This window comes from Lepisosteus oculatus, chromosome 11 (genome assembly GCF_040954835.1).
Source record: "Lepisosteus oculatus isolate fLepOcu1 chromosome 11, fLepOcu1.hap2, whole genome shotgun sequence".
In the NCBI taxonomy this organism is placed as follows: Eukaryota; Metazoa; Chordata; class Actinopteri; order Semionotiformes; family Lepisosteidae; genus Lepisosteus; species Lepisosteus oculatus.
The window spans coordinates 36599353-36743531 of record NC_090706.1 but is presented as its reverse complement, the minus strand read 5'-3'; the positions used below and the strand labels follow the sequence as shown (position 1 = coordinate 36743531).

General features: G+C 37.5%; 2 protein-coding genes across 4 annotated transcripts; one reads left to right on the top strand and one right to left on the bottom strand.

Moving 5' to 3' along the window:
* Nucleotides 1-22996: 22996 nt before the first annotated feature.
* ctnna1 (catenin (cadherin-associated protein), alpha 1) lies at nt 22997-127259 on the bottom strand. Of its 3 annotated transcripts, XM_015349864.2 has the most exons (19): nt 127064-127162; nt 126707-126764; nt 120305-120422; nt 119349-119544; nt 114642-114808; nt 113342-113461; nt 111396-111665; nt 103706-103909; nt 62536-62616; nt 61298-61450; nt 53244-53336; nt 52795-52951; nt 52049-52249; nt 50943-51094; nt 45871-45981; nt 40826-41007; nt 37508-37613; nt 29020-29154; nt 22997-24971 (listed from the first exon to the last, which is right to left on the bottom strand). In XM_015349864.2, exons 3-19 carry the CDS (start codon nt 120407-120409, stop codon nt 24681-24683), a joined length of 2724 nt encoding a protein of 907 aa, XP_015205350.1. In that variant the 5' UTR covers nt 120410-120422; nt 126707-126764; nt 127064-127162; the 3' UTR covers nt 22997-24680. The 3 variants fall into 3 exon arrangements, with proteins under 3 accessions (XP_015205350.1, XP_006631984.1, XP_015205351.1); XM_006631921.3 differs by lacking the exons at nt 126707-126764; nt 127064-127162 and adding an exon at nt 127240-127259; XM_015349865.2 differs by lacking the exon at nt 126707-126764 and having other exon boundaries at nt 127064-127169.
* lrrtm2 (leucine rich repeat transmembrane neuronal 2) lies at nt 67319-73595 on the top strand. The gene is made up of 2 exons (XM_015349866.2): nt 67319-67972; nt 68749-73595. Exons 1-2 carry the CDS (start codon nt 67969-67971, stop codon nt 70359-70361), a joined length of 1617 nt encoding a protein of 538 aa, XP_015205352.1. The 5' UTR covers nt 67319-67968; the 3' UTR covers nt 70362-73595.
* Nucleotides 127260-144179: the final 16920 nt, after the last annotated feature.

Genomic DNA, 144179 nt, shown 5'->3' with positions numbered 1-144179 from the left:
TATATTATATTATATTAAGCAACTTAGTGTCTATTGGGGTTTAATTGAATCCTTGTGATTCATATTGGAAGTGTAGGAATTAAGATTCAAAAAAAGAAACACCCACACTGCTTTTGATTTCAAACCAAACATATTTATTTCCCCTGTTGATTAAGTGTTAGCTCAGAATGTATTAAATTATAGATGAAACTGAAATATTTTGTTTCCTTTTTTCAGTATGTTTTTTTCTCTTTCATTTTTTCAGTCGTTTGGAACCATCTTTTTGTACTTAAGTGTTTTAGAAAGATATCATACGCATTATCTTAGGTTTAAATTGATTTTCCTTAGAGCTTTGAACTGAGGAATCCTGATTAAATTTAACTCAATTTGATTAATTAGTACTGTAATGTAGAGTATATGCAGAAGCAGAGGTAAGTGGACTACATACCTCAGAAATAAAAACACCATGCAGACAAGAGACAAATAGTGAAAGGGTTAAATGGGAGGTCATTTTTGCTCCATAGAAAAACCTCTCCTCTCTTGTCTGGGTTGGCTTCATGTCCCTTGTTGCCAAGATTAAATCTAAACCCTGCCAACTCGATGTGCACAAAAAGTAGATAATAATATTCCTCCCACCAATCATGTTTGGCTAGTGCTTAATTATTGGGAAGTAGTGACCCAAAAGGACCAAGCAGAGGCAAGTGCTTATGGTTTTCCATCCCCCTGTGGTTAAAAAGAGAAATCCTCATAGGCAGAAGACTTATTGATTTTGGTTAGAGTTCAGGGAACTAATTGGAGAAGGAAGAAAGATTGTGCAACACTTCTCATTCTTTAAGATAAAAGGTTGGGTCTTTGGAATATAAACATATCAGTGGGAAATAGTAATTTTCTAAGGGTAGAGTGGGGGGTACAAAACAGCATGAAACACGTTTTCTAACAGAAGAAGAAATGACTGCTAACATCCAGTTATAATCTTTGTCAAACCTGCACAGCTTTTGTTTTCATCTGTATAATTCCAGCCTTCCAGCCTATTGCTTTGCTTGAATTCGTGAAGACTGTGAATCTGGAAGAGGATGAATAAATTTGTCTTCAAACAAAAAGAACAGCATTCCTTAATTTAATGTAATTTTAAATGTCAGAAAGTAAGAGGGGTGTAAGAAATCACACCAGTATAAAAAGGTTGGAGAGGGGAGCTGCATCACAGTATTGTTCTGCACTCACATAAAGAATTCTCCACAGCCAAAGATCTGTCTGAATTATTTTTTTCTTTTCAGTGTGAAATTAACCTCTACTTTTTCAATCCCAACGACATATGCACTTTTAAATGTGTGAGTATTCAATGTAAAAAGACAAATAGTGAAGATTTAAGCAAAACAATATTATAACACTAATTAGGCAATTTTTTTGTTTGCACTTGTGCCAGGTTTTTCTAATGAAAAAACTGGGAACTTGATAAAAAAGGTGACATGGAATATACTCTTACATAATAATGTCAATCAGGAGGTCGATGAAGCCCGAGAAGTGCAATCTCCAGCAATTTATTTGATGAGGTCAAATTTAGCCGCCTGGAGGGAAATGAGCTTCAAGCTGATTATGAAGAGGTTACTATACTGTAAGTATGAAAGAAACCACAAAGTCCAATGTGTTTCACCACATCTTTGTGAAAGAGATGCACTACTTTTATGTTAAATAATTTATAGATCAGATTGACAGAGTTGGTGAATTGCATATATCATAAAATCATGTTTTTATATATTTTCACCACAGAGTAGTCCAAAGAATTGTCCAATTTGGATGGCAAGGCAACACATTTGGTAAAAAGGTATGCAATAACTCATAATCGTTTTTCGGGGTATCAACATACAGTATATGTTTATATGACTGAATGATCAAACAATGCTGTGTATTTGCTTTTCCACACAAGATGGTGAATCAGAACAACCTAGCCTTTTTAATGCCTAAATCCATGTACAATATTTGTATGTGCTGCTACTTTGACTAATTTGCAGTATTGCTTTGAATGAGCTGCACCTAGCAAGAACATCAAGTACAGTACAGGAAACAGGGTAAAAATCTGTGCATATACTGTAAACTGCAAAGATCAATTTATAATTACTGGGAAGTATGTAGAGTTCCCTCCAAATGTATTCATACAGTAGTTCCAATGAAATAGGAAAAAAACCCATCATACTGTATATGAGAATGAGTTATGGAGTTATGGATTGGATAATGTATCCGTTGATCAATTTTCTAGCCACTTCATCCAATTCAGGGTCACAGGGGGATCAGGAGCTTATCCTAGGAAGTAACAGGTGCAAGGTGGATAAATACTGGAGGGGTTGCTAGACCATTGCAGAATTCACATCAAGACCAGTTTTTCCAGAAGCCAATTAACCTACCTGTATGTTTTTGGACTGTGGAAGGAAGCAAGAGCACCTGTCTAAACCCACTCAAACACAGGGAGAACACACAGTGCCAACTGCATGCAGATAAGAACTCAGGTCTAGAACTGAACCCAGGGACCCAGTGCTCTGAGACAGCAATGCTAACCACTGCGCAACCATGCTGCCACCTTGTCTAATGTACCTTGCTTAAAACATTTCTAAAAATATTATGCAATAAACATGATAGCTTTGCCAAGTCATCTTTGTCAAATAATTGAGTTCCAGAAAATATGAGGGTCACATTTGTGCATACCTTTTAAATGTTGATGTAAATTGTAAACACAATCCCAAAAAAAAAAACAGTCCTACAATAGATTTCTCTTCTTTGAAAGTGCAAAGGAACGCTTTGGCACTATCTGGAGTCGCATGAAGGTTTCCTGATTCCCACAGGTGTAAAAGGAGCTAATATGGGGAGCAGCAGAATGGTTAATATCAAAGAGTTCTATAAGGACTATAGGCAAAAGGGCATTGATCTCTACATATTTGGGGCTACCAGTATATTAGATGCAAGAGTGTCTTCCCATTACAGGCTGAGAGACAAGCAGTTCAGTCATAGAATCATAATCCAAATGCAATAGTTAGAGATCTCCAGCACAATGGCATCATTAGGATACAAAATGTTAAAACTTTCATTTAACATCATTTGTATGAATTTGGCATTCATGACCACAATGCAACAAAGACGCCTCTCCTGAAAGAAAGCCACAAAAAAAGGTTGCTCCCGTTGGCAACAATGAATCTGCATGACTATTGAAACCGTACCAGATAAAAGAAAATGATTTTATAAAAATTTTCATTGATATTACATTTTGTGTTAAGAAGTTGTTAAGATACAGTGAATCATGGAGACCATAACATTGTGGTTTGCTGCACACAAAATAAAAGTTCACTTCATCCAATTCAGCGTCTCAGCTCGCCATCTCAATCTGCAGACCTCTATCAAAAAGACAGTTCACGAATAAAAACTAAAGGGCATCTTGTCAGTGTAATCCCTGCCAGAGGAGGATTTACAAAATACCAACTTTAGGGGTCTTAATTAATGTGACCTACATATTTTATGGACTTCAATTATTTAGAATAAATAAAGATTTCCTCTGTGCAATGCTATTAAGATTATTTATTACATTTTTTTAACTTTGGAAACTATTATTTGATGGATTTTGTTCCTGTTTCAGCTGGAACATTAGTAAATGTAGAGGATACCAAAACTGTAAAACAACTATTTTCCAATCCCTTTGAGGGACTAATCAATTATTTTCTATGTTATTCAACTATCAGGTTCTTGCTCAAAGAGAGGGAGAACAAGTGCTGTTATTTTCTTTTACTTTCTAAAATAAGGATGATACATGATAATAGATTTTTTCAAAACAAAAACATTTGATACTGCCTACAAATACACCTAGAATTAAATAGCCATGTAATGTGCTTTTATCCAGTCCTGTTTAAGAAAATAAAGGCAATTTCTTTTTCTTTTACCTAGTCTCTTTTTCTTGTGATATCCATTGCTTATTTTATTATCCTGCAGCACTCCGACTGAGTCATGCATAAAAGAAATCAAAGGAAAACAATCTGTTACGTAGACACATGATGATTTAGCAATTAATTTGTAATTTTGACATCACACACTGTGATGGCTGCCAGTGTGGAAGATTTTTAGTAATATTGCTTTCAAAGAATGCATAAGAAGTAAATCCAAGGTTTTAATTATGATTTCAAAAAAAGGCACTGTAGGATGAATTATTCTTGTAAGGCTTTTATAAATTACAACTCATAAGGAACATTAAGCAGATTGGGGTATTCATTCGTATTAATTGTACAAACTGTACTTAGAATATAGTACTGTTGATTGTTGAGATTCAATATTCATTTTTTTTTTGTAAAAAGGACAACAAATAAATGTACTGGTCACAGAACATGCACCTAAAAGTGTGTATTTGTTCTAACAAAAATCAGTCACAGTCATGGCAAAGGTATTTTTTGTTGTACAGGGAATCCTTCAAGAGAACTTAGGAACCAGGAACCTTCAGATATTAAGTTATGTTCAAGCTTCTTGACCAGGTCACTGCTTGTAGATTTCTAATGCAAAGCAACAGACTTTCTCACAGTGTTAATAAATATTGTAATAAGAATTTCCCCTCTATTTCAAGATGGTTCTGTGATTAGGGGTTACTATATGCAGTCCTAGATAACCTTCCACCTGACTTCCCTTTTCTTACCTCAGAAATAAGCTTATGGTTGCCAAGATACTGTTGCTATGGATGGGACTAATTAGAGAGTCTACACATAAGGGTGTGACTCAGCACTATCAATATACAAATGGGAGTCACTGAATAAAATTCAGGAGCACAAGAAAAAAAAACATTGTTTGTGCAGCTGTGCCTCCAGGAGAGTAGGCTAGGCCACAGTGCATTTTTTTCTATTTTTGTCTGTTCAAAAAGAAGGCTTTCATGGGAGGTCATAAAAGTATTGTAAAAGATAAGTATCTAATGCTTACTATCTTGAAGAATGACATTACAGAAACTTTAGTTTCTATGAAGATTCTAGAGATAATTATTCTCTGCAATAAAAACGGTAAATAAAAGAAAAGGGCATAAGGAACATCAGAATTTGTATATGAGTAGAGATCAATGCTTTTGCAGCATTAACTGTTAAGAGCTGCTTGGAAATTCTCAGTAAATTTACAATACAATGGTTTGGCTATTAAATCAGTATTACTCTGTAGTATTGATAAGAACAGGTTGTACTTTAATTAATCACTGTGTCAGACACTTCCTTTACACAACAGAAAAAAAGACAAATATGTAATAATGTATCTTAAAAGTTGATTAAGGTCAATATATTCAATTTGTATTTTCACAGTCCATTAATGGCACTTTCTAATCTGGAAAAAACTTCACACTTGTAGATTTTTCTTCTTGGAAACCAAGTGGAAGTATTAATGTTCAGTAGTCACAAAATCATGCTAAAAGAATCTTTGTTCAAAAACAACTTGACTGCCATCACCTGTTATCACGAAAACAGTTCTGTACATGCTGGTGTCTGTTCTCTGTGAGGATCATACTGGCGCACTATGGCAGCCGTAGCATCATCCAGGTGGGGCTGCACACTGGTCGTGGTGTAGGGAATCCCCATTACCTGTAAAGTGCTTTGAGTGGACTTGTTTGCCTAGGCTCCCCCCATGCACCTGGATCACTGTCAGCACCACCCCCTGTTCGCCATCCCTTCCATTCCACACCATGTTTTCCCCATAGCCACTTCCAGATTATACCGTCTGCACAGGGTGCTAAACTACACACTTCATGGGAGTCAGGGCTGGCTCCCGTTATACATACATCCTGTTTAAAGGTATACAGTATACTTTTTTGGAGCAAAGGTACCTTTCAAATTTAGTTTGAAGATTGTCAACAAATGCTTGCATAATGACACTATTGATTAGGGTGTACTAATTTCAGTTCTCATTTTTATGATCTCCTGCTGTCTCTTGAAAGTTTTGTTTACAATACCAGTTAAATGTCATTTCATGTAGTTAAATTAGTACATGATTGTCATTTTGAAACATCCTTGATTCATCAAAAGTCAAATAATTAAACATCAAATGTTTGTTTGTAACCTCATCCAATACACAAATGACAGTCTGAATATTAAATGAACAAGTAAAAGGTTTATTCCATGCTGAAAAAACAAAAAAGAAAACACAATGTTTCGGCCGTGGAGCCTTCTTTAGGTGTGAGCCTTCTTTAGGGTTTAATATTAAATTGTACATATTTGAAGAGACCCTGCACTACTTAAATTTGTAAAATTAAACCTTTATTATTCTTTTTTTTAATACATTTATAAAATGCAGATACTGTACAATAGCAAAGTGGTAATAAAAGCTATCTAGTCCCACTTTGGCTTCTGTTGATTAATCATTTTTAAACACAGTCATATAATTTAATGTGCAGAGTGCTGCCGTTCTTGTGAGATATACAATGCACCTATAAAAGCTTTGTACTAGTTGTAGCTTTGTAAAAGCTTTGCTCTACAATGATGTTGTCTTATTCATTTTAGTTTACCTAATGTACAGTTTAGTATATCCTCAGTGTGTTCCTGTTTTGTTCCTTCAAAATGCTGGGCAATGTTTAACTAGTAACAAATGATGTAACATTAGTTGGTCTATCACCCAACACAATGGTATTCAATGGTATTCAGCATATGTAGTTTCTTTGTGCAAAAAGAAAATATTTTTGTACTGTTGAAGAATTGTGGTTTTATTTTTGCAGGGTTTTCAAAGTATTAAAGCAACATTACTTCAAAAGCTATTAAGCCTTTATTCCCTCCATTTAATGGATCCCATGGGATGTTTATAATCAGAATCCAAAACAAATTCAATTGTTCAGATTCTCAGGATGAAGCTATTAAAAATACTGCAAAAAAATAAAAAGAACAGCACTCCAAATAAAGATTTTGACTGTTTTTAACAGGAGACAACCCAAGAAAATATAAATTCAGATATTGTTCAGTGTTCATTTATGATGAATGTTTGATTCAAAGGCCCAGGCTTTGATCCAATTACCCAAACATTCCTTGTTTTTACAATCTAAATTTTCAAAGATAATGAATACAATAAGATAAGAGACTTATTCCTATAGCACTTTTCAATGCCTAAAGAGGTTTCACAGATAGAAAAGCAAAATATATGGGAAATAAAGTCCAACATCGAAAAAAGCCAAGAGTAAAAATAATCTATTTGCATGTGAGGACAATAGAAGAGCTAATCATCACATGTCTTTACCATGTGGTTATTCCAACATAACTGTGTAGTGGTATTCTGATTAATGTGGATATGCCAAGGACATGTTTTTTATTCGTATATTTATTATGTTTAAATATTAGGGAATATTTGTAATGGACTTAATGATAATATATTAAAACTAAAATATGTAAAATTATATTGCGATCCAAAGGATGGGGTGTGTGTCACATCTTTTCTGGGAAAATCATGACTGGTATCTGTAATTAGAAAATTCATACATGATGCAGGATATTGAGAAATGGTCAGTAAAAAGAAATCTGTATCATGTTATGAATACGGACAGTAGCAGTGAATTTCCCATAAACTAGCAGCCCAGTATTCATTTACAGTATTGTAAGACAGTGCAGGTACAGTAGATGAAATTTAATAGATAATGCTAAAGTCATGACGGATGAAAAATAGATCTGGAACAAAGATATTTCCTTTCTTAAATGATTTTTCTAGAACCACAGTTGTAATGAGTCAAAAGTATGTTTGTATTTGAAACTGTAGTTCAGGACCAATGCCATATAGTGCATGTCAAAGAACCAAGCCTTATACATTATTAGTATCCAGTAAGATGGGGCTTGACTTATAGTTGTAGGCGTTAGTTACACTGAGGTATATCAGCTTGACTGTTGCCAGTTCATTTGTGTCATTGGTAAAAAATTATGTTGACTCTTCCTAAGACTGTGGTTTTGAATTGTATTTATAATTTGATTGGATTTTTTCAAATTCAAAAATGCATTGCTGTAAAAGAATATTAGAATATATAACTAATGTATAGATTACAATCTGACCCTTGCAAGATCATGATAAGAAAAGTTCCAAGCTTAGAAAACTTTGGACTTTAATTATTCCAAAACATAGTAGTAAGCGTAATGACACTCACAGATATTAGATAGCTGCCAAACATAAGAACCAAAATAATTGTCTAAAATCTAGTCTTTGCCTTGTGATTCTTTGAACATGAAAATTAGTATTTGTCTTTGAATAGCTTCCTGCTTGTAATTACATCCTATTATTAGATCTCATTTGTTTTCAAGAGTCAACACATTTGCATGCCCTTTGATAAATAATTGGCACACAAAATGAATCTCTGTGGTGATGTTTCAAGAGCAGACAAAAAGGTGCTTATCTTGATAATATGATCAGCTCCTGTGCATCATGATCTTTTAGTGGAAGTAGGAGAAGAAGCCACTATCACCAAGCTTGAAAGTGAAAATATGAAAAACAATGTACTGTACGATACTTCAGAGAATAGAAAACTATTCATCTAGAAGAATAGAGTATTTCTGTTTTCAGGGGTAGGAAGTTATTTCTGTCTCTTACTGATATTTTTTCTTTAAAGTCTGAGTATCAGACTCGGTGCTTTCCACTGACGTTGCAAGTTAATTTCTTGTTCAATATTCATGACAAATATTGATACTTGGGATCAGAAGGATTAGAAAGAGGAAGAAGAATGTTTGAGGGAACATAAAAGAATGAAGTCAACAAGGAGGGTAAGGAGAGTAAAAGAAAGAAAACATGATAAATACGTCGAAAAGGGGGAAAAAGAAGCTAAACAGATGGAAATCTCAGTGACAGATTCCTGGAGAAGGTGGTAGGCAACAATCTGTAAATACATAAAAACATTTTGAAAGAAATTATCTGGCCATCCAGTGCCAGAGAAGTTCTGAAACACATTAAAGGATCATTTTGGCGTCTGATCTCTTTCCATTATAGAACATTTTGAATTTTAAGAACATAAGTAAGGATTAGTGAAGGCTGTAAACCAAACAAGAGAGTTCAGCTCTTTTAGCCCAGTTTGCAGTTAGTAGCTAATCGATCCAAGGATCTCAGCCAGCAGTCTTCTGAAAGGAGCCCAGCTTCTTGACTGCAAATACCTGGCTGGGCAGTGTGCTTTGGTCCCCAAACCTCCAAACCTTTGAGTAAACAGTTGTATCCTCTGATAAGTATTTCACACAACCTAGAGATACAAATAAATTAACAACCACTTCAGCTTTTCTCTAAGCCCTTGAGGATTTTAAATACTTGAAGATTGCCTTCAAGTATTAATACGGAAATTATGTTTGCTATTGTTTACTAACGTGTAAAGAAGAATAAGAACCCCCCATTTTCTTTTTGTTAAAATAAAAAAAAATGAGATGGAAAGTTTAGAGAAATACATTTTAAGATTGTACTCATAAATGCAAAGCTTTATTCTTTACAAAGCAAGTAACTCACATCATATGTCAGTAAGATTATATTTCTTTTGCTCTCTTTCATCATTATCAAAGGCTAGTCGGAAAAACAAAACCCAAACAACAATTCCCATTCACCACCATGTTGCAAAGTGACAGTGAATATATTTGTCTCTTTGACTAGTCTCCTTTGTTAGACTGCAACAGTTTTCAGTGATGTGTAACATTTCTTTCAGGATTCCATGTCATCCTGAAGTGAAGATGGTAACAACATAAAACATAAAACAATGAAACAACACTCTCTATCAGACTCTCACACACACTTTTGCATTTCTTTATTTCAGGGGACTATTTTAATTTATTACTCCAAACCTCACACAGTAGAAACTTCACATGGTATACAGATTCAGGCACAAAATATATATTTTAGGCCCTGATAGCTTTAATAGAAGATGCCATTTGTTTAAAAACAATTTCATAGTGTGTATATCACCAAACCTTTTGTTTCTTAGAGTGAGAATTTCTTATTTTAACACTTTAAATGTTCAGGGTATTTGGTGACTGTTCAGTTGTTTTGAAATTGGTAAATGCATTTAAAAGACCTAAATTCTTTCACATTGCACATTGTCGTTGACCACAACTGCTCTTTTTGTCTTATGTTTGTCTTATGTTTTCCCTGGTGATTGAACGATGTTAATCCAGTGAACAAGAGGCATTGACATTTTTTACTGATGTTATATCCTATTTTACTGCATTATAAATAAGTTATCAAATTCTTTTTTTTAAATATATATATTAATATATATTCTGTTTTACTTATATGGAAAGTCATGGTACATTTGAGCTTTGGGGCAGTTGTGAAAGTTGAGCTATTCTTAAAGTTGCATTCCCAGAATAATACACAATCATTAAAAAGACATTTCCAATATATTTCTTTGTTCTACATTAATCTTTGCAGATGGCGTTAAGAGGTGCTGTGGATTATCTTCCCTAGTTTGAAGGCAGCAAATAAAATCTTAATATTTAATTAGTAAAAATGAGTCAATTCCATACCAGAGATGCTGCTTGTCCTGGTTTCTGAAGCATTAAACAGACAAGAGAGCACAAGACAGCCCCCCTAGATAGGACACCAGTCCAGCGCAAGGCACACCCCCCAGCAGTGCTGGTCCTCATTATACAGCTGATGAACTGGAGCAACTGGAGTGAGGTTCCTCACTTAAGTGTAGGACAGCAGTGTCTGCAGTGTGAGCATTACACTGTGCCTCCCACACATAATGTTCATTACACATTTTCAAAGGTTTCACCAGGGGTCTGCACTCAATCAAAACAGCTCCCTCAACTTTTCTATTAAAAGGCTTCTGCTTTAGGCTGAGTAAAGGGTTACTTTTTCCCTTTATTCCTTAAATGTTTTTTTTAGACTGTAGATGGAAATGATCATGACAAAACACATTGCACACTTTATCAGTGGCAATTAGACTTTTGTAGAGACAAAAGACACACTCTACTAGACAACACCAAGGCTATCTTAATTACTTAATGTACATCCACACTATTTTTTCTTTTATGTTATATTTTTATTACAGTAAACATTAGTACTTTCTTAGCATTAGTATTATCTGTATATCAGCTGGTAACACAATTATCCATCAATAAGAACATAAGAAATGGTAAGAATGAGAGGAAAGAATTTGGCCCATTTAGCCTGTTTGGTAGGAGTCATGAATTGATCCAAGAATCTCATCCAGCCATTTCTTGAAAGAAGTCAGGGTATTGGCTTCAACACCATGGCTGGGTAGCTTGTTCCACACTCCCACGTTAATCAACATGTTTTCTCTAATATGATTTCAACTTTTCTATTTAACACCATTCAAGCTTTTGCAAATGTTTCTCCTTTTGAAGATCCATGACCATTTGAAGGTACTGGTACAAATGCAATGGTTAATGCAAAATTAATATAAAAAATCCAAATGTGAGTTTGACTTGATACTAAACTAATCACATCATGTTATTTTGCATTCTTATGCAGAACAAAGAAATAGTTTTGAATCTGTTTGCATTATCGTACTAGGATAATACAAGATACATAATGATTAAGTTCACACAGACATACACAGTGACTGCAGGATCACATTGTGCAATGTTGAAGCATTTTATTGCTAATGTTCCACTGCTGGCACCCAGAGACGAGGCAAGTAGCTTTTCGTCTTCTGCACACAAAAAATGTTGCATCGCTTATTAGAGGTGCTAGGCAACTAATGGAAACATGGCCGGCATAAGACTGAGAGCACAGCTTGTAAAAAAGCTGGGAAATAAAGGATCACAGAGTCGGAAGACAAGGAAAGTGAGATATAAAGGATTACACAAAAGAGATGCTCCCTTGCTTCAAAAAATGTTAGAGCTGAGCATTTTATTGTGAAGGAGCAGCTGCTGTAAATCATATTTTCTAAGACCCATATAAAAATGTGTTTGAGGTTTTATGGCATAAAAGCCAGGAATAGGCAGTTGTGCTTCGTTGTGCTAATTTTATTTCTTTCTACCAGGCACTCTTCTCATTAAAACCTGCATGAGAACTACAATAGGCATAACTTTGAAATCTAGCTTCAGAAAATTAAATTGGACTCAACTTGTGTGTGATACCTGCCATAAAGAGTTTCATAAAATGTTTATTAAGCCATCCACAAAAGTTCAAGCTATCATGGCAACTGACAGGGGGATATTTCCATCAGGATGGCTCTCTTCTTTAGGAGATGCACCTTGAACATGAATCTAAGCTGTATGCGGCATGCAGCGCCATGATCCATTTCCATAGAAAAAACATTGGTGCCGAGGTAAAAAACATACAAGCATTCCATGGGTAAAATACGGTTAAAGAGAAATGAACACATTTAAGCTCTGGACAAACTACAGATCTCTCTGCTGTCAAAGGCATAGTGTGGATGTACTGTAATCTGTGCCACACAGAGTTACTGCTAGCCTGTTCCATGTCTTTCATGTATTTTTTTTTCTGTGCCACACCAATACATTTACAGGCACTCCCTGTAATTTCAATGGTTTGGAAATTTGCACCATTTACACAGACGTCATGGAAACCTGAACGACTGAATAATTGCAAAACTCTTATATGCTTCAAAAAAATGTATCTTGCCCTTCTTCAATCCTATGGTTTCGGTTAGTTGAGAGGAATCAGTGTTCAGTGAATTCAAGAACGTTTTGTGCAAAATGTATGAACTGTTATGTTTTATTTCACAAAACTTTAAATTGGTAGATGCACATGTTCTTGCCATGAACAACACAACAGTTATATATGATTGGTATACTTCCCACACGATGAATGTGGTCATATTCAGTCCCTGTGGCTAATTACTGTATATGATATGTAACAACAAGATGCAAAATGTAATACTTGCAAGAAAAGACAGCACACTTTCAATTGAGATACTGAAGATTACATACATTGAAAAACACATCCATTCTATGTATAGCACTGAGAAATCATAAAGCTTAACTGTAGCTCGACACAGACATTTTGCACCTGTGGACCACTCTTGTACTGACAACAGAGCTAGACAGCAGGGCTGTAAAACTTTACCCCCTTCATTGTGTCATGCACCATGACAGCTGGCTTTACTTCCAGAAAAGTTCATTAAAAAATCCCCCGCATTCCACAGAACATGAGCTTTTAATTAAGTGAAATTCTCCAGTATACCATTTACAGAACTGTATGGCAATTTCCTTTGCATCTGTTAAGAAAATTGACAAGAAAATATTAGCGCATGAGCCATACGGTACATGTGAAACTCCTGTCACCTGGAGGTTCTTAATAACCAGTAAGAACAGTATAAAGTGTAATGATACAAATAAGAATAACTCCTTGTAATGTATAATGCTTTCTTCCTTAAGTGCTCTGGTTCACAGGAAAGAGTGACATCTACTTGTCCATCGACACTATTTACAGCTGAAACCTCATTTTCTGAAGTCTCACATCCAGTTCTGTCTAACCAGCTCTGGCCCTGCTAATTTTTTAGATTCAGATACGTTTAAGATGGGTAATTTGAGATGGGTAAGATTATAAGGCTATAAGATGCTGCTGCTGAAATGTGTGCGTTTGTGGCTGCCCTTACAGCCTCTGGCTTAGTTTATATAGACCAGCTGTGATAGAATACATTGAAATTATTGAGTTTAGTATATGAGAGTGTGAGCAAGTTGTCTTAGCTCCTTACTAACATAGTTCCCAGTTATGTTTTGAAGCTGATAATCAAGCTTCTTTTAGGAAACACATGGATGAGGTACTCAGATCAATTAGTTACTATGAAACTAAATAAATGCTGTGAAAGGCCTCCTTTTGTTTGCAATTTTACTTGTGCTTTTATGTTCTTAAAATGCTTGTTGAACTCTGTCTTCAAAGATCAATACCTGATCTCGCAAGAAAGGTCATGGAACTATCTTTTTCTGTTATGCAATTTCCATTCCATTCCATGGTTATGTGAACTTTTTTTCAGATTCTTGCATATGTCTCGGGATAATCAAAAGCAAACAATCTCTTTTTGTCATCAACTCATGCGTGCTAATATAATGAAATGGATTAATCTGAATGCAAGTTTAATTATTTTATATTTAAATTAAATTACATTTATTTAAGTAATTAAAATTCTAATTGGAGATAAAGATAAAAGAGTATTGTAACTAAAAAACAGGAACAAAATGGCTCTTAAGCAAGAACTGAATTATGTTTGTTTGTCTTTCAAAGACAGTGTTACACCTGTGCAAAGGTGAAACTAGCATCCCCACATAGACTCAAACACCCACTGTTGGTATACAAACTTGGGGGTTTATCAATGCCACCTGCCGTCGATTAACTTTACTTACAGTACCCTGTTATCACCAGATTTTCAAGTCCTGACATTTACCTCACTCAGTGCTCAAACACTGAGTCTCATTCTCAATCAATTCCTGGCGTTTTTGATTCCCCGCCTTGTCCTCTCTTTGTCTTGACTATGGCTCCATCTCACTCCCGGTTTTTAATATCACTCTTCTGGTTTTCACCTGTTTTTTGGATTTAATCTCAGACTGCCTACCCTGTTTATGAATTGCCTGTTTTTTCAATGTTCCTTTGGATAGTCCCTTGTACTGCAATTCGTCTCAGTCAGTTTGACTTCTGTCTGTTTCACTATGCCCCAGTCTAGTAAGGAAAACTTAGTTTCCACTTTGTCTGCCTACTAGTCTCCTGTCTGACAGCCAGAGCTTAGCAATTGTATTATCTCTCACTTTCAGTCACAAAGCACCCTGGTGGTAAGCACTGTGATATTCCACATAACGTGAATTCCTGATCCTTGAAAAAATTTTTTGGCTGCTTAAATCAACAAACCAGTATAATGGCAGTGTTCCAATCTACACAGCTAACCCACAGATCCCACAAATAGACCACTTCATAGACAAAAAGTAATCAAGTGGGAAGCAATGAAGAATGAAAAAATGTGATTGCAGTGAAAAGTGTGCTCTACAGGACAACTGAAGCAAGAATACTTATATTCTAGCTGCATTCTCGGTCTTATTCATGATTTCTTCTTGTAGAAATGACAACTGTGATCCACTGCAATAGTGTGATATACTTTTTTTGTCCACTTCACATCCAGCACTGCCCTTTTCATAAATTATACATGTAATGGCTTTCTAATAAATAGATTTGGATTTCAAATCAGATAAACAGAGGTTAAGATGAGTGTTGTATTCTGGAGGTTGTAGGATCAAATTCACATAGCAGATTGCAGAGCTAATGGTTTGAGCACATCAAAGTTAGACAAGGTGGAGTCAGCTTGGAATCTAAATGACTTAATGTCTTGAACTGAAAAGCCCCAAATATAATTCAACATTTGGTAGTCAGACGAGCAAAAGCATTTAAGTACTGTAACCTTTGGCCACTTAGCTTGCCAAATGAAACTAATATTGTAATGTAGGTATGGTGGTGGAAGTAAATCTTCATGGGAGTTTTGTGGTATGCGGTAGATTTGAAAGCTTTGTAGCAGCCCGTGAATTATTGTCAAAGAGCAACCTATGAACACGCCCATTGTCTTTAAAACATGTTTTTTTTTCCACCAACCCTTTCTGAAGAAGAGGAAAACTAATTATTATAGCATTATGTTGATTTCCACAAATGAGCTCGAGATTGAATCTGCTTTCAATCTTCCCTCTGTTACAGAAACCAATAAAGCTTGTCCTTCAGCACTCCTCTGTACTGCTCCTTCTAGACATTGTCACCTAGGTCTTTTGTTAACATCATTAAAAATCAGAATTATTTTTCTGAAAGCATTTTAGTTGAGATTATTTGCAGTTTTTAATAATCATGTGGATTCTATTTAAAAACAGGAGTTTATTAACTGCTGAGCAAGGTAGTCACCTAAACTATGGATTAAGATGAAAAGCAAATCCCAAACAACATGCTTTGGTTAGCAACACAACATATAAACTAGAATTTCAGGTTATTTTAACACTGGTAAAAGCATTTAGTTAAGGTTTTGAAGGTAATTGGATTCCTAAATACTGTCATTCAAATTTCTGGTCACACTTGATAACAAAACAATTTGAATTGAAAATACATTTCCCCAGTGCAGACCAAATATAGTCCAACTGCAAACAGCAAGCATGAATATTCTTTCCTTTCATTTTCCTGCACTCAGCATTTCTCACTCAATGCTTTGCTAAACTATTTGTTTTTCATCTGCATTTTGCGCTTTGCAGTATTCTTCATAGAATCTATCTGCCACTACTGCGGTTACTCCATTTCCCAGTAATTGGAATAGAAATTTCAATGTGCTTTCATTGAAAATCTTCTAAACCTTTAGCTGTTGTCATTAGTTTTTTATTGGGGGGAAGGGTTCTTTATTGTTTTATTTCCTGGATCAATGAAACACAGTAAATTTTATTTTCTTCTCCTCCTTCTCCTTGTACTGTCTTTTGTCCCTTGTAAATGCATTGGAATTATTATCCTGCCATAATAATTCTAGATAAGAACATAAGAGCTGTTACAAATGAGAAGATGTCGTTTTGCCGTGCAGCACATTGGCTGATAATTTTTTAATTGATTTAAAAACAATTAGCCAGCAGCCATATCACTCTGCAACTCACAACTGGCAGCCCACTGAAGCTAAGCAGGTGTGAGCCTGGTCAGTACCTGGATGTGAGACCTCCTGGGAGAAACTAAGGTGCTCACCCTGCGGTCCATGTGGGTTCTAATGCCCCAGTATAGTGACGGGGACGCTATACTGTAAACAGGCGCCGTCCTTCAGATGAGATGTAAAAACGGGGCCCTGACTCTCTGAGGTCATTAAAAATCCCAGGGTGTTTCTCAAAAAGAGTAGGGGTGTAATCCCGGCGTCCTGGCCAAATTTCCCATTGGCCCTTATCAATCCTAATAATCCCTCTGTTCTTCATCACACTGCTCTCCTCCCCACTGATAGCTGGTGTGTGGTGAGTGTACTGGGGCACTATGGCTGCCGTTGCATCATCCAGGTGGGGCTGCACACTTATGGAGGTGGAGGGGAGTCCCTATTACCTGTAAAGCACTTTGAGTGGAGTGCAGAAAAGCAGAAAAGCACTATATTAATTACTTAGAACGAGAATAAGTTAAAGTAAATGGCCATGTAGCTCCCACTATCCTTTGAGTAACAAAGTGCCTCCTGTTATTGGTTTTAAATACTTTTCCACATGGTTTCCCCTTGTGTCCTCTGGCTCGTATTTCTCATCTGTTTAGTTCGAAGAAGTCTGCTGGGTTGACTTTTTTAATGCCCCTGAGTGTTTTGAGACTTGGATTTGTTGATCGGAAGATCTTAGATTTGGTCTAACATATTGCGTGTCAGAACCTCATCCCCTACAGACACCTTTCTTTCAGCATTCCATAGCAATATAACTTTTTTTAACTACTTATGCAATAAAATGTTCTAACTCTTGATTAATCCTTTTGCTCATTATGTAATCACACTACCACATCAGCACAAACACTCAGCTAATCCTACAGTAAGTTAGAAAGCTACAGAAAATAAAGATTTCCCATGGGCCAGATAGGAAATTGCTTTTAGAAAGAGATGAGGGCATGGTTACAAATGTACCATCTCCACCTAATACATATGTATCTGGATTTGCAGCACTACTATTAAAATATAAGCTTTAATTGGTTCAATAGAGAGGTTTACCGGCTTTTTGGAGGTGTCTGGGGAATGGGAGTCCCCAATAAGGATAGTATTTTAAGCCTTGAAGAAAAAGTATATGAGATTTCTCACTTTGTCTTTGTAGTATAAAGTACTGGGACTTGAGCAATGACAAAATTCAGATCTCTGCTTAAGACTTTGCTAGAACAAATTCTGAAGGGACCTTCATACCTATGGGCTGGAATATAGTTGCATCCAACCAAGCGGTTTACAGTAATTGCATTACTCTTAAGGGACTGCAGTGAGCTCGGGGCTATCCCAGCAGGCTCAAGCTCCAGGAAGGACTACATCCTAGACAATTACATTGCAGCACACAACATGCATAGAGGGAACAGTTTAGAAATACTGCTCAGCCCACATGAGTTTGGATTGTGCAAGAAAACAGGAGCATTCAGAGAAAACCTACACAGACAGGCAGAGCATGTGAACTCCACACGATGATTGTACCCTGGATAACGCTAGCAATGCTAACCAACATATCTCCCTGATTAAATATTAATGTACATATGATCTTAAATGATCTATTTAATATTATGAATAAGGAAAATTTATAATTTGGTATTTATAGCATATTGAAACAGTGTCTGTTTTTACTGACTCTCTTAGGAATATAATTATATTTGTAAAATTAATGCAATGGCAAATGATTGGCCTATTTTTCCTCATATCGGTTGAATGTTTATTACATTATTTTAAATTAGGGACAATATTTACACACCACCAGTTTAAAACAGATGGATAGTAGTAAAGAAATTCTATGCAGATTTTAATTTACTGTAGATAGGCTCTCTTGAAATCAGCTGCACCAACAGTGTTTATGCTGGGTCTTGCAGTACTTCTTTATTGTGTTTACTCTAGTACCACTAAATGTTTTCTAAGATGAAAACAGAGCCCCTGTATGTTCGCACTGATAAATTCAGCAGTTTGAAACAGGGCAGGTCTCATGAGATTATTAGACAATGGCACTAAGGTCTGTTTATTTTCCAAAGGTTTTGGAGGAGAGGTACAGAAATTCTATTTCTTAACATGATCACAAAAAAAAACATTTGTAAGGACCGCACAGCAGTTGGATGTCAAACAAGTTTCTATTGAATATTTTACTTTGTTAATAAGAATTCATCTTATAACACTTTACAAATCTTTTGGAAAACAGGCAAATGTAATAAATGAACCCATTCATTTTACATTCCTTTTTACCATTCTAATATATTCCATTACACTCAAACACTGGAAGTTAATAGTAAATAAGTTTTTATGCAGCTGATCTACTCCAAACCTAACAGATAAGGAAGGCATATAAATAAGTGATATAACCTGGTGACCTGAATGAACCAAGATGCAGAACTCGTGCAAATATTTAAAATATCTTTTCAGGAAGTCATTGTGGGGAAACTGATCAAACTGAAAACTAGCAGATTTCATCAGCACCCAAACTTAAAACTTAAGATCTACAAACTGAGTACAACAACCCAAAATTGAAGTGCACTTTAAGAATGCTGTCAGACATTAGAGGTAATTAAGTAGGTGCTGTGATAAAGAACCACAGACAGATGCAAGTAGAGTTAGCTTCTTTGTTATTCTGAGACTCCCATGTTTTACAGTCAGCAGTAATAGCAGTCACAGATAACCTGAAACAATCTGAGAATAAAGAGGAAGATACTTTATTTAAATGATCTCCATGCCTACAAATTAAACAGGATATTCAATTAAAAAGACCACTGAGACTGTTTTATGTTTCCTATAGTACATCACAGAAAATTGTCAGGGAAAGAAGTTAAGAGCTTTTTGAAAAGAGACTCATGTGTTAGGCAAGGCCTGGAGCTTTTTTCACTGTATGCATCCAACATTAATTCAGGTTGACAATTCATTACACATGAATTAATTAATGCTCATAATAAGGCATTATTTCATTTAGTGGAATATTCACAATTTCAAAAGTTTTTTTTTTAAAGAGAACCAGCTCCCATCTGGTTTTTATTTTTTTCTTGCAACACAGAAACATGATTTAATGTTATAGTTATTCTGCTTGACTCGCTGTTTTATATGAAACTGGCGGTGGTACTTTATTCCTTCCCTTATTTAGCATATACAGTAATTCTCCCTTGAAGAACATTTATGCTAACTTCGCAGCTAGAACATGTAGTCGGATATTTTCTCTGATTTAAAACATGAGAATGAGAGGGCCAACTTAAAAACCTACCCCGTTTTCTGGCAAACCACCCTTTACTAGGATCCGCCATACAATTAGAACAAGACATTTTACAAACGAGAATAGATTGCAATTAACTACCACCTACCATCTACCATCAATAAGGGTTTTTGGTAGCTAGTATTTTGGTAGGTACTGTAGCAGTTAAAGGATCCAAAGATCTCATTCATATATTTGGAGAAGCCAGAGTTTCAGTAGCTTGTTCCATACTCACACAGCCCTTTGAGTAAAGTACAGTTTTGGTTTTAACTGCACTACCATGTAAAATTAGGGACTCAAAGAATTGATAGATAATAGTAGGGGCATCAACAAAACTTTGTCCAACTTGCACCATCTTCTCTGAACTCTAGGAAAAAAAGTCCTCAGTCATCTGATGGCCAACTTTTGCCATAGGAACCACATACCAAGAATCTGCTAATTAGGCATGATCACTTTGCTTTCAAGTGCATAAACATCTCTTGACTTTCTAGTGAATTCATTTTTACATTTTCTGAAACAATAACAAAAATAAATATTACCATTCCTTATCAAACAAGAACTGCCCTCATCCAGCCATTTCAATGTTACTCAGCCCCCAGAAGTGTATAAATGTTTTATCACCTTGTATAAAAGGGGCCAGAATGCATCTGTTTGAACACATAATTAACTGCACATTTACTCTGAAACACCATGTCTTTAAACTTGAAAAGAACTTGCTTAGGCAACTTATCTTTCCTTGAGCCAAATATTAAAAACAGGAGCTTCGCAACAGCAAGAAGTCCCTGAATGCTAGTGTGAAAATTAGGAATTCCCTCTTGTGCAGGCTTACTTTGCTGGAGCAGTTTCAAGAACTCAACAGTGTCACCTGGCAGCAGGGATAATGCTTTGTTCCTGTTCACTGCGCACACAGGCACACTGACTGTTCTTCAGGAGGGAACCAGTTGTCATGCCAGCTCAGGAGGGACCAGGTAAGGTCACAATTTCGTTAACCTGGCCACATCAAAGTGAGGGAGGATGTCTCTTCCTTAATGTTAAAATTAATACCAACCATTGAGGCAGGGAGCTAACATGGTAACAATATTAAAGATACTGCCAACTGCAAAGAGTCTGTCTGACAAGTTAACTTGCATATTTGGAAGATGGAAGTTAATGGCTATGGATATACCATCTTTTCACACAGAATTACATGGGCCTTGAAGTGCAGCTACGAAGAAAATGCTAATTATTCTGTAACACGGTAAATATAAATGCAGAATATATCTTACATTTTACACAAGGTATATAAACCTATTTATACAAGTCAAAATGATTAATGTCCAACAAGAACTGGGGTTATTGAAAAACTGATGGGACTTACTGGAGAAAGAAATAAAGATGCATTCAAAATTCTGTAAAATTCTGAAAATTCAATTGGAAAAATTTGCTGGTGAACCCGAATGCAATGGCTGTGCAGCACGAAGCCTGGAAGAGCTCCAGCAGGTGCTTGAATGATCTGATGACATGGCACAGTAGTAGGCCTTGCTTTGGGCATCAGCAGTCAGCACCATTCATGCAATCTTTCCAAGAGAGGCTATGTGGAGTCAAAAAAAAAACTGAAGCTAAAGAGAGAAACGACCGATGGCTCAATATCACATCCCTAATCAACCTACAGTATGTACTAAAGCACGTAGTTTCCTGAGGGAACATATCATGGTTGATGTATCAGATCTCTATAAATCCGACACTCTAAACACCATGTACTATTCCTTAACAGATTTCTCACCTTTCCCACAGAGCCTCAGGTGATGCCTTACCAACAGAACACCGTTTTAAGCCTTGCTGATACGCAAGGAAACATCCTAGATAAAATATTTCTTTGTGGATGCTTACTTCTTCCTGGAGTAGTCCTAGGTTCCCCATTGAGAAATGGCTTACAGGAAATAGAACTGTCGGCAAAGCAGGGGATACATTGTCGATAAAAGTTTAGCATCCATCACACAATTTTGCACGGTTACACAATTTTTTTCTTCAAAGTGCAGCACTATTCAGGAGACCTTCATCAATACAGGTGTGTGTGGCAGGAACAATCACATGCATGCTTAAAAACGCAACTACAAAAAACTTTTCCTCTCGCAGACCAAGCCATAGAAAGCAATATGAGAATCCTAGAGCTTTATGGGAACACTTTTGATCATGTCAGAAAAAACTATTTATTGGCTTCTAGATTTTGGCAGTCACTCCAAATAGGGTCAAATTCCATAGGTCATCCTGTTTCACATATCTGTGTGCTTACAGAATCTGATAAGATGTAATGCCAGTTCATCAAAGGATAAGAACACCTAAGAGCATGCCCATGATGGATCTGCCACTTTGAATTGGGACTGTAAAAGCAGCAGCTGGCAGAGGCTCTGCACTCCTAACGGAAAAGTTATGGGATCAAATCACAGGTAGGGCACTTTGCACTGAAGCAATTTGAGTAAAGTACCCCATTTAAAGGTATAACAGATACAATGCCCTGCTGTACAAATGGGCCCAAAAGCAAGCCCATTTGTAGACAAAATTGCATGTGTACAGGTATAAACTTGAAAAAAAGCTTTTCCAAAAATAGATAACGGTTATGAATACACACCTTGCAGTATTTCTGGGAAGACTGAATTACTCCCCCACCTTAGCTAAATAGAACACCATAAATAACTTAATATAAATTTATAATTAAAAAAAATAACCATCAACCTACTGAAGAGTAAATCACGCATAGGCTATGCCTCACAGACAAGGTAATGAAGATTGTCTTCCATATACCTGAAAATGCATGACAAGGAAAAGATGGAATCCACAGATTACCAGGTTAAGCAGGTGTTTTCTCACGAGATATCTGGTCAAATACCACACATGTTGTAGGGGGAGCTTTTCCAGGCTTATGCTTTGAGAGGCAGAAATTCAAGATTGAGAAAGTGCTTGGATCCTTCCCACAACATTCTATGGATCTTCTTCTGGTTTGCAAGCAGTATTTATTAGAACTTAAAATACTCCAAATTAAAGCACATAACATACCCAAGTTGAATCTTTACCTTTGCCTAGAGTGTACTGGAATCTTTTGGTAAACAGTACATCTGAAAAACTTTGCTAAAAGTAAAGAAACTAGATTTGTTACAAAATTGTGGAAGTCAGACAAGATGTCTGAAATCTTAAGGGACTGTTCAGAAATACCTTAGAAAATAGAATAAAAACGTCTGTACAAATCAAAATAATTACTACATTAGAAAAGAAACTTTATTCTTTATATATATGGAAATGGATACAGAAGTGATACACTGCACAGCAATAAGTCAAAATGCATTCCGGGTTCTGTAAAAAATGGTCACAGCAAAGCATACATTTCTAAACCTCTATAAGATTGTCATTTGTAAGAGGGAAGTTTTTTTAAAATGTAAAACATAGCACATTTTATCTAAACATTTTAAGGTAGAGAATCTCATTAGCACTGTATAAACTGATAAAATCCCCCCTTTGCTATTTATGCACTGTTTAACCTTTTTAGCAGATAAACAGCCAACACATTTCTGACAGTGCGCATCAAGTTATCCCAAGATGAAGGTAACCAAATTATAAAAACGCTGCACGTTTTAAATAGCGGCATGTTTAATGGAAAAGTAAGCAACCGCTCTTAAATGTTAACTGGTTAATTTCATTTGAGACGTATGCAGGTAGCCAATTTTTAAACATACAGAATATCGGAATGCAACATGAGAAACCTGCATCAATCTCCTTTGCTCTGGGCTTGCAAATGTCAACAGCTTTCTTTCATGAACTAAAGCCTGCATCTCATTTTCATTTAAAAAAAGTCATTTCTAAACAAGGCCACGAAAACTCTTTATGCAGAAAAAACACGGAGTATTATCTGCAAACGTTCCATATTCTACAAAGAAAAAAAATAATTAAAGCATTATATAATCAAATAATTAGTATTGCATTGGTTGGTCTGGACAAATATATAAAGTCTAAGGATTGCTGAAATCACTGAAAATCATGTCGGCTTTAAGTTGGTAATTAACTGGTATGAAGATAATCTGAAGCCTTTAATAGATATCAAATATCAAAAGTGTAAAATATAGATTTCCTATTAAAATGATTTAAAATCTTTATGGTAACCCTTATGAATACAATTAAAACTTTTTGATCTATTAATACAGTATCCATGTCAAGAATAAATTCAGCAGTGATATAATTTGTACTAAACCGAAAGTAAGGAATTGGTCTTTGGTTCCAACTCTTAAACCAAATTTAAAACTTTTCTGCATTTAGCAAATAGTAACACCCTTTGTATTAAATCTACTGGAATCTGTATAGATAAAGAAGGCAAACAGTAGAGTTTGTTTAGGTATATAATCTAAAGGATCAGAATATAGCTAATTACAGAATACAAAAGATTGTTTACCTAGTTAACGAACATATGGACCCAACAGAAATTAGAATTCAAAAGGTTAATGATAAAAGTTTGAAAACTGGAGCAAGCTGTGACAGGTCGAGGGTCACAGTGATTAAAGCATTTTTAATTAACTGAAAGCAAAAATGTTTGACATTAAATCCAGAAAAGCCTATTCAAGACATCCTACAGTAGCTACTGTTTTACAACTGCATTTCCAGAGTCACTTTATGCACTTCTAGATGGAAATTTAAATTGAACTATAAACCTTATTGCTTTTAGACAGAGATTGTTCAGATATAGGCAGGAGAGTCAGGAACTGATATTTTTCCCTTTATCTGGACAAAAATCAGTGAGGCTTATGGTGACGATCATCAGCAACAAAAACAACAAGGATGTTTTCAGAATGCGTCCCTACAGACTTCAAGCCCAGTTCTAAATTTAAACAGTAATGCTCATTTCCGCTTGTTCTCACCGCTGATAGCCAAAATATAGATCCTAAGAGGTTAAATGCTATCCATGGCCTTAAACTCGCTGAGGGCCTGGACAGGGTTGATATGCTTCTTTTGCGAAGATCTCTTGACCTTGTTGGTCTGCCCATCGTCCTGCTTCTCGCGCTTCACCAGAGGCTTCTTCTCGGGTGCCTTCATCTTCCAGGAGATGGCCGGCAGGTTCAGAGACTGCATGCCCTGGGACTTCTGGTACTTGGTGGAAGCCACATAAGAAGCCTTCACCGTTGAAACCACAGTGTTCATCAGGTTCTTTGCTGCTTGGATCAGAGACATGGCACTGTCCACCTGATAATTAGAGAATAATGCTGTTACAAAGGAGGAGTTAAAAAACTCCTAGAGAAAGCTTCAGATACTTAAAAGATTAAACTTAATTTCAAAATGTATCTGCCTATATAACCCAATGTCTCAATTAGAAACAACCTGTCGTTAAGTACTCAATCTTAAGTGTAACCAATATCTGCTATAAATAATTTAATTAACACATGAAAGGAAGCTTAAAATGCACTTGTATACTTGCACGCTCTTCTAGTGAGCAGGGATGGGAAGTCAGTGAAGTTTTTATTAAAATTACAAACATTTGAATATTTGACTTTCATTGAGAATAACTGGTCTTATCATTGGCAGCAATGCATCTAACACAAAAGACAAGACTTATGAGCAGTACAAACATGAAATGAAACCTATGCAGACAAATCTTGAAGTAGCATTTAAAACGAATTTAACCTTAATTATGATGCTATAAAACTTTAGATTTCTTTAACAAGATAAAGAAATACCTGATCACATTCACTCTAGAAGATATAAAATGCCCCTTTCAGTGGTTTGCACTTGCGAACCATAAATATAAACACGCCATTTTTTGAATTAAGTTATCAGCAAGTGCAGAAGAGCTCCGCAGTGCAGAGACAACACTTGTTTGCCTTTTTCGCGTGTACCACTTCTTGCAAAGTAACAGACGGATGTTGAAGTCTAAAGTGATTAAACATTCAGCTTGTTCTGCGACAGGTAATTATGTTTCTGCAGAGCTGCACTGTAGTTTATTTTCTAATAGTATTTCCAGTTTTCTTTGCTGCAAGGAAGCCATCTTACTCTTTGCTACAAACATTTTCTACTCAATGACATAAGACATGAAATATGCCTCTCTACCTGTCAATCATTGTGGCATGTTTATTATACCCTCATTTCAAATAAGTTTCTTCCTTGTTTTCCAAATTAGCTTTTGGATATCTAAGCATTTATTTTTTCAAACATTCAAGTTCTTGAAGAGTTTGATATAAAAAAGTTTGATTCCACTAAATTATCTTCATCATTCATTTTTCACATAAAAAAAAGTTTGCTTAAGTATATGTAATTTTGTATAACTCAGGAGTAAGGTTTGGATGCCAATACCATAACCCAAGAATTCATTTAGCAGAGTTAATAAAATGCTCAGTGACTCATGCTGAAGTTTCCACTGGCTTCTGCCTCCAACAGTGAGCTTGCATTATCTTCCTGTAGGATGTTTTCTTCACTACAGGAACACAACTAATGGCTTAAATTATTTTTACAGCCCTGTTTTACCCAGTACAAAAGAGTGAACTATAAGACTTTAGCCACGTCAAGATTAAAAGTCACAAATTGTCAAATCATTTACAATGAGGCCTACAAAACTGTCAAAACACCACCCTTTTACAGGGAGTCATTGTTAAAAAAAATGAAATAGTTACTTTTTTCCCCAAAACGAAGAGATACTTTATAAGATAGTGCAATTTCTTCTCTTAAGCAAATTTTGTGCCTTTTGATCGAACTGCACTTACAGGCAGATGAGCACTACTTGTTAAGTCTCCAACTGCACTTTTTGGCATTACTTCTACCCAGGAAATTACAATTGGGTAAGGTAATCTTCTCAGCATAAGCCACTTCCAATACTTGAGGACTAATACTGCATGTGCTGCTCAACTCAAAGATCCCCAGATCTATACATAAAAACCCTGAATTTAACAAAGCTTACTACCTAAATATTACAAGGTAGCACAGTTTTGCTTTAACCTAATGCTACATGACACAGCCCATAGTATTGGAAATTCTAAGCATTAGAAGTGCAGCAAATTAAATACTACTTGAAAACTGTTCATTAATGAAGTGCATGCTTCTCCGAAATATAACTGCTATGCAAGCCAAAGTTAATTCAATTGATGAAATTAATTTTAGTCTTAATCAATTGATGAAATAACCATCTATCGTAAAACATTATGCATGGCAGGTCACAACCCAGTTTCAAATGGAAAGGTGATCCATTTGAAATGATCTCATTGTGGGGACCACTGTTCTCAAGACTGGTCAATTCTGCGAATCCATGATTTATTTACATTTTAAAAAAGGAATTTATAATCAATTGTGTGGGTAGATAATCCACATAAGTGCTATAATCATGCAGTTGCAAAGCATGGGGTTTAATAAAAAATACTAAATGTAAATGTATTTAAAAAATAAAATGCTATAATTTCCCTGTCACAAGGTTTAAATCCTTTTGTTGTGCTAAATTCAAGAAAATTGACACTAATACTGAGAGAAAATTGTAAACTAATCTAAAGCTGATCAGTAATGCTCATTAAGCAGAAACAAGTTAACAGTAACGTTGGGCAAGACAGCTATTTGTTTCATTCTAAAGAGATGATTCAGCTTCCACTTGTCAGGCAGCAGAGCAAGAAGCAGCCTCAAGAAGTTAAAATTAGTTGTTGCGCCAGGTGTTCACTGGGAGAGCTTCCTATTTTAACACCCTTAGGAGAGCAGTCAGCCCTCTGACGTCCCCATCAGTGCTCTCCCTTCAAATAACAGACCTCCTCCAGGAATCTACACTGAGAAGCTGTTGCCAGTGAGCTAATTAATAATTGCACATACTTGGGGATTCTGGCCTCTTCTGAGGCAGCAGTGAATTTGAAATTCTTTTCTATTTACAAACCGCTGAAACATCAAACATATGAAAATTTTGTTCAATATGAACGACGCACTAAACAGCCCTTTCCTTTCAGGTTTTATACCAGTAGAGCTTTGTTATTTCATGCCTTTGTTTGGCAAAGCTCAAAAGGATGCAGCCTTAGGAGAATGTATCCTGTCAACATGCTCGTCTGTGTCCGGGTGTACTGCCATTAAAAAAGGAGCAGCTATGCTTGTATAGTGCATTAAAAATACTGCTGCCATCCATCTCAAACGCTCTAATTCAGGGTCGAAGGGGAGCCAGAGGATATCCAAGGAATTATATGGATTCCTGCATGAATGACTCCTAAAAAGTGATCTGATCTTCATCTAAGTCATAATAATAGTCTTCTTTAATAAAAACACACACATTTTACATTGCCATGTCTTTATTGAACAAATGGTTTAAACAATCAAGGTCAAGGATGGAAAAAGTATGTGAACCCTTACATTTAGTCACTAGTGGAACCTCCTTTATTGCCAATAACCTCAACCAAATGCTTTCTGAAGCTGCTGATCAGACCACCCTAGGGTTCTTTGTCACCTGTTTGAGGATTGCCCTTGCAATGATCTTTATAGGACGCCCACTCCTAGGGAGAGTGGCAATGGTGCTGAATTTCTTCCATTTGTTAACTATCTGGCTGACTGTGGACTGATGGAGGCCTAGTCTAGAAGTCTAGAAATCCTTTTCTAACCCTTTCCAGTCCCATGAGCTTCACTCTTCTTCTGAAGTCCTCTGAAATCTTTTGACCGGGTCATATTGGACTTCAACAGAATTCAGCTGTGATGAGCATGTAACCAAAATTGTGATTTTTTATATACAGCAGGGCAGGTCAAATCCACACCTGAATTGATTGGAATCCCTGTCTCATTTATTGGAATACCTGACTCCAATTACCCTCTTCTCAAGATGTTCACATGCTTTATTCATCAATTACCTTAATTGACCTTAATTACCATTTGTGCAATAAAGATATGGCAATGTAAAATGTTGTGTGTGTTGTTTGTTAAATAAGACTATTCATTATGACTCCGATAAAGATCAGGTCACATTTTAGAAGCCATTCATGCAGAAATCCAGAGAATTCCAAAGGATTCCACAGTCCATCGCAGGGTACACACAGACACAAATGCACACAAGCTCACAAATTTCCTAGAAGATAATTAGCCTATCAGCATATAAAATCCACGCAGATAGCACCCTGTGTCTGGAATTGAACCCATGGCGCCAGGGCTGTGAGGCATTAACGCTAACCACTGTGACATTGTTAAAATAAAACCATCTTTAAATCAGTCACTCAGGCAGATAGAAAATCTGGGAATACAGGAGGAATAGAAGCAAGAATTTTCACTAAACGGTTAATAGCGAACACCTTACCCCAGACACTACCAGCTCTCCACCCAGATTCTGCACTTCTGCTTTCACTTTACTGCAGATGTTCAACTGGTGGCAATAGAGGGCAATGCGCTGCAGGTAGGCCAGCAGATCCTGTTTGCAGGCGGAATCAGGGCACTGAAAATCAAAAGAAAACATTCAGTTGTACAGAGGAATGGCTTTTTAGGTAAAAAAATTTCAGTACTCAAAAAACACCTAAACCCTCAAATGCATTTTATTTCCAGCGTTTTTTACGAACTGCAGGTAGTATCACCAGAAGCAGAAACAAATGCTGAGAAATAGCTGAAAACTATTACACTAAACTTTGCATAAAACTGTCAAAGATTCATTCACATTTAGACACTAACAGCAAAAGCTAATGTCGAGGCCTTTAATTTGATGAATGGGACTTTTTTTGCAGTCCATTTGTTAAATAAAATATTTTTATTTTTCCCACCTCTCTTCACCATATGGCTATAGGGGCTATGCACTCCTAAATGGTTTGGAAAGGCTAAGAAATGTCATACTTCAGGAAATAAAGAGGCAGCATTCGTCTACTTTCAGCAAATGCTGAATGACCCAGTTGTCAGTGATTCTCAAACAATTTTCTTTAAGTATAAAGTTCAAGAGGCATCACAGATGAGACTAAAGCAATTTTGGGAAAAGGTCACCTGTGCCCATCTGCTAACAGTTACTAGTAGAGGCTGCATTAAGAATGTCTAGCCCATAACCTCAAATGCTCAATCAGCCTCAATGAAAACCTACAGAAGAAAGCATTTTAAAAGGCCTTCACCAAACAGACACCAGTTCAAGTACTGAGCACAGGAAAACAAGAATCAGGTTTGCCTTTTTATTGTTCTTGGGTCTCTAAATTAGTGGGTAGAAGATCCGAACTCAAACCCAGAGACAGGCAGTTTTCGATTTTTGCAACTGAGTTAAATATTTCCATTTCAAAATGGAAAAAAAACAGCAATTTTATGTGAATGTTCTTAAAGTTGATTTTATTTTTTTAAAGATTTGATCTGTGGCAAAAGCAAATGGTATAAATTCTTTTCATAGAAGTCTGAACGTCTGGTAGTAAGAGATAAAATGTGACAAAAGAGTTTTGAATCTAATAATGCCAGATAGTGCAGTCTTAGCTGTACCTTGCTATGGTGACTTTTTCCCACTTCCCTTCAGTTTGCAATTTAGAGATGATATACTTGTAACTGACATAACAGCTATTTAAATTCATACACAGGAGTGATCTTATGCATTAGTAAAGAAATACAATTCCTTTATGAAAACTACAGACACTGCACCCATGAAGCAAAAGCAATAATTGTCACATAACTGGAAACAATTTTCAAGCTTTGTTCCATGAGTTTCAATGGAAGGATTTTTCCCAATTACTTTGTGCTACCCACCAGCTATACAAATGAGTGAGTGGAGTAACTGCAGATGATAATAAAGGCTATAGTAATATCCCCAGTGCAAAGCTGCAGGCTCATTAGACAGGCAAGCCCAGGAAGGAAGGAGGCACCTTGTGCTTTCAGGCTCCTGGGAAACCATCATGAATCACACATTAGAAGAGGGGCTCCCTATAAGTAGAGCCCCTCACAGACCGACTTGGGAGGGCAGCACCTGCTCCTTTTTGTTCAAATCTCATTCCATCACTCTAGCGGGAAACAAAATGGTCTTAATTATCACCTTCACCTGATGCCATTTTCAGTACATTTTATTGCAGACAGACCTGACAGAGGGAAGCAGAAAACTGAATGGCAGAAATGTATACCCCCTGCATTAGGATTCTGGAGGTAACTAAGTGCCTGTGGCTGGCAGGGGTAAACCTGAAAAGTTAGGTCTACCCTTGTTTACCTCTGTTATGTAGAGATAACATTGTACAAGAGATTGCTTTAACTTAAAAAAATAAGGAACAAGGTTAAACCTGACAAGTCGGCGCGAAAGTGTTTGAAAATTGAGTGCACTTCACCCTCTCATTCAGATTAAAAGAAACGCTGCAGTGCAGGCATCCGAACTTCTATAGTTAATAAAAGCAAGAATCTGACAGCTCAAGCTTGTGAAATATCAACATTTGTGCTAACCATGAAATCTGGTATTAACTTATTTCACGCTAAAGAAATAAAGGTTTAGAATGGCATGGTACGGCATTAATGACAGGTACAGATTTCTTAATTTCTATCTGCATTTCCTGCTAAGAGCATATATCTATTTTTCAACAACAACAAAAAAGACATCTGTGCGATTTGGCACGCACTTAATACCTTTAAAACCTTAAAAACAACCACTCCCACACATTCAAACTTCTAGATCCTTGTATTCCCAAGCTGCTTCAATGGAATACTGGCATCTGCAGGAATCTGAACGAACTCCTGCAGCTCTACACTGAGCTCATAACATACTACGTGTGCTCCTCTGCAGAACTCCCACAACTAAAACCTATCCTTTTCATAATAGGATCGGCATCAGAAGGAGGCTTTTGTAAGGAAGATGGATTTTGCGGTGGATACTGAGAAAAAACCCTCTCCACCAAGACTGGAAATATTCCTGGAGGAAAATACTAATGGAAGGTCTGACCCTTCCCTGTGTAAGTGAAGGGAAATGTGTAGTGAAATGTAAAGCTTTTTCACTACAGGAATGATCTTTCCATTTCAGCAAAATAATTTTAACCCAAGAACTAATGACAAGTTTATTAAAGTGCATAGCACTGCAGTGAAGGACAATTCCTTAAACAGTAAATAAAGGTAATAAGCGAGATATGCATTTTCTGATATGTACCCCCCTGCTGCCTTAACTAAAGTGCCAGTTCAAAAAGTGGATCATTAAAACGTCACCAGTACCATAATTTTCAACAGGAACTGTTCTGGGTGCCACTGGCATGAAAAACAGTTACTTCCAGCTGCTGAATATGGGTGATTCAAGACTGACACTACAGCGATGAGCAGTGGCAAAAGTGGAGAACCGAAGCTGCAAACAGCCTTTATTTTACTTGCCATGTGTCAAGCCTTCTGCCAAACTACTTTAACGTGCTTACTGTCACAGATCCGAGGCAAGCAACGTCTGGAGAGCCAAAGATGTAGAAGAGAACGGGCATGAGAGGGATAGCCTTCCCCCTAGGGGGCGCCACCCCTGAACTGGGAAAGAGCCGATTCTTTTAGCAGGAACAAGTATTACTGCCTCTTTGCTTCACAGTAACGTAACTCTTTGGCAATTTATTTTCTTTTCCACACTGTTAGAAATGCAGCCTCATCAGAAACCAATCTATAAAATACATAGTGGGGGCCATGTAGTAGCACACCATAAAATTAATGCATCCGAAATATCCTGATGAGCAAAAAAAGTAATAATGCTTGGGTATACAATAATACACAACTACCAAGCCAAATTTTAAATTAAAAGCCAAATGCATCGTCTGCTTATTTGCGAGTCGATGCTATCAGTAGTTCTTATTTCCTTTATGTCTGATTTACCGTATTTAAGAATAACTAAAACAGTAGACCTTCATCCATTTTTAAATAAAGAAAATGTCTACAATCCTTTGGTAAATTCATTCATCAGATCACTACTGGTACTACAGTTAAAACCTTTAAAGGGCAGGCAGCCATGAACTGACAATGATGGCAATGAAACATACATGAAAAATGTATCTACTTGCTTGGTTCTCAGTTGTCTGTCTTTGATATTATCCTGTTTTATACTGACAATCATGAATACACTTGCTGTACTGTACAGACATTTAGAAGATGATATGCTTACACACAATATCCTTTGAACTTCATATCCAAGATCATATTTACTGTAAATGGCAGTAGTAGACGTTCATATACAAGATGCATGTAGCATACAAGTATAAGCAGGATAAACACTATTAAGGTGGGACTAAGCTAACTGTCAAGTTCACTGGAGACTCGGATATCAAGACTACTCCTGCTCCCAGTTCATATTCTACATTCTTGGGCAGCAGATACTGAAAGATTTACATATCGTTCAAGGTTAATGAATCTCCTCACGGGGTGTTGGTGTAGCATGCCTTCTCCATTTAAATGAGGGTTCTTCACCTAGAACACCAATCAGATGTCCTCTCCAAAAAAAAAAGGCAACGAAATCCTTAGTTAAAACACCTGGTGAGGCCACCTGCTTTCAACTCCTAATCAAAGCTAAACACTCCAGTTTTTACTGCCATAATCATCTGAATTCGGAAACTGTGGCAATGTATTTGAAAATATCGCAGAGAAGTAACCATTTCAACAATGTATAAAACGAAATGGCTGCTCTGGGTTTTGCGACTTCCTTGGCCTCCCGGGCAGTTGCAGGCGTGCAGTGCTCTCAGCGAGCCTCTGCTCCAGCCAGCACTGAACCACCCGCATGAAGCGGTGCAGCCTGTGACGTGGTAAAAGACAAGTGGCTTGAACACGAGTCCTTCTCCCGCACACTGCGGTGGGGATCATTGCTGCGAGCTGAGACGTGATAAGCACATAAACCACAAGGCCACGAGAAGCATAATTGGCGATTCTAAATATATAAAAAACACTAAACCAGCCAACACATCATCCCACCCCCGTTTATTATTAATGTGTTTTTCCCCCCACATACTGCATTACCTTAATTCCCAGATGAGTAAGCAGGAGCAGCCTCAGCTCACACATTCACGATGTAAAATAATTTTAAAAGAATACTTAAAAGCCAAGGGCAGTAAGGCACCAAAATTAATTGGTCAGCCCTGGAAAAAAAAAACCTTGGATGCCATATAACCTGGAAAGACATTAAATTAGAAAAGGCTTTTGACTACAGCCAAACAAACTGAAATCTCCCTGGCAACCGAATAATTTTGCAAAATAAAGCTAGTGTAAATGTTTACATATATACACCTTCTTTCCCACAGAAGCCAAGTAAATTCTTGAAGCTACCCACAGGCCACTAAACCTGTAATGATGACCGCATTAAAGAAAAATGGTGAAAAGCCTTGCTGTGCTACCTGACCGAGTATCTTGAATCCAAATGTTTTTGCTACCATTAACATCTTCTGGAACATACAACATGAAGGATTTTGTGGCTAATTTATTACTAGCATATTTCTAGAGGAAAACACATTAACCATCACCTTAGCTGCAGATCACAGAAGGTTAATTTGTTTAGAAATGTATAAAATGATAGGGAAGAGTGGATGAAATTTCCCATTCCCTTTGCAGTGTTCCCCATACAGGCTTCAGAATTCAATAGAGGATGAAGGAAATATAGGCAATCAATCAAAGGAAAGGTAGACAACTTTTTTTTTTTACAATATCATGATCTAAGTGCACACAAATGAAATTACAAACCATGGTATCTTCAACAACTGGTTCTTATGGTGCTAGAACAGATAACCTCTAATCTTTCCATACTTTAAATTCCAGAAAAGCACACAAATACAGCTGTACAGTTTAAATGAAATGAAAGCACAGATTGTCTTATTTTACAGAGGATAAAAATGATTCATAGCTGACATTAAACTGAAAAAACTCTAAATTTAAACCATGATGACAAACACCATAAAAAAAATCCTTGAAGTCAATTCATCCCATTCTTGTTCATTTGGTTGTAGGACCTTAATGAGCAGAACATTTCATCCATATGCTTCCTGGAAGGACCTGCATCTGCTTCAACAAATTTGCAAAGGTGTCCATTGGGAGTTAATAGTAATAATAGCAGGATATTAATAGTGATAACAGATTATAGGGGGACATTGCCAAGGTATTGAATATTCCCTGATCAGTGTAAAATTGGTAACCACAAAAAAACAAACACCAATACCTACAAATTAAGAAAATTTCCAGGTATAAACTGCAAGCATTCCAACAGCAGAGAAGCAGAATAGAAAGAGAGAATCACATTGTAACACCTTGGCCAATAATAACACCGGAACTTTAAAAAAGCACTCCAGCTATTCTTGAGCAATTCTAAAGACATCACGCTACTTTTTGTGATTTTGTACAGATACAGAACTAGCAAACTGTGACTAAAATGTCACAGTTCAGCATTGCTGATCTTGTCCAAATCTTATGTAATAAAAAAAGGCCTGGCCTAGACTTACAGCCTTTTAAATACAAATTTTAAATACTAAACAGATTAAACATACGAAACACATTGAACATTTTTTGATACAAGCTTAAATTCTGGAGTATGAGCTAACATGCATATTACATTTTAGCCTAAATCTCATTTACAGATGATTAGTTGTTTACTGCAGAGCTCACACAGAATTCTTATAAGCCAGTGTCCGTCATAAATTCTTAATAAACTGCAGAACAGACCTTTGTACAGCACTGACCTAAATCTAGCTTCCTATCCTTTCAGTCTACTCATTTCTTGAAACTTTAATAGGGCTCTGTTACCCTCACTTAACTGATTTTACTCTCCTTTACATAAAAAGACAAATACACAACAAACCACAACTCTTTTAATGTACAGCTTAATGGGTGCTAGATGCACTAATGAGTATTTTAGAAGAACAGTTAAAGACCAAAGCATTACAACAGATCATTCTTTTGCTATATGTAAAACACCTGTGAAACATTGCCTACAAAATGACCTGCAGTCCAACACACGTTTGATGCCAAACCTTTGTGCTTTTTATTGTAGCATACATTGCAAATGTCCGCTGTAAAGCTAAACAATCACAAGCAACTTGACTATTTTCAAGTACAGACTGTGGAATGCTTGTGCTTGCTGAACCAAGAAAGGAATAAAAATCCTCAGTCAATGCTTTATTTTCTTATATTTGGAAATCTCTGGAAAAAAAGCTAATCCTCCTTAGCAGTGGAAATTAATGACAATTAAAACCCTAGAGGCTTTTATTTGCATTAGAAAAAAATAATCATGTTCCTTCTAAGATAGAAATGTAGCAAAAGAATACTACCCAAAGCTTTATGCTGCATGTAAAGGTAGTTTAAACAAAAATACCATTGTTGGATGTAAACTAAAATGAAATCAATGTAGGATGAATGTTCATCATGCTAATTTAATAATTTCCCCCCCCTCTTTTCAATAAAACCTTTGTCGATTAATACATTTCTGATCCATGTGTCAGATTTGCTGGCTCTGGAGAGTGATTGCACCTGTTTAAAATGTGGATGGTTTCTGAGCACTGGCACGTCCATCTCTTCCTTCGGCCAAGTAAATTTATTTAGAAATATCGCCAACCCCCACCCCAAACGCACACGCACACACAAACCTGTACACTGCCCATCTGTTATCTTTAGGGGATACCATTGGATTTATTACAGTGTGTAAGCAGCTTCTAAGTGTAAAGAGATGAAACTGTGGCATGACGATCTCCACCCCCACTAAACCCCTTGCTTAAATCCAATCAAACTCAATGCAGGAAATCAAAACAATGAATATTTTCTAGAAAAGGACAGAAGGAAAACTTGAATAAAGATGTATCAGAGCAATTCAGCAACAAGGTTTCAGGGCATAGATAGTGCTTGTCGTATTTGAAGTATCAATTTGTTCAGTAGGAGTACCGTACACAGAATGGTGATGAATACAGATCGGTATGATGCTGCATTTGACACAGTGGGCTAAAATACTTCCCATGTGGCCCCCGGCTTTCTGTACAGCATTCTGTAATATCGGCAGAAAATTGACATCTTTAATACCTCTGTAACCTCAAATATTTCCAGAGCTTTTTATTATAGAAAAACACTGCATACAGTGTTTGAAATAGGCCAGAGTCCTGTTTACCATACTGGAAAAACAAAAACACAAGATAGTGCCTGTAATGACAACCTGCAGTATTGTGGAACTTTTCAGAATACCTCAGCCGAGGCCCAAACCTCCCCTCCTAATTCTAAACACTTGTCACAACCTTGCATGTGCTTGTACTGAAAACATCCCCCCATTAAAGAATGATTCTAGAAGAGCTGATCTGTAAAAATTGCTTGCTTACAGTTATCCATTATGTAATTTTATTAATTTCAAAAAGGTTTCTTAAATCCACAAGGCATGATTTTCTTACATTAACTCTAAACTACAGCTGTTAATAAAAGTGGTTCCTATGTGTTTCTTTGGGAAGAAATGGTAATTAAAGCCTGCATTTAGGATTGCAATCTGGGAAGTACTTTGCGAGGCTGGTATTTTATTTTCTTTGACAAGCTATTCACAGGTTTATCAAAGCAAAAGTAGTGGAAATAAGTGAGTGAAATAGAATCTATAACCAAAACAATCTCCGTAGCTAAAATGCTAGTGAACATTACATTTTGGTAAATTTTTGGTTGCCAAAACTGCATTTAGAACACAGCAATATTAAAGTGCAAATCCAGACCTAAATTCCAGAATACTATTCAGCAAGCACTGACAGCACTGTGACTTTGAGGAGACAAATACAGGAAATTTAACGGCTTTCCTTGACCACTGAAAAACAGAGGTGTAACAGTCTAGATGTAAACCCTCCGGAGGTTATAAAACTACAGGAACTACAGGGTTATAAAATGTTTGCAGTCGGGGAACTCACGTGGTCGGCAATGGTACGGCCCAGCTTGTCCATTCTTGACCCAGCTTCTGCAATCTTCTTGGCCGCGCTAATCACATCAGACGTGTTCTTCAGCGGCCCTTTCCCCCTGAGAAATTAAGATTTTCATTTAGTCCTGACGTGACGCAACAAATTTTACATTTCGCTTAATTTAAAACTCCTAAAAACCCAACTTTATAACCCAGAGAACTTGGTGTTCACAAGCAACATTCTGAAAATATAAAATTCCACTTAAAAAAGAAACCCATTTTTTTTAATTCAGAACCACAAAAGACTCAATCTTTTTATACAGAGGGTACTGAAGCTTTAGATTTGGGGAACTGCTGTTCAATTTAACATGGTGTGGCTTTCCTTTACAAACAGAACCCCAACCCATTAAAAGTGCATAAGGATGTACGTGTACTGTAGGCACTACTCACAGCAGTGTAAAGTGCCAGCCTCATGATATACACCATTCTCACCACAACAGTAGTGGGGGTGGGAGTCGTTGTGCATGATAAGTAAGGATTTCCCACTGATTTGACCCTAGTGAAGCCTTACAGCATTCAGCCAATTGTGCGCCAACACAGGCGAAAACACCTAGGATCAGCTGGTGAGAGCCAATACCTTAAAACTTCAGGCTAATGAAGTTATCAGAAACCTAATAGATCGGATTATTGTACTCAGTTCAGGAATCAGATGTTTAGCAAGTCAGGATTTGGATAAATTATTTGAAGAATAAAGAATTAAAATACTCTGGAGTCTAACACCAATATAAAACGTCATGCAGACAGGTTCTAAGACAACTGGTAAACAAATTCTTTTAAAAAAGTATGTTTTTTGCTGCACCAGAAAAACAAAAGCTCTGGAATTCATCATCCCTTAAAGTATACAGTGAAGGTGGCAAAAGTGGGAGACAAAGAGCCACAAACCCATCACTGAATGCCTGATTTGGTTTAATAAACCTGATTAGTGTAGCAGGAAGCTTAGTGGTTTTTATAGCACAAAGTGATCTCTACTGGCCATCACTAAAGAAACCCAAACATTACGAACACAATCAAAATCCACTCTCACATCAAGGGGAAATTAACATATACTTCAGTTCTTCATATCACATTTGAACAGCACGCACAAGGTGACTGCTTTGCGAGGTGACTTTTAAGGGATGCGTTTATCAAATTTGCATTCGCAGCTCAAATAAAATGTCACAAACACCACGAATTAGCTAATAAAGATGCGTGGGAATGTACTGTTCCAGATGGGAGACTGCAGATCTGGACTTCAACATGTTCAGACAGGTGGCCCCCAAAAATGTCACATACATTCACACTACACAATTTTGTTTTCATGAGAGCCTAAAATAAACAACACAAACAAGCAATTAAGACTGGAGACAGAACAAGGCTACAGCCAAGCTCTGTGCTATTATCTTTTACTCGCCTTCATGGGATATTATATTTATTGAAGGACAAAGACCCATACCAAGTTTTAAATTCTTTTGAATTTTTCTCGTTCTCCATCATCCGATAATAATAATAATAATAATAATAATAATAATAATAATAATAATAGCTTACACTTATATAGAGCTTTTCTAGACACTCCACTCAAAGCGCTTTACAGGTAATGGGAACTCCCCTCCACCACCACCAATGTGCAGCATCCACCTGGATGGTGTCCCCGTCACTACACTGGGGCATTAGGACCCACATGAGCCGCAGGGTTAGCGCCCCCTGCTGGTCCCACTAACACCTCTTCCAGCAGCAACCTTAGTTTTTCCTAGGAGGTCTCCCATCCAGGTATTGACCAGGCTCACACCTGCTTAGCTTTAGTGGGTTGCCAGTTGTGAGTTGCAGGGTGATAAGGCTGCTGATAAGTCACAGTTATATAGCAGATAGAATTTCACATTATCTATGCACCGTATATACGTTTTCAATTACAAGATTTAGAATCCCACAACTAGTTCAAGAACTTCCAAGAAAACGCATTTAAAAACTATAAATATTAAAAAAACTAAAGAACCCAAAACCTCTCAAATACTAGGCTCCTGTTAACAGAACAACCTTATGCCTTATGATAAACTAAACAATCCTTTAAACATGTTCAGTTGAAAAACAAGGTCTCATCACATGGTTTTGTGTAGATATCTTTAGAATGAATATTTCCTTGCAGGGAATGTACAAAGGAGAAGCATCCTACCTTGCATATATTTTGCTGATATGCATTTTAATTAAAATACGTCTATATTCTACAATGCCTGATATCGGAGCCGGGCTAATTTGCATACATCTGCATAGTATTATCATGCAGTACAGCGAACCTGTAGAAAAGAAAGCTGCTTTGCAATAAGTTCCCCTTGATCCTTCAGGGAGAAATATACATATAATCCTGATTAACCTGCTTTCTAGAATTTAATTTTTTTGAAAGACCTAACTGGTGCAAAACATTTCAACACCGCGGTGTTACTGGTTTTAAGGCTCGTGTGCACAGGACATTAAATAAGATCATATTTGAAATAGGACAAAAACAGAACAAATACCCAGTGGGGAACAGAACCTAAAATAGTGAGTAAAGTTGCAGCTCACAGGAAATCAGCAACAAGTACAGGACTATTCTTTCCTTGGTTGCTGACAACGGTGTATTCTAAAAGCCTATAGACAGGCATTTTGGAAAGGTGCACAGATGGTGGGGACTCTCAGGTGTTTAGCCTATGAGCTTTGTCTCATCTCAAGTGGGCTTTTGTTATGCTGCCAGCTGAAAAATAATGTTGATAAATGACATGGGTGACCTTTCTTTCCAGCAGTAACAGTAATGTATTCAAAATGATCAGTTTTCTTCCAGATAACTTTTACTATATAAAAAACCTTGCCTAAAGAGGGTGCAAAGGTCCTGGTCCCTCCATTGTTTCCCCCCAGTGAGTATAAACTTTGGTTAAGACAGGAAATGGCAACATAGTGGCTGAAGAGAGTAATTAGGTCATTCTCCTTTTTATAGCAATACTCGTGGGATACTTTCCTATTCACATCTTTTTGAATAAAGCAGCATTTTGTTCTACTGATATACCTGCACCTTATAAAATACTAGGTAAATCAACGGGACACAGGTCTGAAGCATAATCATGCAAGAGGAAAAAATTGTGGCATTTGTAAATGCTAATATATGCATTATACTTTGATAAAATATTTTCTGTGACACTGCAATAAAGATCTGGTCTATTCACTGGATACAAGCTGCTGAAAGAATGCAAAATTCCATGAAAGGAGATTCAGCAAAAAATGTTCCTGCCTTATCCCTGATATGCAAGTCATCCTGCATACTCACCTGGTGAAGTCAGTCATTTCCATCATGATCATGCACATCTGCTTCGCCAACACAATGATGTCATTTCCGCTGTCATCCCATTTGGACACCTCAGCATCAAGCTTGCTCTTTTCCTCCTGAAAACTGGCAACCTGTTCTGCAATCTTGGCTTTCTGCTCTTGGGGCAGCTGTGCCATGATAGCCTATTGAAACAAAAAGAAATCCTTAAGGTCAACATGACATGCACATGCATTCAATCCAATGGCTCAAGGCTATACCCTTTCAACTGCTTCAGCTACATTTCAACCTTAAGGCAGCTGAATCCAAATGTTGCGTGTACTTCATGGTAGGTGTTAAGGTTACAATTTTTTTGTAATCTACTTGACAAGTCATTTATGAATACTTTAACCCATTGAGACCCAAGTAAATAGAAAATAATGTACAACTAGCAGACTTTTCTCAGTAGTCAGGAACTCGGCTTAGAGTACACAAATTAAAAGGCTTGGCTCCCGAAAAGACACATTTTTCTCAATGCCTGCGGTAATTTCAAGATCAATATAAGAGAATAATTTATTTTCCAGTGCTTAATATCCTGTGCAAATGTATTTATCACCTTTTTAAAGCAATTCCAAGAAGACTAATATCATGGAAAGCACTTTTTATCGACAACCTTTTGATTCGGTTTATTGAGCTTAATTTATTGTAGGCTAGATATCTGCTCTGGTAAAAAACTAATTTAAATACATCTGGGGGCACTTTCTGCCAAGACTGGCTAACAAGGATGCCCTTTGGAATCCCCTTGTGAACTAAATCACCCTCTGTTTACAGAAACAAAGATTACAGGGACACCAATTCAATGTACAAGAGTGCCACTATGCATAGCTCTGACCCACTCAGATTCAGCACTGTCAGGGCGTACTCAGGCAATATAAGCAAGCAAAATATGATGTGTAGTTTCATGAAGGACACATCTATGGGAGTTCTCAGATCAAACATGCCATTAAAAACACATGAAAGAAAATGATCAGATACAACCTAAATTAAAGCTTATGCCAAACTCTGAAGAGCTAAAACGCAGCACCCCGAATTACTTGAGGTATTTAAGGCACTTAAAGAGCACAAAAAGGCTGAACAAGCATTTAGAATTTACAGCAAGTAGTGTACTGGAAGATTACACATGGGATTCAAATTAATTCCTTCACAAATAATCATAACTACAGGTACAGAGATACAATTAGGAATGGGACGAAAGAAAAATAATTACAATCCCCTCAGAGTCCTGTTAAACTGGAAGCTTGTTGCAGTAGCCTTATGAAGTAACCTTCACAACAGAGGAGACAGAAGTCAAACTGATGACCGCCTTTCAAAAACAGCTCCAGTAATAAAGCTTTGAAATAAACCCAGACACACTCTGGGGAATGGTACCAACAGCGCATTAATGATGTCCAAAATACCTTTTTTGAACTTTTCCCAATCTTTCCCAAACCAGCATTATGTAATTCTATTAAAATAATTTTGATCCTTAGTATATCACAGTCGTTTAAGCTTTCTTTGACTTGTGACACTGCCAGTCTCGCATGTAACCACAGATGCAAGGAAATGTTGCCAATTAAAAAAAGACCACAATCTCGAGCCCACTGGCTTAGACAGCACAGGGAGTGAACAAAATAATGGAAACACCAAACTATATATACACTATATATGATATTTAACGAGGAGTTAGGCCACCCCTTGCCGTCAAACCTTATACAAGTTTTGACCCGTTTCTAGCAGGATATCGGACAATTCTTCAAGAAGGAAGCCCTCCGGTTCTTTGAGAGATGAAGGAAGGGGAAATCTATTCCGCACTCTACATTACAGAACGTCCCATGAAGTTTTAATGATGTTCACATCTGGTGATTGGGGAGGCAGTGGAAGGTGTTTGACTTCAACTTGGTATCAATGAAACCAGTCTTGAATCCATTACTAGTGCATTATCATCTTGGAATACGGGAACATCGATTTTAACACACAAGAGCTTGTACCTGGTCACCTACAATGGCATTGTATTCCTTGACAATTTTACCATGCAGATTATTAAATCGGACCCGATGACTCCCACAGGATGGCTGCCCATACCAAAGCACATCCACCATGTTTAACAACTGGGAACAGACGGTGTGGGTTACACGCTTCCTTTGACTTGGGCCAAAAAAATCCTTTGCAATGTAGAAAAAAGTAATGGATAATTCAGACCATACTGCTTTTTTTCCCCCACCATCACTCAGACATCCAGGTTCTGCAGTCATTACACCAGGTTATGCTTTACTGCACACTGGCTTTGGTTAAAGCAGTTTCTGAACAGCAGCCTTACCACAAATACCAGCTTTCTGCAGCTCGATGTATAGTTCTTGTTGAGACTGGCTTATGGGGGTATAGATTCAGTTTTCTGGTAATTTTGTGAGGCCTTCTTGTGGTTTTTAGCAACTCCCTTGTTGAGTTTCAACTTGCAGCCACCATTCCTGTTGTGAGATGCTGGTTTCCCTTGTTTGGTGCATGTAATGATGTTACACTGTTACCCTGGACATTTCTGTGATTGATGTTCCTGTAATTTGGGCACCAACTGTTTGACTTCTTTCAAAGTCTGTTACATTTCATGTTGCTTTAGAAGATTCTTTAATAGCACATATTAAAGTTTTGATTTTAAGACTTTTCTAGCTGAACCTATTGGAAATTAGTATAAAAAGTTTTCCTTTTAATTGTGACTTAATTACTGCAAAACATGAGTCATTTTTCATTAAATGTTTCCATTATTTTGTCTACCCCCCCGTATGTCACGTTTTAGCTAAACAGTTGATAAATAAGAGGACTTAAGTAACAGGAGAGAGGTCTGGTGCACAGAAATTATCTATAAACAAATGTGGATTGAACCATTTCTAAAACCAGAAATCAAACATTTAATTAACCTAAACCAGCTTCCACTTAACCTAAACCAAAGATCTTGGCTCCTGCAATCAGCAAGATAGTGCAATTATTTTTCTTAAACTGTAGCATCCTACATAAAATTAAAGCTTCTTCCAGGAGCCAAGTGTAGAATAGATGCTAATTAAAATGCAAGGTTGACATTTTTCCCCATTTAATCCAGAGATGATGAAAGCAGTTCTGTTTGAGGGTCTATAGTACTCTGAGAAAGTATAAAATAATATCTCCAGAAGTCGTGTCAGAGAAAAGGAAAAGGGAAAAAAAGATCCTCCCTAATCTTTAATGCACATTCAGTATTATCATTATTAAAAATCTGAGCACATTAGGAGAATTTGAATTTCAAAGCTTGTATCACCTTGAACCCATTTCCTTTGTGACCCTACAAGGAAAATACTATTTATAGGACCATTTTATAAAGAAAAAAATTAACCATTTTCCTGCTTCAAAATCTTTTCTCCATCTTTTTGAAGTTTCAGGCCTTCTGGTGTAAGAATTATTTCAAGTTAACACGACATCAAATTATTTCCAATGTAATTGCTTTTTTCTTTGCCCCTTACAAAGAAATTAACCAAAATCAAATTAAGCACTAATAGTTGTATAGTTTTTCCACCGCAAAATAGTTTAGGAATGTGCATTTAATGCCAAAACTATCACTACCCATTAGGAAAATGGTATGTAACAGCTATAAAAAAGGCTTCTCTATACTTTTTGTAATAGATTCTTAAAATACCAAAACCCACTGTGACAAGATCCCTTAAGCACCACTTAGGGTCTCTTCATGCTTTCCAGCCGCATAGGAACAAAATTGTTCAGCTTGTCATTCCTAGGAAACTTCATGTTTACATTTAGTCACTAGAATCAATATAAACACCCATGACTGCATTGCCTCATTTAAAACTACATCTCTCCCTTTCAATTGGTTGACATGTCTGGATGCGTTTGTCACCAATGTAGCAGACCAGAATATTCAGTGAAGGGAAAATATATGTATTCTTCTCCAACAAAAAAGAATCCGCTCCAACTGTGGGTGTCCCCCTGCAGCAGAGAGAGGCGGGGGACAAGCCTGGGCTAACATTAGGAGTCGCAGCACTTTCTGCGGAATATTAATGTGGTTAGCACAGCAGGTCTCTGACCTAATCATTTTGTTTTGCTTTTGTTTCCCCCACCAACAAAGTATATACACATTTCCCTTACTTTTAAGATGGGAAAAACAGTTCAGTAGCACTCACTGGCTGTACTTTTATTTTCTGAGAGTCAGGTTTTAGGGTGCTTTTAGGGTTTCAAGTGGAAACACAGACTACTGCAAGGCTCCATATGTAATTATGCCCTGTTTTCACGTAACCAAGAGCGACAAAGGCAGTGCATACCTTCATCCCATGAACTCTCTTGAGGCTGTCATTTGTCGGTCAATGGTCCTGTAATGTTTTACCTACGTGGATCCACAGTTTGCCCTTTGTGTTGGGTTACTCCTCTTGGCTTAAATGGAGGTTGCTTGTCAATCTGGGGGTGGTATTTAAACCCAGCACTGATGGTGGGGATGGCATCTTATCTGTGTGAGGTTTGATTTTTTTTTTTGGGGGGGGGGGCCGTTTTGTAGTAATTATTTTCTTTTTATACTTTCTTAGCATTTCTGAAGTTGGGCACCCTGAAGAGCTGTTTAGTTTTTTTTGTACCTATATTGCATACAAACCTTTGTTAAAAATGTCTTGCCAGTTCCAGTTATTTTTCATACCACCCTGTGGCCATCCCTGACTTACTTGCCATGTGGTTTGTTTTACTCCAGAAACAACGCATTTGTAATCTCCACAGTGATTCAATAACACCCCTCCTCATTAGTCTCTCCTATTTCAATGTCTATACAACTACTGACCAATACATGAATCATCGCTTAAATGTGACAGATGGGTTAAAAACATGATGAAAGTTCAAATTCATTGAAAACTCAAATTCTTTTAAATCCCTAAGACTGCATTCACATCTTTTAACTTACTGAAGATTTAGGAAGCGGGAGGGAAGCCCTCACACGATGATGGGGCATCAGCTCAGAAGCCTAAAAATTCAACGACTGCACCTGTCTACCAGTCTTATAATGAAAGATTTCTTACCCGAGCACTCTGTCCAGCGATCAGCTGGTCGTCCTCTGTCTGCACGCTGGTCCTGCTCCTTACATCAAAGTCCTCAGTCTCAAAATCAGAATCATCCAGTTCTTCTGGGGTCTGTGGACACATTGAAAAGGAGAAATGTCACATTTATGAGCCACTTTTTCCATTTATGCCTCCCTTGATCAATTAAACCAAGACACTCACAGAAAGTGCTCCCAAGACAACATTATACTTATACATTGTGTTAAGGGGCCTCAACAAAAGGTCATTTTTATAACACTACATAAATACAGTATTTGGTCGTAAACACCCCTTTAAGAAGATTTTAGTAGTAATCCATTTTATGCTTCTTTACATTGAATTGCCTTGATTTCTAACCATGCACTCTGTTAACACACATTTTTAATGTGACACTGCACAGTTCAAATTCAAAGCTTCATTGTTTGGCTGTACAATTTCTGTAATGTTTATCATGTATGTTGCATTCAAAAGGCTTTATGTAAACTTATATGAGTAAAGGGAATTAAATACAGCAAATCAATGGGTATACTTTCTAATTGTGACTCTTTTGCATGTTAAAAAAACTGTTAGTATAGAAAAGGTACAGCAATACATTCGAAGATTTGGTGATGCTACAATATGCATAATCTGACTTCTGTAGAGAAGGATGGAGAGGAAAGCTCTTGGCTCCAGTAAAACTCTGCAGCTGTCCTTTCCCTGGTGCCAGCACTTTGCCCTTTCCAAAGCCTGCACAGAATGCCAAGCATGCTGCATACAATAACTTTGCTCCCACATGTTAATACACACAAGCCACCAGTGGGTTTTCTGCAGACACTGTAGGGGGGAAAGGGATCTGAATTCATTAGCAAAATAAAAAGGTATTGTAGTGTGTATGAAATACTAGTATAACCTCCATAACTGGCCACACTTCCATGGGTTCATACATAAAATGCTCACTGGGATCTTTAGCTTCCATGTAATGCCTCCACTTAATGGCAATCTGCGTAACAATATTGTTCAGAAATTAGCTCAGAAAGGAGAAGGACAACATAGCTACCCATTCACTGCATTAGATGCATGATATACATAAACACAGTACACAATGTCAACCTCAGGATTGGAACTCCTCCAAGCAATGATTCACTGTCGTGTTTCCTAAACAAATGATGTTTGCAGCCCAACCTCTAGTCTACAAGGGAAAAAAAAAATCAAGCTGTGCCCTGATGCAGAAATTTGCAATACAGATTTAGAACACTGCTGATCAATTTTATTTGATCTGCCGATTCATTTACATAATACATTCGGTATAATTGTGACATTTACTAATCAGTGACTGAAATGTACTGGGGCATCTTTGTGGCTTATGCAGAAAAGAAACAGTGAATCTGCAGACATTCTATTTGCAGTATAAAAAGTGTTATACAGCCTCAAAACTTTCTGCATAATCCAATGGTGCTAAATAATGCATGAGCAACCTCCTACTAAATGTTTCAATATTTTTCAAGCTTTAGGATTACTTAATAGATGTAATTAAACAATACAGTTTAAAACATTAATGCAAGTATGTGCTGTCTACATACAGGTTTGTATAAATAGAATTGGGCTGGTAGGGAACAAGTTATACATGGACTGTAAAATAAATTAACATCTCTGAAGTTCAACTTGATATTTTAGCAGCAATATGAGGGATAACATTAGCAGTGACATTTTTCAGTGGCAATAAGAAACTTACAGACTGACCCACTCCTTAAGTAGAAAATGTAGATTAAAAATTAATCCAGGAAGAATCCAAATCCATTTAGCTAATTCAAGTTTGTTCTCTCCACCCATCAGTCAGCTATAATACTGAGCAAACAGCGGGGTGTGAGGTGGCAAAGACGACATACTGTACAATTGCACTGCTTTTAACTCTCCAACAGGATCTTAGGCTGGTTTGTTTTCTAGAAAAGCACGGCAACTCTCAAGTTGTTCATTTGCAAAGTCCTTCACTTTATTAAAGCATTTACACTGTTCAGTTATAACCAACTTCTGCCTAGTCAATTGATTTAATGGGTCATCACAGCCAATGGCGTGCTCTATCTGTTCAGATTATGTCCAGCTTCATTCACCTTTTGGGATTTCAGCACTGTGCTCATTTATATTCCGTTCAACATTCACTATTGGAAATGGGATTTTTCTTTAAACTCATGTTAAATTTAACGTGTTTCATTGTGATGCAATCAAGCTGTGATGAAAGGTGTAGAATATTATGTCAGTGTAACAATTAAAAAGCAAAATAATGTTGACGTGATCTTCCTTAAGGTTACGTCAACCAAGACAGTACAATTTACAACAGCTACACCAGCAATTGGTGTAAGCACCTAAATGTCAAGTGCATGCTTTAGCTTAAACATCTGAAGTGTCTAATTGAAATCATAAAACTAAAGTAAAATATCTATTTGAATTTTCATCTTAAATAAGGTTGACTGTTCAAGGTAGTATATAGCAATAGGGCTACTAAATGTAAAGGATACAGAAGCAGATTCTTTAGCCCTTTAACTGATAAATCAATGTGTCACTAGCTCCATACTCAATGGTAAACATAGTAAACTCAATGGTGTTGCGGATTATCTTGGTGACAGATGATGCTTACCAAACAACACTATTCCATTCTTCAGATAAGAACTTTGTTCATTTACAGCATTTGTCCAATTACATAATGGAAAAGCTCACTTAAACCCTAAAGTCAACACAAAATTGTATGACAGAACAAATTCTATTTTCAGGACTGATTTACCGGAAAATGCTTCAAAGTTGGAAAAAAAAAACTTCACTTCAAAATAAGATGTCCACTGGAGTTCGAGCTCCACTGCCTCAGTAGCCTTCACAACACTTTTTCACTGAGCGCTTTATAGCATTTAAGTAGTAAAATCGTGTGGAATATTACAATCAAAGCTACTGAAAGAACCATGTTCTGTCTCAAGTGTAACTGAAATGTGCAAAAGCAATAACCAGTGCAAGGAGGAAGCTAAAGTTAAGGTGAGAATTACCTACATGCCTACTCAGCAACCAAAGATAATATTTAGATATCTATCGTAATAAATATATTAAAGTACAACTTGTGATTTTCAATAAAGTCAAAATTCATTTCAACAGTTATACAATAATTATAGCCAAACAGGCTGACTCCAAAGTATTGCTGACTCGACTAATATACCAATATCTTAAGAGGATACTCTGTGTTCTCTGACTTGGAAAGAGGGTGACGTGAGAAAATGAGACTTATCTATATCCTAGTACTAGAGGGTGAAGTATTGTTGACATACGTTAGCTCATGGCAAATTAAGCAATTTCATACCATACTTAAGAACCCAAAGTAAGTTTTAGTCCACTAGTTGAAAACAAAAGAAAACGGCAGCACAGTTCTACAATGTTATTCTGAACAGTAAAGGTGAAATCCATCCAAGCAGCCAGAATGTCTCATTACTTCTGCTGTTTTAATCCGCGACATTCCCGCGAGCAACCTCACTAGGATCCCAACAGCCCCGCGTTACTGTCAAGCATCAAGAGATGTTGTACAAGGGATAGAAGTTTTCTACTTACAGAGGTTAAAGACTGTCCATCTTAACTAGCAGCAATGGGAAGGTTGTCTGATCATATAGAGGAGTAGCCACGTTTCATTTTACAAGTAAGCAATAAAGCTATGCTTCCAAGTGTTGCTCAATTGTTACTATGCCATCCCATTTTGAAAATGGAAAGTATAATACTTGCTTCATGTCTTAAAGTAAAATACAATATGCAATTAATGCAATTTCTTACAGTACAATACTTTTGCAGGAAGGAGGCGGGTTAATGTTTGTCTTATATAAACATGCATACTAGACTACTACTAACCATACCAGAATCTGGATTACTGGTTGACTGTGAGGGAAAGGCACCTGGATTTAATGAAAACTCAATATCAAAGAAAAGCAATGAAATGCTCTTCAACAAAAGACAAAGAAGCTCCATATTTAAAGCTCAGACAACCTAAAAAATAATCACCTTACAGCTGTGATAGTTTACACTGTCCTGTAAAACTATAGTTACACATCCCAATTATTTAAGTCATAATTGTAGGAATTTGCATTTACTTTTAAGTAAACAATACATTTCCAAAGAATGGTTACAGCATTAAAACCAGGTAATTAAAACTCAATGTACTCCGCTAATTAAGGAGGATTGCAGAAAGAGGGAGAAGAGACGGCAACAAGTCTCAAGTTTATAAAGCGGGAAACAGGACAAAAAGCACATCACAGAAGCCAGCTAAATCACCTTTCACTTTCACAGTGAATGGAACAATGAATCATAAAAATATAACCGCTTATGCCAATTTGTATCAAAATGGCACACTAAACTGCAGACTTGTAGAAGTTTAGCACCCAGCAGGGAAATAACCTTTCACACAATGACACAGGTTTGCTTCTGTTCAGTTTCAAGTCATTAACTTCTGCCTATACAGTATGAAACAGTTAAAATGTCTAACATTAAGGCACGTGTAACAGTGTGAAAATTAACCCAAATGGGAACAAATATAACAGACTGGCCAAGGAAATTTCTATTAAACTCAAGTGGTCATTGATTTGAAAAGCAGTCTACAGATTAACAGTTTGAGAGTTGCAGAAATGTATATAAGAATTGTTCTGGGTGGATTAGTCTGCTATTTTAACCCAATCTCCAAGCTCCTGTGTTTATTGTGCATGCATATCAGGGTTCTAAAAGTAGTAATTGAAATTGGAGATAATATATGAGCAGCATAATTTGGATAAGCGGTTTTAATTTAACCTGCTTTGAATGAAATATTAGCATGTAAATCAGTTTTGTCTTTTTCATACGCTTTGCTTTTCAAATATGTTCATGAGTAATGAAAACTTATTCTGCTGTATTTACAGGCTTCAAGATTTTAATTTAAAGGGGTCAGGAAATCATACACAACATCTAAAAAGGAAAAATGCCAACCTCAAAAGGAAGATTATCTGGCCTTTGAGCTTTCCTATAATTACAAAGGTGAAAAACATACCACATGACAGCTTTCACAATGTAGTAGTCAAACATACCCTGATCATGAGCACGGCCTTCCTGATATCGCGCACACCATCGTACACCAGGCGTGAGGCATCTATGAACTCATTCTCGTCCACTGGCTGAGCTGGGTTAGCACTCAGGGCCTCTACTGCTGCCTCCACTTGTTCACTGAAACGGGGCATCACTACAAGGGACAGCACCAACAGTTAAAACGGATGGAGTTGGAACTGAATCCTAAAAGCATTTAGTAAAAAAAAAGAACACATTTCTAAAGCAAGCAAACACCATTCTTCCCTTCTCTGCTTTATGCAATTTGGATTAACCCTAAAAAAATAATTTAAAACAAAAAGACTACCTCTAAAGAGGAAAAAAAATCCTTTTAAAAGTACAGATACTACGGTGTTTGTAAATTTTATACACCTTCACAGCAGTTGTACCCATAAGCCCTTTTAACCAGCAAGCCTTCTGGGAAGAAGGCAACATAAAATCACAAGCATTTTCAGCAACGTGCTTTCCGTGTTAACTTGACCTTGACCAGTGAACCCAGACTTTCGCAAAGCAGTTCTAATAGGTTTCCATCTAACCCATAACTATAAAACGAAACCTCCAAACATAGGTTTTTAGATTTGCATTAATATGCACACTCATCAACTCCATTGCTGCAAGCAGGCACAAGGGAGAAAAGCCACGAGTTTGCCTCTTTGGCTTTTTTGTCAAGAAAACGCTTTAGACCAGCCTGGAGAAGCACTCCTTGGTATTTCCAAATATTTACAAACCCAATAAAAGCAAAGCAATTTAAAAAACCTGAGGGTCTGATACCATTTTCTTCTCGAAATATGCCTCCTGACAAAACATTATATAGCTGCCTCATTGAAACAACCATATCTGAGAGGCTCCTGACTAAGCCTTATTTTCTCGTGCAAACAATATTTCAGTTTACTAACATTTTCCTGTGTGATTCTCTTTGTGCTGAAAACAACAACTACCAATCTTGAAAATTCTCCCGTGCCTTACTATTCTCATCCATTCTCCAACATTAGTGAAAATGCAATTCCTGATAGCAAATGAATTTAAACCATTAGATAACTGTTCATCAGCAAAGCAGAAGGTATAAGGTTAGAGATGTTAAGATGTTTACCTGTATCAGTCAAAAGCTTGGTGGCTTCCAGAACTTTTTCAGTGTAGACGCCAGGCTCGTAGTTGTCCATCTCCGAAGTGACCACATGGACCACTCTGGCTGCTCGCCCTCTGATGGCTCCCGCAGTGCGATCCAGTCCATCCACATCTTTTTCCTGGAGTGCGATCACACACTTGTTCACATCCTCCAAAATGTGATTTTCTGGGAAAGGAAGATGTACATCATTATAAGAAATAAGAATTTCAAGTGCATTAAGGCCGTCGTTTGGCACCCAGTAAATCTTCCACTCAAGTGTCCCTGAATGATCAAAGGCTTTTCAAGCCTTATTAGCAAGGGCAAACTCACAGGTTGCAATAAGTTAGGACCTTGTTTCCAATAGACATCAAAATACAAATAAACAGTGTACACTGATGTCTGTCCTTGCTTCTAGGCAAAACGCCACTCAGCTTAATGTGAGCTTTTTAAGCCAGTCTGACAAGGAGTTTGTTCAGGGACTTCACACATACATGACAGATTGTCAATTTTCAACAGTTCGCTGACGGCCAGGTCCTTTCATACGGAAGAGAAAGGTGTTACGGTTATCAGTCTTTCTGGCAGAACGCATCATAAGCTGAATGAAAGAAACACCAGCCTATGAGCTACCTGTTGAAATGAACAAAACAAAACGGGTCTTGTGCTGCAGGGCTAAAATCCCTACATCTTGAATTATACCAACTTCAAAAATCAATCTGAAGCAAACCGCTTACCAGACACACACAAGAAGTCATCAATTGAAGTTATGTCATCAACAGCATCAGTCAGCACACGAACTTGCCTCTCCCACTGGTCTTTGAAAAGGTCCATGTTGTCTTGAGCCACTTTACTATTTGGCTTTGCAGCAAGAGCTAGGGCTGCATTAATCACCTATAAAACACAATTAAAGGTTCGTCATAAATCTCATTACATTTCAGCAAGATCTTTTTTTTTTTAATCAGGCTACACCAACCTGAAGTAAAGCTTTTGCACTGACGTGGCATGGATGATGCATTGCATTGTTTTTTTTATTTACTTTCAAACAAAACCAGTCTGTAAGGTAAAAACCTTAACATGCTGTATACATTGTGAACAAAGCTTCAGCTTTGGTGTTCCTTATTACGCCTTAATGGAACATTCTCTAACAAAAAAAAAACCCATAGGATTTTTGCAATGTATATACCTGTGGGCAGAGAGTTTCCAGTTGAGAAGCAGCCATACGAACCAGCTTCACGCCTTCTTCATTGTTGGAAATGGAACAAGCCAGGTTGGCAACCTGAATACAGAATAAAAACAGCTGTATAAGCAAATCAGGCCAGGCTTTTTGAATGCATTTTAGTATAAAATTGCACATCAAAAGATGGCATATAATCAAACTTCTTTAGAATAGAAATTAAACTTGATACTCTCACTGGAATGTCATTTACAAAAACAGTTTTTTCACGATAAAAAATGTAACTCCGTCTTCTACAACAAACAGCAGAGGAAAAAATAGGAAAAAAGGGGCGAATGTAATACATTACTGCAGGAGGTACATGACAGTCAAAAGATCGGTGCGCGGATAAGGCCTGGCCAGATCTGTATTTTGAAATCCAATTATATTTAGCCACTAAAAAGGGGAACTGGCTTTCACGATGCTGTGCTATTTAAACAAACTTGAAGAACTGGTGTTAAAACCTTCAGTACATAGTTTAACATGTACTGGTAGAGGTTCTCATATCAGCTAGAAGTTAGTACTGTGATGAATTAAACATTAAACCCTTTCAGCATCACACACTTTCCATTCACTGCAAACAGGGCAATAACCCTGACGATGGCCTTGTGGTCATGAACCTTAAACAAGGTGATACCCCTGCTACGCTACTGCCGTCTGTTTAAACCTCACTGTACTAAAGAATGAATAACTTTTAGCAACGCCATTTTAGAAATCTTGTATTCTGCTACCGTGCCTAGCAGTTTAAAAATAATCTCTGACCACTCGGTGCATTGGAACTTTAACTGCCTTAGCCCTAAGATTTCTCTAAATATTGGCATAAACATTTAGAAAAACTACTACTTTACTGACACTTTAATGATGAGAAACCCCCTGCCACCACCAGTAATTCAGATCCGGCCACAACAGAAATCAGACCAATCAAGATACATTCCACTCCTGATATTTCATTAACCTAAATTGAACTGCACTTTCCAGCAGCTCTTTAACCACTTATTACTATTCTTTTTCAAAAGCTAAATCTGATGCACTGATGAGAAAGAAAGAGCAGGGGGGAAAAAAGCTACATTTGTAGAACATACAAATCAAACGAAGACATTTTTCAACTAAAGATCAACTTTAAAATGTGCTTTCTTACACATGAGACTATCCATTTATTCATACATGACAAAGACCATAAAAATATAGTTTTCATCTCTATAACAGTGCTCAAGTGCAGTCAGAACAGGGAAAAAAAGGGAAAAAAATCTGCACACCCAGCTCGAGTTTTCAGACTCAGTTGTCATTTAAAACTCAGAGGAAAAATAGTTAACCAATGTTATTTAAAAAGGAATTTAACTACCCTATGTACCAAGATGAAACATCATACTTAGCAGTGGGGGGTGGTGGTGACCATAATCATAATTACAACATTTAAAACCTTTTATATAATGCAAACACTAGAAGGCATCAAATCTTGTGTATTTAAATTAAGCTTAAAGACATGTGCTTGTAAGAAAGCTAAAAACTGGTGCAGATTCAGCAGTTACAATATGTATTTAAACTTGCTACACTGGAAGGTTTACAAGATGATATTCCATTTAAAACAGAAAAGCAAGAACTGCTGTTTAGCAAAGTCCCGATCACTGAGGATCTTAGGCAAAAGGTCAAGATTAAAATAAAATTCCAAAGCAGATTATTTGTTACAGGGGGCGAGATTCTTCAATCACCAAGTTAAATTTTACATCAAGAGCATTTTCAAGATATGAAAACATTATGCTGAGGAGCATTTATTTTTCAACTCCCAAATCATGGTTAAAAGATTAACATCATATCAGTTTATAAAACGTAAATGAAAATGCTGCTCTTGGGAAGGCATAAAGTTTGCACAATTACTGCATAAAAAACTTACATTGGCAGATCAAACCCAGAAGCAGCTGAAGTTTTGTTTCTACTCAAACCAGGGGGATTTTAATAATGAACTTCTGACAGAGCAAACATTCAAGCGATCTGATTGATTTTTCCAGCAATCGAAAGTTCGCTCTTTTTATTAAGTTCAGATAGACTCATCTGCAGAAACAAAGGATGGCAGTATAAGCAAATCCTCAACTTATGTCTTATTTGTATAGCATTTATATAGCTTTATCCCAAAGGATCCTAAAACACATTACATGTGGGAGGGGATAGACTGCACCCACCACTGGACACAGCCCTACCTGAGTAATGTGAAGCCTTCCTTTTGCACCAGCAGTCCCATCACACACCAAATCAGGCCAATAAGTGAGACAATAAACCAGTTTAAATCAAGGGGAAATCTAAGTTGACCAGTTCATGAAATTCCAAAGTCACATTTAGCCAGAGAACTGGTATTAGCACCTTTATCTCTTCCAAGACTAAAATAATAAGCAAAAAAAGCCCAAGACGACAAGAAGGCATATGAATGTAAAAATCAACATTCCTCCATCATCAGGAAAGCATTACCATGGTAATCAGTGATGCGACTAAATCTTGCTGCACCATTAGTTGAAGTATACAAGATTTAGTCTACTTCAACCACCCATAAGCTGATAAAAGGAAATTTCTGGATTGTAATTTCTCCTGCCCATAAATTTGATTTCTAACAACCTTGATTAGAAGATCTCAGTCAAGGTACCACATGAAAGTCCTCTGGACAGGTTATAAAACAAGCCTATGTTAAAAAAACCTTAAAAAACAAGACTAGCTGTGTGTATTAATACACCTGAAGAAGGCTCCACAGCCGAAACGTAGTTTTTTCTGCTCTTTTCAGCCTGGAATAAACCTATTACTTGTTCCTATATTAATACTTTACTGGCAATGCAGCTATAAGTAGATGACTGTTGCACACTTACTTGTCATTGGCAGAGACTTAATTTAAAAGTTCAATATTAAGCCATGTGAAGGCTGAAAAGTGAACTTTTTTTTCCCTCTTTTTGCCTTCTCCACAAAACTCTGATCAACCACTTAACTGTTCTTCGATCCTTCAGGTAAGAAAGAGGATCTTCGACCCCTTTACAGATTTATTCACTGTCACTAATTGTATGTATTAAAACCTTTCTTCATCCATGCCTGTTAAAATACAGCATCAGTACTGAATTCTGTGTAATAAAAAAAATGATGAATAAAGTAAAAATCTATTTGTTTTAATAAAGGTACACAGTACATGTGTGCACTGTTTTTGATTCTATCACGACAGTACACTAGAATAACCTTATCAGAGGTGCAGGGTAAGTAATCGTTGTCATTGTTTCTATTCAAATCTATGAGAAGTAATTTAAAAAAAAAGATTTTTTAAATGTCACATCACAGATAAGCTCTTGGCTTCTGAAAGTAAATTGATTTCTAATAACTTTTCAGCCTCTACCTAAAGAAATTAAAATTTCAGACAGCATCTGCTGCGCAATCAAAGAAGAAACGGGTTTTACATAAATTTCTTTACAAGCTCATTATTTTTCAGCTGAACATTCTGGAAATATGGAGCACTTTAGTGAAGAATTGCCTTGTCTCAATCTTAAAATTCTATATTTATATATTAACAGACAACTGATTTGTTTATCCACGTGAGGGAAAATCCCACTGGTGGGGAAACTTTTTAGCTGCCGCCATCTGCTGCAATGGTTTTGCAGGATGTGCATGTCAGGTAAGTGACCCTTACTCAAACATATGCAATCAGTTTCTGTAACTGCACGTTAATAAAAGGTACTGCAAACGAAGAAAATAAAAATAGCACTAGCTTGAACTGCAGTTTCTATCATTCGAGGCGTGTACATATGTGCAAGAACAGGGCCGTCCAGAATTCTACTTCAAAGCCCCTTTAGAACACAACTTAATGGACCAAATTTATGAATTGCACAAGTAAAGAAAATAAAATCAATTTGTGACTGCTGCATCTTGTGCATCAGTTAATTGAATTCTCAAAGAAATGCCAACATTACTTAAAATACTCAAACAGTAAAGGAACCATAAAATAACTTCTTTCCAACTTGTTCACAAATGATTCACTTTTACATACAAAGCAACTAGTGTATCCAGAAAACATAGATGGTTATGAATTCCAAGAGAGGAGAAAAAAGGATTTCAGTCAATATACTTTCTCTAATAATGCTCTATCAGGATTACCTGTAAACCCTACAAGATTAGAAATGAACTGTGTGGGTTATTAAAAGTAAATACTTTCTTAAAGCACACTGGACTCCTTTTCCCAAGTCAATATGCAACCTCCACAAAAACATCCATGAGATGCTTCTGCTGTTTTCTACATGTTAAATAAGAACTGGAAGTTATAATTAGACAAGGAGAACACTGTATTCCTTCTGACTAATACTGTAATCCTAACTCCTAAAAAGCATACAAATCACACAATGGGACAGCCCATAAACAGAAGCAGGAAATTTTTTTTAGAAAGTAATTTGCATAAAAGCACTGTTCATAAGCCCAAATGAGCAGTGTACCTTAACTTCAATAAAAAATTGCTCTAGTGAAAACATTCTTTGAACTAGGCTGCTTCTCATTCAAAACTGGAGGTAAGCATTTTTTCTTCAGTCACTGCTGCTCACATGATCAGATAGAATGATGTAACAATTTAACTACCTTTATTTGTTGCACTTTAAGTTTATTTAAAATGTAATTCAGCTTGATTTTTTTCCCTTTAAGAATCAGCTCAGTGTTTAAATATATGCATATAAGATGTAACATTTAAAAAACACTTACATTTTCCTTGTTGAATATTAAATCAGGACTAAACATGTTGCTCAGCAAACGAAGTGAAACATTTTCCCCGATTTAAAGTGACACAAAACCCAGTTCTCCGATATTGCTCATTGCAAAGAAATTACAGATAAATTAGAATTACAGTAGTTCTAAGACTAAAAACACTATGTTAATGAAATTCATGTTTACATTTCAGATTTGTGAAAGACTAGGGAAAGGTGTCTGAAGGACTTGGGTGATAGATACTTTATTGATTCCGTGAGGGGAAATTGCAGAAACCCTTAAATAAAGGACCTTTAAATACTGAACCCAGTAACTTCTACTGGGGAGATCGAGGATTTACTATTTTGGTGGAAGGGAAAAAAAAGCACTCAACTACATGGAAGTCAAACAAATGGAACTCCACTAGCCTGTAATGAGTTGGTGATGAACTGCTGCCAGTCTATTCAGGTACAATTAAGTGCTACATAGGAACCATGCGTTAAAAGGAGGTGGCATTTCAGATCCCAGAATGGATTAGAGACTTCTGCATGCTTATCTGTTGTTTTCATTTAGATTCAACCCTGTAAATCCATTTCCCACCAAGGTTTAAACAACAGCCTCAGTTCTTAAGCCCCCAGGCCTTTAATTTCCCTACAAGCTGCATTAATGAGGAGCACTTATAATAGGGTGTCAACCCAACACCAAACAAGGGCATTCCTATGCAAAGCACATATACAACCATCTATTGTCTGCAATGTTCTTGCGCTGCACAAATTGTATACATTTTAAAATTGTCAAGAAAATCAATATATTAAAAACCTTAGATGTAATGTTAAATGGGCACACAATTCAAGTGCGTGTGGATTTACTCCAGGACGTTTAATGGTTGTCTCCTCGGATCTGCAGTGTAGCTAACAAATTTAAAGAATTAAAATGCCTGTTTATGACAAGGCGATTTAAATAAGATATGTACCCTTGGGCACTTAAGTGTCCAAAAATAACTGATTGGTCTCCCTCAGTAATCATTCAAATTACTGACAGTACATTTATACCAGATAACCAATTCAACACCAACATCATATGTGCTGGGCATTTACTACTTTTCGATGGATATTCTCATTCCTGCCTTAAATGCCTTACTTAAAGCCCTTTTATTTTAGATCACAGTATATCAACAGCACAGAGGTTTTGCATTAATAAAAATGAAATGGTAATAAAAGTACTATGAAAGCTCATCAGCAAATGCGCTAGTTTATTTGGAATGAACTTTACATTCAAACTATTTTCTTTAATCTTGAAAAGCTGTAGAGGGCACTGGACAGAAACTGCCTTCTGCAAAATGGGATAATATCTAAAATCTAAGTAATCTTCAGTTCCGACTGAAGAATAAAAAGGTATTTCATTGCATCCAGAATATTTCATTCATGTCCTCTTCAATCCGAACAGACGCTATTTAAGGCTGTAAAATACCTTTAGATCCATTTCCATACTTGAACACAATCACAACTTTAAAAACAAAGCTTAATACAATCTGATTATTCACAGTGACAAATAGTTTGGATTCTGTTAAAGAGGTTCTTTATTAAGACATCATTAAGATATCACGCTTCAAGAAACTCAAATTAAGGGAAAAAAATACTGCTGGAATCTATTTCAGAAGAATATAAAGCTTACAAATCGAGAAGGCTATTCAGGCCAGCTTGCTCATTTCATTGCGAGCATTTTTCACGATATTCATGATGTACTTGAAAAACTTCACAGGTCATCAATTACAGGCAGGCTTATAGAACACTACTCCATAACATTACATAAGGCAAGTGACTTAGACATATTTCTTTATGCCATTTTCCTAAATATTTACTTCTGTTGTCCATTCTTCTTGGCTCTTACATCAGCTGAGAGCGTATTGTTAAAACGTATCACAGCACAGGATTATGCACATTAGAATATGTGGCAGCTATTTTTAACAGTTTTATGCAGTTGCCAACAGTTGGGGAAAAGCAGGGATCGACAGAAGCCAGGATTCCTGTGATCCCGGACCAACATGCAATGTTCCTGCTAGCCAACACACTGTGGGGTAAACAGCCACGTAGACTCCGGGAGAGGCCAATGAGCACTGCTTCCCAAGAGGGATCTGAAAAGAGCTGAGGACACCCACAAACGTTTCCATGACTGATGGGGAAGTCAGGAAATTTCCAAAAGGGTTTATGCTCTTACACATGAAAAAGGAAAACAGATGGCCAGTTTGTTTGTGCGGTTGCGGATTCTTCTACTGCTCTTGGATTATTCTGAGGGAAGGGGGCTGTGCCCAATTTACGAAACACCAGCGTCCTGGCCAAATGTCCCATTGGCATTTCCTCCTAATAATCCCCATCTATGAGTTGGCTTCATTACTCTGCTCTCCTCCCCACTGATAGCTGATGTGTGGGGAGCGTTCTGGCGCACTATGGGCGCCGTCGCATCATCCAGGTGGGGCTGCACATTGGTGGTGGTGGAGGGGATCCCCATTACCAGTAAAGCACTTTGAGTGGAGTGTCCAGAATAGCGCTATAAGTGTTAGGAATTATATTAATTAAAAGGTTTCTTCTCAGAGAAGCACTATTGGTGAGGTGCATATAGCGATCACAATCTTTTAAAATAATGTAATACTAATGCTGAAGTAGGACTGCCATCAAAGAAAAAAAATCTGTGAGCAGTTTATATATCCTGAACTTTACAAATCTACAGAGACACCCTCTTCTTAAAAAAAGTCAAACATCCTACTTTTAAAACAACTTCATTTAAAACCATTCATTTAGCTAAGAACTTGACAGCTGGTATGACAAAACCAGCTAACACTTAAAAGTATTGCCTCTATCCCAGTGAAGGAAACTACAAATATCTGTTGAACTATTCTACAGCAGCGTCAAGGAACAATTGTATAAAAAAAAGTCATTACCACTGTGAGAACCTGTGATTTTTATTTGTTAAAGAGAAGTAGGGATAGTAACTTTAATAAATGTATTAAAAAAGATAATAGACTGGCTTCTGTAGGGAGAGCTACAAAAAGACCGTTTATCTCGCAAACCAAAAGATAACAAAATGCCACCCGTCAAACATAATGCACATATTGGCTAGAAAAACAGAAAAAATAAAATACCAGCTGCTGCACAACACGGCAACAGCAGAGATTTACTAGAAACTGAATTGAGCTCTACAGTAATGGCACTAGTGGGAATCCACCCCAACAGCAGAAATCTCTCTAAAAACAAAACCAAAAAAAAACTGAAAAGAAGAAAAGGGGGCATTTTCCTGCTATGGCTTAACAAAGGGAGTTATGAGTTGTATACACCTACCTCAATCAGCTTATTGGCATGTTCACGGAACACTTGGGCATATTCCTTCACTTCTTTCTCATTGCCGTTTTTTGCAGCTTCGATGAGCACCAGAAGGGGAACGTTGGTCTCCAGAAACGAGTCCGACACATGATCCATTACTGCTTTACGCAGCTGAGGAAATGCAGGAAAAAGCAGACATTAGCATGATTAAAAAAAAAGGAATATTAGTCACTGGATGAGCTAAATTTAGTCAACTTCTTACTATATTGCTCTAATCTTTTAAAATAAGAAAAGGAAAAAAAATGCACACAGGAGAGAAGGCTCCATTTCAAGCCTGCTTGTCCTGGTGAGGGCTGCAGAAAAGCAGGACATTTCTTTGATAAACAGATGTAATCATTTATGTGAGCTCTGAAAATCGATTGATTTCTGCAACAGGGAAAACCTGTTAGCATTAAGCATGATCATCACTCTAAGTCAGACATTTGGGACAAGAGAAACTTTATCACAGCCTGAAAAGTGAACTGTACTTATTGGGTATTAACATCTTGTTAAAAGCAATAACCTACACTGTGGCTGTGAGGTTCCAGAGATTTATAGCACTGGATGGGCTGCTATTAATGCTTGTGTAGCACTTTGTCGCAGGCCAATCCCACAGGAATATTAAGCAACTTGCAAAAAAATCAATTTTTACTTTAGCTCCTAACTTTTTAAAACAATTATTTAAACCCATCTAAACCAGACATTATATAAAGAGATTTTATAGGGTTTAGCAGAAAGGACTGTTTTGCTTCATTCCGTGTGGCTATGGAGATCCTTAGCTTAGCACACTGTGGACAACTGGTTGCACAGTACGTGCAAAGCTCATCTACTTGCCACCCTTAATTATACTCACAATCGTCTGTGGGAGACTATTAGCACAGAGCTACTACACACACTCCGGACCAAAAACTGTAATATCACAAATCAAATTAATGTTCAGTTATACTAGCAAAGAAAAACTCCTTATACTTTTGCAAGAATCTGTAGGAGACTTGACAAGCACGCATGTTGATCCGTAGTGATGCATTCCAATTATATTTTAGCAAATCAATATTTAAGAGGCTTTGATGCCTGTGTTCCTAATCAGGCACTTTAGGATACCCATTAAATGTTCTGAACATTCAGAAGAAAATGAGGGGGGGGAAGAATCCTGTCCACTGGTTTTATTTATCATTGTATGCCTGAGTGGTAGTGCAGGCAGCAAATGGGTGACAAACCTGTCTGCGGAGATCACGTGTCTTTTTAGTCATCCGGTCGATGGCTGAATTAAGGGCATCACTCCTCTCTTTTCTGCCAGCCTGCAATACAAAGAAAAAAAAAGTTGTTTTCATTAAGAGGACTACTCACTGACAAGTCCTCACTATCCCATAAGTATCTGAATGTGACAAAGGTACAGAAAGAGCATTTTCTCTTTAAAAACCAAATCAGTGAATCGCCAGAGAAGGCATGAGGTTGTCTCACACAAACTTCAGAAACCGCTTTATTTTTCAAGTTTGAGCAACATCTGCTTAAAGCTTTTGCCATTTTCAAACATCTCCCAAGGAAACCTCAGACTAAAATTGCAACAGAACAAGGACTAATTTTCTCAGAAGGGGAAACTGCTTTCAATGTCTATGCAACAGTCAAAAATTACCTAGTCGGACAAAAAGCACAAAAAATCCCCAAAAGTAAATAAAAAAACTGTACTGTTATAGATTGGATGCATTTTTAGATTTGGATTTGAGTATCTTGGATATATAGTCATTTTTTTGCACGAATCCCATTAAGTATAAGCATTTGTAATTTTTTTTGTTTTGGATTACTATTCACAAATGGATGGAAAAAATGCGGGTTCATCATTCAGGAAATATGAATTAATATTTAACATTCATATTAAGCACATTCACTTCTTGTGTTCACCAATAATTCTTTACCTGAAACAGTAAGGATAAATCTGTTTGCTCATTTGTCTTACAAGAGATCTACATTTCTAGATGGACTAGATGCATAAGCAAAATGTGGCCACTTAAGAATGAAGTATGAAAAACGCATAACTTGAAACCAACAACCGCCAAGTAAATCAATATTTTGTTGGAGTACTTGGGTTTATCAGTAAAATACAGTACATAACCAGTTTAACAGAGTATCAGTAAAATACATAATACAATACATAAATTAAGCTTCAGTGACGCACTATCCAAACACCACAATACTTCATAGCATTTTATAAAGTAAAATGTTTTAAAATTATTTCAATAGCAACTACTGGGATGTGAAGTCCCATGTTATCTACTTCATTTTGGAAAAATGCATGAAATTCCCATTCATCAGTTCTGCTTTCCAGCATGACCAGCATTCCTCAGTTTCTGCTTCAAGTGTCAATACCACAGTATTTTAAATAAATGAATTAATCCCCACATTTGATCTTTATTCAAATATCTTACATGCAGTTTACACCTTTTCTTTACTAGTATTAACTTCGGAAAGCTCCTGGAAAATAAGTACCTTTAGTATTGACTGTATTCTTGGTATCAGAAATGATAAAGCCACCTTTTTCCCCCCAATCTGGTTGTGCTCACAGTGACCAAATACTCCCTAAACCATTTCGGCACTAACTGAACTAGCATGAAATCAGGTCCACAGTCCAACATTTGCCTTACTCCTCCTCTTGTCTATAGCTGCGACTCCAGAAGAACAGAAGAATCCTTTTTAAGATAAAACAGTATAACACCAAGTCAAATTTTTTGAGACCCATTAAATGATTAACAAAATAATAGTTAAGAACAGATTTAAAGCCGCTTCAGCAGAACAAGGTGAAGGAAACAGATTTAGGACTGATGCTTTAACCCATTTCCAGTCCAGGAGCACAATTCAGTCTTCTGAAAAAAGAATTTAAAAAAAAAGGTTTCTAATACCTTTGGTTCAGTGCTTGACGTGAGATTCCCTAATTTATAGCAATGGCTGGTGAGAATTCAGCTTATTCAAGCAACAATTAAATCAAAGCATGCCTGTAACAAAAATGTAGAAGATGGAAGAGATGTTCAAAGATTCCAATTACAGTTAGCAAAATCCCCATAATTGGCCAACACTTGTACACTTCTGCTCTGCCTTTGCTTTATTATAAATATGCATAGGCAAATCTTTGTAAATGACTTCTCTCAGACTTCGCAAAAGTTTTCTTAAAATTCCCCAAGAGGTTATATTCAATTATTGGTACTCAAGAACTTTTGAAAGCTAAATTAGCCAAGAATAAACAGATTAATGATTTGGAAGCTTAAAAACTATAAACTATTTATAAAGGCTTTTGCAGTACAGTACAAATTGAACAGCTTGCTAGTTCAACCAGTTTCTAACCATAAGGGTAATGAGCAATTACTGTACATTACATAGAGACGTCTGCCTAGCAGATTAGTGTTTTTCCCACAGTTATTTAGAAGTTAATTGAATCAGTAATTAAATTTTAAGGCATGTCTTACAATGTGGGTCTCTGAAGTAGAATGTAACATGATTCAGATTTAAAATGACGACAGAGGTCACAAAGTTTAGCAAGGAGGGTAACAGAGGGTTGGCTCATACACTTGTGAACTCCAGAATAACAAAAGGGGCATAAACACAAGTAAAGTACTAGCCTGGTTGCCTAAAGAACACCAACAACAATTATGAGAAAAAATAGCAAAGGTGTACTACTTTAAATGTTTTCCCCCTCCAGCATCTAGTTTTAAAACCACACAACAGCACATAAAGAGTTGGTAAAAAAATCAACTCATAGCTTGTGGCTTACATGGATCCAGAAAAAATACAGATAAACCCCACTGCAATACCCACTTCTGATATTCTTTAGTCCGAATCCTACAAAACAAGACTTATGTAACATAGGAAAAAAGCCATGGCTGCAACATTGTTTCCTATAAAAAAACATTTAAAACTTTATATGGTCAACATGCATTTCCCCCCCATCTACAAATTTAAATGACAACATAGCTAGGCAGGCCAGCAACATTTGTTTCCCCTATGTGGATTTAAAACACTGTGCACAATTTCTTCTTGGCTTTTCTCACCCACCATTAACTCAAATAAGCAAACCATAGGCTGATCCTGAAACTTCAAAAAGGTACAGAACTAACTCAGCCTCTAGATGACAGGAATGAAAATTCAATAAATTCCCGTATATTTAGCTCGGAACACATAAAGGCCTATAAAACTTAAAGAGGAGAGAAAAAAAGTCAGTTTCTATTGGGCAAATGGACTTCACTCACACGGCCCAACAAATTGCTCATCTGCGCTTGGAAGGTACATCTCAGCAGAGAGGCCTGCGGGGAATCTCTCCTCAGAACACTTGCAGCAATTGCAGGAGCGCCAATGAGACACGGCAATGTTATTGACCTCAGGCTGGCTCACTGCTGGAGCCCAGAGAACACCGCTGTCTTCGTCCGGCTTCTTTTATATAATTGTGACACAGGAAGTTATTATGCACGTGCTCTCAAAATTGCACCGATCACTTTCAAAAAAAAAAAATCCACTTCTAAGATGCTCCCGTCATGGGGTCCTTTCAATTCTTCACTGCTTCCTTAAAGGTGAATAAACTATGTAATTCGAGCATTTTTTTCGATCCATGGAATTCGAAATGGACTACGCGGCAAGCATGAGATCTTCCTTAGATGCAACTTCCACCTTCCAATACAGCTGAAAGCTAGCTCGGCACCAGCCATGAGCTGCTTGGACATCGACAAAAAACATTCTTATAGGCTAGGTTTAAGTTTTATTGTTAAAACTTTTAACACCTAAGTAACCTGTTTAATTGGCCATCTTTCCGCAGTGGAACATAGTATTTGGTGTTTTTCCGATGTATTTTGGATGCGATTTTGAAAAGTCAGGTTTAAAATTAGTTGTGTCAGCTTCTATTACACAAATGGGCAAATCTAGACAAACAATGTACATGTGTACAGAGGCACATGTGCTTTAAGAAAATGAACCAAACATGGAGGAAAAGGCTACAAACAAAAGGGCAGGAAACAGCCAAAAGTAACTGAGGACATCTACAGACAAACCACACTGCCATCTGATACAATGTTTTAAGTTTAAAATCCTATTAAGCTAGTACAACGAAAAGGGTCCTACAGGACACAAGTTAGATTTTCATTAAATTAAAAATGCATTTATAAGTTTTATCGCAAAATACACTTCCCAGTTCTATTTATTTGCTTTTGATTTATTTACATTTAGTAAAAGCACTTTGAAGTTCAGAGGAAAGACTGGAAAACCTGAATGCATGCCTTATGCTAATGGACTCTACAAAGGCATATGCCACCGTACAAATCTCCTGTTTAACATTTAACCAACAAAACATTAAAGCATCATATGCAAGATTGTTCAGTGAAATGTGCTTCATAATTTTAGAATTCCCTCTGCTAACAGCCTCTATTCAATGTGAAGCCTGAGTATTTTTAACTACACCTCAGTACTTACATATTTCTGTTCATAGAGGATAACTCAATTGACTGATTTTACAAACCAAGCCACTAAAATCAAATTATCATTTTCTTCAGTTATGACTAAGATTTGGAAATGTAAGTAAAAAGGCACAAATCCATACCTAACCATGTTAACACCCTACAGAAATGTGCAATGAACAGTCTATTCAGGTTCCAATTACAATCTGTCATGACAGGGCTCTTTGAAAAGGTATTAAAATCAGCTATGATAAAATCCCAAAGCCAAACTGATTTAGAATTTATTCACAAACCTAACAAAAGCCAGGCATGTAAGTAAACAGATATTCACACTATTCTGGATATATTTTGAATCTTTATTCTTTGAACAATCTCACTATGCTCTAACAGGGTATAAAACACCTCTCCACCCCATCAGAAAAAAAAAGCCCAACTAAAATTAACATGAGCAATGACGTGGCTTTAAATAACTGAGCCCTGCAAGACGTTTCAGTTATCAATATTCGGATATAAAAAAAGGCTGGAAGGAGAGAAGGGGGCAGGGAATCAGAAACACGCAAGTAGGAGTGAGCAAGTGTGCAAGACAGCAAGTGAGAGAGAGAAACAGCATCACTGAATCAACGCCAGCCTGCCACCACTCTGTAGCAGAGAGTGCCTGCAACAAAAGCACAGTATAGCATCTCTGCTTCTCTTGCTGCCTTTTTTTCCCATTTTACAGCATTTCTCCTCAGAGCTGAGCACTCGGTATAGAACACTGCTGCTGGAACCATACAGGAGCTGGTTTCATGAACGGGGATCTCTGCTGCCATCAACAAGTTGGGGTTGATAGACCCCCCCGCCACCCCCCCCAGCTGTGAAAGAAGACTTTGATCTTCAATTAACCAATTGAGCCGACACCATTGTGGAAGGGGAAGAAAACAAATGATTGCTTCAGATCTGAATAACAAACTTCAAAAATAAGGATTGACAAGGAAGATGATTTTGCTCAAGTAATCCCTAAAACAAATTACAAAAGGATTTTAAAAAATCATAATCGATGGACATGGAATTTCTGCTTTTGTTACAATTGGGGGGACTAAGTATTGCTTTATCTGAGAAAAGCACAATTCCTTTTGTGTTTTCTCAAAAGGGCTCTTTTCAATTGGATTTCTTTTCCGTCTCGCTGCTCAAAGAGTCTGCGAAGAAGGACAGTTGAATGCAGCCTCCAATGTGCACAAAAGAATGGGTAAGTTTGCTCTTTTATATATCAAGTCTGGACCTGAATAGGAAACAGTGCAAAGGAGTGGAGAGAATCAAACAGCTCAAGGGCTCCCAACCAGACATGTTTTATATGTACATTTTTAGGCAAAGGATGCATGATTCTTAACAGGCTACACATTCATATAATTAAAGCAGGAAAGTTGGAAAAATATTCAGTCATTAGCTTGCATATTTACATGGAGGTAAATACAGGATCTGTGTCAGAATATCCCAAATCATTTTAAGGGCACTAGATCTTTGGTGATCACTAGATTCTCTACACAGGAATCTTAATGTCAAATAAAAATTAAATTTGTATTACATAAACTTCATATTACATTTGTATTGTAATACAATAACTTTGTATTACATTACATCAATTATCAAAGTTTCAGAGCTGGTTTGTTTGATATACCTTTTCATGGATTCTGATATGAAAGAAACGAAAGGCTGACAAAAACCGTCACAGGCACAAGGCTGACAAAGCAATACACGCTAATGAAACAGGGTCTAAAAAACTATTTTAAAACTGTCAAGGTTAAAATATTACAGATTGACAACGGAACTTCAGGCTAGCAACAGAAATGTCACTAAATCTGTCCTACAGTAATTCAAACAGGCGTTCACTGACTTACTCAGATGAACACATGAATATGAATCCTGAAATGCACCAAAAATAGTCACTTCACATACACGACGGAACGTCTCTCCTATTCCAGAGAAGATTTATTTTTCCTTATTCTGTTTCTTTAAACTACTCAGGTTTCCATTCAAGGTGGCCATTGGTGGGACCAGCACCAGTGGCACTCTGTGTGATCGGCATGCTGCTCCGCCTGCTCCCCGTGTCAGGCACAGCCTGCCCTCAAAAGTGCCGCTGTGAGGACCTGCTGTTTTACTGTGACTCGCAGGGCTTTCAGGCACCCCCAGATGGTGTAGACAAGGGGGCCCTGGGCCTCTCACTACGGCACAACAGTATCACTGAGCTGAGCCCAGACCAGTTCTATGGATTCAGTCAGCTCACCTGGCTTCACCTGGACCATAACCAAATTAAGACTGTACGGGAGGATGCTTTTCAGGGGCTCTACAAGTTGAAGGAACTCGTCCTGAGCTCTAACCTCATTTCTACGCTGCCCAATACCACCTTCATCCACCTCATCAACCTTCAGAACCTGGACCTCTCTTTTAACCAGATGACATCAATCGAGCCAGAGCTATTCCACGGTCTGCGCAAACTCCATACACTCCACCTGCGATCCAATTCCCTGCGTACCACTCCTGTGCGCGTGTTCTGGGACTGCCGCAGCCTAGAGTTCCTGGACCTAAGTAACAACCGATTGAGAAGCCTGGCCAGGAATGGCTTTGCAGGCTTAATCAAATTACGTGAGCTCCACCTGGAGCACAATCAGTTGACCAGGATCAATTTGGCTCATTTCCCCAGGCTGATATCTCTCCAGACTCTCTTTCTGCAGTGGAACAAGATCAACAACTTAACATGTGGGATGGAATGGATCTGGACAACTCTGGAAAAGCTGGACCTCACTGGAAATGAGATTCACACATTGACCCCAGATGTGTTTGAGACTTTGCCAAATCTCAAGGTTCTGCTGCTGGATAACAACAAGCTTACTAGCCTTGACTCACAGATCTTGGATATGTGGAAGTCACTGAGCACCGTAGGGCTTTCAAGCAACCTTTGGGAATGTACCAAAAGGATCTGCTCTCTTGCTACTTGGCTAAGCACCTTCAGGGGAAGATGGGAACACTCCATTTTGTGCCATAGCCCTGAGTATGCGCAGGGTGAGGAAATACTGGATGCAGTTTATGGGTTCCAGCTTTGTCAGAATTTTTCAGTAGCAGCTGCCCCAACTACAAGTTCTCCAAAGGCAACTACTCCGCCAGAGGCCACGAGCTCCGTTTTCGGAATTATACCCACCCCAACACAGGACTTCTATGCAGAGGATATTACTACAATAACCACAACCACGACCCCTTCCCCAACCACTAGCCTGACAACCACCACTGTAGCAGGGGAACCAGTCACAGAGGAAGATTTTTTGGAGATGGACAACACTCTGCTCACCCAGCGTGTTATCATTGGAACCATGGCGCTCCTGTTTTCTTTCTTTCTCATTATCTTTGTGGTCTACATATCTCGAAAGTGCTGCCCACCAACTCTGAGGCGCATCAGGCACTGCTCGGCCCTCCAGAACCGCCGCCAGATGAGGACCCAGGCACGGCAGACCATGGCAGACCTAGCCACCCAGGTCCCATACAATGAGTATGAGCCAGCGCACGAAGAAGGAGCACTGGTCATCATCAATGGCTACGGGCAGTGCAAATGTCAGCAGCTGCCTTACAAAGAGTGTGAAGTATGAACTCTTATTTATTCCTGTGATCATGCTTCACCATTTTGCCATTCCAAAAACAAAAATAGGATTTTTACTTTACCTAAGCATTACATTTTCCATTAGTTCTGAGAAATCAGCAGCAGGCTAGAATGCTGCCGATACTTGGCTTTCATCTTTCTTCCTTTTCCATTTTTAGGGATGTACGGAACAAAATTTACCTTGAAAGAATAGGACATTTATTTTTATATGTAAAAAAACATTATCACCCTATCTGGGAAATGTAATTATACACTGTTAAAAATTCGAGCAACCCGAAAGGAACTTAAATATGTAAATTTGTCATACATGGGAGAGTAAGATGCATAATTCAAAGAAATTCAGAAAGTCCATCACCCATTTAGTCGGAGGTTTCTGCTCTTCAAATGGAAGAATTTCCACAAAGATACCATCTTTCCTGTTTTAACAAGGTCTTGATGCACTTGCAAACTCATGATGCACAATTGACTGATCTGTAAAAAACGCACTGCAAATCTTGCCTTCTTCAGTAATAACTGACAAATCTGGCAAATTTCAATTCATGGTTTATACTCTTTTGTAATAAATGCCTTAACAGGTTTTTATATCTAAAGGCTGAACTAATTTCCCCCCTGTCTGTGGGGTATGAAGAAAATTAAAAGTGCTTAGCATATTCACTTTAAATCAATTACGGGATTTTTTCATCTTGTGTGATAACCCCGTTTAAAATATTCTAATAGCCTTCCAGTTTTAGGATTTGACTTCATTCAATAAACTCCATTACCTCTTATTAAATTCAAAAGCTTAGCACTTGTGTCTGGAAAGGTTAATGGCCAATATGCTGCAGCATTCCCTCTGCCAAGAGATCTAAGTTATCTCCCTCAATTGGAAAAAGGTGCTTCCTTTTTGAAACAATGTAAATCAAAAATATCTAATTAAACTATCACTGACTTAAGCATTTTAACATCTTTATGCATGATAAAATGTTCTCAATTGGAGGTATTGTTTAAACAGCACATTTTTGTTGGGAAACAAGGTTTACAAAAAATACAGGGTCTTTATTAGAATAGTACTGCAAACGCTAGTACTGTAAAACAAAAGTTCCATTAAAAACTAGATTTATACGCGGAACCCACTGTCAGGAGGGCTTCAGTGCAATGTTGGCTTTAATCCAGTCTGACAGACTCAAGATTGAGCCAATTAAGGGAACGCAGAAAGGATTTAATATTCTGTCACCCACACCACTGATTCTGAACAAGATGTAGCTTTCTTTGCCATATAATGTGGTCCCATTTAGAAGGAATAGTTCCATCTACCCCAAAAAATAAAATCACCCCAGAAACCTTCTGCTGTCAAATTCAATAAATATTAAGTATTAACATCGTGTGCTTAATTCCTTAAAAGACAAATGACTGGAACAGAGGACAATTTACACAGAAAACTCAGATTGGACAAAAAGGATGGATGGTACAGAAAACCGACTCATCTAATATTTTTTAATGAAAAGGGCAGGGTGTAATTCCGAAGCCCTCCGGTCTTTGTGATTATTAATAAAAATTGTCCTTGCAACACGAACAAACTAAGTCGTTAAGACGAGACCTAGTAATTTACAGCTTAACAATAGCTGCTGTCAGCATCTTAGGAAACGTGAGGAATTCTAATGTAATCTGGCTGAGGTCTGACCTTAGCGACAGGGAAACAAAGACTGATCAGTGAATATGAAAACCAAGATGACTAGGCAAAAGCTATCTCATTTTAACAACCTTGAGACACATTTACAAGGGTAGTAATTACCTAAAAGTCCCAATTTTATTTACAAAAAGCAAAGTCATTTTAATTTTCCATTAATCTGACATCCATCACCACAAAAACAAGAAGTGCTTTATCGGTGGAATACCCAGATATTTATTCTAGAGATCAATTCACTTTAAAAATTGGTCTGATAATGATCCCACACACAATAAGTATATATCCATGCAATGATATATTCAAACAAAACATAAAAATAAAAGTTGCCTCTAGAGGGAGCTATTTGATGACATTTGTGCAAACCAGAAATTCTTTTGACAGGCAAATTGCTTGAATGCAAGAGAAATCTGTTGAATATCTAAAGTCAAATTTTGTAATCCATGCCTATGATCTTTCGCTACGTTGTAAAAAAAATCGTATTGGTTTTCTTTTAACCCCCACAACTGCTGAGCCTCAATATCCAGTTAGCATGCCATGCATATATTTCATGACGAATGAAGTCTCCTAAAACAAATGCAGATAATGCACATCCAATAGGAATGAAGGCTGAAGGATACCTTCATTTAAGATGTCCAAAAATAACCTTTTTATCACTCAGGAATAATTTATATGTGTGGTTACCAAGACTGCATTATTAAAAAAAAACAAGGACTTGGGACAATTTTAGAGAAACATGTACCACACCCTTATATGATCAGCATCAAGGCTCTTAAGGATGACCTTTTTCCATTTAAATAAATCTAAATTTATTTCTAAATTCAGATCTAAATATTTCTCGGTTAAAAGGTGCAAGAGGAGTTTAACTGTACAGCAATTCTTTTAACATGATCAATATGAGAGAACATTACGTGCATATTACAGTTACGATGCAACATTTATATTTTTTCAGCAGGATGTGAAAAAGAAAAACACCACCACAAACCTCATAGAGAAAACTTAAAAATGCCATATATCTGTTCACATTTAAAAGCCACGTACCACTGTTCTGTTACTTGTTGGAAGCTTTCGCTAAAAGGATAGCCACTATTTGCAGTATTCATTACATTCATGTCATTCCTCCCCTTTGCCTGATCCACAAACACGGGACAGAAAATTAAACTGAAAGAGCGTCGCTCCCTCGGGTAATAGCTCTTTTTTGTAGAATAGAGTACTGATGCCATGAAGAGCACTTGGGATGGCAAACGGTTATGTCGATAACTAACCAAATTCATAAACGTACTCTGCAGCCATGAGAGCATCTCACCATTAAAGCAGCAGCTTGTGAAGTGACAAAAACACAATTAGCTGGACTGTGCATCTGAATGCACTCCTCCTACTCTCACCTGTCTATTAGTCATTACCCCCTCCCCCATTCCCAACCTTTTCACTGATCACAACCCTTGTGCACATAATGAATGCTTTTTTTTATTGTAATATGTACAATTTCATATCTGTATAGTGGGTAAAGATGTGGCTTTAACTGAAAAGATTTTTTCCTTAAAACATATATTTTTAAATAAAAACGGTTACAATTTATGGATGGCTTTGGTCTGGTGTTGCAAAAGCACATTTGAAGTCTGGAAAATTACAGCCAGTTTCAGGGATGTCATTACTTTGAATTTTTGTCCAGATATGAATAGAAAGTTAATGGTTAACATGACTACAATTCCAATACCAATATCACATTCTACTACCAACAACAACGTCTTTACATTCACATTTTCCACAATTTTTAATCTTTCACCCCCCAAACTATAAAAGCAAACCAATTCCATGTTTAAGATTAAATTTCAAGGCTGCAGTGTAAATCGAAATCTTTATCAGCTCTACTTCTCCAAAGGCATCTATTTAAGTAGAAAACTTGCTATAAATTAGTGATATTACTGAATTTTCAACCATATTTTTTTAAAATGAAGATTAACATTCAATCATTGTTAAACTCCTAATCTGAAACTTAGTGATGGCTGAATAATATTCATCCATTAAAGGACAATGCAGAATGTCTTCTCTAGCCTACGGGATACTCAAAGTGCACAACTGGGATTGTGATCAACATACAAAGACTGGCATCAGTTTAAATTATTTAAGCTGCTGATCTTGAATGCAAAGAAGAAACAACTAATTCAGTGATTCTCATTTTTGCTGCAGGCCCATAGGTCATTTATTTCAAGTTTTCATAAACAGTGAATTGAGTCATCATCAACATCACACTGAACTGAATTTTTTTTAAACATTCTCTCAGCATTATGCTTACATTTTGACTGATCTGTTACAAAGCACTGATGAGCAAAAGTAGTGCATTTCTTTTGCTGTTTCTATGCCTAGTGGTCTCAATCAAACAAGGCTTCAATAGTTTATCATTATAAAAGCAACAGTTAGGGTTGACTTAAAGCTTGACTTTGTTATGGTTTACATCTTTAAAATATAAAAAGGGTTATTAAGCAATACTGTGAGTCTACAAATCGAACCAATCACATTAGCTAGCTTGTCACTTGAAGTACTTAAACATTACATCCTATTTCCATTTCAGATATTTCCTTCCAGTACACATTACAAACTCTAGCTGAAGCACAGATATTATACTTATATTTCTGCTTGGACACAATAATACGCATGAAGTAATACCAGGATGATCCCAGTTGCTTTGGTTTCTTTTTTCAATTAATGAGAGAAAAAAGATAAGAGGTCTCTCTAAACAATGCTTCCCAATATTATCTTTCAATTCATTCTGGGCTCTGCTTTTAAACAAAATGGGTTTCTGTAGGTGGAGTCTGCTTATATGGTATCTTAGCAACATATCAAATTAGGGTATAATCACTGCTGCGAAGCATAGCAACGGACTAAGTGGACTTTTGAGTTCTCCACCAAGCTAAGAGAAACATTTTGAAACGCACAGTATTAACACCAAACTAAATGAATTACTCAGTGATCCACTATGAGGATGTAAAGAACCGTCTTCTACAACCAACTCCTTAATTGCTCATTGAGAAATAGAAGAATTGCCACAGGAATGGAGGAGCTTGTTGCATTAAAATACAGAATGCATCAGACTGAAGAGCTGGAAGTTCAGTAGCTCTGGTGCCATCACAGTCTGAATTTCAACTTTAAATTCACAAGACCTTCAACTTTAAAGCTGTTTGTGAATTTGTATAAATGGCTTGCATGCAGTTTCTGAATTCTAGTTTTCTGGGATAATAGTTGGTAGGAAGTAACTTGGAACTCTTAATATTTTGTAGTTGACTTGAAACCGCATTTGTCAATCCTAGCAACAAAAATGGAGCCTTTTAAAAAGCAATGTTTCTTCATTTTAATGCATCTGCATCATTTCAAACAGCATAAGTTGTAAGACAATGATCTCTGTGCAGAGTTGCAACATTTTGAAAGTCTGAAAGACAGGATAACTAAGAATTTGAAACCATTCCACAAACCATTATACAACTTCGAAATGTATCGAAAAACATCAGGTTGACACTTTCTGAAAGCAGTCACTTGTATACAGCCTTATGCATTTTCTAAAACATTACAGATGTGAGATTTAAAACAAGTAACGGACACCTATAAGTAAAAACTGATTATATCCATGACAGACAGAAATGAAGGTCTAGTATTAAGTCATTTAAGCTGCACTATATATAAAACAGCATACTTGTGTACTGCGGCATTATTAACAGTATTAAAATGCAGGCTGCATAGATTGGTCAGTCAAACATTTAAAATGTATATCAAACTTGATTCCTTAGACGCACTTCTAATTTAAAGGGAATAACTGGATCCCTAGCAACAAATCAAGTACATTTGAAAAGCTGTTTCTGTTAAAGGTTAGTTTCTACTCAACGACCCTACTTTAACAACGACCATTATATTGTTCAAAATAGGCTTAATAGGTTTTTAACTGGCATTATTGGTTCAGCGGTAAGCATTGCACATTAGTTTGGTAGATTGTTATATTGATGCAGAAGAGGCAAATGTAGACGCAACTAGCACCTAAACAGTGGACCGGATGTTACAAATTATGACAATACCTGAAAGCTACTGTGGTCTGATACAACAAAGGTGTCCCATGCAGATTCCATGACTAAAGATTCTTCTTAAACATTACAATCTCTTCCCTCTTACTAAGGTAACTCGGGAATTCCGATTAATGTAAGGGCTTAAATGTGTTTGGCAGTAAATACATTAGTAGGGTATTTGCTGATGAGAATCTAGATCGATACGTCCTTCCTAGTAAGCATTTTCTAGATTTATTGGGAGCCCATAATGAATACTTGAAGCATGCACCAGCGTCCAAGTCCTTGAACCTTGGAGGCTGTTGAGAAAACCTGCGGACGGCCTCATTTGTTCCATGCGTTCCTGCCTGGCTGCAAACAGTAATTTATAGCCTAGGCTGGGACTGGAATTCTATTGGTGTGCTCAAACCAGAGCAATTCATATTTGTACCAGACAGGGAGGAAGGCAGTGTGGAGGTCCTTGACTGTATATCAAGCTTTGTGGTTGGGCTTATAATTACTACAGCCATCCCAGGACTAAATGCGGCTTAGATTCAACAAGTCTAGTTTGAGCAGGTGGTGTTTTGCAATTTGTTAGTCTTAAAAGCCTAAAGGACTGGTTGTGATGCAGCAGTAATGGTATAAGGTTTATGTCCATGTATTAAAAAAACACCTATATACTTTGCTGGAGTTCCAGAAATTAGCAATCAAGCCCAATGTTTATGAAAAATTAACCATTAGTTGATATCAACCAGCTCAGTGTAAGAAAACAGTTGCACTTAACATCAATTACATATTGGACAAGACTGAACGTCAGCTCATTTCTGACTTTTCATAATACACTGAAAGGCACTGAAAAAAAATGCATTTGGTTCCAATTAGGGATATGAATTTAAGTTGGATATTCATGACTAATGACATAAGATACAGACAATGCACTGAAAGTTTAGACAGCATGAGAAAGGCATCCTTAAGCATACATTTATTTTCAGAACAATACGTCAGACATCTTTACTAAATTTAACTTTTAAGGAACAAGCACCTTTAGCTAAATACACCCTCAGTACATAACACGCATAGTATTTACGGGCTTTAAGTGTAAATGGCTTTTACCTCATATACTTAAGTTGATGTGCAGTCAGGTGCAGAAGACAGCTTCATTGTTGACTGCAATTTACTGTAAAGGACATTAATTTTCAACTTTCTAAATGCTCCAGGTATGCAGGAGAGTTAAGTGGCTAAGTTAATTAAATGCTCTAAGAACATAATGGTTACAAATGAGGTGACCATTTTTAGTAGTTAATTGATCCAAGGACCTCATCCAGCCATAAAAAAAATCTTCAGGATACTGGCACCTGCAGTAAGTCCTATAGATTGTTTACTTTTATGACAAGTTTCTGTCTACTGAAATTTAAAAAAAAAACTTTGTACTCTTACTGTAAAGTAATGTTTTAATGTTAATCTAATAATCCTATCACCTCTTCTATATTTATATTTACTTAACCTTACCAGAGCACAACTTTACTATTTCTTCAGTTTTAAAACACTTTTTAAAACTTTTTAAACGGTATGCAGATGTCTCATTTGATTGTCTTTTATGAACTTGCTGTGGAAGTTGTACACTTCTAATCACAAATATAAACATTTAGATATGTAGCACTTTATACATTTCATGTTGAAAGGAAAATATTTTTAGGGCCAATTCTCTCCAATTGAGAAAATACTTAATTTTTAAGAGTATTTCAGCAATACACAGGGTCAGACCTAAAGAAAGGCCCATCTCAACTTTTAAATTGCCTTTCATATATTCTAATAAACTTCCATTTCTTCCATCTCTTGCATCCTATGTTAACTAAAGTGGGACTCAGGTCAGCTATTACAGTTAGTACAGGCATAATTCTTCTTTGGATTATTTAACAAGATGCATTAAATGAACACAAAAATGGAGATTAGTGCAATCCATTGTAATTAAGAGTAGGGGGGGTCAAATGAACTTTTCATCTTACATCTCAACCACTTTTTGTCTTCAGCGTCGAAATTGTAGATATTTAAATTTTTATTTTGAATGAGCACCATGTAGGAAACCTTTTATTGAGCTAGCTCAGACCAAGGTCTTTAATGGCTGAAGCAGTTTGACTACTGACTTAAATGAGCACAAAATCCAAACTAGGGAACATCTAAATTAGCATACTGATTTGCTACTGAGATAAGATGCATCAAGGGATCTGCCAAATCATTGGCATAATTAAAGATGCATAGTTAAAAGGGGCCTAATTCATCTCAACTCTAAATGGCTTTACCCATCATTGTTGAGTCTAAGAAGGGGCTATTCTCTTTTTTTTTTTACCTGAAGCAATTTATTTTTTAAAGACCAGGCACAATTTTGCATATGTACTATAGCATCAAAGATGGCTTCCCTCACTCCTTTCCTAATAAGACTGGTCCAAAGTTTACTTAGAAATTCTTCAATCGGATTCTGCATTTTCAGGGATTGTTTTGTATGCATCACATGATTCCTTTTGTGGAAACAACGGCCTGCTAAATACAAAAAGGCCAGCACCATCATTATGTCTCGAAGTTCAGAGTTGTTGCCGATTACTAATCCACTACTATGGGTTGAGATGTGCATTTTTTGCTAGCCGAGTGAGTATGTTTGACTACTCCTTTCAACAGAACAGATGCATGGATCGTGGAATTATCACAATTGGTATAATTATGGATAAACATTCTATACTCAGAATGGATTGAATGTTTTTCTATATTGCTCTTTAGCAAAGATGCAACAAGTGCTAATCGCAATTTTAATTGGGACACGCCACTGTAAAACAAAACTACATGTAGGATTATGGTAGTACAACAAACACTGAAACATTAAAGTGGAAAACAGCTTAACATTCATTAAAGGCATGGTTTCCACTGTTCTTCCCCTCCAACTATGTACCAGCTGATAACGATATCAATTGTAAAACATTGTATTCCAAGATACGACGTCACACAGGAAAGTGTCTGAAGTTGTCTCCAAAAGCAACATTACTAACAAAAGAAAAGCTGTTGTCCATCATTTAGTTACTAGTCACTGTACTGAGCTGTGAAAGTGCAACTAAGCCAAGTTCAGCCAGCATTCATCCATCTTCACAAAGCAATCTGTTTCAATGTCACCTCAAGTCCTCCAGATCCTACAGAGCAGTGAATAACTACTGTGCAACATTTGTCTTTATTCTGTCAAGTAAAGGCAAGTCAAACTGCAGATGGAAATCATGATTTCAACATAAGGTGAGACAGGAAAGTTCAATTTATTCTGAAACCCCCCCCCCACCCAAACCTTTCCTTTAACCTTTACATGGTGTTGACCTGGAGCATAAGAATGTGAAATTACAGCATCCTTGAGATACAGGCTTATTAATGTGATTCCTATATTCTCTATAGAACTGACATGTTGCTGCCAGAAATATGCACTGAACAAGCCACTATGCAAATGCAAGAATGGAAACTACCATAAGAGAAACAGATAACCTAATCTCTGTGGTGCCACTAGATATCGCATTAAAAATATAAAAATATTCCAAAGCAGACTGCTTGCATTACCTACAGTTACATTAATTCCCAGTGGTTTTTGCCATTGCAAATTCACATGCCTATGTTACAGCCGTACTAAAGCAAAATGACACTGCAAGCACTCAATGAACAGATGCTCCTTTTGCCACATAGACTTGAATACCAATTTTTTTAAAAGTGACTGCAGCATCTGCTCTTGTTTAAAATCACCAAGCAAAGTTAGAGTCCTCCTTTTTTCTCCCCCAAGACAAAAATATAAATATCAATCTTCTCTGCAAGAAAGGTAAAAAGATCATGAGGTTGATTTATTAAGCATGTAAAAGTCTCATTGAACAACATACGTTACCTTTGAGACAGCCTTGTCACTAATCCTTTGGTATAAATAACCAACTAAACTGTCCTTTTTTTGTGTCAGGAGACTTCGAAAAATATTTTTCATTCCATGCATCTCTTTTCACTTTATTACTGCAGTGGCAGTTTTCTTTTTTTTTCATTTGTCAGGGTTGTGTACCAAATTAGCCTTTCGATACGACCGCACCACACCCCACCAGTCACCTGCCTCCACTGTAATCAATTATTTCAGTAACGCAAAACTTAAGGGAAAACTTCTCTCAGAGGGCTCCTGTTACACCTCCATGCCATTTTGCGCAGTGTAACCGAATTAAACAAGGATTCCACATATTAAAATTATGGCCCACATCAAACCTAATATGTTTCAGGGGACTGCTTCAGGAAATTACCAGCTGCTAGACAGCAGTATGAGATCACACTGAAACACGCTGATGTTTATTGTTTAAAGACCCCCCACCAACTGAATTTCTATCCCTCAGAGATTTACCAGCAGGCCCACTCATGTGGAAAGCTATACATCAAATTCTATGAGCCATAACCCGAAGAGATGTGATACATAAGACATCCACGATTTTGTACTAAAGTAAAAAAAGCCGCCTTCCTCAGGTTTATTTAAACATGTGGCAAAGCATATCAAGATGAGTTTTCATGGGCTGTATTTTAAATGATGCATTTTAAAATCTATTCAAATTCTCAGTTACTGACATTTAAAGCGCTAAGTATAACACCATACAATCCATAACCATGTAACTATTAATATGGTTTATCGAAATTACTGGTCAAAACATCGATACTTTTTGCATTTCCGTCTTGATTTGATTAAAAACTACTAGTTTCACTGGATAAATACCCATGCTTTCCTTCTCTCTTTCATGACAATACTACAAATTTATAATTACATAGGCATAATTTAAATCTGGATGACTTTTTGGTATTCAATGCAGAAGTCTGTTATCTACCGCTAAAACTGATTTTGGAAGAAAGTGCCATTATAATCTACTCTTGGCCTTCTAAAAATGTACCTTGCTTTGGTCTCTTAAAGCTGACTGCTAACAAAACCATATGACATTTCCTATGTTAAACATCTGCAACAGCTCACACTGCTGTTCAGCTGGACACCAGGTCTTCAGATCACCAGGGAGGGGGAAAGCTAGCCCCACCTCTTAATCTGAAAACAATCAGGAAAAAAGGAAAGCCCAGTAAAATTTTACAGTATATGCCATTTACTAAATCCCACAGAGCCAACTGCATTAAATGGGTAATAAAGCCCTTGACAGAACAGGCTGAGCACAACCATTGAACTTGCCAGCCTTGTTTACAGCTCATCTCTATCAGTGGTTACCAGTCATTTTATGGCAAACAAAATTGGTCACGCTGAAGTTGGCAATATGACTCATCTTGCAAGACAGTGTACTGTTAGGGCTGCTGCTCAGGTGTTCGGTTAACAAGAATCTTAAGCTTTGAATTTAATTGAATGTGATACTGAGAACATCTTAAGGTTTACACTACAAAAACAATGTCCCTCCTCCCACCCCTACTGTTTATTAGTGTGACAATCTAACAAGGAGGCTGAACGATATGAATATGAAACAGATAAGAAATTACGTTACAGGGAAAAGGTGACTGTGCTTTCAACTTTACCAAATTCAGTATTCAGAGGCTGACAAGTGGCAAAAGAAAATTCAAGACAGGAAATCATGTTTATGTATGAGATTCGAAACCAGCTGCAGTACTGCAGCTCTCTTCAAGGTCTGATCTGAGCAGCGCTCTCAATTTTGAAATGCAGCTTGGAACACTATCCACTTTCAAGGAATCTTCCTGACCTTTACCACAAGTTTGTGTCCTTAAAACCACTATTTTAATTTTTTATGATTATTCTAATACTAATCTTTCAACAATAGATAATGCTTTTTCTGTGCAAAATTACAAGTCAGGATGACTTTTACTGAGAGGCTAGGACAAGGGAATTAAGTATGAAACCTACAGCAATCTCAGTGTGAATCATCTGAAGCCTTTTCTGGGGATTATTTTCCAAATTCATGATCACAAAGTCAAGACAAAAAATTACTCCTTACACCAAGGGGAGTTTATAACTCACAGGAGTCCCACAGAATCAGACCTAAGGCATTATATGGTCTCTTCAGCTGGAAGTTGCTGCTTAAAAACCAGAATGCAACTCTATCTAACCACAATCAAGAATATTAGAAGTCACATAACTCGCCAATCAAAGCATGTTAGCAGATGTACAGCTTGTATGTCTTCTAACAGTAGCCCTACAAGCTACCAGCTTGGGACCTTCAAAAGAGAGCTCCAGCTGAAGACCAACATTAAGCATTATATGCATTTAATGGTGTCTAATCAATAAAATGTCAGATCACATGCCTCAACTAGTTTTCCTGATAGCTGACTTTGTTGCAGTTACAATTGGTTCGTTCTTTTTGATGTTCACTGTAAAAAGCCTTCAGTCAACATGTATAAATGCTCATTTTGACTTCATCTATGAGTATAAATATCATTTGCTTTTGTGCCCATATTTAATTAACTTCTATTTTACCAGCTTTAAGTGCAGACTGAGCTAGCAGGGCTTCAGTTTGTATTGCATTACATGTATGCATTGTATTGCATTGTTGAGCTGACCTCGGAATCTGAAGACCACAGTTCTAACTGCAACAGTTAAGTACAAAACCACTCTACAAGTATCTTGATTAATCCAAACAAAAGAACCTCCTCTTTCTTGAAAGAGCTGTGAGAATTTAAGAGGTCATCAGCCAGGGACATTGCTCCCAGTGGTTCTCTGAACAGCCGTTTAAGATCTGACACCATTTTCAACTGTAGACTAAAACAAAAGTAAAAAAACTACACTGTTAGTACTCGGCACACTCGTCATATTCACTTCATGTGGCTTTGATTAGTCCTCCTCCTCAGAAAGCTCCACAATAAAACATGATTAGTACTTTATTTTATATGTAGAAATTCAACCAATGGGATTTTGCTTTTATTACACTCATTCATCCACATCCCAGAAAAGGTCAAGGAAGCAACCATGAGCACAGCTGGAACTGACAATTTAATCTCCCATTGACAAATTCAGACAACCTCAGCAAATTAACTGAGCATCCATCCAACATACTCTATACATTTTAGCTACCTTTTCATTCTTATTATTAATACAATTTCTTTAAGATCAGATCAAACCCTCAATGCTTCCACCCCTTAGATACTTGAGAATTTTCAATGAAGGTTATAAATCAATGACTGGTTAGTGAGAACCTTGGATTCTTGATAATTACAGATGAGTCTTTCAATTTTTGTTAAATAAAGGATACACTTTGCAGTTTCAATAGTCTGTTTATGTGCAGTTCAGGATAGATTTTTACAAATGTAATAGTATTAACCAAAGCTGACAAATGGGTTGGATTTGTGATTGTTTTTGGCTCTAGGCAGAGTTAAGCCAGAATGCTGGCAGCCACAATAAAATTTCATTTTGCACCTGCTACATACATTGTCGGAGGTAATGGACTGCAAGTTCTTGGGGAAAAAAACAGAATATTAATTGTACTTCTGTTTTGTTCCTTTTCCCTTTATAATGCTGCTAATATATTTTCCAGTTCACATGAAAAATAATCCAATAACAGAGTAGGAAAAACTAAACTTTGCCCTATAGGGTCTTAATCCTAATAGTGAACTGTTACTGCCTCAAAATAAAATTACACACCTCTGAGTGCACATGGAAATGAGCCGAGAAAAAACAAAATCAAGGAAAAGTACAAAGGCAGCAATAAAATCACAGAATAAACAAAGCTACCCAGCAGTTACTTTGCACACGAATATACATGTATTTGGTTTGATACCACATTCAGCTTCAATAGAGTACTTCCAAGAAATCAACGCTTCTCTTTTTTGTGCGATTGAAGAATCTAGTATTCTCTAGTGAGATCTTGAATTTTAAATGCTTGAAGCTTTAGGACAAGAAACAAACTACACACTAAAAAAGGTGAAACATTAGAAATCCCCTATTGCATTTCCAGTCATGAAGATTAATCGTAGTTTTAACTTTCCAACAGAAATCAACGCACCACTGGTTTGCAAACAGTAAAGTGCACCTCTGCTGTACACAGAAAAAAGCACCAATCTATAAAAGCAAATTAATCAGATCACTCAAGATTTTAGTAACGGCACATTTAGCAGGACATTTCTTTACAAAGCTGAAAACGAGCTCATTTTCTTGAGTGGAGGAGGAGCTACACTAAAAAAAACGACTATAAGCCATACAACAGATCAGCTCAATTCAGGACAACTGGCATTTTTTTGACAGCATGTAGTGCCATTTGTAGACCATTTAAACTAATTGAAATTTGTTTTCTGGACTCTGCAGCAATTAATCTTCTCCCGACCTTGTTTATCTGTTTGTAGACAATTTATTCCCTTCCTCTTGATATTCATTAAATGTAATTACAAGGCATTTTAGGAGGAGAACAATGTAATTTACCAGGGCATTGTTCGGAAGAAGGAAGTCAAGGAAGATGCTTGAAATACATATGACAAATGGTTATGTCCCATACTTTTCACTTTGTGTTTCTATATAATTCACGTGAGTGCACCATAGGAGTTGATTAAAAAATGACATATTACAAGTCTCATGATGGTAAGAATTTTAAGTACAAGATTTACTTTTGAATTAGAGCACGGGAAAAAATCGATGAATAGTAGTTTAAAAACTGCTTAGATGGGTTTCAATGAAAGTGGACATACAGGCCAAAGCTTTAGTGTAAGGGTTAAACTAAAGAACTGCTTTTGTGTGAGCTGCTTCTGTTGCATTTTTTGTTAGCTTTGCAAATGATTTGATAAAAACTAAATACTTCATGAATTCCCCTCTGCTGCAGTACACAGTAATTTCCTTTTGGCAAGGTCGGGGACATGGCCAAATCGTACATCTGCCACACATATGAATGTAGGCTGCTGCCTAGTGCCTGTGCACCGATTATGAATAGATCATTACATCTAAACAAAACACACCTATTTCTGTGATTAAAATCACAGAAGCCTCTCACCTAGTCACTTTTAGCATCAAAAATATAATGGAGAAATGCAATGCAATTTGGTTACTGATCAAAGATGTTAAGTATAAAGAATTACAGTACTGCTTATCCGTGAATTAGTTATGTTTTGAGTGTAGGAAATACTAATGGAAACGGCTACATTATTAAGGAAATATCACTTAATTTACTGAGACGTTTGATGAGAAATTAAACCAGAATCTTAATGCCGGTGAACTGAACTGCTGGTCAAAAACAGCCAAATAGTGAAGTAGGGGTGTGCCCAAAAATTCAAGATTTTGATTGCTTATAAAACATTCGATTACTAAATAAACTAGTTTTAAAGTGAGGAAGGAGTGAATTATCCAGAAAATTACCACAATTACCAACAGTGGGGCAGGCCATTGCTTACTTAAAAGACACGTACTGTATGTGGAGATCCAAGACAAAAATACAGTGGAAAGTAGACAGAACTACAGGGCAGAAACAGATTCACCTACCACAGAACATGGTGAATACTTTATTGCTTTAAAGTTAATTACCTGTTACATTGCAAGCAGGTAACTAAAGAAGGAAAAAAAAAACTAGGGTTGTCTTCTCACTTCTAGGAGATGCTGTTCTGCTGCTTCTAATAGTAACTTAGCTTTTAAATCAGTATGTTTATACTGATATTCAAAAGTACAAAGTATAGAATAAAGTATCTTCAAGACTGAAAGTGTAGGTATCCCTTCTGTTTCACAAAGAAGGGAAGATTCTTAAATGCTTTAAGAAATCCTAGCTGAACAAATAAAATGCATTTAGCCATTTTAGAAATAAAATTGTTGTAAATGATTTTCTACAGTCTGCAAAATAGATCCATTGCTGCTCATATTTAAGACCTAGCACTTTCATTAGGGCTGAAACATCAAACTGCCAATCCTCAAGACATTTTTGTTATTGTTATAACAGCAAACACACTCAGGAGTCAGTTAGGCTCTAAGAATTAGGCTACCTGCATAATGAGTTTGGAAATGGACTTGAATTCACCTCATGTGATTCGCTCCCAATACATTTGCATGCTTTCATAAAACACAAGTTTGTTATGATGTTCAAAGACGCGTTTTGAGCATACTTTCCTTGTCACTAAAAAACTTTCCATCAGATCAATTTCTTACATCTACACAACAGAGAATAAGTTGAAGCAACGAAAGTCTTGAGGCAGATGGTTCAAGGCTTAAATTGATTACATATTACATAAATTACATATATGTGCTTTCTAAAAGGTACACCAAAATGAAATCACTTCATATACATGCATGTAAAAAATGTAGCCTAAACCACAGAATTGGCAGTTTAAAACTTTTTGTTTATGATTTATTACCATTTAATTATTTTTTAAATTGCTTTAGGAAGTTACCAAGCACAATACTTATAACAATATCGACAGTGCAGTGTGTCAGGGATCATTTGGAAAGCAAACAAGCTAAAGAGAAAAACAAAGGAAAAATCAATTCAATTCATATCTTGGGACCTGAGGTGACATTTGCTCTGAAAGCTGGCAATAACTGATCCGTCATGGTCTGAAAAAAGTCAATTACTCCGCAAACGAATATGAAGTAGCTTTCATATCGCCAATCAATGGCAGACTCAGTAATCTTTCATCATACATTCTGTGTCACAAAACACTTCATATCTCACTCTGGGCTTTTCAGCATCCTACTTGTGTGATGTGTTTTTGTGTCAGGTAGGTGATGTCAACATGCTATGAGTCACATACAATAAACCAAGACCTTTGTTTCAGCACACAAGCACAGTTGACTTGAAAAGTCACACTTAAACTGAAAATGTGCTCACTGAGGAAATACCACACTATGTGAAACATGAGTTACATTTAGAGCTGATCCCAAACAATATACTACAAAATGACTGAACACAGCAAATATACCAACTACAATAAAAAAAGATTTCTAATGATAGTGAAAAGAAACTTTACAATTAATAATAATAAAAATAATTGCTTACACTTATAGCGCTTTTCTGGACACTCCACTCAAAGCGCTTTACAGGTAATGGGGACTCCCCTCCACCACCACCAGTGTGCAGCCCCACCTGGATGATGCGACAGCAGCCATAGTGCGCCAGAACGCTCACCACAGTGAGGAAGAGAGCAGAGTAATGAAGCCAATTTATAGCTGTGGATTATTAGGAGGCCATGATTGGTAAGGGCCAATGGGAAATTTGGCCAGGACGCCAGGGTTACACCCCTACTCTTTGAGAAACGCCCCGGGATTTTTAAAGACCACAGAGAGTCAGGACCTCGGCTTTACGTCTCATCCAAAGGACGGCGCCTGTTTACCGTATAGTGTCCCCGTCGCAATACTGGGGCATTAGGACCCACGTGGACCACAGGTTGAGCGCCCCCTGCTGGCCCCACTTACACCTCTTCCAGCAGCAACCTTAGTTTTTCCCAGGTGTCTCCCAACCAGGTACTGACCAGGCTCACACCTGCTTAGCCAGTTGTGAGTTGCAGAGTGATATGGCTGCTGGCATATAATTAGTGTCTACCTACACTTCATTCGCTCCTGGTTGGAGCTTAGAGCTGCAACCTTTTCATGAGACATGAAAAGGCTGACGAAGTTCTATGAAAATCTGATCACATGCAAACCAATCACAGAAAAGTCAAATCAGCCGCTATGAAACTTTGAATACCGTGTTTTGTGGAACATACCAGAAGGCAATGATAAATAGTTTTAACATCCTATATTTGAGAAAACCACACAAGCTCCTCTGGGTGGTGTCAGCTTTCAATGTAACCTGTCAAAGTACTGTAACTTTACACAATCACTTCTAGCAATATGGTAGAGGGCTGCTTTTCTTGATCATTTCAAAACAGACCCCCCCACCCCAAATGAAAATCAGGACTAAAACAGGATAGTAGTTAAATTTAGGTGAGTTTAAGGCTAAGGTTAATGCATATGTTACCGCTCTAGCTAATTTTTTCTTTAAAATGCCACACTCAATGTCACTCGGACATTTTACATTAGAACACGAGAGCACATATAAGAGGTGTTCAAACACTGGCAGAAAATCTACCAGCTCTTGCTATTAAGCAATAATGCAAGTGCGCTGGAGCACAGTTTAACATCTGATGTGAAACCTAATCGGCACAAAAAGTGACTGACTGACTCATTACTTACAAGTCAAGATAAAGGCTTAAAACACACAGACCAATTAGAAATCATAATTAGCAATCAGATCTTGCCATGTAGAAATAATGTACAAAGTTAAAAAAGGGAAGAGTGGGGGGGGGGGGGAGTTTAAAACTAATATTGGATTAACTTAAATCATTTTAGATCTTAATCTGTAGTTTTGCTTTTAAAGATTTTTGGTGGGTGAGAGGCAGATTATACATCTTAAATATGGACGCATCTTAGCAAATCACAATTTTTCCTCTTGCACAACTCACTAGAAAAAACTTGATCACCAACTGAAATAGTCAACTATAATGTTCATCAGCTGCATTTTTAAGATGGGCAGGAACCATAATTCAACTGTTTTTACACTAGCCTGATGCAGTCTTTCCCAGGGGATTACAGGAACTTATTTCTAGAGATCACTTCAACCGATGTCACCTTAACTTCAGAAATCGAAGGTCCTTGCTTAGCATAAACAAACTGATATCCTGAACAATCAACCTATACCAACTGTTTTGCATCTCTGATGTACTCATACGCAATACAGAACTGTCATGAATGCTCTGATTCCTCCATCGACATTATGATGTAATGAATGCCATTGTAATCAATGTAAACACTGAATCTTTATAAGTGTGACCCCATTAACCCATGGTAGAAGACAGCTCAACTTCAGACTCTCCTCTACACACATACAGTTACTGGATGCCTACAATGCAAAATACTGTACATCTTGTAACTGACCTCAAAAAAGAAGCCCAATTACATAAAACGCACGATTAACTGCAGACAAGGCTACAATCCTTAGGTGTTCAGTAGTTGGACATTAACGCATTTATGTTAAGGCAGACCTTTCTTTACACCTCAGTTTCCACGGAGCTTGTCAGTAGGTCATTCGGAACAATGTATTTTTTGCTTGGGTCTAATGTCATGTTTATGATATAGGGAATGTTAAACATTACTTAAAACTGCCTTTTACATTTTACACTTGCAGAAGATGACTAATGACCTCAGATTTTAAGAGAAAAAGGTAAACACTGAAGAAGAAAGCACAGATACTGCAAAGGTTAGCTAGCGCATTAGTCACCTTTCTGCTGCCAAGAGAACATTAGTTTGCCCAGATAATTAAGCTTGAGCACAAAACCGTATCTCATCCTCCTGCCAGCAAAGTCAATCAAAAAGGCAGGATCTCCACAGCAAGAGATCAAGGACCCAGTCAGGGAAAGCTGTCTGACAGCTTGTAAGTGACGTGCATGTGTTTTATAGAGGCTTATGCAAATAGTTTTAAAAGCCTCAGGGACATTAAATCTCTTCTACGGTGCATTTTGTGTTGTAATTTATTTTAATTATGCATTTAAATGAAATTAGACATTTTCATTCAAGGATAGAGAGTGGACTGCAAATCCTGTTTTCCTCCGAACACCTCCCCATGTTACAGCCACAACAAATACTCACCAGAATATCGAATAACTACTAAAAATTAGAAAAAAATGAACTTTAGACTCCAAATAAAAAACGGCAGTATATGATCACAGATTAAAACACTCAACACAGACTCATCATAAACTTAGAACAACCCAAAACTGTCCTTAAATAACCAGAAGTCAGGAATAGCAGGAACTAAAAATTCAAATATTATTCACTTTAACAGTGATTATGAATAAGGCTGTACATAAGGAAAAATAACTTGCAGTCCTGTTAAAGGCAAATAACTTTGTGGAGTAGTTACCATGCAGTTGCATCTCAGAGATGCTATTAGTTAAAAAATTGAAGCCTCACAGGTGACATGTAGGTCAAAGGTGAAGTAGCATGGAAGAGATCAGATAGCAAAATTCCACTATCAATTCAATAAGTGTATAAGATGCATTCTACAGTGTGACAGACATGTAAGACAGGGATATCTGAAAGATTAGCACTTTGGGCACTCTTTTGTCTGTCATACTGTGGCTGTCAGCAAAGATTTGTAAAGCCGATCCCGGCCGACAGTCAGTGATCTCTCTAGCCGTCAACACAAACGCACCATACAGGCAGAATGGATGAGCAGTGCATGGCAGGAGGGGAAGAAACAGCTGGATCCACTTGGAAGTGGTGGAGTTCCAGCGCATTTTTGTTTACTTGCTACAGAATTTGAAATGGACGAACCTGACAAAAATGCATGCGGAATTATGGAGTTCATTTTTTTCCCCATAAATACTGCAGAAGCATTTTATTTTATTAGTATACATGTATTCCAGAACACATAGCCCAACAGAATTGGAGATAAATGAGGGGTGACGCTAATTTTGGGAACTGTCCACTTCACGTTTGCCTGAATGAATATATATTGAAAAGAGACCAGGAAGATAATTCTTCTAAGCAAAGCCTGGTAACCCAAAGTGAAGAATGTGCCTTCCTGAACCAGTCAGTATTTTTCTCCATGTGGAGGCAGGCGTGTAACTGTAATGTATGGTATGCTACTCTTCCAGCTCTAAGCTACACCCCCACCCAACCTCTCATTTAGATTAATCTCTGCCACTGTGAACCAAGACGCCTGGTCAGAGATTGATTACCATGGCTGTGGTAGAGCAAAACCCAATTTAACCCTCACTGTACCTATTAGGCCTAATTCAGATTTGACCTGACCCTGTACAAAACCTGAGGGGAAAAAAAAGTTTCTTATTTTATAGTTCAGTTACTAGATTAAAAACCGCTAAATAAACATTCTGCTCGTAAATCTTCAGAAAAGCATGCCTTTGTGATACTAGACTACAGGCTTCCACAAAAAACGAAACCGTACGATTCATACTAGACAAAGAATCCCTTCTAATTCCTATGCTTAATCTTATTTCAGTTTGAACTAGGGCAAAATTTAGTCCTTAAATTACTAAAACTAAACTCAAGTCACTGAAAGTTCCTTTTTTTTGCTTTTTATCTCAACGACAAAAACTGAGTCACCCTATCATTACTAGTAATAGGGAGAGCAATACCTTGGGTCATCGCTGTAGCAGAACTTACATTCTACAAATAGCAAGCTTTGGACAAAGCACTTACCACTGAATAAGGAAATATAACCATAGGTCTGAAACCTTTACCTAAACAAACTAAAAACAAAACTAAAAAAATTAAAGTATTATGAGATTTCTGTATAAAGAAATATAGGGCAAGATCAAACTAATATAATACAATACTTGTGTTTTTCTTTTATATGAATTTCCTTAAAGACCATCAAAACCTCAAGAACTAAACAGTGCAACAGTAAAATACTGTTACATACACATACCCATGCAAGAGTGCTTAGAGTAGCACATAGTTGGGAAACGTGCTATACTACAAGATACTTTCATATGACCGCCCACATTTAAAAGTATAACGGAGAAGCATTTTATATGCAGATACAGCAATAAAGCAATATGAATATTAACTAATAAGGAGATGGGCCATCTTTTGTCTTCAGAATAGCTTCAATCCTTCTTAGATCGCGTTATACAGGTTTTGACCCATTTCCAATCATAATAATAATAATAATAGCTTACACTTATATAGCGCTATTCTGGACACTCCACTCAAAGCGCTTTACAGGTAATGGGGACTCCCCTCCACCACCACCACCAGTGTGCAGCCCCACCTGGATGATGCAACGGCAGCCATAGTGCGCCAGAACGCTCACCACACATCAGCTATCAGTAGGGAGGAGAGCAGAGTAATGAATCCAATTCATAGATGGGGATTATTAGGAAGCCATGATTGGTAAGGGCCAATGGGAAATTTGGCCAGGACGCCAGGGTTACACCCCTACTCTTTTCGAGAAACGCCCTGGGATTTTTAATGACCACAGAGAGTCAGGACCTCGGTTTTACGTCTCATCCAAAGGACAGTGCCTATTTTCAGTATAGTGTCTCCGTCACTGTACTGGGGCATTAGGACCCACATGGACTGCAGGATGAGTGCCCCCCTGCTGGCCCCACTAACACCTCTTCCAGCAGCAACCTTAGTTTTTCCTAGGAGGTCTCCCATCCAGGTACATCCAGGTATCCCTAGAAGTACTTCTAGGTATTCTTCAAGAAGCAAAGACTCAGTTATTTTAGAGATGAAGGACGTGGAAATGTATTCCTACATTCCAGTACTTCCCACAAACGTTCAATGATATTAAGATCTGGTGATTGGGGAGACTATGGAAGTTACTGCACTTCATTCTGCTGTATATAAAACCACTCTTGAATTGATTTAGCAGTGTGTATGGGGTATTATGAACTTACAATACGGGTTGCCTAAAAAGCCCTAGTATTCCTTGGCCATAATTCTACCATGCAGACTAATAATCAGACCCAATGACTCCAATGAAATGGTAGCCCATACCACCATCATGTTTAACAGCTAGAAACAGGCAGTGTGAAGGTTGTTTGGCTCTCGCCGAAGACAAACCCATTCAGATGTAGGAAAAACAGTAAAAGATGACTCATAAGACCATATTTCTTTCTTCTACTGCTCAGAAGACCAGGTTTGCTTATTACAGCAGGTTACACATTGCTGCACACTGGCCTTGGTTACAAGGTGAGCTTCGACGTGCGATCACTGTGGCTCTGCCCTGATGCCGTTTTCTCTTGTTTGGCATATGCCATCGTGATTTTTGATCGCTCCCTTTAGAGCATTATATTTCGATTTTTCTGTGACTGGCACCTGCAATTCGGACACCAAGCGTTTGACCTCTTTAAAAATCTGCTAGTTCTCATGTTGCCTTAGGAACTTTAAAACAGCGGTCATATTGGAATTAATATGAAACCTGTAGAAACCTTTTTACCTGTGATTTGGTTACTTTGGAATAGAACTCCTTTTTCTATAGGCGTTCCCATTATTTTCTTCTCCCCCTGTAAATACCAGTCAAAGCACTGGAAGATAGGCTTCCATGTCGCATGTCGTTTTGCTTACCATCATGTTGGCTTCTTGCTCGAATCTCAGCCTGTGATCAGAGGAACATTACATTTAATGCATTTGTCACACATGATGAAAAACCTCTCCAGCTCCAGACTGCATGCTGAAAGCGCACACCTACAAGCACTTAAAGTACCTGTTTTATGAGGCTCATTCAGAATCTACTTTATCAGATAAAAAAAGATTTACACCCAAAAACTAGCTTGAGGAAAATCAAATCAAAGCATTGCTTTGTGCTTAAAGTAAACCATTACAACAGTGAGTGCTGCAAACTGATCAAAGTTTAAAGCTTTGCAGCAAACATGACTAAATGAGCAAGAACAGAGTACATTTACAAATATAAAATTGTATAAAAGCCAGAAGATACAGAAGATACTAAAACTGAAGCACGCATTTAAAAAGCTTGAAGTGACTGCTCCTGCAATTGGGAAGACCCAAATATTGTAAGGATGATCACCTTCACCAGTTCAAACCAAACAGAGCTAAAATGCTTGTCACCTAGATGGCAGCAGCTAGCAAAGGCACCTGGCAAATCCTCAGTAGCTACCCACTTTGAATCACTCAAGCCCTAAGCCAACAACACTATGGGGCAGTGAAAGGGAAAACCTGAATATAAACAGAAAATGGAACAGCCTGGGTTTAATATTTGTTTCTCAGTCTCAACTGAAATGCTTCTTTTCTCTAAAGATTTCTAACGTTAAAAAGTAAAAAGAAACACTAGCATCGGTCAGTAACCAACACCTACACTAAGTATAGTTACCCTACTAAAAACAATGTCTTGCTGTGCAAACATGATAATTCAGGGGTACCTTACACTATGTGAGCATCAAGTTAGTCTTCACCAGTGATCTCTACTATTATAACAAGCTTTAAGCTTTAAATAGGCTCAGAAACAAAGCACGTTTTCTACACGTGTAGAAAACTAAAATACTAGTACTGTTCTACTTAATACACATCCACTGGGATTAATTTAAAATAAAATTCAAAAAGCAACAGAAAACAGCAATAGAATAATTTCTGCGTGATGTAAAAGCCAATAGGTGCAGAGAAGACAGGAGGTTGTTGTCTTGTGTCAGGGAACAACCTGTCATCCTGCGGCACCTGATCAACCGAAGGAAAACTGGTTGGGTAAACTTTAAAAACCAACAAGAGACTTCCAGTGTCAGCCAACACCCATAGCTTGAGGAAGAGAGCAGAGCCTCAGTTATATGCACAGCAGAGAAAGAGAAGGAAATAGAGAATCTGTCCAATTCAATCGACTGAGGGACCTGTATTACTCAGTTATAAAGTGTGAAGCTTATTTGGACAGCTTTGAGTTTCAGAAGAGTTTGGAGATAACTTTTTGGAATGCTAAGTAGCTTAGCTGCTTAATTTATAGTAAGGGGATTAATGCATTGTAGTTTAAAGCCAAAGATTCTGTTCTGTGGCTTTCACTTTCCCTCACTGTAAATATAAATACCTTTTTTACATTGCAACTGCAGTTTGGTGTCCGTTTTCCCATGATGTTCGGAAATAATTGAAAAGTGATAGTATATTTACCCCAGCAGTGAAACACTTATAGGTTCAAGATTCATTTTAAAACAAGTTAACACTAAGTTGGCTAGAATAATGAACATAAAACCTATTTATGAAATTCTTTCAATCCAAGGAAAGGTCCCTCCTCAAAGCCCTGATGTCAACATCACTTAGGTTGTATGAAGACTATTTGTACAAAACAAACCCAGCACCCTGGTTCACCAAAGGAAGAAAGGAACACCTGATAAAATATGAAAGTGCTTCAGACAAACTGAAGCTTCTGAAGAAAAGCCATACTATGTACAGTGGTGTGAAAATAAGTACACCCCAAGAAAAGCTTGGTCTCTTTTTACATTTTGGATAAAAGGATATTTGATCGTCATTTCAACAATACTGATAAAGGTAATCCAATTTTAAAATAACATTTTGCTCTCATTTGTACTACTTAAATCAACAGAAATGCAATTTCTGTGTTCGGAAACGGTTAGTACACCCCTATCTTTATCATTGCATCAAATGCTTTAAATTAGAATCAGGTGCACCAAAACAGATGCAAATGATTAGAACATCATTAGAAAGTAGCTTGGAAGGCATTGCCTTATATAAACATCACAAACCTGTGGTCTGGCTTAGTTCTAGCAATTGAGGTGTGTGGCTATATCATGGCAAGATCAAAAGAGCTCTCTCGGCCCCTCAGAAGAAAGATTCTTGAACCTATGAGTCTGGGAAGGGTTTTAAAGCCATTTCCAAGCAATTTGTAGTAAATGACTCCACTGTCCGAAAGATCTACAAATGGAGAAAATTTCCAACCACTGGTTACCTATCCAGGCCAGGTCGTCCCACCAAATTCAGCCCAAGAGCTGACTGAAAGAAGAACCCCACGATAACATCAAGGGAGTTACAGACAAGTCTTGCCTTAGTCAATGCCAAAGTGCATGAGTCAACAACCCAATAGACACAAAGGTTTGCTGCTTGGCCACAATGCCAGACATCATGTTTGGCGAAAACCAAAAACTGCCTTTGACCAAAAGAACCTCATACCAACTGTAAAGCACAGTGGTATAAGCATTATGGTTTGGGGCTGTTTTCTGCCTCAGGGTCTGGCCAGCTTGCCATCAGAGTCAACCATGAATTCCACATTGTACCAGAGAGTACTTGAGGAGAATGTGAGGTCATCTGCCAAAAAGCTAAAACTGAACCCTAAGTGGACCTTGCAACAAGACAATGACCCAAAACACTCAAGCAACTCCACAAAAGAATGGCTCAAAAAGAAGAAATGGAGGGTTCTGGAATGGCAAAGTCAAAGCCCAGATCTTAACCCCATAGAAATGCTGTGGGGGGACTTGAAGGAGTTCTGTAAGGAGGAGTGGGCAAAAAGTTCTCCAAGTCGATGTAGGAGACTGATACACACTAACAAGAAACACCTACAAGAAGTGATTTCTGCCAAAAGGGGACAACACCAGCAATTGAAACTAGGTGGTATACTTATTTTTCCCCAGCAGACAATTGCTTTCTGACTTTTTTGTTGAATAAATGATTGAAAATAATTTATTTGTTTAATTAGATCACCTTTATCCATCAATACTGTTGAAATGAAGATCAAATATCCATATATGAAATATTGTGAGAAAAATGCCTTTTCGTGGGGTGTACTTTTTCACCACTCTGTATATCGAAGAATACTATGTAGAAATCTGGCTTCTTATTTTTAAACAACCATAATTGCATTCAACAGTTCTTTCCACGTTACAGTTACAAATATTGAAAAGAATGGCACACGTCATTCACGTCATAGGACATGCACAGCAATAATATAGTATTTGGTAGCTCTAAAGATGGCTGACAACCTCAGAAGCAGAAGGGCATGAATAATTGCTTCCTAAGTCACGCAGAATGAATCATTGAAAACAATTGATTTTTGTACATTACATTTCCAGTGCCTTTTTAAAGAGGCGCTACTATAGTAAGCAAGGGTCTTTTGGGGCATTAGCACAAAACCACCAGAGTTAAAGCTTTAGTGAAAAGTAATCACAAGCAATCAACAGTCCCTCCATCTCAAAGAGACTTCATCATACACAGTTTATTTGATCTGAAGGAACAAATTTCAACACTATCCTTGCTTAGATGTATAACCGCTCTACAGTTTTGAGCAATTTTAAACTTGCCTCATCATCAGCCAAGCTTAAAAATCCCTCTCTCCTATTTTAAGGGGGAGGTTTTCCTTTAAATTATGTGCAGTACATTTCAGTGAAGAACTGCTTCATGTAACAATGAGCATTTAACTAAAAATGCTCAAAAGATGGTTTGTTGCTCATCCACTCCTTTCAGTCTCATGGGAATATGATGATAAAATGATAGAACACTAGTTAAAGGGAATTTCCACCCTTAAAGGGATCTCAAATCACAGTGAAAATAAAAGCACAGCATGTTCCATAAAAACCGGTGGTCTGTATAAATGTTACACAAGTTCTGTCCTCAAGAAACCTAAAGGCAGTGCATTCAAGCCACCTAGAAGTCAGTGCCTTGATATTACACGGAAACATTACTTCAGTTAACCACCATCTTCACATAAATGAACTTAATATACAAAGTGAGAGATGTCCTATCCTGCCACAGGTTACACACAAATTGCAGGAGAAGCCATCTTGGAGAGATAAAAATGTATCAATGACAATCCTGTACAGTCCTGAGGTTTACTCCTGCTACACTGAGCTCATCTACACTGCGAAGCTATCCAGCTAGTCTTCGTTTCATTAACATATAAATATATTTGAGAATGGGTCCAATAAAACTTTAACATTATAAAGATGCAGAATCCTATTAATATCAAAGGAACTCACATTTTCATAAAGGTATTAGAATTTTCTCCTCATTTCTTAAGCAATAAAAATCCCAAGTGATAATTTAATGTAACCACTATGACATTCAAATTCAATGCAATTAATACATTGCTAATAACAGTACAATTCTGTCTGTACTACACGCTGCACTTCAAATTCAATTACAACTCAATTCCACAATTTTGGGAAGTTCTCTCTCTTTTGACTATCTTATAAAAGCTACCACATTAAATGAAGCAGAGCAGACATCCACTGCACTGTGCCTTGTCATTAAAAAGTCACCTGTTCCATTATAGGTAACTGGACCGTCCCACACTCACAATCTGGGGGGAACACAACAGAAAGGTTTAAGGGTCCATTCATCACAGAATGCCTCAGCTGCAGCAAAACTCTTTATGTACTATTAGGTAATGTGCCCTTTGTCTCATGAATGCTGGACCTTCAATGAGGAAACCTTCATGCAGAGATAATTTACTACAATTTAAGGATCATAATGAAATCGCTTAGAAGCAAGTGTCAACCACTGATAAAAGTATCAGATTCACACATCCTTTAAGTAAGGGACAAAACAGCGTCAAAACAAGCAGATAATCAGATTCCACCTTTTCTGTGACGTTTTTCTCTACGAGTGCAGGCTGGGGCAGAAGCCAGTGCCTGCCAAAGCTCGATGTGCGTCAAAGCCCATCGCCGCACTGGCAGATGACAAGTGTCACATCAATAATGGGCCATGTCTTCATCAAAGGGGCATTTATTGTCAGCAGGATTGACATCTCTTGTGGCAGACTTCAGGAAGATCCTGAAGTAAAGCCTATCACCAGACTACACACTGTGTACCACACAAGTATCAGGTACACTCAAGAGACTTAATCTGTACTGAAGCCAATGACTGGCTTGGCAGCCAGCATCTTGTCATGTCAGTTCTACATCATCACAGCGAACAGATATCTATGTTTAACAGACATGTACGGCAAATCGAGAGGGGAAAAAAGGATGGAAATATCCAAATTACTTCAATTATAATTAAAAATTGCATAAACATTTGTGTGCAACATTAAAAGTGGGTCAATTATCTAAACAAGGCTAAGCTTTTCAAACAGCCCAAAAACATTTACAGTCAGGAATTATACATAATAAGCAAACTTTAGCCGAGCAGCCATGGTTCCCAGAAACTGTCTTACTATGACAACGGACATGGCTACAAAACTGTAGGCCTACATTTCTGTACAACTTAAATATTATACTGAATGCTGTACTATGATTGTGCCCTGGTAGGTGGCCCCTGCAGTACTAACTTAATTCATATTAGTAAATCAAGATGATTCTGCAGTTCCATCCAACTATGCTGGAGTCAAAAATCTTCAGACAGCAGTTAGATGTTGCATCAGTCAGTGCCTGTGCCTCACACATTTCCCTGTAAACTAGCGTGGTTGACATGGAATTTCTTTCCTGTACAGAGATTCTCGAACTTCGAAGTCGCCTCATTATAGAAATTTATTCTGCAGGAAATACGTAACCATCCATGAATGTACTTCTCCAGCATTTTAACAATTAAAGCTATGAAAGCCAGAGAGATTGTTAGTTTTTCAGAAGACAGCGGTCAAACTGGAAACAGCAATCAGAATTTACAAAGGTGAACAAAGGTAAAGGAGCACTGCTCCCGCTCTTGGGACATCTTATTTCGTAGCTATAAATAATCAAAAAATGGCAAGGCCGTTAAAACACATACACTAAATTCAGTAAAAAATCATGGCATCCTGTTACACACCAAAATCAAAATTGCATGATGCAATTGCACATTACAATTACAAGAAAAAGCATTAACTCAGATGCCGGGGAGACTGGATTAGAACTACAGTATTAACCGGCAAAGGAAATGCATAGGCCACTTCTCTTACACGTGAATGGAATTCTAGACAAGACATCTCAGAAATGAGGGCAAAAATGCGAAGGGACTTATTAGTAAGTGATAGAAACACTGCACATATGTAATGTTTTTATTCCGTCAGAATCTGCCTCTAGAAGCCAGAATGTCTACATTAGGAGAGCTCATTTGTTCAGCCCTTGGTCAAGGTGCAGCCAGAGCCTCGATCACGATTCACTTTGTGCCCCATCTGAGCCTGCATAGCCTACAACACCAGACTGGGGTCTTTGATGATGTCACTGCAACAGTCCCATATGCAGTGCTCCCTGTGGTTCTCTGCCTTTACCTCATCACAGCAACTCCATTTGACATCACAGATCTGGTTTGACGGGGGAATGACTCTGCACAAAATGGTGGGGAAACCAAACAAACCGCAAGGCTTATAACACTAAATTTTGGAGCAATGTCAGCAAACAAACCGCCACTGGGCTCCTGGGAACTGTACCTAGTGGTTTTCTGTTACAATCTCAGGATGTTTTTAAATATATTAAGGCCTTGTAATTCTGTTAGAAGAAATAACATTGTGTACTTAAAGGGAAGAGGAGAAGCATTTAAACAAAGTACTCAGCTGACATCCAACCTGTATGGAACAGGCAGCAGTTACCAAAGCACGATGGCTGTAGAAATGCAATTACTGCTGTTTATACATCACGGATAACAAACAGAGCGTGTCATTTTGAGTTTGTCAACGTTCCTATCATACCTTTTGTGGAGTTAAAAAAATAAAATAAGTGGAACTGCTTTTCACTTATCATACGCATTGAGTGTTAAGCTTATTAGTCTCACAAAAATATTGCAACTGATGTACATAACTAATTCCATAGTACATTTGACTTGTTTCAGCACTGCAGCTAAGCAACAGATACACATTTACATCAGCTGTCAAACTATTCTGACTTTTTCAACTGAATGGTGATTTACATAGCCAAACATCTTAAAAGACATACCATACTCAGAGGTCAATGAGAACATTTTGCAAAATGGGGTTCTAGCAAAGAAAAGGGTGGATTATTGCAGGAATGTCATTCCAAAGTAATCAAAAACACCAAACACTAAAAAACGATGTAATGGTTGTGCATAGTACTTATATAATTTATAGTATGTACGGCCTGCTTGAAATATTTAAATCAAATTTGGCCCACCACAGCAAGTGACATCCCTGGTTTATACACTGTACTCAGTGACAATGTCTGAAACAGGATATTTATGTTTAGTGTCTACAGGTTTTGCTTGATGTGAATATTGAGTGAACTATGCTTTTATGAAAATCATGTTGTCTATAGCAGGACCGTTCAGTCCTCGGAGTGCTGTTGTGTCTAAAGGGTTTCTAGGTCTCTTTGAACAGCAGCACCTGAAGAGCTTTAGGAGAAGCTATTAAATTGATCCAATTAAGCCAGCAATAAGCTGATATAGCTTGATAAGAGCAGGGTTGGAATGCAACCCCATAGAAACCTTAGCACACGGGGACCAAGGGTGGTTACCCCTGGTCTAGTTAACATGTAGAAAAAAGGGATAAATTCAGAAAAAAAAGGTAATGGCAGTTTTTTAATATGCATGGACCTTGGGGTCTGGATGGTTATTACAATTGCAACCTTGAAAGAACATCTTTCATCTTTTGTTCTCCGTCCAGATTTTGACTTGTGTATCTGAGCCACACTGTTGCATTCTGCAAATGTAGCTATACAAGGAAAAATACAAGATGGGGGGGAGGAATAAGTTATGTCTACAGGCTCACTAAATTAGACTTTTCGGTGTAGCTTTTTAAAAGCAATCAACTGGCAGGAAAGCAAAGCTTGATTTTTATTGATAGATAAAAAGTGTATTTGCAACGTTTCAGATATTATTGCAGGAAACATTCAGTGGCTTTCTATATCTTTAGGGGAGGAAGAGGGGGGGGGAGAGGGTACAACTGAAATGTTTCTGTAGGCGGTGTGGAATCTTTCACTGCAGTTCATAAGTGCAATGAACATAATTCCCCAACACTTTGCTAAAATGAGCTGCACTTTTGCCTGAACCGTTATTTTTTTTTCCTCATCAGTACACTAAAGCCAATCCAACAATTTCAAAGCTTTTACATTTCAGAGCACTTAGGAAAGCAAGGCCACTCCATGCCGGAAAATGCCCAGATGTTCTTTAGAGCTTCTTCATTGAACTTCACTAAATGCAAGCCTCAGACAGTGTGAATGCTTTTCTTTCAGTTATCACCTACATATAAGAACAGCCTAGAAAATGTAAAAAAAGTGAGAGCATGGCCATAAAATTACAAGATGTTACCTGTGTAGCCTGCGTTTAAGAAAGTACCTTAAAGATGCATACACTGATTACAAACATTACATATATAAATACAAAAGTAAAATAAGTGTGCAATTAAAATTAAAGTGGCTCAATACAGAATTTAAAATAAGATGCCCAATTTATTGGCTTTATCTCTTTTAAGAAGTATTTAAGTTTTAGAAGTATTTCATGTCTATAGATTTTCCATGCATTAAATTTGCCGATCTAAATTTGTCCACTATATTTCTGTTCAGCGTGTCAAGAAATAGAATCGCCAAAATAAAATTTCTCTGCCCTTCTCAGTTGGCACATCAGATTAAATCCACACAAAGCACCCGAGCTATGAATACCAGAAAAAAGTGCTGCTAAAATACACGGGTACTAAAAAATAAACACATTAGTTCCAGGTTTATCCAATTAGTTTTCCAACTGGGTCAGGGTTAAGGGGATCCTTCTGAGGAGTACTAGGTAAGACCTCCAAAACAGAGCTTAACATGCTTGAAGCAGCAACATGATCAATATATGTCACCACCAATTTGACACTGATGCAAGGTTTTCAAAATCATACTGCTTCAGAAAATCCTTTTTCTGACAAGTTGTAAAACCAATAATATAACCTTAAGCACAGTGTCTCCCCTTTGAATTGTCAACTCCAACTCTACACCAACACTACATCTGACTCAGTCTGATGTTTTTGGGCACCAAGCCTGTTGAAGGGGGAAGGATAAAGGCTTCAAACAGATAGCACTGCTTTAGCTAATGTCACAATATTAAAACAACCTAAGGAGAAAAAAGCAACTGCCTACTGGACTTTTGTGAAGTCTTGATTTCCTCACCTGGCAGGTAGACGCAATGCTTAAGATTTAAGCCTAGAAACACATCCACACAAAACCATTCACTATGCCTAAGTAAAAGTTAACTGACAATCAAATTACTGTATGATTTTCGGTGTCATTTAAAAAGCAGAAGAACAAAACCACGTTCTAAAGAACAGGCAAGATATTTCTGCTATAATTGAGTTAATTCAGGACAAAGTTAGTGCCACATTAGCCTTTAACACTCCATCCCAGTATGGTATCTAAAATCACACAAATAAGGGTTCATGGGGCCTGGTTATTGCATTTTAATTAGGTGGGTAAATGTGCTCCATCTGTTATGCTGTATCAGATTTCAGAAAAGCAATCTTATTTATCAATAAATGTCATCGTTGTTTACAAAAGGGCCGAGGTGATTTGTACTACTGAACCTTGATGAAGCTCCTCAGTTTACTGGAGCAAGGCAGTTCTTACAAAATCTCTCACCTGCATGAGATATCTGGATAAGACTTCACCATGGTAGCTAGGCTAGAAAAATAACATGGCATAAAGATCAAAGCATCTGCATGATCTAGTTTTCTGTGACTTTTAAACTTTTGTATTGTTACAGAGTTAGATGTACAGGACTTTTTTTCAAAAAGTTAAAAACCATAACTATAAACATGTAATAAATGTGGTCTTCAAAAGTAAGACCTAAAATAATAAATAGTGCACCTAGTGGAAAGCCTGAGCAGAAAAAATAATCATTGCAGAAATCTGAGAAACATATATAAAACTCTTCAAAAATGTTTTGTATTTTTTTACAGACATTAGAAATGTAAATCGGTAAAAACCTGTTGAAAAAGCCTCATACTTGTTTGCTGATGGTGGTAAAAACAGTTTCCTTTTCAAGCAACTGAGATAAAAAAACACCTTTTAAAAAACCCTTTATGAGGCACATTTATATTCTAGTTCCACAACTGCATTATAAATAGGTATTCTTTAAATAGAGATGCACTTACAATGATACACCACAGGGACTAGCAGCTCTCTCTACAGAAAAAACATACTTTAAATGAAGGCAAGAAGGAACAGAGTGATCTTTAAAAGAGAGGAGCTCCGGCATGGAAAATAATGACTACAACTTGCATTGGAACAGGGCATAAGACCCCCTCCAAGATCTCTGCATCTCAAACAGCAGGTGGCTATAAAATAAAAGTCTCAGAGCGGGGAAAGAAGACTGGGAAGAAGAGAAAAACACAGAAAAGGACCTACATTGCCCATGTACTCCGAGAGCAGATCCTGCAAGGCCTGTCGCACCGAATTACACTCTGCCACAATGCGCTCCCTTCGGTCATCACGTGTGCAGGACGAATCGGCCATTAGCGCCGCACCACTAATGATGCTCTCCAGCCTCTCTTCCAGGGAAGGCCTGAACCGCTCCTCACTGAAGTTCACAGGGTCCACAATGATTTGTTTCTAGGAGAGACAGAAGGGGAAAAAAAGAGGAAATAAATATCCAGAATACCTCATTTTCAAACTTAAAACTTCAGACCCCTGAATGCTAAGCAGCCACCCAAGAGACCTGATCATAGAAATTAAAATAATAATGAAAAGGCCTTACCATTTGCCTATGACATTATCTGGACACTTCGGACATGTAATATGAAAAATTAACTTACAATCATGTTAGAATAATGTATTGGTTTGGACCTGAAATCAGGCAGTTTATTTAAATGCCACAGGCTTCCTGAAAATACTAAAATTATACTTGAAAACAAATAGGAACACAGTAACATCCTGGCAACATTCTTCCACTAGAAAGGCAATGACCAGTTGAAAAAAATGAAAATGAAGGCATTTCCAGAATATCCCCTAAATGCTTGACCGGGTTCAGAACTGGTGATGAAGAAGGCCATGACATGGACAACATCGGTGCCATGATCAACCACCACAGGATGATAAGTCATGTTCTGCTGATGGGGACATTGTCAACTGGAATACAACCCCCCCAGCAAGAAAAAAAAAAGCTGTAAAATGAGGTGAAGGCCACTCGTTGGCACTAAGTGACAATCAGGATTAACCCTGCCTTCTAAGGGAACAAGTGCAGCTAAACCAAGAAGCTGGACTTGGACAGATGCACTGCAACCCACTTAAGATTACATGCTCCGTTTTCAGAGGGACATTTTTGATTAAACTTGCTGCTCATTTCCAAGGTTGAAATTTGCAGTCAGCTGATTGCTGCAAGGCTATCAAGATCCTGGACTATTTGGCTACCCCGCACTCCTTTGGAATTCCACGCTGACATTACCTGAGACATCATTGTTTATGAATCATGGCAAGGTGAGCTCCTGGTCACTGAAGCTCCAGCTAGACAATTGCTCAATGGCCCAAAAATTGCTTCTTTCAAAGCTCATGAAATCTCTCGTAGACATGATAGGCCAGGTTGTCTATAATCATGGCTGTCTAACATTTTTTATATGCAACACTAAGCATGCTTGGATATTATAAAGCCCCTGCTTTCATATACTTGGTTTGCATTATTCACCCAAGCTTTTCCATTTGTCTACTGCCTGTAGAAAATGATGTGGTAAACTTCAACAATGCACTACACATTTTGAATGAATTTATTAAAGTGAAAGTCATATGTGACTTTCAGACATGCTGATTAATTTAGGAAAGCTTTTGAACATTTTGAAAACCCTTTAAGGCTTTCAAAGGCATTACATTATTTGTAATGTTACAAATAAACCTTAAATTTATGGCCTGTATATGGATGCACCATGGATTAAAAGTTTTTTAAAATCCATCATGTAAGTTTGTCAATTGTTTATTATGAAACATTAAGGTCTAAAGGTTGTCTCCTTTCTGTATTAGTTTTAAGAGCACGCTCAGCTACGGAGCATTACTCATTTTATTAAAACAGTTTTGCTTTGACTCTAGCGGATTTATGTCCACTTCTGAATGCAATCAGGTATCTAGTGGGGATGGTCATATTCCGAGCACACACTCCAGTTTTAAATACTATGAAATTTTGTCTTTTAGACAAGGCATAGGTTTAATCTTTTGTCCATTTCTTAACCACCGTATTGTTCATGGAAAATTAAAGCAAGATGACCTCATGAATTCCCTTAGTGATGGTGCATTAACTTAAAACAAGTACAGAAGTACAGAATCTGTTGCCATGAAACCCTTTCTCTGGAACAGTATACTACCTTGAACTTTGGGTGTCAAGCTTTATTCATATACGCATTTGTTCAAGTGTTTATTTTGTTGGAGAACACAACAGGACTGTCTTGTTAATCCCTTAGTTACAGTTTGAAAAAGATGTACCGACATGGGAAGGCAAAGCCAGTCATACCACTACTTAAGCATGGTCGCCCACAAGCTTGCTGAAAAAGACCAAGAACTACCGCTTCCAAAGGCGTACCCCACATAATAAGTTAAATTTGGGATATCTTGTAATCTGGAGATACGAGCAGTTTTTCCATTTCAACTCAAGTTAAGATTAACTCTTGTGACCTTCACAAAGAAAATAAAACTTTTAGCTTGACCCTTTTCACCTCAGATAATAAGCACCATATATATATATATGGTGTATAACAGGCTTTTGGGACCCTCATGTCTCCCTCAGCTTTAGGTACACACCCCCAAAGGTGTATGTTCCTATTACACTGTACCTGATTATATTTAAAAAGTACTTTAAGATTTATTAATCCTACTGATTAACCTTTGTAACGTGTGCAGTTTAATTAAATCAGTGTGTACTTTATGAATTGCTGCGTTGGCCATGTTCTCCAAATCAAGGAACCTTAGCTAGGTTTCCCCCTTGAGCTACAATGCCCGTTTGCAAGGGACTGTGAGCTACTGACCTGAAAATGGCAAGAGAAAGTCAATTTCCTTTCATTCCACTATGAATGCCTCACATTACCCTATTCTGAGGATTAATCCCAGCTTTCCAAACCACTGCACCACTAGCCCCAAACCCAAAGCAAACGATTAAACACATGAAACCTATCCAGTAATAATAATTTCACAATAAAGTGAAAAAAATAATTATCCTCATGTACCACAATATATAGCAGAGGTTCTAATCATTTAATCTAATCACAGAGCAATTTCATGTTCATTATCTTTTTTTAAATTAACTGTTATATAACCACCTTTGGCAGTTTTTCAACTTCAAAAAGGTCTGTCTCAAACTGCCACTGTACAAACAAATGATTGTAAATACTGCATAAAAGTGACAAGGCTATGACATAAAATCTCAAAAGACTGGTAAGTATAAATTAACATTTCATACTCCTGCACTAGCAGTGCTTTGAATGACTTAAAATATGGCACCAAACTAAAACTGCTGTATAAACTGTTTATTTTAAATGGTACATACACTGACCCACACTCAAAGTGACACGGGGTTTTGTCATGCAGCTGTGAATCAAATAATAGGTTATTACAAAATTGGTACAAAAGGCAGTATGTCAAGGTGGTTCTATGGCATGGGTCTCCAACACAAGACCTGGACAGCCCTAGTCCTGCAAGTTTTAGGTAGTTCTTTAACTGCACATAATTTATAATAACCAAATTCTAAAGACTTTTACTGTTTCACTGTGATAAATTAAGCAGGTATTTTCAGTAATCCAGAGAGATTGCGACCAAAATCAAAACTCACTATCCGAATTACAGACTAGTGTTCACTACATGCTATTGCAACAATGGTTAAGTGACCCTTCCAGTGGAACGATTCTGAAGAGTGCAAAAAAACAAAAAGACCAATAGGGCATGTGAAGAATTACCACTTAGAAATCAGTAAAATAAATTTAAAATGCTGATTAAAATGCAGACAAACCTCCGGATGTTTCTCAATATAGCAGACTCCAGCAACACTGGACTATCAACCACAAGCTGAACACTACTGGTCTTCAAATCCTGCATTAACAGGTCCTTTCTACCTAGTTGTGATCCTTTCTACCTCATGTCAATTTAGAAACACCTGAAACTAAATCCAAGGTGGTAGGCCTACAAAGCAAATTGTCATAAAGCCTACATTCAGACAATTTGGAGTGAAGTTTTAAGTGTGGAACAGGAAACATTTAGACTAAAGCTCAAGTGAGTCAGTTCCTCGACTAGCGCTCGCTACTCCCACAGCGTAAACAACCTGGGAGAGCCATCTTTTTTTCCGTAGGAGGAAAAGAAACTAAAAACTCCCAACAAGTGTTTCTCCATTGACTCTCGACAGCAAAGCGCTGGACCTCCCAGAGGGAGAGTCAGAATGACTCTTCAAAAGGGTAACCAAGCCAGCCCCACAAAGGCCACACCAAGACCACCTCCCACATGAAAGGTTAGCTAACATCCTGTGACTCTAGATCAGTCTAGGGCTGCTGCTGCAAAGGACTGTGAAAAGAATTAAGAAAGTATATGCAATAGGCAGGTTCTCCTTTCTCTACATGATCTGCTCTAAAAACTAATATTGCCCAATGCTTACTTGACATCACTAATTTGTGCAGTACAAAATCAAAATAACACTTAAAATTATTCCACATGATATCCGGAATACTATTCCCAAAACAATTTCCAGTCTGAAAACAGTAGCAAGACACTATTCCAGTCTGCGAGATAGCAATTTTTCTTTTTGAAGGAAAGCTTTAACTTCTCGTAGCAGGTTAGCAGAAGACTGCAGTATGTACCTGGGAGAACTGCTTTGAGCAAGAAAGATATTTTCTGAACAATTTCAAAAAGCTCTAATGCTACCTTATCCTTGAAAAACATTCCACAATTCCGTTGTTAAAATTCTAGCTTATTAGCCTTATCTTCTTGCCTGACCTCCTTTGCTTACGCATCATGTTTCCATGGAAACAGGCTGATGACTCAGTCGCTTCTGCTTCAAGTTAGGCTCTGAAAAACAGGTGTCTGTGTCCTAATGTATCTACATGCGCACTAAAAACAATGCACAGAACCTTACAATTCACCATGCTACCTAAATACTAAGTCATATACTTGTTCTGTAAACATCAGGATCAGACAAATGCTTTCTACTCTTTTCTGAGGTAAGGAAAAGATGACAGCTTTTTAAGTAGGAGGAAATCAACATGTGTTTCATCTATAATGCTGTTAACATCACTTGACATAACTCCTTAAATCTTACAACAATCCTTAAGATCCTACAACATTCATTGCCAAGATTTATAGAAGCAATGCATCCCAAGTTTTACCCTTGGACATATTCAGAAAATGTTTCGGGTCCATGTTGCAGAGTCTTAAAAGCAGAAGATAGTGAATAAATCTCTTGAAGATTAAGTTTAAACAGATGAAGGGAATGCAAAGCAGACCCATCACATTTATAGCCCTTCTAAAGGTAACAACTTAGTTGATGTTTGAGAAGTAACTTGTCACTTTCTTTAGCCCCTTTATCAGAAAATCTCACTGTCATCTAACACCATGTGTTAGATAATGTGTTAGTTAACACCATGTGTTAGTTTATAATGCTGCAAGAGGCAAAGAAAAATGACTTCAGACTTAAAATAGGAAATGTAGAGCTTTCTGATACAAGTTTATTGAAGTTTTAATCTTAAAACTTCCTTTTTTTGTAAAGATATGCAATATCTATTTAAGAGTTTTAAAGTCAGTGGGTTATGATATAAGTTTAACAGATTTAGATAATTTTAAGAATAATGATTCTAATAAGTCACAACCATAGCCTTAAGTATACTTCCACTTTCCCTCTCACTCTAAACCCGTCCCCAGATGTCAACCCTTAAGCCCCTTTTAGAATTTAAGATCAGAAATGCACAGGTCAGCCTTACAATTAAAAATGCATCAAGAGCTACCCCTAGAGACAGGCAGAAGAACTACAGACTCCATGAAGACTACAGTTCTTTTTAAACTTAATGTCATGCTGACCTACAGTATGCACCTTGAATATATCTGCCTCACAAAGGAAATAGAGCAATGAGTACTTAACTATTTTCTTATGGGGATTATGAGCAAACACTCAGTTAAGATGAATGTTAATGGTGACTAGTTTTTCAGTGCAAAACCTGGCCTACTATAACCAGTTAAATCAGAAAGGCCTTGTTCCATTACACTAAAGAGAGCAAATTCAACAGCGACTGCACTCAGGTTTACTAGTCGCTGAACTCAAAAGGGACAATCTAGTATCCCAGAGCAAATTAACAAGACAACCTTTCCAGCGTGCTGCAAACTCCATGGATGAAGACCGGCAAAATTGGGGGGGGGGGGGGGGGGATATCAAGTACATACTTCAATTCCTTTTTGATACAAGAGATACTAAGTTAGCTGGAACGGAAAAGTTTTTTTAAAATCAAGACATCGTTAATTTTTAGGAGCCCAAATTCTAAAAACCTTTCAGACCACTCTCCACACAAAATAACTTGATGAACCCAAATGTAGTTCAGACTTTATATTACAGGCTTTCAAAAGAATAGATATTACATAAATATACAAACACAAGGGAAGCAGCAATACTCTATTGCCCTAACCACAAACCTTCTAAACATAGCTCCTAGCGGTTTTGGATAGGAAATCTGAGTAGTCATATTCAGAATCGCAGTGACTATTCCTTTGGAACTCTTATGAAACAAAACAGCCTGAAGACCATAAACTGTCCAAAAATATTGTCACAATGAATAACCAGACCTGCATAAAAGTTTCGGGTTTTAAGAACACCTACTTTTCTTCCACTAGACACAAAGATGTGGTGCAGAAAGTAAATGATTTTCAAGAATATCAACATACATAGAAGTAGCACATGGATTAGTTATCAAAGCATGTCACTCTGCTAGTATGTGAAATTATTAGATCCTTTCCATAAAACCAAAAATACCAAATGGATTAATTTTAGTATAAGCTCTCATTAGTATAAATGGTGAAGTTCAATATTAAATGGACTGAGGAATAAATGCATCTGAATTTCATTAAAGGCAGTAAGATAAACATTAGAGTAGGACTGACAGTGTAGGATTGCATACAAGTTCTGATTAATAAAGTATATGCATAAACATCTTTCAATCATGCCTGATCACTAACATGAAGAAAAATGCCATCCCCTTTCCCACACATACTTGCTCTTTATTTCATGTCTTTGACATTGTAATTGTAATGTATGCCTGACAGCGGTCAATCAAGTTCAATTGGTCCTCTTGTATCCAAGTGAAATGCTATAAGAGACATTACATTGTGAATCTATTAGGGGACCTTAATTTAAGTTAGTGCTGCCGATATTTTCCATTTAAAGCACAGAACACATTCACCTATTTTCAAGGACAGTCAAGAACACAAGGCTGTTAGTTGCGTACTGACAAAATACTAAACATAATACTTTGCAGGATATTACAAGCACCGTTTCAGGCTTGACTGGTGGTGAAACCTGCCAAGTTTTAATTCGATTGGTGCTCCAGTTCAAGACAGGAAGCTTGTTTTCAGAACAAAATGGCAAGTCAGCTTGTGCACAGGAAGCCTTTATCGTAACATGACAATTTAGCATTGTCACAAAAATTATATGTACCCACTTGGAGCTCAATCAAACAGATCTGATCAGAAACCATCTGTGATGCACACTGACAAGGGAAGAAAATGACAATCAGGAGGCCTTCTGTTTAAAGCAGGAATCCAATTTTGACATGCTGTCACTACAGGGATACCTACCAAGTTTAGATGTGCTCCAGAAAGCAGCCAAACAGTTTTTGAACAACACTTAGGAGGCATAGAGCACAATTCACCAAGCAGGTGATAACCCATTATGGGTCTAATATACTGTTGTAGCATGTGTAGAGCCGTCAGAAGCAGGTTTTAATGCAATGCAACCTGCCAAATTTAACTCCAATTGGAGCAATGGTGACTAGAAGCGAATTAGCTTGATGTTTGAGTAGTGCAAGTCCCTACAACAGACCTAGGGAACTGTATGGAAGAAAAAATAAAAAGAAATTGACTTGACAACACTACTTACATCAAAGTTATTGAGTGCGTACGCCAGCTCGCCTCCCCCTCCGGGCTGGCTCAGGGCCGAGTCTTCAGAGGCAGTGGCCTGAGCGGCGTTGGAGATCCCCGACACCGCTTGCTGGAGCTGCTTGTAGATGAGGTCCCGGTTGGCCTTGTACGCTGCCACATCAGGGTGCTGCAGGCAGGCCTGGGAGGCGGTATACAGCATGGGGATGTTCCGCTGAAGGACCCCACGGGCTGCTGCCATCTGGTCTTTGTGGTGAACGTCTTTGAGTTCCTGTCGGTGGGGGGTTGGGAGGAGAACGCGAGAATCCGATTCAGCCATTATATTTCATTATTGCCAAAGAGGAAATTCTCAACCAATAAACCATTCCAAAAACCATTCCAGTTCTACAATTCCCCATTAAAGAGTAGAAGTTTCAACTGCTTAAAACACTGCTACAGCTGAACTCCACTTCCTTGTTAATCAAAAAAAGGAGCACTTACTGCACATTGTTTTACAGCAGAATTCAGCCTCACAGTTCATTTTCACACTACCGGCATTAATGTCTGCAATGTTTGTTCATGTAAAACCTGCCATTTGCATTCATGTGCATTTGATAATCTTCCTGAACCACTTCAGTTTGAAATTATACTACATATACAACAAAAGCAAGATGCGTCCTCCAATTGTCTGCCCTATGTTCATCTGCACTATATCAACAGAAGAGGCCTGTGAGTTGACACTGTAAACTATATAAAATCAAGAAGTGCTTGATTAGGACTTTTGAGGTGAAAACGCACCATTGTTAGAATGTTAATTGTGACAGCTTTCACGGAAGGAATATGGCGGGTATGATAAGTCACTGTCTGAATGTCACCGATACATTTCAGAGAGAGCAGTCTCTATTATCATAATTCCGCTATTAGAATATGTCAGCATAATTTACAGCAGAACCAGACAGACATTTTAGAAAGGTTAGGCTCAGAGCACTACAGGTATCCTGACTGGTTTCAAATGCAGAAGTGAAGAACAACATTCACCAGGGTGACACATATAGTCAATTAAATTGCCTCAACACTGGGAAATGTTGAGAAATGGACATTCGTGGCACTCAAGCAGGTTTATAAAATTACTGTTAAATGTAACCAAGCAAACTGGAGTTCAGATTTCAGACCCGAAGTTTTAAAAGCACTCAAATTACTAAATATACTGGATCTCTAAAATCGAGAATTGAGCGGATCTGGACAACCAGTTGAAGACTTAAAAAAAACAGGCAACATCAACATTTTCAAGCTTGTATTTGCAGACAAAAAGGTCAAAGGCTGTGGGGTGTTTTTAAATGTGATTAGAAATGTGAAAAGGAATTACCAAGAAAGGCTTTCTGATGAAGAGCTGATGACCACAAAATGGATTGAGCTATTTATCTATGTAATTATTCAAAATGGTATAAAAAATCAATAACTGGTATGCAGATATCTATAAAAACTTCTTCTACAGAATAAAAAAAGCCTGCTCCATAAATGTAGAGCTTTTCACGATTCAAAAAACATGTACATGACCTGGTTGCTATCCCTGATTGGACATCAGTCACCACACAAGATATTGTAAGACTAAAATGATCTTTCACAGTTTACACTGTTAAAGTGTACCAATGAACACATCAAATCAATTAAGGTGAATTTGGAAAGTGATTGTACAGTTTAATGCATTGCCTATGAACACTGGGATATACTTGAAGTGATTGAAGGTCAAAATGTGTGTCCCAGTAGAGATCAAACAGTGAGCAGGCTTTTAAAAAAACTGTCAGTAAGTTGACAAAACTGTTCACCTCCAATACAACAGCCCTCAGTTTTATTGCTGTACACAAGAGAGGCTTTTTTAGGTTTTCAGCCTCCTCTGTCTGCACAAAAGAATTTCAATTCAAACATCAGGCTCCTGCACAGCCCCACCTTAGCACTGATGTACCGTACCTGTTGTCTTTTGGCTGCCATCATGTTCAGTTTATCGACTTCAGGTTTCAATGCCTTGTACTGTATCCCCAGCTCCTGTTCTGTGCCAGCATTGCGAACCTTCACGAGATTCTCCTCTACCTACAAAAGAAACGGAGGCACTCTTAAACATGTATCTCCAAAAATGGTCTGGCTTGGTTTGCTCCTATGAAGGTATTATTTAAATATTTTAAGGCATGTAAGGATAGGGAAAATGTAATGTATCAGAGAATGACACCCTTTTGGAATGAAACTTCACACTTAAACACTGTATAATGTAAGGAAGACCAGAGTTACATTTATTGCAACTTCTAAAAACAGAAGTTACAATGAATTCAACTTAGCTTTCACAAATATACAGCAAAATTAATCAATTTTTAAAGAGCAAACAAAAGCCCAAAGTCACACATTAATCATGTGGTCATCTACATTGTCACAATGCCATTAAAAAAAATAATGACTTAAATGTTAGCAACATAAATCAAATTGTTTTGTTTCTACTATAGGAATGATAAATACTCAGTGCTTGAGGGTAGCTAAATTGAAAGCGAGATAATTTGTGACCAAACCCTTATAAAATCTCATACTCAGATTAAAGCTACCAGGCGGGGGGAATGGCAAAATAAACAGGTATAAAAAAAATCACAAATCTGCAGCTTTTCAAATCCATTAGCCAGGTGTCACCTCTGCAGTTTCCAGTGTGTCACTAAAGATTAATCAAAATGATACCAAATCCCAGGACTAACCTGGAGTTTAGGATAGGAAATAACTACAATATATGTGGTCGAGGTTTACCTTTCACGCACCTTGGTGACTAAAGAAATTGAAAATTTTTAAGAAGCTGTATTTAATGAAAATGTCATCAAGTCCAATAAAAACTAACTCAGGGTATTTTGGATATAATGAAAAAACAGGACCAGTGCACAGTAATTACAACCAAAGTTAAATTAAATTGTGGTTAAAAATGCTAAAAGGCACCTCACACTCCGAGGTAATTCATGTTTTCCTCAACTGGCATCTAGTGAAAATGCAATGACTGCTAACCACAGTTTCAAGGGGAGGTATTCTGCTGTGAAATGCTAAAAACACAGAACGCTACACGTCGATAATACCAATAATATCAATGCTTCTCCCTTGCATTTGGATTTCACGGTTGAGTCCCACAGGAAGTACAATTTAATCAAATCCGGCCAGCCACAGAGGTTGACACCCCTGGAGTAGAATAAAAAAAGGGGAAAAAACGGAGCAGCCAACAAATTGACTTCCAGGCTTCTTCTCTCACCAGTTTCAGCTGCACCAGCAGCTTGTAGACGTCCGCCATGTCAGCCAGGACCAGAAGGTGAGTAACAGCAGACAGAAGGGCACGTGCTGCTCGCACCATGTTCCCCCTCTTCACAGATGAGCAGGGGTCATCTGCAAACTCCCCAGAGGCGGTCTTCATCGATTCTCCTGCAGGATCGAAATAAACGCCTTTAAATACGACGCCGCCTTCAATCTAAGTGTCTTGCAGCAGACGGACCTCTGTGTAGCACACAACACAAATCTAAACAGCATGTTTTTCTACACAAGCTGCTCAATCTTAAGGCAGTTAAGAGTTACTGATGACTACTTGAGATCCTGAGAACTGATGAAAATCCACACTCCCAACAGCTATGACTCTCCAAAAATTAACTTTACCAACCTTTCATTATTAACAGATTTGAATTTCAAACTTCATTTTAATACCCCCAATTCAACAGACACCAACTGGCAGCTGAGCATCAGGTAAGGATTAACTACACAATCCCATGTCTGCCTGTAGCAGGCACTTAGACTATGAGGTAATTGCAATGGAATGCCCATTGTAACAAAGGGAACAGGAATAGACAGCAATTAGAGCTGTGGCAAAAAAGGACAATTTCACTGAAGAGCTTCCTGTTGTTGCCAAGAAACAGGTCAGCCTCAAATTTTCAGTCATAGTATAATGCTCAGATGTTGCTTTCATGGCCTATAATCCACATACAAAAAGGTTATATTTCAAAGGGTTACAGCATTACAAAATAGTGCACTATTCTTTATGGTGGGATCCACTATTTTATCTGCATTTTCTAGGAGTGAAGCCTCCTTTTAAATGGGTAAGATACAGCAATATTTAAAAACAAGCTACCAAACAATCCTCAGATTTGAAGTAAAAAACATGGCAAAACTGATCATACGATCTTCAACTTACCGCAGATTTCATAAAAGCAAAGTATTAAAATCAAGCACTGCACAAACTTCACTGCCTATTTTAATAAGCGTACTCACTGAGGAGTTTTGGGGGAAATAATCATCTCAAATTAGAACATATATAATGAGCTCATTTCTGTGTGTAATGATGTGCTCAAGCCTGAAAAATGTTTTAATTATGAACTATGCATAATGCTTAAAAATGGCTTTTGTGTATAAGAAACAATGTAACAAGTGCCAAGCTCCTTGCCCACTATCAAATGAACTTGCTGCAGATCAATATACAGTACCATTCCATTCCTTTCCTGCTATTTATAGAACAGTGGGTCCTGCCCAATTGTCTTATTCAGAAGGAACGGGGTTAGAGCAGGGCAGAACATTGCTATGGTAATGTAGTCTCTCCTAGTATGCAAGCAGGATGTGAGAATACCTCCTCCCACTGTTTTAAGACCTCAAGAATTAACCACTGCTTTTTTTAGATTCAAAAGCATGGCACCAGTATTTGGTGCAACTAATCTAGAAATTACGCCACGTGAAGTTATTAAACATGAAAACAATCACTGGTATACCTACACTAATCTATGCAAGACACTAAGTCAAATCTGAAAAGAAAATGGACCAAATGTGGACCAGTTGACCTATTACACCCAGCAACTGCAGTGCTTCTTAGCTGTTCAGTAAAATTCGTCGGCTCACAAATTGATAACTCAAAGCATCAGGTACATCAAACAATCAGACAGTTACAAGAGGTAGTTTTTTTAACCCTGGAATAAAAGACTCTCCATTAATAAAGAGAGCTCACACTGGAGCAGATCTTGGGGAAAGATACAGATTTTCCTAAACTTGCTACCGTAAGAATGTCATTCCCTTCAGAGAACCCAATCAATAAAGCTATTTTCACAGTGCAGATAGTGATCGCTGTGTGTGTAATAAACTCTCATCCATCAACTCAAAAGCATCCCTTGGCTTTAAAACCCCAACAACAGGTGCGATCTCATAAAATATGTCTGTGATTTTTCACTTGCAAAGGTCCATCTTAATTGCATACCAATATAAGATGCATCAATAAATTTATCAAATATTTTATGAGGATGTTTTCTAAAAAGGCTTTTCAGGGCACTCCCAACCCAGAACAAGGAGGGCCAGGGGTAACTGATTCTTTCTAGCAGCTGAACAGTAGAGAGTCTGCACTTCATTGATTAAGTGCCACTACACCATACAATTGAGTAAATAAAACCACATTTGTTAGCACGATCATTATAGCAAATAACATTAAGGATATCATAATTATATCATGCAAAGTGAAGTGAAAAGCACCGTTTTTTAGACAAACCTGTTGGGCATTATTCAATTAGGATAACGGATTCTGGATAAAATCCAGAATACATTTAATTTGACTGTCTAAAACTCTGAGGTTTTGCAATGCTAAAATGTGGGTAGCTAAATTTGAAAACAAACCTGCACTTATAAATATTGCAACTGTAAAAATACATTTTAAAAAGAAGCCATGCCCAACATCTTGAACCTAACCTAATCCAAATGGACAAAAAATGCATTTTATATTTTCATTAATGGAAAATCATGCTACACCACACTAATTAAGACTAAGTTCAGTCTGCTTCCACATAACAGCTGGTGTACTACAGCTGGGTGGGGAAAATGCTTTTCAGTCTGGAAAGGATTTAGTTCCACTCAACAGCTGCATTATCAGTCTGACCACGCACGGCTGCCCGGCCACTGCATAGCTGACAGGCCCCGGCACCAGCTAGCAGTCATCACATTCCACACCAGTGAAAGCATGCCAAAACCAATCTGACATTCCAGGGCAGTGAACTATCTACTACCAGTTCCAGTCACAAATGTTTTCCACCCCCCATTTAAAGAACCCCCCCCCCAAAAAAAGTGCCTGGACATAGCGTACATATGAAGTTAGCTGTCCTATTTAAAACGCTTGATGAGAATTGTGCAATGCAGAACAATTAAGATTGGTAAACAAAAACGGGACTCCTCACAGGAAAGAGTACACACTCAACAGCCTCATATCAGCATCCTGTCTCTCCATGTATATAGGCTATTATAACCATAAAGATCTGTGTGGTGTCTACAAGTGTGCATAGTTGTATCCTGCAGGAATGTTTCCCCAAGATCTGATTTGTCTGTGTACTAAAATTCACAGCTCTTCACTAGTCTTCATTATACAGTAGCTGTAATGTGCAACATCCTATTTGATGTACTTTTATACATACAGCACATGACACCAAAAGGAAATGAGAAGGAAGGAAGATTATGGGATCTGTTCATCTAGATCAGGGGTGGGGAACATCCGGCCCGCGGACCGTATCATTTGGTCTGGCCCTGCCATGGCAACCGCAGGCGTAGAGCCTGGCGATAATTAGATAACGATAATTATCGCGACAATTTTCCTCTATATGATTTTAACAAAAGTTCGATAAATGTTCATGCTTTACACATGATACGCGCATGCGCACTAAATACCGGGCAGCTAACAGATTTGTTTAATGTTTCCGCTGTTTGACAAGTGTTATGTTCTTAAAATAAAGAGTTGTTTAATTCACCAAGCACCGGGGTTATTTTTTTTATTACTTTACACAAAAGAACACCTTATTACGCCTTATCTGTGTAAGCCATAAGCAACGCTGTACATCTGCCTGCTACAGCAGGGACACAAGGACATACTCTAATCGTTTTTATACAGTTGCTTTTCTATGAAATTCAGAAGGACAAAAGTTCACTAGTTTATAATATGGGTTCCATTTTTTTGGCAATCATGTCTCATGGAAATAACCCGACACTGCAGCAGAGATGCTGAGAGTAGCTGTAGGCTGCTCAGTAACAAGCATGACAATCCTCTTTTGGCCCAGAAGCGCACACAAATACCTAGATTACCATCCAATAGACAACTTATCGTGCATGCAATGCAAATCCTCTTTACCACAAAGGCAAGAAGTAAATTGCTGAAAAAGCCCTCCCTGCACTGAACATTTAACTTAAGGGCTCCTGACTTGCTGATGACAAAATAAGACACGCATTTTATTAAATCTGAACACTTCATTCACAATGCAATAGTATAAACACTTATGAAAGGTATAGTTGCGAGCAAATTGTTCAGCAGAATCAAGGCCTGTCTTCTGTATCCTTCAGTTTTCCTACAAGTGTAAAATACAAACTAGCATTTACAGCTTTATAATATCATGTCTCCCACAAACAGAATAAAATCAATTGATCATTTTATAAACTATAAGGACACTGGATTTCTTTATGGATATGGATTTCCTTAGGGGCGAAGAAATACAGATCAATCTAAATACTGAAATTTTTACTCGGCATAAGGGCACAGAAGTCACAGACCTCTGTGAGGTCCTTTTACATTAAAGCAGTAAGTTTCTGGAAATTAGAAACTGTGCTTGGGGATCACAAAAGTGCAGTTGAAGTCTGTATATGTCCTGCAAGCGTTGCAAGTCAAAAAAGAACATAAGAAATTAAAAAAAAAACTTGTCATAGGTCAAGGAACATTTATTTTTTGCTGGCCAGACATTACCCCACCTATCTCAGAAAGCAATGAGCCATGTAAAGAAGGCACCCAATTTCGAGAGCAGTGACTTCACGTAGCAATGAAAAACACTTTTGGATTACGTTATTTTATCACTGGCAAATTCAGCTGTCTGCTCGGCTGGTGCAGCTGGACCTCCCAGCCTGATTACAGGACAGGGATCCAAGCGCCCGGTGAACCGCGTCAAGTATTCGCACCCTTGTTTCTTACCCTGCTTGCGCACGTCCTCTACCGCAGCCGTGAGCTCCTCCTTTAAAAACTGACTCTCCCTGGCGATCTTGTCCCCCTTCTCCAGGAAGTTCTGCGTGGCCGTCTCCACTGAGGCAGCCAGAACATGGGCCTTCTTGGAACGCCCTTTCTTCTTGTTCGACGGGCCTTTGTTGCTGGAGTTCACCAGAGTGGTGACCTGAAAGAAGAACATTCACTCTTCCTCAAAATCAGAAGTCAGGGACAAGTTTTGTATGCCTTATTCCTTATCCCTACAAAGTACTAGAGAGAGAACAAACTGATACTTGGGGTCAAACTCACACAAGCTCCTCTGTAAAGACTAGGACGTGAAAGAGCCTGCAAGACTGGTTGCAATTAGAGCTCCACGTAACCCATGATATTACAGAAACTGCACATCGTGAAAAAGTAGCACTCAGGCAAAATTTCCAGCAGTGTCCTAAGACTGCATCTCTAAACAGAAAGAAAACTGCTGCAAACAGGACTTGACAGTCTTTAACATTTTCCTCATGCACCACATTACCAGTGGCTGAAATCTACAGCATTTCCTCTGTTTTTTGGGACTATTTACAAAGCTCTGGAATTTATCTAGTACTCTTGAGAATGAGAAACTTCTCCCAACCCCAGTTTTCAGGAGAAAACCGGTTCAGAGATTATCAATTCAGAGACAGTATACCATTTCTTACTGTGTTCCTATGAAAGAATATATATCTTGAATAGTAATATTATATGAATTAAAGGACAGTAGTCATGGCAACATCCCCAAATGCATACCACTAAACTGTCATTTTCGGTTTTAATAAAGCCAAGTTCATGGAATTAGTTCAACCACAATTATGCAGTAAGAAGCAAAATTAAAACTGGTTGATAGATGAATAATTAAAATGCAACATGAACTGGAATTATACAGTGCATATTTGAGCCTTAAGTAAAATTCTTACTTGGGTGACCAAGGGCTCCAGCAGCCTCTCCACAGCCAAAGTCCTGATCTCCAGGCTCTTTGGGTCCCATTTGAAGTTAATGTTCGCTGTGTTAATGCTCGTCATGTTAATCCAGTATCTGAAAAGGAAGCAGGCAGGTTGGTTATTCATCTACTGGATGGTATCTCTTAATAAAATTAAAAAACCTTCAGTTTAAGGTTAATAAAGCATTAACAATATAACAATGTTGGAAAAGCAGCAGTGGTCAGACCATAAAAAACACCTGGATGAAAGTTTACCAGCATAAAAGCAACAAAAACAATGAATGGTTCTCTCATCTGTAACTTCAAAAGTTACCATCTAAAATAAAAATAGAATCCAAACTATTGCATTGTGCTGCCATAAAAGCAGTTCATCTTCTGTGTGCCACTTCTTGAATTACCATTTAGACTTAAACCACTTTAAAGCATTAAGCAAGATATGCCTAAGGCTGCTTAGCCCCATCTTCCCAGCTGGGGATTCGAAGAAATAATGTATAAAAGCTAAAAAAAATTAACACTTCTTTTTTGCACTTTAAACAAGATAAGAAGACTCAAAGCCGATGCTGAAGTTTGCGAGAAATCTTGCAGCGTGAAATACTGCAGAAATCCTCTGGCAGACATGGATAGTTTTCCATATTATAAAGACCAATTTAAGCCGATCAGAAGATATGCTTCCAGCAGCAAGTCGTGACACTTTCCTACACAATTAAAATTGATTAGCTTATCTGAAAAGCAATCTACAAACCGGGGGAGAAACCTGCAACAGCAACTTCAGAAACGAATTTCACCAATATTCAGATGTGGAGCAAATTTACCTAATCTACATTTCTCTCACACCTAATTAAAATTTTGATGAGTGGGGAATCTCACATGTAAACTGCAGAACCTAAGTGCATGATTTCTTAACTGCACTTCTGGACTGCTCCTAACAGGTCATGCTGGCCAACAAGACTAAACCCACATTACATCTGAAAACTTCAGCTTTTACAGAGGTATGAGAAGAAAGTCACAGGGAGTAAAGCACTTTCCACTGACCCACAACTGTCAGAAATAGTGGGGGTGCAAAACTCAATATATCCTTTAGCTAAACAAAGGATGTTTGCAACAGCTATTTTCATAGACATGGGAGGATTAAGACAGGCATTGCATCCAGAAAACAAATTACTTTTAGCGTGAAGAAATTTGTCTTTTTTGCCGAGGAATCACAAGTGGCTCTGCTTGGAAGTACACAACTGTTTTCAAACAGTTAAGAACCACTACTGTGGTAAGAGACTTCCAACAAAATGAGGAGCACCAGCTGTCTTCTATTAGTACTAATCAGTCACAGATCTGCCTGTAGCTATACAGAACTGGATGAAGGGAAAAAAGTCCATAATTTAAAAACAGGTTTATGCAGCCTGCACTGTGGCAGAAACCATTTGCAATGATAGTGAAAAATGTAACTTTCTTCCAGACAAATCTGAAAAAACAACATGTCTAAATGTACATTTCCAAAAACAATTAAGAAATTAAAAATTAATTTAAAAGAATTATCCTGTGATCTTACGTAAGGAGCCCATTCTTGGTAACTACCCTGGGTCCATCTGACTTGGCTACAATATATCAATTAAATACCAGCAGAGGTTTTGTACACATGAAGCAGTTTACAAAAAAAACTCAATGCTCAATTATCTTTTAGATAAACAGACTCAACCTAAACCTAGGGTGTGTTAAGGAGAAGCAAAAGCCTTACATTTCATAGTATCAAGACTAAACCATTTTAATTAAAACCCACACAACACAAGTTCTTCCCATGAACTTAAAGCATGTTTTTAATCCAGTTTTACAAATAAATCATTAGCTGTACCAAAGCTTCCAGTAATGTTGGGCCTAATGTCCGGTACAAGTTTCATTTACTGAGCACTTCAAATCTTACAGGCTTATTGAAAACAAATTACAGACTAAAATTTATTTTTGGTACAACGTACAATAGAATACAGATCATGGACAAAAAGATTGATGTGGTTCTTTAATTAATTAAGCAAATAACCTCTCAGCATGTTTAAGGTCACTCTTATATAACATTGAACAGGACGGGGTGCCGATAATTATGGCTAGTAGCATGGCTGCAAGTGAACACACTCGGTCATTTTGAAAAGGGGGCAATTGTTGGGGCTTGTTTAGCTGGACAAGCCAGCTCAAATCTGCAATTTCGTGAATCTGCAATTTCATAAAGTGAGGTCAGCGTGGAATTTCCAGAAAAGAAAGAAAAGGGCAACAGTTAGCAGAAGCATATACTCCAGGATCATCATATCCAAAACAGAAGTGCAAAACACAAATGATCAACTGCAAACTTTAAACTGGCTGCTTGCGTGCCAGGCTGATCAAAAATGCTCACTGTAAACTGCACAGAGTGGGATACTTTAGTCAGGTTGCAGCTCAAATATTACTAACCACTCTTGGAAATGCATGTTTTCGATTCCAGTGGTGCAGGGAGCGCTGGCAATGGACCACTGATCAGTGAATAAATGTGACGTGCTCAGGTGAATCATCCTTCACTGTGTTCAGGACAGACAAACCTACAGGCCTGAGTGCCCGTTTACAACACTGAAAGGTTCAGGTCCATAAAGCTGTGGGCATTTTCCTGGCATTGGTTTTGGTCATTCCTTAGAGGGCAAAGTCCGTGATAAACTGCAATTATCATTCAGAAACGAGCAAACATTTTAATCCCATGATGCAGCGTCTCTTTTATGCTGGGAAGGGCGTCTTTCACGGTGGCAAGTCCCCCCACAAGCAGAGCACAAATCCATATCCATGCCATGACATTCTCAGTCACCACATCGTAACCTCATCAAGCATTTGGAACGTCGCCCTAGACAGACTTTTCCACCTGCAGAAGGAGCTGACTGACTTTCTCAGATGCTGGCAGAATCTGTGCCACAGGGTACACTAGTTTTTACTGTTCCAACACCTTAAATGACTCTACATTCATTGTTCAACTTGTTGTAGAGTAATATCAGATGTCACCGGCAAAAATCAGAAACACAGAATAACCATAGCTTCCCTTGGACATCTGAGACAAAACTCTGAAAAGCATATTATTTATAACTACCTACAAAAACAAATCACCTACCTACTGAAGCAGACCGAAGAAGGAAGAGCAAGAGCAGTTCGATATCGTACTTGATCAATAAAACAATACAAACTTTCTTTAAAAAAGCTTCACAAGGTCAAAGTACCCATTTTTCCCAGCAATTCAGGGTTCCGGAAAAACTCAATTTCCTTAACACAGTTCCACAATTCATAAATTTGGGGACCATATAAAAAAACAGGAAAGGCTTGCCCTCAAAAAAAAATCAATTTAACGAGTTTACTTCCCAAATAGCCTAAATGTTTCACATCCCTAAAAGAGAATGACAGTTATTAGGTACAGCAGAATAATCTTCATGCTCATTTTCGATTTGCTGTAGATGCGACAGCCGCATCTTCATTGATTAACCGTCATGCATTGGATATCAAGGACAACAAGCCCCCCAGGGGGTGGCAGCTGTTAGGAAGCCAAGCTGATTGACAGGGGTGGTCCGATGGGCAGGACACATGCTCAGGAGAAGCACTTTGCCCAACAGCAGCAGGTCCAATACAAAAAAAAACTCCACAACAGATTCCACACTCACTTTACCAGCACCAACTAATAAACAGATACCAATTACCATATCATCTGCTGTGCAAATATGTTACACGTCTGTGTATAACATAAGCCTCAGGAGCTCTGATGGGCTTACATTTTGGATAACTGTAGGGGACAGAAAATATATTTAGACATGGAAAAGTTAAATTAGTAAGACCACTTACAGACTTTAAAACTTTTTTACTATGCTGGACAGTGAATATACATAGAAAAAACTTTTTTTTACAGTCTTAGTTGAAGGGGAAAAAGCTAAAATACCCAACAAAAAAATGCCACCCTGATTTATTACTTAGGATAAATTCAGAAATTGAACATTCCCACCTCTTAATTTCTAAACGGATTACAACATAAAAATGGAACTTCATTTATTCCGTTTTTGAACACACACAGGGAGCAAATTAACCCGCTACACAAAAGTCAAGCAAAGATATTCCTGATACAGAGCTTCCACATCTTAAATACAGGTAGGCTACACAGTGCAGTGAAACAGGTCAATTTAGGAGCAGTGTAAAAAACCAAGGCTTGCCTTAAATCACAAATTGGACCCTCCCACCCCCTTTCAATTTCAAACCTACTAATCGGTTGTGGACAGTTATGGGCAAACCAGACCCTTCTTACAAAATACCACATCGGGTCAGAGCCATCTGAAATTCATTTTAGGTAGCTAGGTTTGGGTCAAGTTTGAATATTGGCCCAGGTATTTCCATAAGTTTCTGTTGTCTTAAAAATGGTTTATTATTGTAACGGGATGAACCAGGACACACTTTTCTGCAACATTTGTAACAGCCTCCAACCTTCCCCAGACATTTGATTTGAAGACTTAAGTCTGCAAACTCTATTGTGGAGAAGTACTCCAATTTATCAGAAATTTCCTTTGAACTTGACAAAAGCTTAGTCAGGTGTACGTTTTTAGCCATGTCTTACAATAGTCTTTATTATTTTATAAATGTTTTTCAAGTTATTGTTCAGAATTCAATTTAGAAACAAGCGAGAGGGCAGCAACTTTAATATAAATAACTTTCTAAGAATTGATGAGCATTCACAATAGCCACGTTTTATCCAGATAAATCCCACGCTTTCAAAACCCGATTAGCAGTGACAAGTGTTAATAAACAGGAGCTATGATTGCAAATTGAACTAATTAAAAGACATTTAGTCGAAAATGTAACCAAATGTTAGATGTTTCTATTGTAATAAAGCCAGACTTCGCATTACACACAGGAAAAATACTAGACAGGTGGAGTCGGTATACAGTCCATCACTCCTTTATTTACTGAAAGTCTCGTAAAGATTGTTAAATACCCTAACGCCTACTTGCCTAGGAAGTATGTAAAACTTTTTCAGTCTTATTTCCAATCGCTAAATTTGATACAGAAGCAGCACGGAGGACTGTCAGTATTTTGTTCCGAGTTACTTTTATTTTTAAAACCGTAACTACGTTTGCAGCCTTGCTAGAAGTGATTACACCGGGGACACTCAAATTCACCATCAGTAGAGGGTCCGACTTAAAAACCACCCCTGACCACCGAGGCTGGCCTGATATCGCAGCACCCACAGAGCAAACACTGGGCAACGGAGGACGATACTGAAATTAAAGGACACGGTATATCGGGAAACGGGAAACCCAGCATTACTACGCGCTTGGGACAACCGGAAGTTCTTGCCTAATGAGTGCCCAGCCCAACCCTACCCCCACCACGAAAATATACGTATATTTTATTTTCTGGGAGATGTGGCGTATCTGGTTTGGTTCGTCTCAACATTCAAGAGACAACAGAAGTACAAAAAAAGACAACAACACAGGTGGTAGCGGCTTGGCACATTCCTGATGAAATCAGTAAAAAGGGTGGATCATTCCCAGATTATGAAGGGCGGAACACGGACCCGACCAGCATGGGAGTATCCTGGGCCATGTTAATTTAACTTTCAATCGCCCTGGGGTGCAGGCTCGAAACAGAACCGACGTTCGTACAGTAACCAGCTCAAAACTTTAAAAAAAAATAACACATAAGCTAAGGGAACATCATTACATAGTCTGATGGTAGGGCGGACCTACTTTAAAAAGACGCACGAAAGTTCATGCGATTCACACGCTGGTCCTTTAAAAAAAATGGGAAATTTGTACAAATTCATTGCTTCGCTTTTATTTTTAAAAAGCCGCAGGATAAAAAAAAGAAACAAGTCGGAGGCAGAGCGTGTTTCAACCCTGTTGAGTAACTTTTTTAAAACTCATGCTGTGGTTAAGTCTGTGCTTAGCATGTTTTTTTGGGGGTCAAAAAGTAAGAACTACCAGCATTCCCCTAAACTTAAAATGAATACTAAAACTTACAGGACGTGATCTGAACACACGTAAAACGTGACTTTTAAAAAAACACTAATTTAGTTTCCCTTCTGAAACTTCATTACTTTTAGGCAGGGCAGCCCTGAAATGAAATGGAGAAGCCATTCTTCCCCATAAACAATTAAGTCAATCGTGCTTCTAAAATAGACTTCTTATGCTCACATTTCGAATTACTGTCGGAAAAGATACAACGGTGCTTAATGGGAAAGGTTTTTAAGCACACAACGCTTAGAGGAAAGCTCGAATAAAACGGTGAACCCTCCCAAGTTAAAACAGTCAAAATGGATGAACCCTGCCTATCGCGTTGTTTTCAAAACAAACGATTGTGTTGCTCTTTTCTAGCTACAATTGTTCAAAACACGATTCATGCGTACCTTGAAACACACGCCGCTTCCGATGTTGCGATTTTTTTTTCCCCCCTGGAACGAAACCCTAATGAACAAAAAAAGTTCAGTTTTGAAGTTTTCGTGAAAAGTTTTTTTTTTTTTTACTCCGTCGTTTTATCCCTCCCGTTCGCCCGTGCTCCTCCGCTCCACCAAACTTCCCAACTCCGAGAGGAAATGGGATCAGCGCGGCTGTTACACGCCACTCCTACGCTGCTGCTGCTGCTGAATCCCTGAATCACCCTCCCCAGAAGAAAATAAACTTCCGAAAAGTCAGCTAACTCGCACCTTCGCCTACGTCGTTTCTTATATTCGGGATAAAACGTAAAGAAAAAAAACAAGCCCTACCTTCTCGAACTTTATCCAAGGTTTTTTTTTTGGCCTTTTCCACGTAGGGGGCGGGGGGGGGTGCTAACTCCTTCCCGGAATGGCGAACACACAGGCAGTGACTCGGTGACCGACAGCGAGGCGCCCACACCCAGGCGGTCAGGTGTGCCGGGGGAGTGGCCGAGCTCCGCGCTTACCTGCGGGCTCCCGCGATGACGTCTTCTCTCCGTCCCAGGTGTCTGCAAGTCGCGGCTCGCTGCCTGGAGTTTGCAAGACGTGTTTTGTTTGTTTTACTGTTTTTGAACGCTGGGTGCAGTTTGTCTGCGGGAGTGAGCATGTTCTGTTTCTTTTTTTTTTTGTTTGGTTTTTTTTTACCTTCCGTGCTTCCAAACAGCCGTGCACTCGACTGTCAGGCGTGTGTGGTTTAAATCCCGAGGCCTTCTCGGTTTTTTATTGTGATGTCGGAGGTTCACAACTCGTGATTCCCGTAGACGACAATAAACCACCGAGACTTACATAGGCTTGTTGAACACGACGCTTTTAATGCACTTAAAACTTAATCGTGTAGGAGGACTAAGCAGTTTAGGGTCAGTTTCGGCTAAACGTCTGAATTGTGTGTGATGTTACGTCATTTATGTGCTTTGATTATCTTCATTGAAATGATTTGTGATTGTATTACTGAGTGCTAAGAGCCTTTAGAAAGAAACCGCCAAAATTCATATTTAAATACCTACAAGGATTAAAAGTGCTCGTATGAGATACATTTCTCATGTTTTATAAAACGTGTGCATAATTACATCCTGAAGCCAAAATGAGCTGAATAACAGTTTAATACTCAATGCTATTCCTTATTTTGCAAATACGTTTCTCCCTGCCACACCGATAAGATAAATGAGCTCTGAGAGAACTCAATCTGCTTCACCACTCCCTCCATACACAATCACCCTCCACCCAAAACGTTGCATGTAAATATATTAGATGAATTCCTGAGCTTTACAATTACACTGCACTTTTTATCAGTACTAGATCCTCAGGCATTCTTATGTCAGCAAATAAAAGCTATCTCTGTAACTACTGAAATGCAGTTTCCCTAAGGCAGAAAACAAGATATCTATTTCGGCAAACTGCTGGATATTCTCAGTAGTCTGATGACCTGAGGCACGGGAGGAGAGACTCTCAATGCTTAAGTGAATGAAGACGCTAAGACTAAGAACATCTGAGAGAAATAAAAACTTTGCAGTAGTTCGTTCTGCTAATAACAATCTGATTCACAAAGGTTGGATTTTATTTTTTTGAGAAACTAAAATAAAACACTTAACGGGAGGAAACAGTTAATAAATCAAAGTTGGAACTCAACAATCAGGGGAAACTGGAGGAGGAGGAATCAAGCATATGGGTAACTGTCTTCCCATGAAGCAACACTGTATGATAAGGCAGGTGTTCATGAGTCACTGCAGTGGGAAGACAGAGTTACATCACACAGAGCCTCTAGCCTCTTACAGAGAGTGCGTTTATGAGAACAGAAGGAGAGTACCTGAGAAGCACTGTAGATCTGGCAATAGGGCATAAATGATTCAAGTTCTTTTCTTTCCTGTCTTACATCAAAGGAGGCTTAAAGAGGACAAATGACATCTTTGTTCCGTGTTCATAGTTCTTGCATTTTCATGGCGAGAACTATGTTTAATTGAAGCTTTTTTGTATCTAAAGGGATCACCAATTATGAGCTGTTTCTTTATCCAATCAGTTTATGTTTCTTTTTTTACCATTGCGGGGAGGCATTATTCTTTAAATAGCCCAAATACTTTATACACACGTCAGTAAGAGGGTTGAAACTACACAAGTCCTCCTTTCTTACAGCCTGCAGTAGCTTTTGAAGGTGTCTGGTCCAAAGGAAATTACCAATTATCTCTTTCAAGAAACCTCTATTTTGAAACCTGTCAAGATTGTTCATTTACAGTACAGTGTTGGTTCCCTGTGATACTGACGGAACTCAGTTGGTTTTGATTTTATGCATTATTTTGCTTCACAGGCCTCCATTCTTATGAAAGAATAATTTCATGTCTGTTTCGGCACCGAAAGCATGTTTATACAAGTCATGACCTTTTTGCATGAGAAAAACCGTGTCTTTGTCACAGATGCTTATAGTACACAACCAGAAAGCTTTTGAGACGTTCAGAAGCTGGAAGACTTTCTCAGCTTATTGTACTACAGTACTTATTTTTGTAGTAAATTAGTGAAACAAGTGAATAGTACAGTCTAACTAGACAAAATAGAGTATAAGTGAGGTTGTGGCTGTATCTTTGAAAGAGATCTACAATCTTGCTGCCTTGGTTGCTTGATTTATCTAGTGTAGTTGTCTTTTTTATACCAACTTCAAGTCGGCAACATATTATTCTGCCTTTTCTTAATTTTATTCCACCATATTCTAAAACCGTTCTATTCCAAGCGTATTATCTGCTGTAAAACTGATTTTAAAATGTTGCAGGCAGTTCATGTATAGCAAGTAGCAAGTATATAAAGAATCAGTCATTAAAGCCGACAAATTCTAATATAAAAATTTATTGAAGTGTTCTACCGAACCTAAGTGTTTATTTAGAATTTTATGGAGTTAGGGCAGTTATAGACAGTATAAGGATTTTTAGGAGCTAACATAAAAATAAAAAACAAATAGATATAGAGCACACACATAAGAGGCTTGGTAGAAATGATATGTTAGAAGGAGATGGCTCTACATAAAAATTAATCACTGTATCTGTGTTTTTTCCTTCTTCAAACATTTGCTCCTTTTACTATGTAATATGGTCATTTCTCATGTCATGTTTATCTGTGCTGGAGAAGGTTGACAGCTTTAACAATTTAATTACGCACGGGCATCTTTTTCTCAGGTTGAAATTATTGTCACATTTAATTGTCTGCTCCATTTCTACAAATAAATTTACATAAATAAATTTAAAAAGCCAGAAGCCATAGGTCGTAATACCAATTAAGGACTGAAGGCAAAACAGTGGCATGACAAAATCTAACTTCGACATCTGTGGATGAAAGAGTGTATTAATAGCTCAGACATAATGATGTGGGAACAGGTAAAACACAACAATCACTTTGCTTTTGCACTGGATTTAGACAATTCGGACTGAAGCAATAACCTCCTATTTGAATGAAAATGGTTTATTTTGAAAAACATCGTTGTTATCTCAATCCAGCATTTGTTTAATGTAAAATATATAATAATTTGCTGGGTATAAAAAAGGCCTATTTTAAATAAAGAGCTACTGTATGATGTAAACGCTAAGAAGTCTACATTGCTTATAAAGAAAATTATAAGCAATGTATATAATTTTACAATAACTGATTATAGTACCATTCAGTTTCATTTTGCTTTAAAATCAGTTCCCTCTGCATGGCTTGAGTCAACTAAGTTACAATGAACTGTTTCTCACTATCTCATTCTGATTAATGAGGAACTGAAACTTGATACCCCCTGTAAAAACAGCTATTCGATGCATTCAGGATAGGGGTTTAATGAGGACAAACTTCACAATTACATGGGTGTGTAATGAGAGTGCATGAGCACTGTAAAATGTGAATTTATTTAATGTAAATAGGTTGTATCCTAGTTTTTAAAAGGGGCTTTGGGTTGTATAATGGAAAAGGGAATATTATTCCACCCAAGTAAATTGAATGAATAGAACAGTATGGAGTTGAAAATTCCACTAGGATTGCTTTAAATTTCATCTGAAATACAAAATCGATATTATATAAAAGCACACTCCAATGGATTCTTTTAGTTTTGTCTGAAGGTGTTCTGTCTGTGTTTAATGGGCTCTGGGCTTCTGAATCTCAAATGGTCTCAATGGAAGCACCACACCCAGCTGACAAATACTGAAAGCCATTTACAAGCCGCTTTGAAATTCACTGTGTCATCAAAGGCAGATTCGAGTCTCATCAGTGCAGTATTTCATACATCTGTATAATGAAAGCTGCGTGCAATTGCTTTGTAAAATTAGTGAACTGATTAATAGTGCAGATGTCTATATCAGGGAGTATCATATTTGAAAAAAATCACAGGAGTACTTTTCTGCAATCAGGATGCATATGTTCCTGTAGTCTAGTAGCTTAGTATTTTCTGTGGTCTCAAATGCATAATACCTGTATTTGTGAATGAAATCCTCCTTATGTCTCTTGCTTAATAACACATGATGTTTGAACAGTTTTCATATCTTCTTGAAAACCCTGATATGTAGGCTAAGAAGCATGCTTTTTATAAACTGCTAGAGGTTTACGGTTGTTTTGTGTTAATGTAAAATACCTTGTAATGTTGTGTCATGAAAGGTATTTTTAAAAATAAAGATCATTACAAGTTATGAAGGCAATCCTACTCGCTCTTATTCTTTGATCTGTTCTTTATTAAAAATATTGTCACAGGCTGAAGATGTTAAATGGAGAATGCAGGCTACTAAGCTTTTCAGATTTTATGTGTGGTAGATCAAGCATCGGTTAACTAGTTTATTCCATTCAGACCACATAAAATTATTTATGTCAGATTGCAACCATGATCTTTTTTTTTGTTTTTTGTTTGCTAATTAAAGAAATTTGAACAGTTTCATAACAAGATATATATAAACTTCCTGAACTAAAAATCTAATTCTAATTTAACTAAACAATAACAGGACTTCATTTAGATTTTACAAGACCAGGCTTTAGATTTTTAATAGAATCCTAATCACAGCAGATTCAAAATTTTACAGAATCCTTGGTCAGGCTCTTACTCTTACTAGATTAAATAGAAGTATTGGGGCTTGTTGATCTCATTCCTTCTATGATGGGTGTTTTATAGTGAAATGGGTAAACTATCGAACTTATAACAGGTTATGACAGGTATTGCTGTTTACCATTAAGTGAGGTACAAGCCAGGTACCACAGTTGTTCCTGTCCACCCAGTTGCAGAATTGGAGACCAGTAACGCACTGTCTAGTTTGCTTATCACTACAGCAACCAGGATGAGCTCTGCACAGATGAGCAGCTATGGGTGTGGTCTGGACTTTACATTTTTTTTAGTTCTGTGATGTCACCTGGAGGATGAATCTTTGTGAGTCCATTAACATGGCACTGACTGAAGCATCAGGTTTACTCTCGAAGGCTTTCCTTCCAATTAATGTTACTATAGCAATCATTCAAACTAGATGAGCCAAATTATTTTATCTAATTAGTAACCTTTCTTATGTTCCTATGAGCAGAAGGCAGTGTGAATTGAAGTCTGGTCCCCAGCACCACTGGGGAGCACAGTACAGAATTGTGTTTCTGCTTTCTGACTTCCAGTACCATGTAGCTGCTGCACTTCCAATTCTGTCCTGAAGGGGTCCACTGTCAGGTTTTCACGGGGGGGGGAATGGATCTACTGTATACGGGTTTGGTACCATAGTATGTATGTCCTGCATATATTCAGGCTCACCTGAGCCCCTGAATTGGACGAGGAGGTATTAGTGACAGAAGTTTAATTAGAAACTTTAGATCCTGCCTATCTAAAGGAAACTAGATGAAATGATTAAGTACTGCATGCTTTTCTAGGCCAGAGAAGTGAGAGCTTCAGTCACAGAAGGTCACCATCCATATGGTACATTTGAGATCTACTGGCCATTTGAAAAGGAGTATAATGTTACGTGTGGCTTCTGTAGGCACTGGAATGTGTTTTTATTTACTGTAATGTACTGTTTTTATTTACTGTAATGAAATTACCATGGAATTTTTCTTGACGATTAGGATAAAATAAAAACCAAAATATGTAAGATCATGATGATTTAATTACTAATCTGGTGCTGAACAGATTGAGACACTCATCCCTTGTAAAACTATGAAAATGATCCCATTAGCTACTTTGAAAGAATAATGATTATTAATGCTATTCTCGCAATCCTCATTAATGCAAAACATGTACTGTATAAGATACAACTTTTGTTTACCTAAAAGACGAGCCTAAAGTGATGCTTTTTTCCACAAAGCCTCAATGCATTTTAAGCAGTCACAATTATTTAAAATTTGTCTGTCTTTAGGTTTGCGTGAGATAAGTCCAGTCATTCACAGGCATGGAGAGGAAAAGAACTGATGGATGCGTTTCCAAGTCAATCTTCCTTCTGGATCACATTTCTCGTTTATTTAAAAAAATCTATTTCAGTAAATGTGGATTTGACTAGCAACAAGTCTACTGAAATGTCAGTTTACATGTTTATTTTTTAAATGAATGCATAGGGTTATCTACTCTAAACATGCAGTCAATAAATTCAAACAGTTCTTTAGGGAATACTAAATCTAATATTTATGGAAAATAATCCTACTAAGCATTTTGAAATATGTGAGTTCTTATTTTTTCTCTAAATACAGTACTGATAAACTCAATAAGTTCTAAAAATGCAACTACTGTAAGTTAAAATTTAAATTATCATTGCAATTAATAACATTCTAAAAAAAATGACTTTTTATTCACCTATGTTTATTCTCAGTGAACATTCGTGATTTTTCCAGTTCAAATTATAGCCAGATTAGTGGTCATATCGAGAAATGTTCACTGCTCAAACTGAAGTTTTGTATTTTTCATGCATAACAGGGCTTTTTTTTTTATTAATGCTTTTTCAAGGAAGAAACTTGAAGAGATTATCTCTTCCATGACAAAAAAGTTTTGTTACAAGCTTCCCTCAGGTGCTGAATTGTTTTGTTCTGAATTTTCTAAGGCTTAAAAAGCCAGATCTTTCAGAGACCTTCCAAGAGTAAATTAGATGACAGTGGGTTTTGTAAATGGCTGCGGATGTTATTTAAATATAAAAAGGAATGTGCTTTGGTGTAGTTTGCTGCTTACAAGTAAAAAACAAATCAACAAAAACACAAGGTGTGAAGTGCTGAGCATCTTATCACTTTTTCATTGTTTTCCCCTACTAAAAGATTTTGAAGTCAATAACCGAACTCTAAAATATATAGCTAAGCCTTAATAAAATCAAATAAATAATAGAAAATCACTTTACAGACTCATTCGTTGTGCTACTTGTTAGTTTCATTTAAAGTAGATAAAAAAGAGAGTTAATATTCCATATTGTATGTCAGTAAAACCCAGCCTAGGTACATTATTCACACCCTTTGGGTGTAGTATAAAAACATGACTTTATTATCAAACCTGACAAAATTAACTTAGATGGTGAAAAACCAACTAAATTGCTTAAAATTCTTAAACACACACTCAACAAATGTGTTGCACAATTAAAAGAAAAATGTTTAGATACAGCCCAGGAAAGTGGTGACATATACATTTTTCATGCACTCAGCAGGATACAGTGATGTTCAATTTGCTTCTTCAAATCATATAAAGTAAGGTAGGTCTACTGCTGTAATACGCTATTTAAAGCATATGATGTCCCGGAAAGAACAGTCAATTGAAAGATAAACAAAGTAGAATTTAATTTGTTGTTTACAAATTTTGTATAAAATTCTAAATTTATTAGGATTTAAAAATCTGATATTAAGAATTTTACCGTGAGAGAATACAGCAGTCCAAGACTAGATGACAGGTCATGGAATTGAGATACGACTGGAAAATATTACCTCACTAGATAAGAATGAATGACCAGTCAAGACCCTTGCTGAAAGCTGTAAACAGTACATTGGTATTTGATAGCAGGCTGTCTTTTCCATCATGCCCCTTATGACCACTTTTTAATAAGCTGTCAAGAATGTTTTATAATGCTGTAGTTTTTAGTGCAGCATATTATAGTAAGAGCAAACTCCCACCTTTTCCAATAGTTAGAACACTGTTAAAAACAAGGGCAATTAAGAAAACAACATATTGCCTTTGCTTTGATTTTGAACTTAAAATTCGGGCTGTCTTAAAAATGTCATTTGCTTTCAAAACTAATTAGAGTATTTAGCATTCTACAATGCAGGGTCATAGGGACCAGCAGAAAATGCCTTGGACTGGGGCTTTACACAGGAATCCTCTACAAGAGAGGATTCAGCAAATCAAATAGAGATTCAGCATTAGTCTTGATACTGTATAAGATTAATTTATTTGAACATTTATGAATTGAAAGTATTTGCATAGGAAAAGACTTTAGTGCACATATACTCAAGTTGTATACATTGAAATGTCATAAGAACACTTAGGCAGTCATTTTCTACGTATCAGAAATTCTCCTGAGGTACTGTACTACTATATCAACGCTATGATCTTCCTGTTCATTAATTGTATAAAACAATAAAAAGGTTAAGTGGTGATCGGGGCTCTGAATCAGGTCATCAGTTTGCTTGACTGCTTGACTTCCAATATGACGAGGTGCTAAAGACTCTGTTGCTCCATCTTGTTTGTCACCCATATTATATTATTACCCACATTTCCCTGTGATATCTAAGTAACTAATACATATTAAAGGAAAGTGCAGATTAAATAAATAAAACATGAAGTTAAATACCAGTTGAATCAAATTGGTGCTGTAAACAATGACCATGAAGAAAAATGACAAGATTCTGTAGGCTGCTTTGAAGTTAAGTGTCCTATCCTTCAATATTACATTTTATTTCAATGAACAGGAATAGAAGAGATGTTGAGAGATGTAAAAAATAAATAAGCAGTTGATTATTTGTTAAGAAATCTGAGGCTTTGCAGCACTGCACATTGTAAAAATGGGCCTTAGGATGATGCATCATGAAAGATTCAAGCTAAAATAAAGTTTATTTTTACTTATTATTTGGCATTATAGTAGCAATGCCTGTGTTTCAGAAAACAATCTGGATTCGAGAGAAAAAGTTGTTAAAGTTCTTCTGGCTTTGATCAATGTACCATTTACTCAGTACTGTGAGAAAAACTGCACCACCTAGGGATCTGAAAGAAAAAAAATCCCTTGAGAATTCTTCACACTTGAGAATATGGACCACAATGATTAAAGTTTGTCCTGCGAGTCGGGTTTGTTCTCGTTTTTTTTTTCCCCCGAAGTAAATTAAAAACCTGAATATTCCCTCCGCTACATTAAACATTTATTTTAAGGTCTATGTACCTAGACCTACCAATGCAAAATTTGAAATTCCCTGCAGAAAGGAAATTGCCAAACTTTTTCTGTGGTCGAAAAAACTCTTCTTCTTAATCAGACCTTCACTTGACCCCCAACACAGGCTAAATTTTGTTGCACTCTATAATCTATCATTCTAATTCTATATTCTAATTCAATTAACATTTGCTGTAACTATAATTAAATTCTTGAAGTCATAAAAACATAGGATATGCAAGTGTCACGAAGCGTTCTTTCAGGACCCTATCCAGACAACCCAATCTGGGGAGGAGTGAGGAAATAAACAGGGAAAAAAGTATGCAAGGAGGCTGGAAGGAAAACAGGGGGCGTGTCCACAGTGCGCTGGTGTTCGGGGGAGGTGTGGCCGAGGCAAAAGTCCAAGGGAGTCTGAGGCAATTCCATTAGTGTCGCAAAAGTCCAAGACCGGGTAATCCATCCTGACGGACAAACAGAGTTAAAAGCCGGACCCAGAAGGTCGGGACACTGTTGAAACCGATGCCGCCGAGTCGCTCATGGACTCGCGGGTAGGCAGGCTTCTGGGTGTCCTTCTTCCAAAGCTGAGCCCAGATTGGCAGGAACGCCTGGCTTTTATAGGAAGGGGAGAAGGAACTGGAGGCAGGTGCAAAGGATGAGTATAGAACAAGGAAGGGCTGGAGCGTCCTTAAGAGGAGGGGTTTACGATCGTGACAGCAAGTCTTTTGAAAATTTGAAAAATCCTAAAAAAGTTTTTACAACACCCCAGTTTTTTTCTTAGGAAGAGTTTTTTAGGGGACTTGCTTCATTAGGATCTGTATGAGGTAATTTGGCTTAAGATGAAAGATCTGCATGATTTAGTCAGTACTGAAGATCTACTAATGGTACTGCTGATGATAACTCATCTGATTGCACCAAGCAGAACACCAGGCTGTGACACCATCAGTGTTGTGGTTTCAGATATGCTGGTGCTCAATTCTGCATTATAGCCCATCATCCATGCTTCCTAGATCATAAATGAGCAGTACCAACAGATAATTAGCTTTAGTCGTCCTTAGATGTTGAGAATGATTTTGAATGGTATTTAAACCTAAGGATTATAAAAAGGAACATTTTACTGTAGAATGAACTGTAGCTGTGTTTATTAATTGGATCATTGCTAATTTCAGTTTCTCTCCTTTGAATTAACATTTGCAAAAATGGTACTCTGCACTACATGCTACTATATATAAGCACTCTGACTACAGCCATACCAGAACCTATGGTAAGGAGTGTTAGATTATGATTAAGAAAAGAGTAAGTTGCACAAATATTTGTTTTGAAGAACAAGAAAATGATTGTACCTTGATGTAAATTAAAGAGAAATACATTTTTGGTATAAACCCTTCAGAATACTGTAAAGGGAAAAGGGATATTGTAACGAACAGTTCTTTCCGGACCCTATGCGGACGACACAATCCGAAGAAGTGGGGAAACACTGGGGAAACGTCATGCAGGAATACGGGGCTGAAGACAGGGGGGCGTGTCCAAGGTGCGCTGGTGCACGGGGGAGGTGTGGCCGAGGCGAACAATCCAAAAGAGTAATCCTTAGAGAGTATCCAAACAAATGGGTAAGTCCAAAACCAGGAGATCCATCAAAACAAGGAATTAAAACCAGAGGCCGGGTCGGAACCGGCGGACAGGGAACAGGAACGGGAGCAGAGATTAAAACCTTAACGGGACCAGGCGCTTCCAGGTCCCGGACTCGCACGATACGGAAATCAGATGCAGAGCCAGGATGAACGTCAGCGCCTGGCTTTTAAGGTGGGCTGGGAATAGGAATCAGGTGCACAGAATAAAGTCTTAAGTGAAAGGGCTGGAGCACCCTTAAGGAGGGGGGACTATAATCGTGACAGATATTACCTTTTTAATAAAACAACAAAGAGAAACCAACATAGCTCTGCATACTGTTTGAGTGATAAGTTTGGATGTTGCAAATGTTCCATATTACCTATTAGAAAAAATGTAACTGCATTCAAACTAGGAGAGTTAAAGGTTTTCAGAAGTACAAACTGCAAAAATATGTCCTCTTTCCTTCTTTCCTCATTCATCAATTTTCTATAACCATTGCTGTTTTTCTGTGCTTGACGTACCTTTTGCTAGCGATGGTAAATGTTTTAAACACTGATGTATGGTGTCACAAGAGGAATTGTTGAGTAGCATTTAAATGCAAAATTAATGTTAACAGATGTTTTACTTTGCATCCCATAAGACCCCGCACATATTTCAAAGGGAAATTAATTTAGTGGAGATGATTTAAGTTGAGCCATCTTCCCCTAATGTTGACTTTTCCTTCCTTGTGCATCTGATGTCGGGTGCGCATATTTGTTTAAAATATATATAAACAGAGTTATTTTAAGAATTGTCCTATTTAGCATGGTGGTGCAACTTCATAGGCCAAAAAAACTTTTTGCCTTACATATTCTTCGAATAAAATAGTTTTTGGTGAACCTTTTTTGTTAGTTCTACACTTTCAAAAGCCGACCAAACCAGTACAGCATGACCCAGTTCCGCCCAACTGTCATCGGTGGCACTGATAAGCTCCCAACCAAAGGGCAGCTAAGCAAGACTCAGACAGCGATGGGAGAAACACTGTGATTTAACTATGACAGGTGCTGCAATGAAAGTCCCCGTGGCTACTCCCTCCAACACTTGCAAGACAGGACAGGATCCAAAGCTGCCAGCGGAGGGAATGCAGAGTCTCCCAACACAGTGCCAACCTTTTTTCAGCTGCAGCTTGTCCAGCCAACCCAATCCTTTCTGCCGCTGCAGCGTGCCAAGATCAGGGTTATCATTTAGAAAATGTACGAGGCAAGGGAGGGAAGAAAAGGAGATAATTGGAGGCAGCCAATCCCTGTGTTTACCCCCTGAGGTCTGGCAGAGCTTGTGCTGGCTGCCATGACAGCCTCACCCTCTGAGGCGGAAGCCATAGGCACACAGCGCAGAACAGGAACGCAAGTCAATAAACGAGAAAAGAGGAGAAGAGTAGCTCCTAGTGAGAGAAACCAAATGGAATAAGTTAGTACTGTCAGGTATCAAGGGACCAACATCAACCAAACATTAACAACATACACATAACCTGCCCTAATCTAATCTAGACTCTACTAATACTACAGCTGCTCTTAAGACACATCAAGAAATGAAGCATTAAATACAAGATGCTTGGTTTCTAAGCTGGTTACCTAAATTAGCTTTTCTACTTATTCATTTTCTTTTTCTTTATCATCAGATAGTGTGTTCTCTTTTGTTTAAGTTCTAGATATATTTCACATGTATTCTGATACAGTATGTATTTATATTACCTATAATACATATGCACAGAGAAGAATTAGAAACACATGAAATGAGTACTGGAACCAATAGCATTTGTTGCCTTAGTAATACCCCTCTGTAATACCTCTTGAATATGACTGGTGAATCTATTTAACCCCCGCTTTTTACATTCCAAAATAAATATTTATATGTATTTTATATGTAAATTAATTTAATAAAAAACAGAAGTTAGTAGTGCTGTTTATCTTGAATTAATATAACAGTAAATCTGAAAAAGATATTTAAAGACATAAATAGAATGATGTTGTGAGTGAATTTGTAGTATATGATATAAAGTTAGTACCTCCATGAAGTATTGGTAAAATAAAATCAACTATTATTAAAAAATAAATATTGTTTGCTGAGATTAAATAATATAAGAAGCCAGCAATAATAAAATTATACAAGTAAGAACAAATTAATAGCTTTATAACTACATTGTAGTTCTCCAAAATAATAACTATATTTGCCCAGTTTCAAACCTAACAAATATCATAATTGCCAGAATCATGATTAATGCAGCAAAATACCTTATTATAGAAAGTTGCAGATAATACATAGTGCAGGGGAAAACAAAACAAGTTCATATGCAATTCTATCATTCTTATTTTGTGGCTCCATCAGTTACATATTTTGCTGTGTTTGTGAAGAACAATATTTAATTGGAATGTTTACATTTTGTATTCAGGGGTAGATTAAGAGATTCTGAAGGCCCTATAAACACAACTATTACAACTAAACTGTGATTTCTAATTCCCACACATTGAATTCCTGATGATGTTGTAGAGTAAAAATCCAATGGAAACATTTTGTTGAGTAGAAGAGTTTGTTGTATATTCAGCCAAAGAGAAGCACCCTCCCTGCAATTAGTGGGATGGTTCCAACAAGAAAAGTCACAGTTGACCTTTTATACATTTACCCGATGAGGATTACAAAGAGTTTAAATCTCCAAAAGAAAACAAAACTTCAATGTTAATAAATTTCTATTGGTTAAGCAAACTTCTGCTTTAATCAGAAGATATCTGAACTATATCAGATCTGAACTATATCAGATAGTTCGATCACAATCTCACTGAACTAAATCAGTGTTTTTGTCACAATCTTCACCCCTCCTCTTTAGGGCGCTCCGACCCTTTCGTATTTTAGTTGATTACGTGCACAAGCTCTTGCTATTCCAGGCTCAGCATTGTGAGATGGACACCCGGAAGCCCGCCTGCCAGCAGGTTCAGGAGAGACCCGACGGCATAGGCTTCATCTCGGCGTCCTGACCATCTGAGTCCGGGGCTCGGACCGCCTGGCCTCGTTTCTTTCTTTTAACTTCTTGTTCCTGCTCCCGATCCCATTCAGGATTTTAACTTGGTCTGTCTTGGATGGATCTCCCGGTTCCCGGACTCTGGACTCCGCCCCGGATTCCCCCGTTGGACTGTCTGGATTGTTTGCCCTTGCCACGCCCCCTGAGCTCCAGATCGCCGCCGTCACGCCCCCCTGTCTGTCAACCCGTCCTGATCCTCTACGTCTTTTCCCTGCTGTCCTGCTCCACCTACTTCTGGATTATACTATCTGCATAGGGTCAGACAGTGCATTATTTCTATACTTAAAAAAAAAACATTAACCTTATTTCCACAGGCTAATGTGTTGTAATTATTTTCCTGATCATTTCAATTATATTCTGCTGTCAACACTCTCTGGGGATATTAGCGCAGTACTATGGATACTAATTTTAATTAGCAAAAATGATTTGTAAACCATGCATTGTGTAAATGAAGATTTTCTGTCAAAAGTCTGAGAATGTCCGTTTACATTATTTATATGGAAAACAATGATTTCCTTATATATGCAAGTAAATCACTTCCAGAACATCAAATATGGGTTTAAGATGTAACAAGGAGGATGCTTAGAATATAGCCTCTTAACATATATTTACTGTACATTTTAATTATCTAAATATGAACAACGTCATGTCAGGCAGCTGATGTATAGTATTTAAAAGCCTTGAGATGTGAAATGACTTTGAGCTATATAAAACTCTTTCAGGAAACATCATTACCTGCTTTTGCTTGGCCATTAAAACAAGAGCTCTTCTTCGTTTTCCACAATAAGCTTATACGCTTTCTTAGCTATATGAAAGAAAGACACATTATAGAAAGGAAGCACAGGTCAAAGGATTATAAAATGCAGTGCCCTGTTGAATGTAGAGATCTTCAGAAACCCTTACTATGAAAACTTTGAATGTACCGTTTTTGTATTGTGTTTTGGAGATAGGGCACTGAGCAGTAATGAAAGTGTTCAGAGTTCAATCCCAGTTAGTCCCAAAGAAATGATGTAGTTTGCACCCAAGCTGAGAGGAGGAGATTTGGTGCCTCTCTGCTCTGTGCTTGGATTCAAACTTCGGTTGCCTGTATACTGTATGTGATTTTAGTACAATATGTAAGTCTTTGTCTGCAGTTAGCCATCATTAATTTAGCTTGGGCATAACAAAGAATCATTGTATCTATGGAGCCATTATAACAAAGTAGTTATCCATCTTATCCCACCTCCCAGCAATGAATGAATTGAACACCTCCAAAACAAACAGAATCTGGACTAGAAGTCCACTGGGGCATCTGAGGGACTGGCAATTGTCTGATCAAGTGCACGGCATACCAAACAATGTGTCTGTGCCTTTCAAAGGACACCTTTCCTCTCTGCTTGGTTTGTAAAGAGCTGCAGGGTGGAGGAGCCAAGTTCAATGAAAATCTCATTTCAAATAGGAACTTTGCAGACATCTGAATAACATACTGAAAGACAAATAGAGGAAATATTATTTATGATTAGAATAAGATATTCACCCAAGAAATTCCTCACACCATACTTAAAGTAGAAAGCTATTTTATGAACACCATAACAGGTGGTGACTTTGATAATGTGAAGGAATCTCTGTGAAGCTTTTCAATGGGGAACTTATTTAATACTTTTTACATAAGTACCATGTTTTAAACCACAACACCACAGTTAAAAGGTGCAAAAAAAGACATGAAAAATTAACCATGATGAACATTTATAGGGTATTTTTAGTAGAAGGGCACAGAAGAATTGTATTATACAGTATAAAATGACAATGTACTAACAACAAGGAAACGTCTGACGTTTATCACAATGATAGTAGGTGACGTTGAAATAATACAAATATAGTTCTGCCTGCAGCAGTCCTTAAGAAACCCACAAAATATTTTTTTAAATCATGTGTTTAGAAACCTTCTAAATACTCCCCTTCCCCATGCCAAAAAGCAGAAGATAGTGAAACACCTGGCAGAAGCAGAACAAATTTCACATAAAACAAATTCACTAATGCTCATAAAAGGAGCCCTCTTGGTGCTAAAAGTTCTAATACCTGATATTAATCTGCTTTTTGATGCTTTCTGCTCCTTTGACAATGATTCTTTTTCTAATTCGGGAAGTGAAGGCACATTAGCTTATCTGTGTACAGCGTGTCCTTAAGTCAGACAACGTCAGGACAAAATGTCCTTTTTCCAGAATCTCTTCTTCCAAGTCATAAAAGCAGAATGTCAACAGAAAGAAATTTGTTTCTTAAACCTACAGGGCCCTTTTCTTCACTCTGCTATCATGCTCCACATTTTCTGAAAGTGCAAACATCACCCTAAGCAGAGTTAGAAGAATTAGAATTGTGACTATTTTAAAGTAGTGTCCCATTTTTGCTCTAAGTGTTCAACTGGCCTGTCATGAGGGTGAAATATGAACAAAAAATAAACATTGTAAGAAAAAATATATTGTGCCAAACCACATCTGAACTGGGCAGTAATCATGCCACCTCAAAGATATGTTTGAGTTACTGTCTGTTCTCTGTCACTTATTCAGAAAGGACATGTTCTTTTCTGAAGGGTTGTAATCGCATCCATCTTGCTGCAGTGGAAACTTACAAACTTGCAAGATTGAATAACAACATCTGCTGAGAATGCTTCTATTTTTAATGCAACTAGAAGGCTAGGAGTCAATCTGAAGGAGCTGTCTAAAAAAGGAAAAGCAATAACGTTTTTGTTGTTATTGTCTGCACTGGACCTCAGAGCTAGCAATTTTCCTTTCTCGATGGACTATGATTGGGCCAAATATACCCAGATTTTTGAATTCTGAAACAATCAGCCTAGGGACCTAACCTGAACCCGCTGCTTATCATATCAATGTGCTGAACCCCAGCCTCACAGGAAAAAAGAAGGGCAAGTGGATGTCTGATATTACCAAGACATCTGCTTTGCAACTGCTAAACTCTCCATCATTTTAAAGAAATATTTCTCCAATAAAGCATTATGATGGCATTCCAAAAACCTACATGATTATGCAGTTGAGCAGTGGTGCATTGGCTCACCCTGAAAAGCCATTTTCAGAATCATTGCAGTGATAAAGAGCACTGGGGACCAACAGCTGTGAGGAGAGGGAGGTTCAGTCGGACTAAGGCTCTGGATGAGAGTGGCGTTGCCTGTAAATGACTGCCTAAGCCTCTGCAAACTATTAATGGGCTGTGACAGGTCTGAAGATTGGAAGATTATGAAAGAAAGAGGAAAGTGAGCAAACACCTAATTGTTTATTTAGAAGTAAAAAAAGAAACAGAAACCTATACTGTATATCATTAAAGAATTGTCAGTACTCTGGTAAGTCTGGTGACTCTGACATTCTGCAAAAATAGAATAACAAAGCTAACATACCAACTATAAATATCCTCACACTTTTTGGGTATCTTGGAGATATACTGTCTCATATATACATAAATACAAGGG

Coding starts and splice junctions, on each gene's coding strand:
- ctnna1 (XM_006631921.3), bottom strand. CDS start 120,409: ATGACGAGCATTAACACAGCGAACATTAACTTCAAATGGGACCCAAAG. Junction 111,666..113,341: donor TGGCAGCCAAAAGACAACAG/GTACGGTACATC, acceptor CCCCACCGACAG/GAACTCAAAGACGTTCACCA. Junction 103,910..111,395: donor ACGCACTCAATAACTTTGAT/GTAAGTAGTGTT, acceptor TGTCTCTCCTAG/AAACAAATCATTGTGGACCC.